The 121,896-nt window shown below is 47.9% G+C and overlaps 3 protein-coding genes and 1 long non-coding RNA gene across 4 annotated transcripts; all 4 read right to left on the bottom strand.

Moving 5' to 3' along the window:
* Positions 1 to 4,497: 4,497 nt before the first annotated feature.
* Positions 4,498 to 21,191, bottom strand: LOC142920221 (gap junction gamma-1 protein-like). The gene is made up of 4 exons (XM_076062708.1): positions 21,083 to 21,191; positions 11,365 to 11,696; positions 9,936 to 10,400; positions 4,498 to 5,155 (listed from the first exon to the last, which is right to left on the bottom strand). Exons 2-4 carry the CDS (start codon positions 11,664 to 11,666, stop codon positions 4,951 to 4,953), a joined length of 972 nt encoding a protein of 323 aa, XP_075918823.1. The 5' UTR covers positions 11,667 to 11,696; positions 21,083 to 21,191; the 3' UTR covers positions 4,498 to 4,950.
* Positions 21,192 to 23,474: 2,283 nt separating this feature from the next.
* On the bottom strand, positions 23,475 to 58,553 carry LOC142920183 (putative ATP-dependent DNA helicase HFM1). Its single transcript, XM_076062650.1, has 31 exons — positions 58,540 to 58,553; positions 57,422 to 57,479; positions 56,449 to 56,581; positions 56,171 to 56,322; positions 55,473 to 55,550; positions 53,950 to 54,126; positions 53,075 to 53,275; positions 51,526 to 51,614; positions 50,678 to 50,721; positions 50,476 to 50,577; positions 49,154 to 49,302; positions 47,755 to 47,845; positions 43,771 to 43,848; positions 43,073 to 43,164; positions 41,816 to 41,919; positions 41,042 to 41,089; positions 39,971 to 40,068; positions 39,727 to 39,864; positions 39,525 to 39,610; positions 38,976 to 39,059; positions 37,505 to 37,662; positions 36,487 to 36,590; positions 34,890 to 35,029; positions 33,893 to 33,973; positions 32,903 to 33,033; positions 29,840 to 29,925; positions 29,311 to 29,354; positions 27,823 to 27,961; positions 26,877 to 27,027; positions 25,915 to 25,982; positions 23,475 to 23,821 (listed from the first exon to the last, which is right to left on the bottom strand). Exons 1-25 carry the CDS (start codon positions 58,551 to 58,553, stop codon positions 33,001 to 33,003), a joined length of 2,532 nt encoding a protein of 843 aa, XP_075918765.1. The 3' UTR covers positions 23,475 to 23,821; positions 25,915 to 25,982; positions 26,877 to 27,027; positions 27,823 to 27,961; positions 29,311 to 29,354; positions 29,840 to 29,925; positions 32,903 to 33,000.
* A 219-nt stretch (positions 58,554 to 58,772) lies between these two features.
* LOC142920222 (uncharacterized) lies at positions 58,773 to 66,145 on the bottom strand. Its single transcript, XR_012938699.1, has 4 exons — positions 66,122 to 66,145; positions 61,202 to 61,251; positions 59,369 to 59,496; positions 58,773 to 58,823 (listed from the first exon to the last, which is right to left on the bottom strand). It is a non-coding gene; the product is annotated as an uncharacterized LOC142920222 (long non-coding RNA).
* Positions 66,146 to 70,505: 4,360 nt separating this feature from the next.
* Positions 70,506 to 115,689, bottom strand: LOC142920184 (adhesion G protein-coupled receptor L2-like). Its single transcript, XM_076062651.1, has 9 exons — positions 115,588 to 115,689; positions 79,629 to 79,808; positions 78,253 to 78,462; positions 77,655 to 77,875; positions 77,256 to 77,322; positions 75,939 to 76,015; positions 73,765 to 73,933; positions 72,911 to 73,027; positions 70,506 to 70,622 (listed from the first exon to the last, which is right to left on the bottom strand). Exons 1-9 carry the CDS (start codon positions 115,687 to 115,689, stop codon positions 70,506 to 70,508), a joined length of 1,260 nt encoding a protein of 419 aa, XP_075918766.1.
* Between the last annotated feature and the right edge of the window lie 6,207 nt (positions 115,690 to 121,896).

Genomic DNA, 121,896 nt, shown 5'->3' on the forward strand with positions numbered 1-121,896 from the left:
TCTCCATGCAGCTTCAAGAAGTGTTCCTTTAGTTTTGCCGGTGCAAGACTAGAGTTGCTCAACTTGGCGTTGCAAATCATGCAGATAGGACGCTCACTCCCATCACGTTCCGTGATACATGAGAATCCATGTTGTACATATTCGTCCGACCACTTTCTTCTTTTGCCCGACATAGTTAGTATGGATAAAATATTAAAGAAATCACACGACGTACGACAACAGTCACACGTTGACTACTGAGTACGCACTAAATTCCCCGCAGCGCTGATTGGCCAAGCAGTGTAGCATGATCATCTGCAGCCAGTGATGGCCAAGCGGGCCGTGTGTGTCATCACAAATTTACACAATAATTCAAGTGTGTCCGGACCTCCGTGGCGGGGGCTCTGCCGAACCCCTGAGATCGACTCACCGAACCCCTGGGGTTCGATCGAACCCAGGTTAAGAACCACTGAGTTAGACAATTAGTATTCACATTTGATATATACTTAGCAAAGAGAACCAGTGGACGTTTTTAATGACACACAACCAACGCTGAATGTAAAGAATAACAATTACTAAATACACAAGCCCCCTTTCAGTTAAAATCGTTCAAATCAAACCACGCTACATCAAAGCACGGACCGGCGCTGCCCCCGGCCGGGGCTCGTCCCAGGGCGGCCGGCCGGCAAGGGCTAGGAAAGAGGGGTAAAGCCTCCGGCCTAATCACCAACTCACCGGACACCTGCGGCCCAGCACGTTGAAGATGATCTCATTCTCGAGCGGGGTGAGCACGGCCGGAGCCGGCACACAGCTGCTGCCGCTTTTGCTGCCTTCCCGGCTGCGTAGGCATCGTCGTCAAGAGCATGGGCCCGCGTCGGCCGTGCGGGCACACGGCCTCTCGGCGGAGTCTGAAGCCGCCTCGGGAACCGCGTCCCAGCGCCGTCACCGCCGGGCAAAACTTCAATGACGTCACACACCCAGGGGGAGGAGGGGGGGAGGGGTCAGACACTTGTGTGACGATTTGAATTCGAAAGGGCAATATTTAACAATTTTAAATTAAACAGCGTGGTGTTTACACCATTGGAAACCTCATTTGCCAGTAACAAAATATGATAGTTGTTTTTTTACCCTTTAATCTGGCAACAAAACACCGATATATCGGTGTGGTGTTTCTCTGTCGTGTTGCATTTCTCTCAATTAGTTCATTTAGAATTGTGACAATGTTGATTTCTGTATACTACACTGCTTTGAGTAGAGCTGTGGCTACGACTCCAGAGGACATGAGCTCGATTCCCAGCGACGGCTTAACGTCAGTGGCGAGTGACATCTGAACCGATACAGGCTCCTCTCTATCAACCCGCAATGTGCCTGTGTGTACCAGTGTAACTTCCAATTAAATGCTCCTATAAAATGACAAATTCCCCAGTACAAACAGAAAATCACAAGAAACAAGTTGTTGACAGTAGAACTCTGAAGCCCATACAAATGAAAAGAAAAAAATAATTGCCAAAAAAAATAAACCGAAAAAGTTATCTATGTTGTGTTAAATAATTGGCAGAGTAAGGAGGCACTACGTTATATTGTCTGTACAAGATCTGCATTCAACCAAATTAATTTTAAATGTCTGTCCTACGGGCAGACTTGTTCACACAATGTGAATGTTGAATTTCCATCACGAGCTCAGGGCTGGTGACAGAGATGGGCACTGATCAACATTTTTTTGAGAAGTGAGGCCAATTGAAATGTATGTTAACAATGCGGCTATAGCTAAGGGCATTTTCTCCAACATCCCTATAAGGCTGTACAGGGGGGGGATCTTTATTTTGACGAGTGTGACTTGGATCCCACTGGGATTTTTGCACACAGCGTTGGTGTACGGTGTTTTTTCAAGGAAAATTTTGATGTTTTTTTTTCCTGGATTTTCTGTTTGCACAGTCACACAAAGTCACTTTAAGATGTTTTTCTCGTTCGTGTTTTTGTTTTTTTAGTTTGTTGCGGTTGCACCCGATTCAAGAGCCGAATGGCTCACAGGGGGCTATACACCAAATTAATGGAACTGAAACTGAACGAGGGAATCCCGACGCAGGGCTACGTGGCTGCCGCCTCGTGGACGGCCTGAGTATCGCGCGTGAATTCCCTCGCACCGGCAGTCCCCGGCGGCAGCTTCCCCAACAGCCACGAGCCGCGTGCTGAGGTCACTCTGAGCAGAGCAGCGCTCAAGCTGCATTCTGGGCGATGTTGTCGGAGCCCTCAACGCAGCCGGGCAATTTACCTGCAGAACAGAACAGTCCGTTGCAATTATATACACAGAATGTAAACCTTTGACTCGAAACTTTTGTGACCGCAGAAACATTCACATTCTTTTGTTTCTTTCGGTAAAGTCACGTAGATAGAAACTATTAAAGTATTTTTTCTTCACTTTATTTTTTTTTCTATCTACGTGACTTTACCGAAAGAACCAAATAATAAGAATGTAGTTGAATTAACGCTTAGGAGGCTTTCACGACCAATATAATCCACAACAGAGGTGTTTTTGGGGGTTAGAACGCGTAAATATACAAATGTGTCGTTAAACCCGCCACCACCCGACACAGCCAACCAGTAAGGGTGGTCACGTAAACAGAACGTGGCCAATTCGTGTATAGTACAGCACTAGTGTGTAGTGTGTAGTAGTGTATAGTGTAGTGTATAGTGTAGTGTATATTGTAGTGTATAGTAGTGTATAGTGTAGTGTATAGTAGTGTATAGTGTAGTGTATAGTGTAGTGTATAGTAGTGTATAGAGTAGTGTATAGTGTAGTGTATAGTGTAGTGTATAGTGTAGTGTATAGTAGTGTATAGTGTAGTGTATAGTGTAGTGTCTAGTGTAGTGTATAGTGTATTGCATAGTAGTGTATAATGTAATGCATAGTAGTATAGTGCATAGTGTAGTGTATAGTAGTGTATAATGTAGTGTATAGTGCAGTGTATAGTGTAGTGTATAGTGTAGTATACTAGTACAGCACACCGGTGTGTTGGAGAGCCAAGCCACAACATTTACAGTCTGAGTACCGTGACGTTTCGCCAGTAATTACAATTAGCTTCATCAGGCGACATCCAGATTTGGTGAAATATGCCAATTTTATTTTTGAGTCCACACACCAAGGCTATTTATTCAGTCAACAGAGGAGCTGCGCAGTGAGCTGCTGCCAAAAGCATTCAGGTTCATCAGACCATTGCCTTGACACCAGTGTTGACTTGGTCGCTGTCAATAAGTATGATGGCAAGTCTTAATATGACTGCTGCTTGCACTGAAAAAAGTTTAACTTCTTAGTTTTCAAAACATAGGCGATGTGTGCGTCTTTTTTTGTCACCGTAAATCTAATATTGCATCTGTTCTCCCACAACAGAATTGTCTGGGCAAACGATTAGCAGCATGTGCCATTACCGGCAAATTGGACAGAGATTGATTCATCTGTCATCGCCTTTCCGAAAATGTCCATCGAGCAACGTGCAACGCAGCTATGGTCAGCACTCCACGCTATTTGTGGTTCCCCACCACTTATGTCATCCACCCGTGGTGCACTGTGTCTACCACGGGGTCAAACCGAGTGCTGGTCAGTCATCATTCGCCTCCTGCGGTCACGATGTTCACACGAATCCTCATCAGAGCACATCGTAAGGTCCAGCAGCTGCTGTAGTTAAAGTAGCTCTGACCATCGTGCTCATCTCTGACCTCTTGTGCAGTTCATTACGAATGTATCAACTAAGGTAATACCGATCGCATTTAGACTCGCATCTGCCGCTGTCACTTCTCGTAAGCTAGCCTATCGCTAATATCAGAGAGGATAAGACTGCTCCGTTTTGAACTTGATAATTTAGACAAATGTCTCTTACAATCACACTTAGCATTAACAGATAAAATGTCCACATCTGATTGGGACCTTGTAGATAACATGACTGTTTTTTTTTTCTGCCGCGACAATGTCAACCAAATGTAAAGTTAACCTGATTGCTAAAGACAATGCACTATCAAAATAATGAGTGCATTGTCTTTGAGCTGTACGCCTTTTGGCATCATCTGGTCGAGCACCAATTGGGTCGAGGCTCAAAAGAAAGCCGTCCCTTGGTGTGGACCAATCAGTTTCAAGGACAATGCATATATTATCATAGTAGGTTTTTTGTTTGCATTTTGACTGCAGGTATTGCGGTTAATGCAGACATGAATCCTCGTAAAAAGGTTTCAGTTTTGTTGCCAGAAAAAAGGGGAAAAACCCTATCATTACATTTTGGTACTGGCAAAGGAGGTCTAATGATGAATAATAGCTTTCAAACACTGCACAAAATTAATGCAGAACTCCAGGTTATCCACTGTTGGCATAGCCAACACCTTAAACGCCTTTTGTTTTGTCAATATAAATCGGAGCAGGCTGTTACGGTATAATAACGACGTGCCCGCTAAACTCGGGCCCTCTTGTCCACTGATGAGTGAGGAAGTTTAACAAAAAATGACAACAGAAACTCACGCAAATTAAGAAGCTAAAGTAACAAAAATATTTGGGTTTCTTTAATCAAAACACACCTCCATATTGATTACAAACCCTCACGCAAACATTCCCCCCAACTCGTGCGTTTATACGTTGGCCGAATGCGAAAGCCACGATGTCACACAAAACGCGTTCTAAGGAGATTTGAACTCTAAATGCTCTGGGTTACAAACCCAGCGCCGTATCACCCGAGCCACGAGGCTGGGTGCTGGCGTGCCCCCCGTGCCGTCGCGAGCGCGTTAGCGGGGTGCCCGCGCTCTGCCGCTCGAATCTTAAAAGCGCAAACGGTCGCCTCCGATTGAATCTTGACGGAAGAATGTCAAGAAAACCTCCAAAGTCGAGACGATCAAAACGGCGGCGGGGCATTGGGGGGCCGAGTAAATGGAACGTGGGATGGCAAAAAGCGATTTGAGCGATAACCTACGCCCGAGAGTAAAACTATCCCGCTAAATCAAGACGTGCAGGTCGTGGGGCGCGTCCACGCCGTGGGAGGCGCCGCCAGCGGCCTGCTCGGGGGGCTCCTGGTGGGCCCTCGGCGTCGCCCCCAGCTCCGTCTGAAGCTCCTTCACCTCGTCACGGAGCTGCCACAATTCCGATGGTGACGTCGCTCTGGGACCCGCCGTGGACTCCGGCTCGACAGCATCTGCCACCCTAGAAACGAGTCGAATTTCAATAAGAGTATTTTCATTAACAAAAAATATATATACACTCTCCATGATAGAGGGTTTTTTGGTTATATCGCATGTATAGTGCAGTGTATAGTGTAGTATAAAGTGCAGTGTATAGTGTAATGTATAGTAGTATAAAGTGCAGTGTATAGTGTAGTGTATAGTAGTGTATAATGTAGTGTATAGTGTAGTGTATAGCGTAGTGTATAGTGCAGTGTATAGTGTATAGTGTAGTGTATAGTGCAGTGTATAGTGTAGTGTATAGTGTAGTGTATAGTGCAGTGCATAATGTAGTGTATAGTGCAGTGTATAGTGTAGTGTATAGCGTAGTGTATAGTAGTGTATAGTGCAGTGTATAGTGTATAGTGTAGTGTATAGTGCAGTGTATAGTGTAGTGTATAGTGCAGTGCATAATGTAGTGTATAGTGCAGTGGATAGTAGTGTATAGTGTAGTGTATAGTGTACTGTAGTGTGTAGTGTAGTGTATAGTGTAGTGTATAGTGTAGTGTATAGTGTAGTGTCTGGTGCAGTGCATAGTGTAGTGTATAGTGCAGTGGATAGTAGTGTATAGTGTAGTTTATAGTGTACTGTAGTGTGTAGTGTAGTGTATAGTGTAGTGTATAGTGTAGTGTATAGCGCAGTGTATAGTGCAGTGTATAGTGTATAGTGTAGTGAATAGTGCAGTGTATAGTGTAGTGTATAGTGCAGTGTATAGTGTAGTGTATAGTGCAGTGCATAGTGCAGTGGATAGTGCAGTGTATAGTGCAGTGTATAGTGCAGTGTATTGTAGTGTATAGTGTAGTGTATAGTGCAGTGTATAGTGCAGTGTATAGTGTAGTGTATAGTGTAGTGTATAGTGCAGTGTATAGTGCACACAACATCTATATACATATTCTTAGCTCTTTCGGTAAAGTCACGTTGAAGGGAAACAATAAAATAATAATATATATATAAAACAATAAAACCGGATTCCCACCACCATCCATCACAGAAGAATTCTCTCATCAAGACTCTGTACCATAGAGCCCAATGCATATCCGACCAGGAACACATAGTCAGTGAACTCAAGCACGTACACCAAGTTCTTAAGGCTAATGGTTACTCCGACTATACAATCCGCAAAGCTATCACTGAAACCATGAAGGACCCTCTTGAGGAGCCTTTCAAAACCATCACTTTACCCTACATTGCGGCGATCACAAAAAAGATCTCTAAAATCTTGAATAAACACAAGATCCAGGTCCGTTTCAACACATTACATAAAATCCGTGATCTGGTTCCGTCTGTAAAAGAAGTGATTCCGGACATACAGTACCCTGGTGTCTACAAACTAAGTTGCCTCTGTGGTAGTAGTTACATTGGAGAAACCAAACGCCACGTCTCGGACCGCATCCGTGAACACAAAGCAGACCTTAAACACCGTAGGACCAACACCTCGGCCGTGGCAGATCATTGTTATAATTCAGTAGGCTCACATGACATTGACTTTTCCAAGACAGAGGTTCTTTGTAAGCCATCTGGCTACCATGAGAGATTCGTTCATGAGGCTATCCACATATACAAGCACAGAGACAATTCCAACCGAGAAGATGGATTCTGGCTTAGCAATCATTGGAAAGATTTGATTAACCATTTCAGGTCTTAATTGATTGTTCACGCTTACAGTGGCTTTCAGACAGCATACATTAATTTTTCGTCTCCCCCCTCCTCTTTTCAGAACATAGATGGACTCGTCCTTCTAAATAAACTGCCAAATCGCTGCGCGTGGCGCTGACGTTTTTCTTAAAATGAATAAAGACACTGTAAAAAAATAAAAAAATTTATGCAAACCGACACACCTGATGACGACCGTTTGTGTTATGGTCGAAACGTCGTGAGAATTTTTATTGTTTTATATATATTTTATTATTTTATTGTTTCCCTTCAACGTGACTTTACCGAAAGAGCTAAGAATATGAATTACTGCAGTCACAAAAGCTTTAAATCAAAATCTATATACATAGCTATCAACACATACACTACACTATACACTACACACACAACATCGATATACATTGCTATCAACACATATACTACACTATAAAATATACACAACATATATATAGCTATCAACACGTACACTACACTATACACTACAAACACAACATCTATATCCATAGCTATCAACACATACACTACATTGTACACTACACTATAAACTACACACAACATCTATATACATAGCTATCAACACATACACTACACTATACAGTATACACTACACACACAACAGCTATATACATAGCTATCAACACATACACTACACTACACACACATCTATATACATAGCTATCAACACATACACTACACTACACACAACATCTATATATATAGCTATCAACACATACACTACATTATACACTACACTATAAACTATACACAACATCTATATACATAGCTATCAACACATACACTACACTATACACTACACACAACATCTATACATAGCTATCAACACATACACTACACTATACACTACACTATAAACTACAAACATCTATATACATAGCTATCAACACATACACTACACTATAAACTACACACATCTATATACATCGCTATCAACACATACACTACACTATACATTACAAACACAACATCTATATCCATAGCTATCAACACATACACTACATTGTACACTACACTATAAACTACACACAACATCTATATACATAGCTATCAACACATACACTACACTATACAGTATACACTACACACACAACAGCTATATACATAGCTATCAACACATACACTACACTACACACACATCTATATACATAGCTATCAACACATACACTACACTACACACAACATCTATATATATAGCTATCAACACATACACTACATTATACACTACACTATAAACTATACACAACATCTATATACATAGCTATCAACACATACACTACACTATACACTACACACAACATCTATACATAGCTATCAACACATACACTACACTATACACTACACTATAAACTACAAACATCTATATACATAGCTATCAACACATACACTACACTATAAACTACACACATCTATATACATCGCTATCAACACATACACTACACTATACATTACAAACACAACATCTATATCCATAGCTATCAACACATACACTACATTGTACACTACACTATAAACTACACACAACATCTATATACATAGCTATCAACACATACACTACACTATACAGTATACACTACACACACAACAGCTATATACATAGCTATCAACACATACACTACACTACACACACATCTATATACATAGCTATCAACACATACACTACACTATACACTACACACAACATCTATATATATAGCTATCAACACATACACTACATTATACACTACACTATAAACTATACACAACATCTATATACATAGCTATCAACACATACACTACACTATACACTACACACAACATCTATACATAGCTATCAACACATACACTACACTATACACTACACTATAAACTACAAACATCTATATACATAGCTATCAACACATACACTACACTATAAACTACACACATCTATATACATCGCTATCAACACATACACTACACTATACATTACAAACACAACATCTATATACATAGCTATCAACACATACACTACACTATACACTACAAACACAACATCTATATACATAGCTATAAACACATACACTACATTGTACAGTATACACTACACACACAACATCTATATACATAGCTATCAACACATACACTATACACTACACACAGCATATATATAGCTATCAACACATACACTACATTATACACTACACTATAAACTATACACACCATCTATATACATAGCTATCAACACATACACTACATTATACACTACACTATAAACTATACACAACATCTATATACATAGCTATCAACACATACACTACATTATACACTACACTATACAATACACACAACATCTATATACATAGCTATCAAAACATACACTACATTATACACTATACACTACACACAACATCTATATACATAGCTATCAACACATACACTACATTATACACTACACTATAAACTATACACAACATCTATATACATAGATATCAACACATACACTACATTATACACTACACTATAAACTATACACAACATCTATATATAGCGGTTGGGAAGCTGACGGAACCGTTATTATTTCCCTTCCACGTGACTTTACCGAAAGAACCAAGAATAAGAGACAGCTTTGTTTAGAGCCTAGTCTCAAACAGTGTTAGATGAGAGGACAATGCCACTACGAAGACATTGACAGCTCGGGGTGAGACACACGAGGCTCTAAAGAAAGCTGTCTCTGGTGTGGAACAATCAGTTTCAAAGACAATGCATCATCATCATCTCGTAGACTACCAGAGCATGTTTTTTTTCTGTTTGCATGTTCATTACAAGTACCGTGTGCGTGGCCAATGCAGTGAGATGATTCCTTGCAAGAGGTTTACGTTTGGTGTTATCATGTTCACACAGCTGTTTTATTACTAGAAAGGGTAAAACCAATTCTTATATTTTGTTACTGGCAAGGGAGGTCCCATGATGTTTTTTTGCTGTTGTCATCATCGGCGAAACGTCACGGAAACTCGAATTTTCGGCGTAGTTGGGGGTCGCTCTCTGACACACAGCCGGCGAGTGTCGAGCCGGTAGCGACCCGGCACGTTTAGTTTACGTGACGCAATGCCAACCGCGCCGGCGAGGCCCCCCACCTGCTCCGTGGCCGGTGCCTCCCGCTCAGCGAGTCGTGGATGGTGCCCAGCCCCAGGTAGGCAATCTCGGACAGTTCGAGCAGGAGGCTGAGACCGGCGACTGCGTACATGACCAGAAGGAAGACGGTCTTCTCTGTGGGGCGCGACACAAAGCAGTCGACGCTATTCGGGCAGGGGTCACGGACGCACTTGAAGCGCGGGGCCACCTCCACGCCGTACATCAGGTACTGCCCCACCAGGAAGCCAACCTCGGCCAGCGTGCGGGCCAGCAGCTGGAGGGTGTAGGCCACCATCAGGCCGTCCGTCTTGATCCTCCACCGCTCGTTGTGCTGCTTCCCCTCGCCGTCTTCTTCACCCTCCACCTCCTCTTCCACCTCCTCCTCTTTCTCCGTGCATTCAACCACGCGGTCGGGGCCGCCGGTTCGCTTGGCTCGCTTGGTTTGTTCGTCTCGCTTGTACTCGATCCTACCACGACAGAGAGCGGCGGCGGCGGCGTCGAAGTTTCACCCCTCGCTACGAGCGAGCCAGCGTCGGGACTCGAGGTAAGTTAAAATATTTACCTTCCTTTAAAATTTGACGCTTTATTTACTACTAAGCGGGAAGCACCCGGCGTTGCCCGGGGGAAAACATATATTGAAACACTTCTCAAAACTTAAAAACATAACATATACAAGTGGAAAAAAAAACTTTGATCATTGCCTCATTCGTAAAAACTAAAATGAAACCCAACGCGCGGCGTAAAAAAACGTACGCTCGCGCGCCAAGATTCGATTCTTTAGATCGCGCAAAGGAATCGAAGGTTGTAGATTTCTTTAGAATCAGCCTATTCCCGTTTAATCGATACCACAAAGCTCACCAGATATCGATTCTCGCCACACTTCATCGTCATTTCCCCACCCCCCCCCCCCAAAAAAAATAAGTGTATTTTTATGTTTGCATGGTGTACAGTATGGAAAGTACCCACATGGCAAATTTCAAGTTTGTTGCATGTCGGGAAGTACGCTAAACATTTTGAACAGACACATACTCACAACTTTGCCTTTTATACATGTGCAATTATAATATCGCATGCAAATGTATTATATTTCTTATTGTTGAAGAGTTTAACAATGCTTCCCTTTTTGCTGTTGAATCGCAGAATATTTTACGACGCTGACCGTGTGCGTGTTTAAACACAGCGCACATTCGCCCTCCCGAACTGAACTAGCCGTTCGGACGTACCGACGGGGGGGCTCGGGAACGGAACTCCGTTCCTAAGTCAAGGGGAAACCTTGCCGGCACTTTCACCGTTCAAACTCGTGACCAAAACGACGGCGCAACCTAATTAAAAAACAAATTAAAACATTTCCAACTGCGGGCAGCCATTCAAATTTCCACCGTAGCCCCCCCCCCCCCCCACTGTGAAAACTCCCTCCGAGAACCTCGGTACCTGGTGATGCGATGCACTGCGAAGCCGAGGTACAGGATGGTGGGCGTGGCGACCGCGATGATCTGGAACACCCAGAAGCGGACGTGGGAGAGCGGGGCGAAGCTGTCGTAGCAGACGTTCTCGCAACCGGGCTGCGCCGTGTTGCACGAGAAGCGGCCCTGCTCGTCGTAGTAGATGGACTCGCCGGCGACCGTCGTGAGAACGACGCGAAAGATGACGAAGGTGGTGATCCACAGCTTGCTCAGGAAGGTGGAGTGCCGATGAACCTCCTCCAGCAGATGCGTGAGGTAGCCCCAGCTCATCGTGGCCGCCGGTCTAATTCAGCGACGCCGCTGCGGGGAAACGTTCACCCGTGTTTGTACAGGCACTACTCTACTTACAAACATTCAACTTCAGGACTTTTAGAGATAATAAAAAAAACCTATCCCGTTTGTCCAGTTGCCCGTTTGGAATGAGAGTCGTAAGTTCAACCTCCATGCACAATAAATGGCAGTGGTGGCATCTACATTGGCAGAATGTGAAGAACCAGTGGCATCTACATCTGCAGAACATGAAGAACCGGTGGCATCTACATCTGCAGAACGTGAAGAACCAGTGGCATCTACATCTGCAGAATGTCAAGAACCAGTGGCATCTACATCTGTAGAACGTGAAGAACCAGTGGCATCTACATCTACAGAACGTGAAGAACCAGTGGCATCTACATCTGCAGAACGTGAAGAACCAGTGGCATCTACATCGACAGAACATGAAGAACCAGTGGCATCTACATCTGCAGAACGTGAAGAACCAGTGGCATCTACATCGACAGAACGTGAAGAACCAATGGCATCTACATCTGCAGAACGTGAAGAACCAGTGGCATCTACATCTACAGAAAGTGAAGAACCAGTGGCATCTACATCGACAGAACGTGAAGAACCAGTGGCATCTACATCTACAGAACGTGAAGAATGAGTGGCATCTACGTCTACAGAACGTGAAGAACCAATGGCATCTACATCTCCAGAACGTGAAGAACCAGTGGCATCTACATCTACAGAAAGTGAAGAACCTGTGGCATCTACATCGACAGAACGTGAAGAACCAGTGGCATCTACATCTACAGAACGTGAAGAACCAGTGGCATCTACGTCTACAGAACGTGAAGAACCAATGGCATCTGCATCTGCAGAACGTGAAGAACCAGTGGCATCTACATCTACAGCGCTGGTAGCGGCCATCGGCAAGTCCAATCAAGTTTCAAGTTTCATTTATTAGGTGTATAGCCCTGTGAGTCATGCGGCTCTTGAGTTCGGGTGCAACCGCAACAAACAAAATATGAACAGAGAAACATCTTAAAGCGACGACGCGTAACGGAAACATCCTGTGATAAAACAGCAAATCTTCCAGAAAAGAAAAAAACTTATTACAACTCTGTGTGCAAAAATCTCACAAACCCCTTCTTGAATAAGAGCCTTGAGACTCGGCGAGGAATTCCCCCCCGGGTGAACTGAATCACATCGTTATTATCACTACTGCCCTCTGTTCGAACAGCGTTCATCTATTTTTGTTGTAAAATGTCAATCGGTCACTTGTTCGGAGGTCATGTCCATGAGGACGCATTTCCTAAGAAGGCCACGGCAGTTGCGTTGGTTCCTCGCGCGCTGCCGAGAGACGAGTTCTCGATGGCACTCGAGAAAAAACAAACGCGCATCCATCCCGTGCCCTCCTGGATAGCATCATCAATTGCGGTGTATAAGGGAGCAAAGATGCCGCCCGAGAAGACGATTCGTAATTTGTTTTTTTTGGGGTCAAGATCTCTTGTGGACGCGCGCGTGTGTGTGCGTTCGGGCCCTCCTCCACCCGACACAGCCAATCAATAAAATGTTGACTCCCTCGCCTGGTATACAGGAGGTCGTGGATTCGATCCCGAACCTGACGCCTGCTGTGTACTCCATCTCTTCTCTAGCTGTTTAGGCATCCGCTTGCACACAACAACAACCGCCATTCGCCACTAAGTGGCGGTGATGTCACCACGACGCTTGTACCAGGCTATGTGCACCCTGAGGCCACGTGAAGTGTCGAACGCCCGCTAGCAGGAGGTCACGGGGCAGACCCAGGTGCCACGGGTCGACTGACTGAGATGACTGGCTGATGCACCACCTGTGCCCCCTACTGTGCCAACCTGCTGTGCTTTAGCCACCCGGCGCTCCGCTCGTTGTTGTGAGCGTCGCTCCGCCGCCCTCCGTTGTTGTTGGAGGGCGACTGCCTCCAACTGCCCAGTAGCGTCCTTCACGAGCCTCCTCCACAGAGGCCGATCTTGACACCGCTGGTACCAGTCATCGGCAAGTCCACTCAGCTCCACGTCCTCCTGTACCACATCACTCCATCTCCTCTCTAGCCCGTGCCGCGCCCGTTTAGCCCCCTCGATCCGGCCGAACAAAAGCTGTTTCGGCATGCGGTGGCTGGGCATGCGGGCTACATGACCCAGCCAACGCAGCCTTGCCTGCCGGAGGAGCTCACCGATGGGACCTTGCCCAGATCTTTCAAGGATTTGTGAGCTCCTCACACAATCCAGCCTGGTTAAACCCAGGATGGATCGTAGGCAGGCCAGTCTAAATGTTTCTAACTGGTGAAGATGTTCCATTAGGGGGGTCCACGTTTCGCAAGCGTAGAGAAGTGAGGGAATGACTGTGGTCGAGAAGACCTGAAGCTTAGTGCGGAGCCACAGACCAGGTAGCTTCCACACAGCGTTACGCAACCGATGAAAAGATATTGCCGCTCGACTGATTCGGAGTGAGACCTCTGCTGTTAAACTGGAGCTGGTCAAAAGCACACTGCCCAGGCATGGGAAACTCTCCACTCGCTCCACAACTGCCCCATCACCGATTGGGAGTTGTGGGGGTGTAGTGTCCGATGGTACAAAATACCCAGGCAGGTGCTTAGTTTTGGTGGGGCTGATGGTAAGGCCCCACCTCTTAGTGGCACGCTCCAGTCTCAGCAGCAGCATCGACAACTCCTCCTCTGAATGAGCAGCTATTACAAAATCATCAGCATACATAACGTGGTTGAGCAATAGGGAGCCATCCCTTGACCGCACCCGGGCATCGATCAGCCTCCCATTATATCTGTACCATATGGAGATTCCCCCGGTACAGCTATTGAAGGCTTCACGAACTACGTGGTCAAAATAGATGTTAAATAATGTGGGAGCCAGAGGACATCCCTGTCGCACCCCAAGGTGTACAGGGAATGGCTCTGACTCCCGACCACATAGTTTTACCTGGGCCCGCTCACCATCATGAAGGGCCTTAATGATCGTGAGCAGAGGGTCAGGTACTCCAAAAGCACGAAGAACAACCCAGAGCCCTGGCCTATTGATGGTATCATATGCCTTGACCAGGTCAATAAAGCAGAGATGTAGGTCTTGTTGGAATTCCCTACACCTCTGCTGTAGCAGACGGACAGAAAATATGGCATCTGTGCAGGACCGCCCTTTCCTGAAACCGCATTGGGGCTCCGCAAGCCTCTCCTCAGCGTGCCTGGCAATCCTTGCCAGGACCTTTCCCGGCACACTGAGGAGTGAGATGCCCCTGTAGTTGTTACAGTCTGTGCGGTCCCCCTTCATAAAAAGGGGGACCACCAGGGCATCCTTCCAATCCTGCGGAACCCGTCCAGTGGTCCAGACTGTTGTTATGATGTCATATAGGGCAGTCTGTGCACAAACGCCACCCTCCCTCAGCATTTCGCTTGGGAGATAATCTCTGCCCGCTGCCTTTCCTGGTCTCAAACTCCGGATCACCTTCAGTACTTCCTCAACAGATGGCACCTCAGCCAGCCACTCACAGGGGGTGACTTCTTCCAATATTTGAGGCACCGCAGCCTCAGCAGGGTCATCCTCACTTTGTGCCACGATGTTTTCCTGGCTGAGGGATTTTCCCTCCCCCAGGACCTCACAGAAATGCTCAGCAAATCTGCAAACCTGTTCCTGGGGGTCGGAGATTGGATCACCGTTTTTTCCCCTAATGATTGTAATAGGTGTGGCGCTGCAGGTTACTTTTTGATGGAGTTAAATAGAGATTTGTGATCACGGGCCACTGAGGCAGCATCTATCTCCTCAGCAACCCGCGACCACCACCCATCCTTGCAGCGCCTCACGGCCCTCCGAACCTCCGAGCGAAGGCTGCGGTAAGCCTCCTCATTCTCTGACGTGGGATTCTGTAGCCGATGACAGTGGGCCTGTCGCTTTTTCTCAACCATCCTGAACACCTCCTCTGTCAGCCAGGGTCTCTGGGGAGGTCTGGACCGCATACCCAAAGCAGCCATTGCAGCTGCATGAGTCACAGTCCTAAACCTCGCCCATTTACCCTCGACATCAGGAGGAGTCGGGGACGATGCCAATCCCAGCCGCAAGCGATGATGAAATTCTCGCTTGCAACTTTCATCAGATAACTGAGACCAGGAAACTTTAGGTTGGAAAGGGGTCCTGGGTGTACACCCACCACCGGAGTGGAAGAATGGCAGGCGCATCTTACAGATGACAAGTCGCTGGTCAGAGGGCAGATCAGCTCCACGGTAGGTCCTGGTGTCAAGGACATGGGCTCGCATCCGCTGGTCCGTCACTATGTAGTCCAGCAGATGTTCTTGCGTGGACCCGGCATGCATCCATGATGTTGTGTGGATGTGCCGATGCCAGAACAGCGTGTTGGTAATTACAAGCCCATGGGCTGCACAAAATCTAGCAGCCTCCTACCGTTGTTATTGAGCTGATCTGGCCCATGCCCTCCAATCACTCCAGACCAGGTGCCAGCATCATGACCAACTCGGGCATTGAAGTCACCCAACATGATGACTCTTTTCCGAGGGGCCAATTTAGCCAGCACCTGTGACAGGAGGTCATAGAAGGCATCTGACTCATCGGCTTTGCCTGCATCCCTCCATGGATGTTCATCTTCGGTGGGGGCATAAGTAACCACGACCACCATTCCTCGCCTCCGGTTGATGGGAAGGCGAGCCCAAAGTAGCCTGGGGCTTACAGCTTCCCACACCTCACCGCCACGCTCCCACGCCCCCTTCATTCTTTTGTTCAAAAGAAGAGCCACACCCTGTTGTTTGGCAGTCTGCTGCCCCGAGTAGAGGACTGTCCACCCCTCATCGTGGCAGGAGCCAGAACCGGTCCACCGGACACACACACAGACACACACACAGACACACACACAGACACACACACACACACAGACACACACACACACACAGACACACACAGAGACAGACACACACACAGACACACACAGACACACACACTGACACAAACACACACACAGACACACACAGACACAAACACACAGACACACACACACACACAGACAATAACAACCGACATTCACCACTAAGTGGCGGTGACGTCACCACGACGCTTGTGCCAGGCTATGTGCACCGTGAGGCCACGTGAAGTGTCGAACGCCCGCTGGCAGGAGGTCACTGGGCAGACCCAGGTGCCACGGGTCGACTGACTGAGATGACTGGCTGATGCACCACCTGTGCCCCCTACTGTGCCAACCTGCTGTGCTTTAGCCACCCGGCGTTCCGCTCGTTGTTGTGAGCGTCGCTCCTCCGCCCTCCGTTGTTGTTGGAGGGCGACTGCCTCCAACTGCCCAGTAGCATCCTTCACGAGCCTCCTCCACAGAGGCCGATCTTGACACCGCTGGTACCAGTCATCGGCAAATCCACTCAGCTCCACGTCCTCCTGTACCACATCACTCCATCTCTTCTCTAGCCCGTGCCGCGCCCACTTAGCCCCCTCAATCCAGCCAAACAAAAGCTGTTTCGGCATGCGGTGGCTGGGCATGCGGGCTACATGACCCAGCCATCGCAGCCTTGCCTGCCGGAGGAGCTCACCGATGGGACCCTGCCCAGATCTTTCAAGGATTTGTGAGCTCCTCACACAATCCAGTCTGGTTAAACCCAGGATGGATCGTAGGCAGGCCAGCCTAAATGTTTCTAACCGGCGAAGATGTTCCACCAGGGGGGTCCACGTTTCGCAAGCGTAGAGAAGGGAGGGAATGACCGTGGCCGAGAAGACATGAAGCTTAGTGCGGAGCGACAGACCAGGTAGCTTCCACACAGCGTTACGCAACCGATGAAAAGATATTGCCGCTCGACTGATTCGGAGTGAGACCTCTGCTGTTAAACTGGAGCCAGTCATAAGCACACTGCCCAGGTATGGGAAACTCTCCACTCTCTCCACAACTGCCCCATCACCGATTGGGAGTTGTGGGGGTGGAGTGTCCGATGGTACAAAATACCCAGGCAGGTGCTTAGTTTTGGTGGGGCTGATGGTAAGGCCCCACCTCTTAGTGGCACGCTCCAGTCTCAGCAGCAGCATCTCCAACTCCTCCTCTGACTGAGCAGCTATTACCAAATCATCAGCATACATAACGTGGTTGAGCAATAGGGAGACATCCCTTGACCGCACCCGGGCATCGATTAGCCTCCCATTATATCTGTACCATATGGAGATTCCCCCGGTACAGCTATTGAAGGCTTCACGAACTACGTGGTCAAAATAGATGTTAAATAATGTGGGAGCCAGAGGACATCCCTGTCGCACCCCAAGGTGTACAGGGAATGGCTCTGACTCCTGGCCACGCAGTTTTACTCTGGCCCGCTCACCATCATGAAGGTCCTTAATGATCGTGAGCAGAGGGTCAGGTACTCCAAAAGCACGAAGAACGACCCATAGCCCAGGCCTACTGATGGTATCATAGGCCTTGACCAGGTCAATAAAGCAGAGATGTAGGTCTTGTTGGAATTCCCTACACCTCTGCTGTAGCAGACGGACAGAAAATATGGCATCTGTGCAGGACCGCCCTTTCCTGAAACCGCATTGGGGCTCCGCAAGCCTCTCCTCAGCGTGCCTGGCAAGGCGATGCTGAATAATCCTTGCCAGGACCTTTCTCGGCACACTGAGGAGTGAGATGCCCCTGTAGTTGTTACAGTCTGTGCGGTCCCCCTTCTTAAAAAGGGGGACCACCAGGGCATCCTTCCAATCCTGCGGAACCCGTCCAGTGGTCCAGACTGTTGTTATGATGTCATATAGGGCAGTCTGTGCACAAACGCCACCCTCCCTCAGCATTTCGCTTGGGAGATCATCTCTGCCCGCTGCCTTTCCTGGTCTCAGACTCCTGATCGCCTTCAATACTTCCTCAGCAGATGGCACCTCAGCCAGCCACTCACAGGGGGTGACTTCTTCCAATATTTGAGGCACCGCAGCCTCAGCAGGGTCATCCTCATTTTGTGCCACGATGTTTTCCTGGCTGAGGGATTTTCCCTCCCCCAGGACCTCACAGAAATGCTCAGCAAATCTGCGAACCTGTTCCTGGGGGTCGGAGATTGGATCACCGTTTTTTCTCCTAATGATTGTAATAGGTGTGGCGCTGCAGGTTACTTTTTGATGGAGTTAAATAGAGATTTGTGATCATGGGCCACTGAGGCAGCATCTATCTCCTCAGCAACCCGCGACCACCACCCATCCTTGCAGCGCCTCACGGCCCTCCGAACCTCCGAGCGAAGGCTGCGGCAAGCCTCCTCATTCTCTGATGTGGGATTCTGTAGCCGATGACAGTGGGCCTGTCGCTTTTTATCAACCATCCTGAACACCTCCTCTGTCAGCCAGGGTCTCTGGGGAGGTCTGGACCGCATACCCAAAGCAGCCATTGCAGCTGCATGAGTCACAGTCCTAAACCTCGCCCATTTACCCTCGACATCAGGAGTCGGGGACGATGCCAATCCCAGCCGCAAGCGATGATGAAATTCTCGCTTGCAACTTTCATCAGATAACTGAGACCAGGAAACTTTAGGTTGGAATGGGGTCCTGGGTGTACACCCACCACCGGACCTCCTGAATGCCGCATAGATCCAGCCGGTACCGGTCCAGCTCCCGACAGAGGAGTGGCAGCCTCTCCTCTGCAGTGAGCGTTCGAACATTCCACGTGGCCACCCATAGTGGCTTTTCGTTGTTTCTGGAGTAGCCCCGAGGGTAGGTATTCAATCTCCTGGCTCCGCCAAATGGGGTTTGGCCAGGAGACGTCATAGACGCCTGGCCCCCCGGGGCCTCCGGCACAAGCTTATTAGTTACATATTTCAGTTTAATTCGTGGTTTCGTGGTAATTAATTGAAGATGGAGGGGTTACCAGCCCCTCGCACCCATCCAGAGCCCCCGTTTAGCCCCTGTGGTGGACACATATGCCATGAGGGGAGGAGCCAATCAAAATTGGATCTCCCCCCACAGCACTGTCCACGACAGAGTTGCCCGTCCGGCCCCGCGAGGAGGTAGGGGGTTGTTTTGACAGACACACACACACAGACACACACACACACAGACACACACACAGACACACAGACACACACACAGACACACACACAGACACACACACAGACACACACACAGACACACATACACACAGACACACACACAGACACACATACACACACAGACACACACACACACACAGACACACACACAGACACACAGACACACACACACAGACACACACACACACAGACACACACACACATACACACAGACACACACACAGACACACACACACAGACACACACAGAGACACACACACACAGACACACACACACACAGACACACACACACATACACACAGACACACACACAGACACACACACACAGACACACACAGAGACAGACACACACACACACAGACACACACACAGACACACACAGACACACACACAGACACACACACACAGACACAGACAGACACAGACACTGACACAAACACACACACAGACACAAACACACAGACACACACACACACAGACACACACAGACACACACACAGACACACACACACTGACACAAACACACACACAGACACACACACAGACACAAACACACAGACACACACACAGACACACACACTGACACAAACACACACAGACACACACACACACAGACACACACAGACAGACACACACAGACACACAGACACACACACACAGACACACACACAGACACACACACTGACACAAACACACACAGACACACACACACAGACACACACAGACAGACACACACAGACACACACACAGACACACAGACACACAAACTGACACAAACACAGACACACACACAGACACACACACACAGACACAGATACACACACAGACACACACACAGACAGACACACACAGACACACACACAGACACACACAGACACACAGACACACAGACACAAACACAGACACACACACAGACACACACACACAGACACACACACACAGATACACACACAGACACACACACACAGACACACACACAGACACATACAGACACACAGACACACACACTGACACAAACACAGACACACACACAGACACACACACAGACACACACACAGATACACACACAGACACACACACACAGACACACACAGACAGACACACACAGACACACACACAGACACACAGACACACACACTGACACAAACACAGACACACACACAGACACACACACAGACACACACACACAGACAGACACAGACACACACACAAACACAGACACACACACACAGACACACACTGACACAGATCTCGGGGCCGTGGCCACAGCAGCAAGGGGAGACAAAGACGGCAGCGGCTGCGTGGGAGACAGCGCAGAGAGAGAGGGAAGGAGGAGGAGGGTGGTGGAGTGGTGGAGTCAGACCTCTGTTGGAGCGCCCGGGAGCCCAGGAGACGTCCCGAGCAGCTGGGAGATGACGCAGAGAGATGAGAGACAGGGACAGCACCTAGCTAGGACGCCACCTTCCAGCCCCTCCCCCTCACTTCCAGCCCTTCCCCCTCACTTCACCCCCTCCACATCCGCCCCTCCCCCACATCCGGCCCCCCTCCACATCCGCCCCTCCCCCACATCCGGCCCCCCTCCACATCCGGCCCCTCTTTCGTCCTCTCTTTGGACCCTCCCCCCGGGCCCTCCCCTCACTTATGCCCCTCCCCCCTCGCTTCCGCCCTTCCCACCCTCCCCCCCTCGCTTCCGGCCCTCCTCTCCCCCGTCACCTCCCTCACCTCCGCCCCCCCCTCGCCCCTCACTTCAGACCCCGCCCCCCCTCACTTCCGGCTCCTCCCTTCTCATTCCCCTCCCTTCCCCCCCTGTTGTGGGCGAGGGGTTCGCACCATGAGCTGGAGAACCAAACAACCCGCAGACTGCCTGCTGCTGGATCTCCTCTCTGTTTCAAAGAACACATTTGAACAAATTTTGACCTCGGGTCTTTGCTCATCTACCGGCTTCACATTCCCTATTGCCCGTACAAAAACCCGGAGGAAGGGCCTTTGCTATTGATGCCCCCAGGGTCTGGAATGCTATTGCCAATAAACTGCAACTTGAATCGCTACCTATGAGATATTCACTCAAAACTGCTCTAGAGGAGTTGTACACCCCTAGCTTGCCACTGCTATTCAGTGGCCTAAAATAAAATAAAATGTTTCGCTCCGGATGACCGCTGCAAAGTATTATCTGTTTTGTGATTTAGCGTGCTGATCTTAAAGGTGCATTGAAAAATTTGATACTCCGACCGATGCTCCTGTTGTTTGTGGAGTAACTCATGCAGCCAGCTGTGGCTCTAGGGTTTGGTGTTACATGGTTGTTTATGTAGTTTATTGTTAAAAATTCGGTCACAGTTCCTATGATCACTGTTACATTGCATTTATGGCTTTATTTTGGTGATTTCTAAAAGTTTTTTGGTTTGACCATGTTTTTGTTTATTGTAGTACGGAGTTAGACTGATGGCCTTAATCTTAGTTTTCTTGTTGTTGTTTGACTTGCATCCCAATGGGATTTTTGCACACAGCGTTGGTGTACGGTGCTATTTCAGGAATATTTTGATGTTTTTTTCCTGGATTTTCTGTTTGCACATGCACAAAGTCACTTTAAGATGTTTTCTTGTTCATGTTTTTTTGTTTGTTTGCGTTGCACCCGATTCAAGAGCCGAATGGCTCACAGGGCTATACCAAATAAATGAAACTATGAAACTATGAGAAGGGATGGACTGATGCGGCACAGGAGTATTTGGAGCTGAGTGGACTTGCCGACCAGCGGTGCCAAGCTTGGGCTCTGTGGAGGAGTTTCCTGAAGAACGCTACTGGGCAGTAGAGGCAGTCGCCCTCCCAACAACAGCAGTGGTTGGAGAAGCGACGCTCACAACAACGAGCGTTGCACTGGGCGGATAAAATACAGCGAGTTGGCACAATGGGGAGCACAGGTGGTGAAACAGCCAGTCATCTCGGTTAGTCTGTCCCGTGACCGGCTCGCAGAGAGCCTTCGATACTTCACGTGGCCTCAAAGTGTGCACTTTAAGTGCACCTAACCTGGCACAAGCGCTGTGGTCACGTCACCGCCACTTTATGGCAGTTCTGCATGGGTGCTAAAGAATCAACTAATGTCACCTGCTGGGTCTGTCCCGTGACCTCCTGCACCTAGTCTGGCACAGTGGTGCATCTGCCAGTCATCTCGGTGAGTCAACTAATGTCACCTGCTGGGTCTATCCCGTGACCTCCTGCACCTAGCCTGGCACAGTGGTGCATCTGCCAGTCATCTCGGTCAGTCAACTAATGCCACCTGCTGGGCCTGTCCCGTGACCTCCTGCACCTAGCCTGGCACAGTGGTGCATCTGCCAGTCATCTCGGTGAGTCAACTAATGTGACTTGCTGGCCCTGTCCCGTGACCTCCTGCACCTAGCCTGGCACAGTGGTGCATCTGCCAGTCATCTCGGTGAGTCAACTAATGTCACCTGCTGGGTCTGTCCCGTGACCTCCTGCACCTAGCCTGGCACAGGTTCCAACGCGTTCTACCCTCCCGTCAATCCCCGCAGCTGCTACCGCTGCTGCTGCTGTACAACAGCGACCTCTCTCAGATCTGCGTCACAGTCTCCCACCATGTGGCCTCGTCTCCTCTTCCCCTAGGTCGCTGGAGAAACTCTCCATCCCATACAGGAGCTGTGTCTACAGTCCCCCCTCCCCGCCGCCTCCGCTATCACAGAAGGATTTTCTTTGTCCTTCCGCTGGCTAAAAACCTTTCAGAGGCGTCGTTCGGCGCTCAAAAGTATTTTGAAACTTTGACTTTATTTTCACAACTGTGGAACATTACATCTCTTGACCATTTACTGAAACTGGTAATACGATCAGAGGATTAGATATGCAACACCAACCGTGAAATGTTTTTATTAGATAAACTACTTTATAAAAAAAAAACATTAACTTATACAAGTTGTGTTGCAGGTAAGGAAATTGCTGTTATGATGAAGACCATCCGTAAAGAATATAAGTGACGCAATTTTGCTAGAACACCTCGGTCAGACGTTTCAAAATCAATTTACCAACTCAGAAAATCCCTCTAAATATTTTCAGAAAGTTCTTCATAGCATCCTCAGCGTCCTCCGTTTGTTGTACGCTAAAATGTCGAACAACAACGACCAGCATTACAATTAGTGCGTCAATTTTAAAAAAACCCTCACGGTAGGCCATATTATTCACCATATAGACTATAGTCACTATACTTATTAACCCAGGAAAACATCGGTCAAAAAATACATCACTCCAATAGGGGGCGCCAATTGCTATGAATACAGTAGAAAGGTTTTTGTTTGGGTTAGATCGCATAAATGTGTCGTTAACCCACCACCACCCAACACAGCCAATTAGTAAGGTTTGTCACGTAAACAAGACGTGCCAATTAGTTCATACTTAAGCCCACCGGTGTGTTGCAGAGTAAATGCACAGATCTGGCCGTCCGCCTGATGATGCTGGTTGTAATCACTGGCGAAACGTCGTGCTCAGATTAAAAATGTTGTGGATTTGCTCTCCGTTACATCAACGTGCTGTACTAGTAAGGTTTTTTTGGAGGGGGGGTTATATCGCGCAAATATAAATGTGTGGTTAAACCCGCCACCACCCGACATAGCTGTGGCTCTAGGGTTTGGTGTTACATGTTATTTATGTAGTTTATTGTTAAAAATTCGGTCACAGTTCCTATGATCACTGTTACATTGCATTTATGGCTTTATTTTGGTGATTTCTAAAAGTTTTTGGGTTTGGTAATGTTTTTGTTTATTGTAGTACGGAGTTAGACTGATGCCCTAATCTAAGTTTTCTTGTTTTTGTTTGACTTGCATCCCACTGGGATTTTTGCACACAGCGTTGGTGTGCAGTGCTATTTCAGGAATATTTTGATGTTTTTTCCTGGATTTTCTGTTTGCACATGCACAAAATCACTTCAAGATGTATTCTTGTTCATGTTTTTTGTTTGTTGCGGTTGCACCCGATTCAAGAGCCGAATGGCTCACAGGGCTATACCAAATAATGAAATTATGAAACTATGAAAACTATGACATCTGAACAGAACATGCCAACTCGTTACCTGCACAGCACACCGGGTGTGTTGTGGAGTAAACCCACAACATTTACAAACTGAGTACAACGTTTCGCCAGTAATTACAACCAGCATCATCAGGCGATAGCCAGATTTGTGGAGACAGGAGGACAGAACAAATCTGGCTGTCGCCTGATGATGCTGGTCGCGAACACTGGCGAAACGTCGTACTCAGATTGTTAATGTTGTGGATTTGCTCTGCAACACACCGGCGTGCTGTACTAGTAACGAATTGGCACGTTCTGTTTACGTGACAAACCTTACTAGTTGGCTGTGTCGGGTGGTGGCGGGTTTAACGACACATTTACATTTTTGCGATCTAACCCAAGAAACTCATACCATTGATAAATGCACAACATTTACAAATTGCGTACTGTGACGCTTCGCTGGTAATTACACCCAGCTTCATGACTGGACTTGTGAGGGTTGCTCATGTTTAATATGGGAGGGTGGGTTGTTCTGATTCATTTTCTCTCACGTGCAATTCCCTCAATATTTTTTTTATAGGGCACCAACGCGGACGGATTCTTTAAACATGCTTCACGACGACAGACAGAAGGACAATAACCCGATCTAGAATACAATAAATCCTAACATTTGGAATGTATAAACTATGCCTTGATTCCCTTCCTCACTATTGACACATTGCACAAGGTCACGAACCGACTGTGGCGGATGGCAATTTCTTGACAACCGAGTACAATCACTGTCTGAAGATTCAATGAACTCCCTGTTACACACTCGTAACAACAGCACCGTCACTAAGCGTTTCACTTCTTACCCCCACGGGAAATTCAACCTTTCAATATACGGCGTACAATAGTGCAGGACTGTCATTTGCAAATTTGACTCCGGCACGCAATGGCCAACTCATCTTAAAACAATGCCACGGGCTCTTCTAGCATCCTCTTCGAAGCAGACGGCGTGTCGTACTTAGCAGTTCATTGCCTGGCAGTAATATCCAGGACAGTCTGCTAGATTCTAACCCCGGGACCTTTACAACAAGCGGGGGAAAAAACCCACTACCGCTGGGGCAGGCACTGTATAAGAACGTTAAATACGATAATACTGCACCGGTGTTTGGGCCCGTTGTTTAAAGCACTGGTTTGTCTCACCTAGTGGAACTTGGAGAAAAAAACATGCGACTTTTGGAATCACCGTAGGATTTCACACCGCATGCCACCTGAGATGTCAAAAAAGAGTAAGCACTTAAACATCGCCCTCCAATCACAATCGTGTCAAAACACAAGATGTCATCGTGGCGACAGCCGTTGATACCACGAGACTTCTACAAGCGAGGGAAGAAGAAAGAAGCAAAGAGGGAGTTGTTGTGGTTAGCGCATGCAGAGCGTGGATGAGATGAAACAGTCCGGTAAACCGAGCGCTCAACATGTGTGTAGAGCATCTACATCCTTAGACCTCCTTTGCCAGTACCAAAATATAATAATAGGGTTTTTCCTCTTTTTTCTGGCAACAAAACTGAAACCTTTTTACGAGGATTCATGTCTGCATTAACCACAATACCTGCAGTCAAAATGCAAACAAAACACATACTATGATAATATATGCATTGTCCTTGAAACTGATTGGTCCACACCAAGGGACGGCTTTCTTTTGAGCCTTTTGATGTCATCTGGTCGAGCACCAATTGGGTCGAGGCTCAAAAGAAAGCCGTCCCCTGGTGTGGACAATCAGTTTCAAGGACAATGCATCATATTATCATAGTATGTGTTTTGTTTGCATTTTGACTGCAAGTATTGTGATTAATGCAGTAGACATGAATCCTTGTAAAAAGGTTTCAGTTTTGTTGCCAGAAAAAAGGGGGAAAACCCTATTATTATTATTATATGTGTAGAGTTCAATGGGTGAGGTTCAAGCGAAGAGTAGTCACAGCAGATACAGAACAGTGATAACGAGGTAACTGTTGTTAAATTCTATGAATAATCATAATTGCATTGCTTTCTTTGGAACTAAACCTTAAACCGCGCGTGCGATCGTGGTTTATCATATTCTTACCAAACGTGCATATTAAATGTAGTATTTACATTTTCACGTTAAGTCTGTGATGCAATTTTACCTGCTCAGGATGTGCTGGCAAGGGTTGGTTGGCTTGTGTGACACACGGGGGAACAGCTGGATCACGCTGCTCCTGGTGACTCCACTGCCCATCCAGTCCTGAGCATCTGTCATAAGGTCTCTTCCTATGGTTGCCATGCCTCTTGTCGACTCTGCACAACCAGAATGTGGCCTATTTAGCAGTATTGGCAATCTACCTTTGTACTATTAACTATCACCAATTAATTTGTTTATATAACACGAATGATGTTATATAAATATCCAAATGGCCCTTGGCAGATAAAAAGGTTCCCCACCCCTGCCGTAGACCATGAAACCAGCTGGCCAGTAATGCCATTGAAATGTACTCCATAGGCATCGCTGTGATCGTCAAGGAGGCTAAAATTCAACATTTCATTTGCGATTCCACCAGGCCGGCCACACCCAATGGGCACTCCCATCTTGCCTGAATGCCACACTGTAATCAGGATGAAGTCAGGCTAATTATGTGAACTGTTTAAATAGGTATTCTAGTCCATACCTGTCATCTGGTATCGACTTGATACTAGTAAACCAGTATCAACCAGAATATTCTGATTGGCTGTTGCTTATTTCGACCCATAACTTCCATTACTCTCTTAAAGATCAAGCTATTTAATTTTCCAGGAAAACCTCACTGACTACTAAGACTGTGCTTCCAGAAGATCTTGGTTTGGGATGTTTGGCCATTTCCATTCATGAGAAAGTTAGCATGTTGTAGAAAACTGGAAAACTCGGAGACAACCCAGATCATAGTCCAAGCTATCAACATCTGGCATGTCCCGATGACCACCCATTGAATGCTTAATCAGACTTAAACCTGATTAGCTTTGGACTGGTAAGACCTGGTGGTGCATTTTGGATGATTTCGCTGAATAACGTTTGCATGTTGAATGTGTGTTGTGTGAAAGGTGATCTGGGAGACAGACCCACTGTCGTCTTGATTTCGAAATGCTGGAGCTGGAACATCAGTGACGCTCACGGGAGATCGGAGTTTGGCCACTCCACTTGGTAACTCTGTTGACCCCGACGTGCGATGATCCACACTCTTGTCACCAGCAAACACAGCTGCACACACCACGTTTCATAGAGAGCGGTATTACAAAGCTTCTTGATGTATATTGTTGCATGTTAAATGTTTGTCCCTATCCAGAGTGCATAAATATACAGTAGCAGCCCAAAAGTAAGGGCACAAAGAGTTATTATACTTATTTTTTACAAACCACATCGGGTTATTTGATTTATTTTAACAAACGTTCAAACTGACTCCCATTGACATTAATGGATGCTTGAATTCTCTTTTGAAATTAATTAAGGACTCTTTTGACTGCAGGTGTAATCTATGAACATTCATCAATTATTTTGTCTCAATTCAATTCGGGTTCTTTGTCGAGGTGACCCCAGGGGCAGAAGAAAATAGGTATTAATAATAATAGATAAAATATTACCTTAAAGAATAAACACATTTTTTTAATGCCAGTGTTACATTAAATGAAATTACTCTAACTTTTGGGATACCCTGTATGTCGAAAACAGCTTTATATGCTTGGCCTTGTACTTTTGACATTTTTTAATCTGGAAAAGAAATCAAGGAATTACATTTTAATTGATTTTATCATCTATTATAATACATTCCCAAGAGAATTATGTTGAGCTCTTTTTAGAGTCTATGGCCGCATTTTAAAGCTATCCGACGTTGTGGCTCAGCACGAGATCGAATGCTTGCAAATTGGAAGATTACAAATTTAAATCCTCATTTGGGATTGACTCTGCCCATCAACCCTGCGTGGTCTGTAAGTACCAGTGTGTGTGAGAACAATTAATCTGTGGTTGTCCTATGCATAGGGTCTGCCCCTGCCGTCGGAAAGGTGAAATCCCACCGCTGGATCAGGGCTATAAACAGCAGTGTGCAACAATGCTCATTTGAGCAAGACAATTATTCTGACTTTTTTGACGACGGTATTTTAAGCCTCCATCTTTTCTTATCTCCTTTAATTTGCTTCCAGGTTTGCACAATTAAAATGTAGGGTTATAAACATATAAATACAACAGTGCCTTATTATTGTTCTGTATCGCAAGGTGAAAAAAGATGCATGATTACAAGAAAATCAGGGTGGCCTTTGATACTCCAAGATTTTACACTTTGGAAGTGGAAGGGACAGAGAGATAGATAAGACATGAAGGGCATGATGAAGCATGTCTCGTGGGACAGACACTCGACCAAAGGGCCCAGAGAGAGATGGGCAAAGAGACACATAGTCTCTCCTGCATCGCTTATTTTAAAATCAAACGTTGCAGTTAATTGTAGTCATTGCATTAGGAGGTTAAGAGCTCAGACGACACAGAGTTATCAAAATGACAAGTGTAGCATTTTAAGTTGAGCATATAGCTATTATCTACAGACATAACCAAATTACCCAACTGGCCTTGTGGGGACAGGAGCTCAGAAGGGCCACTGCATCTGCAATAAGACAAACACGTTTAAAATATCAAGCTTTGCCATGGCTATACAAGTACAACACACCTTAACACGGTATGACTCAGCATAATTAATGTATTAATCACCATATTCTTGGTTCTTTCGGTAAAGTCACCACGTAGAAGGGGAACAATTAAAAAATAAAAATATAAAACAATAACATTCTCACGACGTTTTGACTGCAACACAAGCAATCATCATCAGGTGTGAAAACCACAAATCTGTGGTTTTCACACCTGATGATGATTGCTGTGGTTTTCACACCTGATGATGATTGCTTGTGTTGCAGTCGAAACGTCGTGAAACAATAGGAGAGCAATAAAATAATAAAAATATTAAACAATCAAATGACTTTACCTAAATAACCAAAAATATGAATCCCTGCAGTCACGAAAGCTTTAAATCAAAAGTATTCATCACTGTTGCATTTTTAATTTTCAGCACACTTAATTTACCGTCAAACGTACCTATCATCATGCAGTCCACACTGAGGCTTAGGGACGTGAGCAAACTTGGATAAATTCACTGCGATTCCCCCCTTTACAGAGCAAACCTATGATGAATGTACTCAACACAAGACACGACAGGATGCTCACAACATGCTTAAGGTATATCAAGGGTTGACAATTATCGTGCTGAACGCAAATACAATCTGAAACGTTTTGTTTTGTATAACATGACAATTATTATAACAATGGCCTGTTACTAATGAAATCAAGTCAATAATGCCACGTTTAATCCTGATGCACTTTTAAATCTAAATTGAAAACTAATTATTTTTTTAACTGATTTTCGTGTTTAGTTTGTTGTCCTTCCCCCGCACCTCCGATATGGCACAGTTGGCTACGTACAGTGAGGGGAAAAAGTATTTGATCCCCTGCTGATTTTGTACGTTTGCCCACTAACAAAGAAATGATCAGTCGATAATTTTAATGGTAGGTTTGCTTGAACAGTGAGAGAAAGAATAACAAGAAAATCCAGAAAATGCATGTCAAAAATGTTATAAATTGATTTGCATTTTAATGAGGGAAATAAGTATTTGACCCCCTCTCAGTCAGAAAGATTTCTGGCTCCCAGGTGTCTTTAATACAGGTAACGAGCTGAGATTAGGAGCACACTCTTAAAGGGAGTGCTCCTAATCTCAGCTTGTTACCTGTATAAAAGACACCTGTCCACAGAAGCAATCAATCAATCAGATTCCAAACTCTCCACCATGGCCAAGACCAAAGAGCTCTCCAAGGATGTCAGGGACAAGATTGTAGACCTACACAAGGCTGGAGTGGGCTACAAGACCATTGCCAAGCAGCTTGGTGAGAAGGTGACAACAGTTGGTGCGATTATTCGCAAATGGAAGAAACACAAAAGAACTGTCAATCTCCCTCGGCCTGGGGCTCCATGCAAGATCTCACCTCGTGGAGTTGCAATGATCATGAGAACGGGAGGGGTCAGCCCAGAACTACACGGGAGGATCTTGTCAATGATCTCAAGGCAGCTGGGACCATAGTCACCAAAAAAACACTTGGTAACACACTACGCCGTGAAGGACTGAAATCCTGCAGCGCCCGCAAGGTCCCCCTGCTCAAGAAAGCACATATACATGCCCGTCTGAAGTTTGCCAATGAACATCTGAATGATTCAGAGGACAACTGGGTGAAAGTGTTGTGGTCAGATGAGACCAAAATGGAGCTCTTTGGCATCAACTCAACTCGCCGTGTTTGGAGGTGGAATGCTGCCTATGACCCCAAGAACACCATCCCCACCGTCAAACATGGAGGTGGAAACATTATTCTTTGGGGGTGTTTTTCTGATAAGGGGACCGGACAACTTCACCGCATCAAAGGGACGATGGACGGGGCCATGTACCGTCAAATCTTGGGTGAGAACCTCCTTCCCTCAGCCAGGGTATTGAAAATGGGTCGTTGATGGGTATTCCAGCATGACAATGACCCAAAACACACGGCCAAGGCAACAAAGGAGTGGCTCAAAAAGAAGCACATTAAGGTCCTGGAGTGGCCTAGCCAGTCTCCAGACCTTAATCCCATAGAAAATCTGTGGAGGGAGCTGAAGATTCGAGTTGACAAACGTCAGCCTCGAAACCTTAATGACTTGGAGAAGATCTGCCAAGAGGAGTGGGACAAAATCCCTCCTGAGATGTGGCAAACCTGGTGGCCAACTACAAGAAACGTCTGACCTCTGTGATTGCCAACAAGGGTTTTGCCACCAAGTACTAAGTCGTGTTTTGCAGAGGGGTCAAATACTTATTTCCCTCATTAAAATGCAAATCAAATTATAAAATTTTTGACATGCGTTTTTCTGGATTTTGTTGTTGTTATTCTATCTCTCACTGTTCAAATAAACCTACCATTAAAATTATAGACTGATCATTTCTTTGTCAGTGGGCAAACGTCCAAAATCAGCAGGGGATCAAATACTTTTTTTTCCCTCGCTGTACGGTGTGAAAGAACCTCAACATACATACATACAAATGCATCTCAGAATATTTCACAAAGCATGGGTGCTTATTGATACATGGGTGCTTATATTTTTAAAATGTAGCAAAGGCTACAAAGAAACGCATTCAGACAAGGGCTGTGGTAATCCGTCACCATCCCTAGAGAGAAAACCGCAATGGGCACACTTCAGTTTCAGTTTCATTTATTAGGATTGACCCTGTGAGCCAATCGGCTATTGGTTTGGGTGCAACCGCCGCAACAAACAATAAAATTACAAGCTACACCTAAAATTAATTGTACACATATCTAAACATCACCACGTACATAATCAATAAAATCCTACAGAAAAAGCACCGCCCCGTTCATGCTGCGTACAAAAAGTGCAAAAAAAATCCGTTTCGATGTTTGATCCCAATAACAATCATAATACAATACAGATAAAACAAATTTAAGTATAAATCGATACTAAATAAAAAAAATCGGGCCAAACCAAGGCCCTCTAAAACTTACTGAAACAATGCTACCTAAACAACGTAACAGTTCTCCCAACAAATGTGATTAAAAGGTTACAATAGCGACACACACACACACAACACGCATCACTAAACCTAGCGTCCTTCGCTAGCTGCATAAGTCATAACAGCCGGATTAACAATAGCAGTAGCAGCGCACTATAATCAACATACAAAATAAGTTCATACGTCGGTCATCTAAAGCTAAATTTTTAAATTCAGGCCACAGGGGAGCAGTGGCAGCTTTGGTTGTGCGACTCCCCTAGAGCACTCTCGCTCCCAGAGCCACTTCAACATGAGACAATGCACAACTCTTACAGCATCTCGAGTGCAGTCCACACAGTGGAGCGGTGTGCACCACTGCATTGTGTATTCATTTGTACGTTGACAGGGTGCGGTACTCATTGTACAACACTCTGTCCGTTCTAAATGTTTGCATGCGTGTTTGCTACGCGCGTGCCAATTTACACAAAACAAAACGAGGTACAGTATGAACACAGGTGCGGTGACAGATATGAGGGCTGTCAAAATGTGCGATGTTTAACCGTGACATTTTCACTCATACCTTGAGCCTTTTGTGACTCGGAAAGCCTGTTACACTTACGGTCTTGCTTTTTAGTTCACTCAGGAAGCTACGCACGTCAGCGCTCGGGGTGCTGGGTGTTAGCGGCGTTGACCTGGCCATATTCCCTTTGCCTACAAGTTAAAACAACAACGCAGGCGCTTAGACCTGAGTGACAACACTGCATTCATCAGGTGCTTTCGCCTTGCGGGTTCAGATCCTAGTGGGGGGGTTGGCTCAGCCTACATTCTCCAGGGTCAGTAAAATTTGTATCATATTGTGGGGAAGACAACAGAATCAAACTCCTGTGATTCACTCACCCCACCACAGGAATGCAGAATTAGCACCACTGGACTATGGCTGTCATCAGGAAATGAGCATCGCCAAATGCTCATTTGAGCAGCAAAACAAAGACTATACGAGTTATTTATTTAGCAGGCCTATGATGCGTGCAACCAATTGTGCATGAGAATGATCGATGACTGATGAAAATTATATGCAAATGTATCATTTTGGCTAACGTTCAAAATGAGACCGCACAAGACAGAATCTACGAGGCAGACCATACGAATGAGACAGAAGAAGCTTGATAACAAAAAATAATGCAGTCTTGAATGGAATCGTGTCAAATCACATTATTTTACACATTCCATTACCAGCCTGCAAACAAAATAAATACGCGCACAGCACGCATTCCATGTCTGTCCCTCCACATGAACATTAAAGCAATTGTATACATCCCATCTGTCAAACCTCCATTCTGGGAGTGCATAATTGCAGCAAAATGTGTTTAATACAATAAAACGCTGCACCAGTTTTGGAATTCAGTGTCTCATCAGCAATGTCAGATTTGCTTGGATCAACGCTGGTGAATGGCCAGAAGTGTATCGGTCTTCGTTTGATGAAATACGATATGATACCCAACCCAAAATAATCACAATTGCTCGTAGTAATAACTTTGTAAATACGTTGAATCACGATGAAGGTACTCACAGCACTCGTGTCCACACATTTGTTTATTTTTACAGTTGTGAAGACAGCTTCTCTTGGAATCTTCCAAGCCAGCAGAGTAACCTTCAGAAACAAACGAGAGCTCTGTGGAGAAGTATTTTTCACTGTAAACGTGTTTTATAATGACACATTACACATCACGTGACAAATACAATCAAACGCTGAATGTTTATGAACATTACTTTCAGCATATTGTAGGTCGAGCGAAGAGTCGAGATGTGTAAGCCACTCTAGTGTGCAGAAGCATGTCTTAAAACGTTCCAAGGAGGGTGGGGGAGACAGTCCTGAAGATTTAATTAGATCCCTAAAGTCGTGATTTAAAGATTTCGTGACTGCAGTGATTCGTATTCTTGGTTCTTTCGGTAAAGTCACGTTGAAGGGAAACAATAAAATAATAAAAAATATATAAAACAATACAATTCTTACGACGTTTCGACTGCAACACAAGCAGCCATCATCAGGTGTGATGACTGCTTTGTGTTGCAGTCGAAACGTCGTGAGAATTTTATTGTTTTATATATTTATTTTATTTTATTGTTTCCCTTCAACGTGACTTTACCGAAAGAACCAAGAATATATATCCCTAAAGTCGTATAAAATATATACAGTTCATGTATTTTCTCTGAGAATAAAATATTAATTTTCGGGGTCTCAAGGAAGAGGGGAGGGGGGGGGGTCCATTACCGCTGTGTCAGTTTGGAACTCTTGAGCACAAGAGAGATGATCTTTGCAGTAAAGTTGTATATGTACAGGTCAACTTCACAACAAAATATAATGCACCACACCTAACGTCCCCTATGTATATTGCCACATACTTGTCACAGCATGAGTTGGTGGGAACAATTGCACAATTTAAGGATTATATGAGTGTTGTAGATATGAAGATGCTGCATTCTAAATTGCTTCCATGGGATCAAATGCATAGAGTCTAAATAAACCAATTGATATAAAATGCATGTAGAAATGAGGCGACACAAACCATTGCCGGCTGCTTGTGCCGCTTCTCACAGGTAGTAGCATGCAGGGATTGGGCCTGCTGATGTCTCCCATTCCCGTAGAGCCCAGAGGTGCGAGGGCTAGAGTAGAATGGTGTGAAGTTCTCATGGATGTCCATACCAACTGGGAAATGCATTAGAACCACATTTTTACCACGATAGCTTTAATCATCTTCACCACATTTTTTGTTCTGCCACATACACAGAGAGTGTGAGAAACCTTTCAGTTGTAATTGATCCTGAGCACGAGTTATCTCTCTACTGTCAACTCTGGAGAACCTCATACCTCCACCTGCACATTTTCCACGTCCACCATTTCCTTACCCCAGCTGCCATCCACACTTTCACATCTCCTCACATCCTCAAACTCCAGATGATGCAAGATGCCCCTGACAGGCTTCTCGTCCACATCCGTAAACAAAACATCACCATAATACTGAGATCCCTCCACTGGCTCTCAATGTAATCCCAGATCAATTTAAAAATAGCACTCACCGTCCTAAAGATACTCCATTGACTCGCCCATGCCTAAATCTCTCCTCTCATCTCACTCTACTCCCCTCCACATATTCTTCACTCCAGCAACCAAGGTTTTCTGTCAAATTCCCCCTGTAAACCTCGGTTCACTGGGAAGTTGCTAACTCTCGTTTGCTGCCCCCATAATCTGGACCTCCCTCCTCCCAGTCATAAGTTCTGTCGACGCCTTTCTCCTTGTATAAATGCAGCATCAAGAGCTTCCTTTTTCCTCTGCCTATGGCCGACTGCCTCTCTAAAAATAATTTTTTGAAAATATGCCTTCTGATTTAAAGCTTTCGTGACTGCAGGGATTCATATTCTTGGTTCTATTCGGTAAAGTCACGTAGAAGGGAAACAATAAATTAATAAAAATATAAAACAATAAAATTCTCACGACGTTTCGACTGCAACACAAGCAATCATCATCTTGCTGTGGTTTTCACACCTGATGATGATTGCTTGTGTTGCAGTCGAAACGTCGTGATAATTTTATAGTTTTATATTTTTATTATTTTATTGTTTCCCTTCTACGTGACTTTACCGAAAGAAACCAAGAATATAATATGCCTTCTGTTTGTGTACGGTGTCTTGAGATGCTGTCGCATTTAGATGTCATACGAATCCACATTGTATTGCAACCTTTGATAAATAACAAGTAAAATTGGACGAGAGGCTACATGGATGAAATAAAGTTTGTGTGTAACGTGTGCAAGATTGGCACTTGTTCGGGAATTGACATCTGTGCTCGGGTACCAGTAATTTATTTTTTACCTAGACCTGGTACCAGTATTGAGTTGAAATTTATTCCAGGACACTGCACAGTTTCGTTAGACCTTGCCCAGGGGTTGGCAACCAAAATAACAATAAGAGCCTTTTTTTCGAATTCGGTACAAAACTTGATATTTCAACAGCTGCCATACTTGTGAATACTGTACGTACATACATTACGTCATGAAGCAGTCTGTATGAAGCTGAACGCGGCTCCGAAGCTGACTCCTGACCAAGGCTGACTGAGAAATATGTCCTGATGTAGTCTGTGGACAAGGTGGCAACCCTGAGACTTACCATATGTAGAGCTGAGGAGGTAAACGTTGAGCTCGTCACTCTTTTCCGGCCGAACAACTTCAATCTTCTTCATGAAACTCCCTGTTTTCAGCAGCATGTAATCTCTGTGAAGGTCATATCGGTTGTATATGTAGTTTCCGCAACTTACTATTACTGCAGGTGTCTTAATAATTAAATATGTGCGCTATGTTGCACTGACGTTAAAGATTTTTGACATTCAAAACGAGTAGACCAGTTCGACTCGTTGACAAATACGAATACAGAAATACGTAAAAAAATACTAAATTGGAATTACACACAGCAACCATCGCCCCCTACTGGCAACCTTATGCCCAATTGCAGGCCAGGTGCTAAATCTCCTTGTGTCCACAGGGACAGTTGTCACTGGGGGTGCCCATTTAAATGTTTCTGAGACGTGGTGTAAGTCGCTTATTGCGCGTCAAGCGCTCATAGACACCCCAGAGTAAAAGGCCCTATCAAAAACAGGTGATTATTATAAAAAAAAATTCCAGTAACAAGTGCATTTAAAATGTTGTTACATTTGTTTTTAGGAACAATGTTGTTTACATATAGGAAGGAGGCGTAATGTCTGCCTATTTATTTTGTTACATTTACTTCTATATGATGCTAATTATCATGCTCTATTCCTTTATATTGCTGTATGTTCAGGGGCTGAATGCCAATGTCGAGATCTGATAAACCACGAGAGCTTCAGGAGCGAGTTTGTGTCGTTTTTATACTGCTCGGTTGAAGGAGAGCAGAGACCACAGTGGTTTACTGTCTGGTCCATAGTTTGGGTTGCATGGCCACTGATCGCACTGCAGGAGACGTGCGCGTTGGCCTGTTTGATGTTGTGATGTGGTCGATGGTTCACCGGTGTCTTTGAGGTATGTCAAAGCAAGGAGGTGCGATGTCTGGGTCTCTAATTATCAGGCAAAACGATTATTTTGTTCGATTCAACATAGAAAAAAAACACGTGGCCTTGTCACAATTGCTGCGATGTGTAATTTAAGCGCACGTGATGATTTGCCGATGGACGAGGTTGTTGTCGGCGTTGCCCAGTAGTAGCGTGCAGCAGTGGTTGTTTGGAGCTGTGCGGTGAGACTGTAGGTCCGCACAGTTCTTTAGTATCACTGTAATTATCACCTCAGCCACACCTTTGTAGTACCGGTTACCCTGGAAAAAAAGCAACCAGTGTCATTCTGAATTGATGATATGCAAAGCTTACCAAGCCATTAATTTAAATTGAATATTACTAAGGTGAAGATAAACGTTAAATAGTCGATTCCTTCATTTAAAACCTAGTGAAAAAACATTTAACAAATGACAGCAACGGCCACTTGCCCCACTGTTGTCACCACGTCTATACCAAGATACTGGGTGGCATTACAAGTACTCTTTCTTTCTCAAATGAGCATTGAGGTGGTGACCGTCTCTCATTTTCAACCCCTGAGACAGTGGTGGAAACAATGCGTCTCTATATAACCCATCAAACAATCGCTGTTGACTTCCCCACAAATCGGTGCCTATTTTATCTACCACGGAGGGATGATGGAGTGAGTCAACTCCCAGCTACGACTTGAACTCGCAAACATTCCGATGGCGGGTCGCTCACTCCACTGCTGAGCCACATGGATAGTTTCACAGGTGCAGTATTATCAAAACACTAATTAATGTTTGTCTTCAGACTCATGCTGTTTCGAGTTCCGTATTTTCCTGCATATAACCCGCGGGTTATACCACTTTTTACAAAACAAAACAAGACCCCGTGGGGTATATGCAGATGCGGGCTATCCCTAAAATATTTTACACGTGTGACATGTCATAACTCGTTTAATTTTTTCACTGCGCAACACTTCCAGTACCTTTGACTAAAGCACTGCTGAATAAACCACTCGCACTAAAATTGCACGCGTTAACATGTTTGAAATGATTCGAATTGCTTGCACAATGAAACGACAATGTTTCAAGTGGGCGCACTTTGTTTAACCGGGGTACATGCGTCTGCGGGTTATATGCGTATGCGGGCTATATGCGGGGGAATTGAGCCACATAGATGGATGGTTTCACAGGTATTTGGCAAAGTCCTAATTGACGTTTGCCTTTGAAAGCCTGCTGCTTTGAATACGTTGAAAGTAGCAACGCACTTAAAGGGAAATTGATTTTCACCCGAGCCATGTGACTGTGCATTAGTTTCTAGATTTGAAGCTTTCGTGACTGCAAGGATCCATACTTTTTGGTTCTATTCGGTGAAGTCACGTAGGTAAAAAAATAAAACAGCAAAAATCACAACGTTTCAACCACAACACAAGCGGCCTTCATCAGGTGAAGAAAAAAAAGGCCGCTTGTATTGTTGCCGAAACGTCGTGATTTTTGTTGTTTTATTTTTTACCTACGTGACTTTACCGAATAGAACCAAAGAGTATGTGCATTAGTTGTTTTTAGCAATGTGAAATCTTTGATTGGAGTCGGGGTTCCGTCTCATGCACCTGCTCCACTCTGACTTGGTACTTGGGCAGATGCTGCACGGCTTCTTTGATCTGGTTCCCAAACGGAGGGTGTCTGTTCACTATCTGCACAACGGAGGAATGCACCGCCAGCAAAACGTCATTCGGTTTTGTTGCAATGTTGTTTACAAACAAGAAATACGCTCATCATTGGCGGGTGTTCCTATTATTAAGGAAGGGTGACGATTGTAATGTGTTTCCCAATTGAGCAATTTGCAAGTTACTTTTTACATTTTGCTAATTTGGACAATCACGCCGGTACACAACGGTCTTCTTGGCATGACATCATGGGGGTCTGTGACGTCCATTTTGAAGAAGATGGCGTCGAGCATTTTACGGTGAATAAATCCGCAGTATAATTAACCAGAGCGGTCTGCCAGATTCGAACTGCGAGCTTCTGGAACAAGCGCTGCCACTGGGCCAATGTCATTTACGGTGTAGCTACCGTATAATTGTACTGGGAAGTGTGCTAAACACCGGCACAAACATAGGTACATGTTGTGGAGATTAACACTACACCCATTATCTCACCAACTCAATTTCCCGTCCATGAGTGTTTGCAATTTTCTCAAAAGATGTCAATCCAGCGTTGACCAGTGCGCTGGACATTGAGAAGCCTACAGCAGAAACACTGAGGTTAAGTAATGTTTAATTGAAGGGTCTTCTGAAAAGAATGCGTGGTTGTAAATAATTTGTATGTGTTGCTCTTATACCTGAAAGAGATTATAATTACCGATTTTTTCAAGTTGTTTCAAAACGGAAGGTGAATTTTCCCAAAGCTTTGCATGAAAACATTTAGCGAGGTGGACAGCATTCAGCACGGCCTGGAAATTATTCTGCTTATCCTTTTGCTGCAAAAATTCGGCAAGACCTACAACCACAAAACGGAGATATAACGGATGTAAATACTGTCATGCATTTAAACGTTAACTTCAGAAACAATGTACATTCGTTTAAATAGTGCAGTTTAAACTTACATTTTGTAAGACGGATTCCAGTCCTGAAGATTTTGGCAGTGTCCTGCATCAATGCAAAATCTTGCACCAGTACACATCCCAGCTGAGCTTGAATGAGACTACAAACAACGCGTCATTTCAATTATATTCTTAGCTCTTTTGGTAAAGTCATGTTGAAGGGAAACAATAAAATAATAATAATATATATAAAACAATGTTTTATATTCTTAGCTCTTTCGGTAAAGTCACGTTGAAGGGGAACAATAAAATAATAATAATAATATATATAAAACAATGTTTTATATTCTTAGCTCTTTCGGTAAAGTCACGTTGAAGGGGAACAATAAAATAATAATATATATATAAAACAATGTTTTATAATCTTAGCTCTTTCGGTAAAGTCACGTTGAAGGGGAACAATTAAATAATAATAATAATAATATATAAAGCATTGTTTTATATTCTTAGCTCTTTCGGTAAAGTCACGTTGAAGGGAAACAATAAAATAATATATATAAAACAATGTTTTATATTCTTAGCTCTTTCGGTAAAGTCACGTTGAAGGGGAACAATAAAACAATAAAATACATATAAAACAATAAACATTCTCACGACGTTTCGACCATAACACAAACGGTCGTCATTAGGTGTGTCGGTTTGTAAATGAGTGTCAATACAAACCTACACACCTGATGACGACCGTTTGTGTTATGGTCGAAACGTCGTGAGAATTTGTATTGTTTATATATATTTTATATTTTATTGTTTCCCTTCAACGTGACTTTACCGAAAGAGCTAAAAATATGAATTACTGCAGTCACGAAAGCTTTAAATCAAAATCATTTCAATTGTGTAGCAAAAGCTTAATTATCCACTTGAACAAACTGTTTTTGCAATATAGATGCAGTTTCGAGTGTTAAAATGAGTGTCATCTGTATGGTGATATCAAATGGATAATAATCTGCAAATGTGTAGAATATTAAAACCCTAAACACGAAGTTGCGTTGCTAACTATAAAGAAAGTTCATAACCAACTCCAAATGTACGTATGTGTCATCTTAACAGGAGCATTGAAATCATAGCTGTACTTACCAGTTTATTTTCATTTCACTGGTTTTTATTTTACCGGATATTGGAAATCTGAAATGACAGAAGCATTCAGATTCACTCATAATGGTTTGTCCAAATAACTAATACACACTGAATATACAATATACACTTAAAATGTGCTAATACAGACTTAAACCCCATTCGTTTATCCATACAATATTTTTAAATACGTAATACATTCACAACTACTATTGTCTCAAATATGTAAATGTTTTCACACTTGATGTTTCACTATCCGAGAAACCTTTTAAGTTAAATAATTAGAATAAAAATTTTAGACCGATAAAAAATTTGATATGAAACTTTCAAGATTATTCCAGTGTAGGTTCTGGATTTTTATTCCAAAAAATGTAATGACATTAACACAGGATCTTAAAAAAAATACCTAACATTCTTCAAACTGGCCAAATATACCATGTAAAATTGCAATTAATTGTAATGTAACTTTACCAATACACAGTATGCATAATTGTATATTTACATATGGCAATTCACCTACATTGGTTTAAACAAAAGTGACTGCTGATGAGACACGGAATGTCAAAACCAGTCCAGAGTTTGGTTGTGTGATACCAAGTCTGCTGAAATGATGCACTCCCATAATTCCACGTGGTTGATAGGATGTGTAAAATATATAGATTATTTTATGTGGATGGACAGATATGTGAAGGAGGCATATTGTACGCTTATTATTTTTTTCTTCCATTCTTTACGACGATGCTAATGGTTATTTGGTGACGTGTCACTGATTGTTACCGTATCGTGTGCTTTTTGGCCAAGTTCAATGTGTTCAGGGTTTTCTTCTCATTAACGCGGAGCGTGATGTCTTTATACTCTCGACAGCTTGAGATAAGAGTCACCTGTAAAGAAGGTCAAAGATCAAGATGTCATCATCATGGCCAAAATCATTGATGCTACTACTACACAGAATTAAAAAGAATTCCACCCTCCGTCAGAATCCCGCAGCTGCTGCACAATAGACACACGGTGAGCTCCCAAATCTGCCCTGACACTAAACCCACATCCATTACGGGAACAAATCGGTATTTAACGGCAATTACAAACCTCCAAAACGTTTACAATACAAGGTGTCCTAAACCGAAAATGTGTTCAAAGAGATCAGGAGCAAAATGTATCAATTCAGCTAATTGCTAATCGCAAAAATACTCTCTTGTAAAATACACGCGGGAGTTATAACCTGGTGGCTCAACTAGTGTAAGTGAGTGGCTCACAGACGGCAGGCTCCAAGTTCAAATACTGCTGGTGAGTTGACTCAACCCACCTTCCCTCCGAGTTTGATAACATGAGCAGCACTCTGTTAGTAAGTCAACGGTGGTTGCGCTGCAGAGAGACCCCTGTCATAGGATTGTGGATTCTCCACGATAGTCTCAGGGCTGTCAACGATAGATGGATAACCTCAGTGCTCATTTGGGCAGGAAATCACTTTGACTTGGTTCTGAATGCCGCTGTACAATGCATTGATTATGTCTTAAAACGTAGGTGTTAGTTGAACCTTGTGCCAGATGCACACCGATTGATAGAATTGTCAGCAACGATGTATGCAGTAATAAACTAAAAGTCTGTCTTTGTAAGTAAAACTAAAATGAGACGGTATCCTTACATCAATAAGGTGCACTGTATAGATACAAACGATGATGATCGCCAAACATGGCTAAAAACTGCTCAATTATCTGCACAATTGTAAGTCCGCTTATTAATTTGTTTCTTACAAAATAATTCACGGCCTATTGTCAAACATCCAAAATGATAATTTACAGCCGCTTGTCAAATCCGCTGCTGTGAGTCGTTGTGGTTGTTTGCTATGTGTCACATAAACACACATATCCTTGTCTGTTAACATCATTACAGTCACCACCTGTAATGCGTTGTCACGAACCCTTTCAGGGGTCTCGACCGTCTGCTAAGTAAGGGGACATTGCCGCAGCAAGCCTTGTTAACGTAAGTTGATGGTGATGTGGAACAATGAGAAACCAACCCTGTGACCTCACTTACCAGGTCTTGCACGGCTTCCGAGCCCTGTATTGTGCCAAACAGCTTGATGGTATCAAATGCCACGTAGTAGTAAGCCATCAATCTACCAACATCTGGACAATATCAAACCATTTTTTGTTAAAATAGCAAAACACATGAAAGCAAAGGCAAAGGAGGTCCCATGATATGTTAAAATAAACTGTAATTAAATGCCAGGGTGCTGGTGGCGGCTATACATCGTGCCTGTAATGCAGGGTTGTTGGATCAAACACAAATTGGTAAAACTCCCTTCCCAAGGTTGCCAAGATCGCCATATTCTCGGCTTGCCAGGGGTATGGCGGGAGAGCAAATTCATTATATCCGTACGCACGGATATTGAGTTACCACCCCTTGCACAGGTGGGGGTTTTTCCATGCACAGACACTCATCAATTAATGGAGTTGGCGACACATCCCAAAATAAGCAGCTCCAAGGCTCGGGCAATAGTTGGCGAAGGTTCTCACTGCCTCCATTCTTGTCTGGGGGTCCCCCCCCCACCGTGCCTCCGTTAGGAACCTGCGCACGTGACAAATTCTACAGCACGTTCTGAAATGCCGATTTGCATTGACGACTGGACGCTATACACAACATGAAAATGCGAAATTACATTATGTTTTTTCGTCACAAATAAAGCGAACAAACACGTCATGATATGCTGTTTCAGCAGAAGGATTATTTACCTGTTGGCTTAATATCCCCATTCTGCATACAAATTAGCTTGTAAGCTGCCAGCGAGTTCAAACTCTCTAAGCATAGTTCTGAAATAAATAATGCAAAAGAAACATGAACGTCGTTGTGGACAAGACAACCAATTAACTAAGCAGGTATTATGCCTTCCCATATTTGTCTCTCCACTAAAATCTAAAATCTGCTTGAAACATTCATAGCTAACAGAGTAGATCATTGCCTATTCATGTCTGGCAGGTCACGAGTATTGCTTCAAACAAGCCTGACTGCTTATACATTGAATGTCGAAACCGGTCCAGATTGTTTGTTGCTGCTGAAAATATTCACTCCCAGAAGGCCGTGTGGCTGATTGGATATGTTAAAAAACAATGATTCTACTTTTTATGCGGAGAGACAGCTATGGGAAGAAGGCATATTGTCAGCGTAATTATTTTGACATAACGATCGTTAAATCAATACAATTAAAGAAAAATCAATGCGTCTCATACTCATTGGTTCTTTCGGTGAAGTCACGTAGGCAAAAAAATTTAATTAAACTGACAAATAATAAATCACGAAGTTTCGATCGCAACACAACAAGCGGTCGCCCTCAGGTGGAAAAAAATCCTCCATCAGTGAAACAGCTGAACCAGCGAGAGAGCTCGAGAGAGCTCATCTGATTGGTTCTTTCGGCAAAGTCACCACGTAGAATGGAAATACAATAACAAAAATAAAACACAATACAATAAAATTCTTGCGACGTTTCGGCCACAACACAAGTAGCCTTCCTGAGTCACGAAAGCTCTCTCGCTGGTTCAGCTGTTCACACTGCTGAATTATTATTTTTTACGCCCGAGGACGACCGCTTGTTGTGTTGCGATCGAAACGTCGTGATATTTATGATGTTTTGTTTTATTTAATTTTGTCTACTGAGTCTGGATTCCTGCAGTCACGAAAGCTTCAAATCAACGTTCAATTTGTCTCAATTTTAAATCATTGAAAATCATGCTGCTTGTAGTGGAAACACAAGGAACAACTTGAATTGACCAACTGGCTCTTTCAGAGGCTGCGTATATGGGTTTTATTCTCAGTGTTTCATCTTCTAACAAGTAGACAGGTTTCTTGAATTGAGCAAGGTTGTAAGAGCTTGAGAAGTGAGACCGTGGGAGGGAATTCACAAGGACTGGAAAGCATCAGTACCAGGGGGAAGAATCAAAGACAGAAGTGTCTTGACCTGTCGCGTGGTGGCTGAAGACAGTAACGTACGAAAAACACAAGCAAACAGTTGTATTTCTCTCAGTTTCAAATTGTCTACTATTATTCCAGTAAAATTACAGTTTGATGTTAGATTATGTTAATATCACTATACCTTGCAGAAGTTGTTTCTCAATGTCCTCTTTGTTCAGACCAGCGGCAAATTCTGTATCAGTGATTCGTACAGAGTACATTTATTTTTCAGTATGCTGCCTTTTTATGCATCGCTTGAGATGTACTTAAAATGGCTTTAACAGTTGAATATCTTGTCATAGTCAAAGTCAAAACTACGTAAACACTTGATGTCAATGAACAAACTCTAAATTGTCAGAATGTTTAATATTCACTCCTTACAAATATACCGTAATTGTGTCCTTTGTACTTAAGAACATTCAAACGTGTTATTTCCTCCAGTCAGCTCATAATATTTTTGAAAGCCCCAAACGTGAAATGTAATTACAGCTAAAATTACTGTTTTATATTACAATAGCTGATCTATGCAAAGGCACAATGGCTCAAAATACCCAAAGATGGTTTCACACAATGTTTTAGTGCATTGGTTCAACACAAGCAAAACTGTGGACCGGTTTTGCAATTCAGTGTCAAGTCAGGATTGTGTGAGCCAATGCAGGTGAACTGCCAGATCCATAATATAGTTTTTTTGGGTGAGATCGCGTAAATATAGAAATGTTGTGTCGTTAAAACCCGCCACCACCCGACACAGTCAACTAGTAAGGGTTGCCACGTAAACAGAACGTGCCAATTCATCACTAGTACAGCACTAGTGTGTAGTGTATAGTGTAGTGTATAGTAGTGTATAGTGTAGTGTATAGTGTAGTGTATAGTAGTATATAGTGTAGTGTATAGTGTAGTGTATAGTGTAGTGTGTAGTGTAGTGTGTAGTGTAGTGTATAGTGTAGTGTATAGTGTAGTGTATAGTAGTATATACTGTAGTGTATAGTGTAGTGTATAGTAGTGTAGTGTATAGTAGTGTATAGTAGTGCAGTGTATAGTGTAGTGTATAGTGTAGTGTATAATGTAGTATATAGTGTAGTGTATAGTGTAGTGTATAGTGTAGTGTATAGTAGTGTAGGACATCATTCTGAACGTATCTTGAAATAAATTGAGAAAGTTTTCATTACAGCGTGAAATTGTGAAGATCATGAACAAGATAGTATAATACAAAATAAATGTTTATTTTGATGTGGTACTTCTCCTCAAAAGAACCAACGTGCTGTTACATGTGACAATGTCAACATTTAATACTTTGCACTAAGTAATTGGTCTAGTGTTCCAAAGAAATAGTATGGGCGTCAGTTTTCAATCGTGACTTAATAACATCGACAATGCCCAAAATCACGAATATGGCTGGGGAGGGAATTCCACAGACGGGGAACCACACAGCAGAAGGCCCAATCGCCCTTGGAGTGCTGTCTCATCTTTGGGATGCAGAGAGGACTGGAATCCATGAAATGTAGATTGTGAGATAGAATACTGGGATTCAAAAAGTCCCAAAGGTAGGTGGGTGCTTTATAGGCCAGTAACACGATCTCAGAGTCGACTCTGAGATTCACCAAGAGCCAAAGTAGAGATTCCAGAACATGTGTGATATATTCGGATGGAGCGGTTATAGGCAGAAGTCAGGCAAGCTGCGTTGTGAAAACATTTCAGCCTATTATACTCTTTGGTTCTATTCGGTAAAGTCATGTAGGTAAAAAATCAAACAACAAAAAATCACGACGTTTCGGCCACAACACAAGCATCCTTCATCAGGTGAAGGGATCAGGCTGTCTCGAGGACAGCGCTGAAGTGAAACACAGCCACGCTCAGACCGCGACCTTTAAGCGTGGCTGTGTTCCACTTCAGCGCTGTCCTCGAGACAGCCTGATCCCTTCACCTGATGAAGGCTGCTTGTGTTGTGGCCGAAACGTCGTGATTTTTGTTGTTTTATTTTTTACCTACGTGACTTTACTGAATAGAACCGAAGAGTATGGATCCTTGCAGTCACGAAAGCTTCAAATCTAGAATTTCAGCCTATTGAGAACTCTTGCAGGAGGCATGCCGAACAAGATGGCATGGCAATAATCGACAAGAGAGAAGAGACGCATTATCCAAATTATCTGCATAATAGTTTGACAAGCATGATGTCGTGCTGACAATACTTTGAAGGTGAAAAAAATCACTTCTGAATTTCACATTTCACTTTTCATTTTTCAAATAGGCCTCAGACTTCGGAGCAGGGTCACAGAAGCCACCAACGTTGTGTCTGTTACTGTGGGTGATGAGCTGAAGTTGAGTGCACGGAGCCGAGAAGCATAACCTCTGTGTTGTCACAGCATTTTTATGCATCAAAGACTTAAGGCGGAGGAGTCACTGGGGCCAAGATATCGGGGTAATGAGAGGGGAGGGAAGAGAGGGAGAAAGCATGAACAAGAAGAAGCAGCGTCTGTTTTTGATGACGTTAGAGGCATCAAAGCTATGAAGAAAAATAAGTAAGCTTGGGCAGGACATGTCACGAGTAGGAATGATGACCAGTGCTCAAAACTAACGATGGAGTGGTAGCCAAGGTAATGGAATACGTGGATTGTTGTATCACTGGACTGTGAAGGATGTTTACGGCTAAGAAGGCCTTCAGCGGGCAGTGTATGCCGATGCTGACTTTATACATAACGTTCACAAATATGTACATGTTCATGCCCAATATATACATATAATAACAAAACTGCCGTTAGTGTCCTACCTGCTTTCTAGTTTCTGGGTCCCACTTAGCATTTGTTCATATTTTTCTTTCAATTCATTTCTTGTCAATATCACCGCAGTGGCTGAAACATCAAACTGTAAACGATATCACGTATGTTACTTCACATAAAAATAGATAAATAGCCATACTAATAATGAGCTAAATGCAGGAAAATCTTTAATGAGTCTCAGGAAATGCAGATGGATCCTTCATTGAAATATTTGCCTGATTTATTTGGATATGTTTTGTGTTTGGGAGGAAACGAAACTTCCTGGGGGAAACACAGGTTCACACATATGGGTTCATAACCAACTTTCTGTACTGCCATCTCTAGTGGGTATGACACACAAATATGCACAATCCACAAACCTTTCGGTAAAGTCAAACAAACAATATATATTGTTTCCCTTCAACGTGACTTTACCAAAAGAGCTAAGAATATGAATTACTGCAGTCACGAAAGCTTTAAATAAAAAAAATCCACAAACCCTTGCTACCACAGGTATATACTACTACAAAATACAAAGATCCCCCGTAGAGCCTTAACTGGCTGTTGGGGCGAGTGCCGTTAGCGAACACCTATGAAGGCAAGCACGGCACACGAGGGGGTGGGTGGCCAGCACCAGGTCCGGTTAAGATAATCGTCACTCGGGCTTTATAACGCAGCGCGCTCACCGCTACACTACCACTCCCCACTTCCAGCATGGCGACACGCGTCTATGATCTATTACTTGTGCTTGTTAGCCTATTGGAATTGACGCTTTGCTATTTTGCTAAATAAAAGCACATGTATATGTTTTAACAAATGGTGAACATGCTATGACACATTCATAATTGAGCAAGAATAGTGCAACAGTTCACTTCATCCTGCAGCAGCAGCAGCCAGGTGGCTCAGAGGTAGAGCGGCCATCTTGCAATGGGAAGGTTGTGAGTGGCCATCTTGCAATCGGAAGGCCGCTCTACCTCTGCAGCAACAGCAGCAGCCAGGTGGCTCAGAGGTAGAGCGGCCATCTTGCAATGGGAAGGTTGTGAGTTCAACTCACGGTTAGAGGTCGACTCAGCCCATCATCCCTCTTTTGGTCGATAAAATAAATATCACTTTGTGAAAAAGTCAACATTGGTTGTCCTTTGGAAAGACTCTCCCATTCCATTGGAATTAAGGAGGTCCACCCCTGGCTTAGGGCTGTATATAGTAGATGGGCACCAACATCAATGCACAAATAAGCAAGAAATCTTTACCTCTTCAAAATAGATGCTATATTGTCCACATGATGGGTTTCAAGAGATGGGATCCAATAAACTAGAATACATTTGTGCACAATGCATTTAAGTTTTGAAAACGGATATTTAGTTCCGAAAAGTAAGGATGTATGAACCAATATAGTCAGAATATGTGCATCTACCTGTGGTCTTCCTGCCCTGCCAATCATCTGTAGAATATCTGTTTCCCCATATTCCTGCACCATGCCTCCCCCAGTGTAGTGCATGGTAGATTTGACGATGACCAGGTGTGCAGGAAGGTTTACACCCATAGCCAGTGTACTTGTAGAGACTGCAGACAAATCAAATAAAAACATTCGGTATTTGCACCATTCTTTTATCACAAGGCAATCACGAAAAAAAGCGCTGTGTGTGCACATATTCTGCAGAAGTTTCGCAGTAGGGGCAATGTTGCTATATGCTCCATAATATACGTTTTTGGGTTAGATATATATAAATGTGTCGTTAAAACCCGCCACCACCCACCACAGCCAACTCGTAAGGGTTGTCACGTAAACAGAACGTGACCAATTCGTCACTAGTACAGCACTAGTGTAACGTGTAGTGTAGTGTGTAGTGTAGTGTATAGTAGTGTATAATGTAGTGTAGTGTATAGTAGTGTAGTGTATAATGTAGTGTATAGTGTAGTGTATAGTAGTGTAGTGTATAATGTAGTGTATAGTGTAGTGTACTAGTACAGCACACCGGTTGTGTGTTGGAGAGCCAAGCCACAGAATTTACAAACTGAGTACGACGTTTCACCAGTAATTACAACTAGCTTCATCAGGCGACAGCCATATTGCTATATGCTTCCTGATTGGATATTTTGTGGGAACATTTTCAAATCTGGACCTCGACACCAGCACACAACAGCCTACTCTCTTCAAATCATGCCACGGGATAATTAATGTCCACTCTTAAGCAGACGGCACAAAGTATGCTATGATTCATACGCTTGCAGTATTAACCATAACGGATTGCCACATTCCAAATGCGAACCTGTGTAACCTCTGTAACGATCGTCAAGCGCGCTGCCGCCCCAATGCGCAAAACATAGCGTAAGTAACTCGGTGAAGTTAATAAGTCATCATAAAAATATTGAACTCTACAAATTACTGTCATCATGTATCTGGCAGCAAATGTATCACATGCGGTTGGTCACAAGGCAGCTGTTAGTAACCACAATTTCAGCGGCATTGGTGCAACACACAAGCAGAACTCTGGATCAGTTTCAACGTTCAGTGTCTCAGCACCAGTCAGGTTTGCTTGAACCATTGATGGTGAACTGCCAGATGCTTACAGGCAAGGATACTCTGTTAGATATCAGTATGGGTTTGTAATCTTGAAATATGCACACATAACAGCCCTACTAATTTCACAAAGCCACATGCAAACCTGATGCATGGACACATATATCAATTTACAATCTCTCCATGAACAAATAATATGCTCATATTTTACGTACACAGTACTGGCAGTTCTCCTTGCAAGAAAGCATCTTCAATGTTTCTTCTATCAGACGTTTCCATCCCTGCATGATGGTATGCAATTCCTTTCATCAGCAAATCTACAACAATAATAAAACAAATTACGCGAATGTGAATTTGATATTTTGATGCAATTATTTTAAATCATCGTTAAAAACAGTGAGGGCTTTACAAGCTTACCTCTCAACTTGATATCCTTTAGGCAAGAAGCATGCTTCTGCAGTCTGAAATTACAATAAATGACCAGTATATATGGTATAGTGGTGAGCACGCTAGACTTGTAATCAATTCCACCTTCGAGCGCGATCTTTTAAACCCCCCCCACACTGCCCCTGTCCACCGAGCAGTGTATAAATACATAAATTGGTAGGTCGCACGTAGTGGGGTAAAGTGTGGGTACGCCTGCCTCTTCCAACACGTCTGGTCAATGTGAAAGAGTAGACCAATATCCCTCTAGAGTAGTGCTTCTCAGCATTTTTATTCCACGGCACAAACTTTTGAGCTTACTCCATCTTCACAGCACACTGAACAAAAAATATCAGTTGGCTTTTCATCCAGCAGTGGATTGATCATGGCTGATGATGATGTGTCTGCACGCTCATCTCTCTCTCAAGTGATATATTACTACGGACGGACTTGGTGCCATAGTGTAAGTATGGAATTTTCACAATCACATGTGTCAATCTCCCCTTGATCACCTTGTTCCCTGGGCCTTAGAGGCATTATGATCAGGCCCAGATTAAACTTATGAGGGGCCTAAGGCAAATAAGAGCGAAGGGCCTCGGTACGTATTTCATATTGCAAAATAAATTATGAAGTCAGTTTAACACGTAGGCTTTCGCGACCAACATCATCGTGGATATTGGAGTCATTCAACATATTTTTTCTCTCAAGCGGAGGTTAACACCAGCAGTGGCTCGAACAAGGAACTTGAGGACGGCACCTTGACCGTTACTTTTACACCAATATCTTAATCACAGAACATTTGCGAAACACGAATATGTCTAGAGCCCAATTCCCACGCCTACCTCTGCCTGTGCTGGAAATCAATCATGAATTTAGCATCTTTAGCCAGTGTGGCTGCAGCCAGCTGAACACTTCTTCTCGTCGCACAGAACTGTAAAAGAATAACCACAAGGTGCCTTCAATGCACGCTATTAAAAAGTATGCCTGCTTCCAAAGGAATACACGTGAAATAGCTAAGGCCTAAACCATTTTAATATTTATATATGTGCGCTTGACTAGGTGTGATATTCATTGTATAAATGCATACTTTTATAACGTTTTGTGTGCGCAAACGTATATGTGTATGGCCTCTACAGGTGCTCGCTAAAGGTTTCTTGCCCAGACAGCGCGAGGCCGTCACCGCCACGGACGTGGTCTACGCCCTCAAGCGCCAGGGCCGCACTCTCTACGGCTTCATCTCTCGCGCACTCAACCAACCCAAAGGCTCTCTTCAGAGCCACCCACCTCTTCTAAATGGCTTGCGCGCCAGCGTTACCAAACCGTCCACGAAAGAAACACTTTCTAAATGGAGCACACAATTCTGGCTTAGCAATCATTGGAAGGATTTGATAAACCATTTCAGGTCTTAATTGATTGTTCACACTTACAGTGGCTTTCAGACAGCATACATTAATTTTTCGTCTCCCCCCTCCTCTTTTCAGAACATAGATGGACTCGTCCTTCTAAATAAACTGCCAAATCGCTGCACGCGGCGCTGACGTTTTTTTTATAAATAAAAACACTGTTCAAAAATAAATTAATTAATGCGAACCGACACTTCTTTCAAATGTTTCTTGCCGTTGCTTTTCACACCTGATGACGACCGTTTGTGTTATGGTCGTGAGAATTTTTATTGTTATATATATTTTATTATTTTATTGTTTCCCTTCAACGTGACTTTACCGAAAGAGCTAAGAATAATCATGTTTTTCTTGTTCATGTTTTTGTTTGTTGCAGTTGCACCCGATTCAAGAGCCGGATGGCTCACAGGGCTCTACACCAAATAAATGAAACTGAGAAAACTGAAAGTGAGTCTTGTAAAGACTAAACAGGGGATATTGCCGTTGTGTGATTGTATATGCATGGTTATAGATATTCAAGTGGGGAGTGGTGGTTAGTGAACCGTGCTACAAACCCTGTTACCCGAGTTCGATTCCCGCTCATGATCAAAAGCGACGGTGAATATTTCAACCAATTCTGGGGCTTCCTTAGGTCTACTCAGCCTCAAATGAGTACCTGCTGTGATACTGAAACATCAGCATTGGGGAAACAAAGGCGGTCCGGCGTGGTGCTGCCCACCTACCCCCTCGTGTGCTCATGATGGTCTTCATAAGTGCTCGCTTACCAGCACTTCCACCAGCACTTCCCCCAAAAGTCTGTTAAGGCTACACATGAGATTTTTGTCCACATGGCATTTCCTGTTTGCTATGTATGTGTCAATGGAGGCCATATACACCTTAACATATTCCATATTTAAGGGCTATGCATGCAAAATATTTAAATTTAAAAAAATATGCAATTAAACTAATCATGCCATTTTGACTTGGAACAACAAATAAGACATGTACTCACAATGAGCGTTGGCTTTTGCTCAGAATATGTTTGTATAATTTTTGCGAGCTTGTAGTTGAGTATCAAGTCAAATTTAAAGGCAGTCTGTAGACGATAGAAAGGAAATCCCAACACGATTTTGCGGAGTTTCACAGGCCGATGCTTTTCATCCAATTTTACAAAGATTGCCGTTCCATCCCTATCAGACAACCACTCGGCAACCTAGAAAGAGAAAGGTGGATGCCTCAGCAATATTTGTAGAGGATATACAAATATTAATTTAAATGCATTGAGAGGTATTCATACCTCTCCATATTTTATATATATAAGTCAAAAAGAATGTCTGGGCATTTGCCCACGTGCAACTTGATTAAGATGACACAAATTCCTTTTAACAGTGGATGTTACAAATTAAATGCAACTAGTTTATAGTAGACGTGAAGGTTATTTTTTTACTCAAATGAGCATTGAGGCGGTGCTCATATCCTATTTACAGCCCTGAGCCAGCGGTGGACATTCTACATTCTTATAACGGGGGAGAGTCTATCCGTAGAACCAATATTGACTCCCCCACAAAGTGATACTGATTTTAATGACCCCTGAAGGACCATGGAACGAGTTAGCACCCCCAACGAGGACTTTAACTCGCAGCCTTCTGATTGCGAGCCGCTCGCTCTACCACTGAGCCACCTGGCTATTAATCAATGTTATAGCAATATATACTCTTTGGTTCTTTCGCTCAAGTCACATAGGTATAAAATAAATACAAATTATATATACGTGACTTCACCGAAATAACCCAAGTGTATGGATTTCTGCAGTCACGAAAGCTTCAAATCAAGATTGTAGCGATACAGTATATGTTTAAACAATGTATAATAAGTATGCCAACTCACATCTTCTATATTGGGAATGGTGGCTGACAGGGCGATGATCCGTACTCCCGCACAGGTATGCAGCGGTTGAAGCGCATCCTTTGTGGAGGTTGGAGGGACAAGGTTATAAAGCGTCTTCATTCTGCTGACCACAGCCTCCAAGGTGGCACCACGTGACTCATCCCCTACTGTGTGTACCTGCACCATGACCCACAGCATAACACGACGCAACTTCCATGATTTTTTTTTATCGAAGTATCCCACGATCTTGTCTCAGGTTCTTTTCCTTGAGTTGTCCAAACTCGTGGAGACCATTACAATGCCTGTATCGGCAATTGGCCCTTCCCCATCCTGCAAGCATGAACCACCCTGAAGTACTGAGCTGTCGTGTACTCTTCCAGACTTCTGCATTGCTTACAGTATTCTGTCTTGCCACGAAATTCCCAACATCTCAGACACCTGGGCACAAATGCCAGCAACTTCTTTATAAGTTGTTTGAATGGGTCCAACTTTATGATCGAAAAATTAACACATGGTACTCCCACTTCAATTCGATGACCATATATTCAAATTAGGTACTGTAACCGTATGCATGCAATCCTCGGTTTACCTGCTTTTGTGGTACGTCATTTTGGAATAACGCGCGCGTTGTATTTAGACTTTATATTGACATACGCTAGGCAATTTTCGGAATATCGTCATCCGCAACACGAGATGCGCCACCCTAGCCTGGCACCGCGACCCAACGGCGTTGCCAGCAACCAGTGCGGTACGATAACTCGTGCGCTATACTTGTACGGCATTCACTAACTCTAAGTCTGTCTCCCTCCTCGCCTCCATCCATCCCCTCCGCAACGCAACTCCGGCGTCTTAACAAGCAATACCGGATTTCTTTATTTTATAGGAAGTAAATTAGAGTTTACGTGATTTTCTTTTTAATGTAAAGTATTATATTGTGGGTACATGTATTGTATTGATATAGGCTAGCATAATAAAAGCGATTACGTCAGCGAGTGCGAGTGAAATCCCCGAACCACCTCCTGTACCATTATTTCTTCTGGGAAAATTGCTATTGAACATACGCGATTTTGAGATACGCGTACCTTTCCAGGCACACGTCTATCTCATAAGTCAAGGAGTCCCTGTATAACTATGTCACTTTATTGGATTGCAAATCCAGCGCGCTAACCATCACACCACTGTGGCCGCTTCCTATAAATTCAATACTGTGCACAGGAATAACCCGGTTTACGTCGGGGATGCGTTCCTGAAAGGTGCGATAGCGAATATCCAAACGACGTCAATCGAAGCAATTTACAGGGCAGGTGGAGGCGAAGGCTGAAGTGACGGACCCGAGAAAGGACGGATGCTGTCATCGACGTATGTGTGGGTGGAGGCGACGCAAAACAGGTCGCGGTATCCATGAAGTGACGACGTATTTGCGATATGTGAGGTGGCGGGGGGGGGGGGAGTAAATGGGGGTATCGCTGTATTTACAAAAGTATGCCGAGGAAAACCAAGAACAATACAGTCATGTACTCTACCTCATCAATCAGAAACAGCCTCACGACCTGCACGAGAGACCTGTCGTGCCACTGTCTTGTTGTGCTATCCCATTTTTCCTGCAAGCAAATGAAGTCAGTGAGCCCAGTAGAGATATAACATTACAATGTACAAACAAAAGCCCTGTGACCCCAGGTTCACACTCTGGGAGCGTGCCACACCCGAGTATAGAATTATCGGTGGATATGAGAGATCCCGGTGGAGTGTACGGCTGAATCAACTTTGCGAAGTGTACGGTTGAATCGTTTCCGGGATGTGAGGTGCAGCAAGCCCATTGAAGGCTTTGAACACGAGTAGGAGAACGTTAAACTCAATGCGGGTGTGAACTGGGAGCCAATGAGAAACCTGAGCACAGGTGAGACATTACGTTGTGTTCCGTATTATGTAGGTCAGCATCAAACTAGGACCCATATCTAACAGAGTGGGTCCTCACCTATACACATCGAGCAATTCAGAAAAATAGGCTTAAGAAAGCCTGACTCTGCTAATGAGACAGTGATAAGCAAAACCGGTCCAGAGTATTGCTTGTGTTGAACCAATACTGCTGAAATTATTATGATCCCAGAAGGTCGTGTGGTGGCTGATGGGATGTCTAAAAAATATACCCTTAATTTTAATGTGGAAGGACAGCTACGTGAAGGAGGCGTATTGTCAGCTTATTTATTTTTTCAACACTTACCGGTGTTGTCAATATTATTTGGGCATCTTGTGTCTCAAAATAGTCATCGACGTCCGTGTCTCCGGTAAGCTCTTTGCACTGAATGCCGAGTGCTCCAAACTTGTTCTGCCAGTCTTCGAATTTCTCCCGACACAGTGCCTTGATGGGGGCCACTAGGGGGTGCGCGTCACATTCATGCTCACACAGGTCTACATCAAGCGTGCTTGCTGTTGTACGAATACAATACCGTGTGGGCAATTGCAACAATGTATAATGTAACAATTAAGAGACGTACTTACTATAAATAACTTTTGCATTGTAGGAGGGCCCTTGGCATTCCATTAAGAGTCGAATTATGGCCAGCTCAAAAATAACAGTCTTCCCAGAACCAGTTGGAGCACAAACCACTACAGGTCTGTTTGTGTACAGAATCTTAATTTTAAAAAATGTAAGACAAAGTTTGTTAAACATCGTATAAAGTCATATCCAGCATTCATATGAGGTACTGTCATTGCCTCTTGGAAGTTGTGCAAGTGTTATCAATTCGGCAGAGTTAGTCACAATTAAGCATTGAGGCGGTGTTAAGTTGGGGATGAGTCTGTCTCTCCATTGGGTAATCACTGCAGACTCATCCACAAAGTGGTACCAATTATATCAACCCTGGTAGGATGATGGGGTGAGTTAACCCCCAACCTAGATTTGAAATCACAAATTTCAGATTGTGAGCCGCTCACTCTGCTGTTCAGTCACCTCATTATAGCATGCATATGCTTGCATGATATGCATGTATTCATAATAAAGGTTTTTGGGTTAGATCGCGTTATTTATAAATGTGTCGTAACCCTCCACCACCCGACACGGCCAATCAGCAAAAAAGTGTCACGTTGACAAAAGACAAATAGTTCACTACTATAGCCCACCAGTGTATTGAAGAGTGAATCCACAACATTTACAGTTTGAGTACGACGTTTCGCTGGTAATTACATCCAGCATCATCGGGCAATTCGCCAGAATGGTGAATAATATTGATCGCGAAAGCCTACGTGTTAAATATGCCTGTATGATTACCTCTAGAAATCTTAAACGTTGTAACCTTATGATTGTTTCACTTAGTAATGACCATTAATATCAACCCTCTTGGTACATTCCACAGACATAGTTACCATCAGTAATGAAGATGTATAGTACCGAGCAAAACAAAACTGGTATCACTGCATAGAAATCAAACCGTAAGTTACACGTTTGTTTAAGTGTAAAATGCCATATACTTACGTCATCCATGACGCGAGACTGAACCGAGTTAAAAAAAGGAAACTCCTTGAAAATATGTCTGTAAGACAACGCTGAAGGTAAGTTTAGGATAACATATGTTTAGGATTATGAATTCCCATGGAGAATAACTAAAAAAGGAGACTTTTGTTACTTTATTCAAAGACAAACATGTGCTAACATTTATTGAGGAAATTGTACATTCGCATTGTTTGGGGTTATTGTCGTTGTTACGCTTATTTATCAATGAGAGTCTCACTGAGTCTCAACAACTTTTTCAGAAAGCATAACTACATTTTTGCTCATAAAACACACAATGTCACACAATCCAGCAAGTATTTTAATTATTTTGGTTTCATTGACGTTATTGTTTGTTATTTATATTCTGAAGGGTGCTCCAGATGTTTTGTGACCTCCAATTAATTGACTCGTAACATTTTCCCCCTTTGTGTATTCATTTCTGTTTTGAAGAAACTTTATTTTAAAAATATGAAGGTTTTGTGAATTAAATGGGGGGGTCACAAAACATCTGGACCACTCTGAATATATAGATAACACAATGATAGAGCACCAGACTAAGACAGAAGAAGGTTACTTGTGTTGTGGCCGAAACGTCGTGAGAATTTTATATTATTGTTTTATTTTATTATTTTATTATTTCCCTTTTACGTGGGTGACTTTACTGAAAGAACCCAGAAGACAGACTAAGACACTTCTAAGGTAAACAAGGTAAACAAAAAAGTCGGTGATTTCCTGCTCAAATGAGCACTGAGGCGGTGCTAAACTCCTGTTTACAGCCCTGAACCAGTGGTGGAAATTCCACATTCTTATAGGACAACCAGTTGACTTCCCCAACAAAGTGGTAATAATTTTATATTAACCCCAGAGGGAAAATTGGCTGAGTCAACCTCCAATCAGGATTTGAATTTCACAACCTTGAGATTGTGAGCTGATCCCTCTACCGCTGAAGCCTACCTGGTTGGTTCTTACTCGTTTCAAGAGCAACACAGCTGAAGGAAGTCCACTCATTAATTTCATATATATTTTGTTGAATGTTCACAAATGAACATAGTAAAAATAGCACAAAAATATCAAGCATGCAATACTCCTCTGTCACATACCTGTCCCTGCACATAATATAAAAAAATAAGGCGATGTATTACACATCCGAGCGGCCACACGTCTTTCTCGGAGTGAATAATTTCAGCAGCGTTGATGCAACAACAAAAAAGCAAAGTCTAGTCCGGTTGAAGCTCAATTCTGGTGAGTGAAATACCAATCTTACAGGCAAGGGCCCTCACTTGATATGATCGATTATTTTTTTGTTTTAAAGAGGCAATCTCAAAAAGGATATGAATTTCAGAAACTGATCGCATTTCACTGATACTAAAGTCTTCTGAGTTTTCTGGGGAAAAAAAGAGATATGTTTTCAGTTTCAAGGACAATGCATATATTATCATAGTATGTTTTTTGTTTGCATTTTGACTGCAATTATTGTGGTTAATGCAGTAACGTGAATCCTTGTTAAAAAGGTTTCAGTTTTGTTGCCAGAAAAAAGGGGAAAATCCCTATTATTACATAATTATACAATTAAAGAGAAATCTGAAAAGTCCCTTCGGAATATTAGGAAGAAGGTTGCAATGTACAGTTAACACAAACGTATAATGAGCACGATTGTGGAGAATACTATAGGTAACTACATAAATAAGCAGCTATGACCCCTTCCCATATATGCGCCTCCACGTAAAAAAATATAAAAGTATTATTTGCACATCCCATCAGCAGCATTGGTACAACACAGGCAAGCTCTGTATTGGTTTCGACATTGAGTATCTTCAAGCTTGCTTGCACCAATGCTGGTGAAGCGACTGATGCTTTACGCAACGAAAAAACGAAACCATTTGAGACTACCCATCACATGTACTCATACACCAAGTCTCATTATCTCACCTCCAACGTTCTCTTTGGCTTCTCTACTTTCTGAGGAATCGCCGCATTTGAGATTTCCTTGAAAGTCATTGGTATACGTACCAGAATACTGGCCAAAGCCATCCATCGACTCCACGCCTTTGTGAACACTGTAATGACAACAACAAACATCACATTATTCTCGCATTATTCTTGCAAAACAAGAATTCCGTTTCTGTGTTAGGGAACTCATACATATAGCAACGCGCATGTTGTAAACTCTTCTTATCCACACCGATATGCGGGGTATTGTTGGTGGATCCAAATATCAATGCTTATCTCCATCCACTTATCCTCGTGTAGAAGTGTGGACACACACGTACGCGTGTTCCGCGCCGTACGTAGCCAACCGTGCTAATCGGAGGTGCGGGTATTACGGTGTGTTTGATACTGGCAACATTGTATATCGAATGTGGAGATGTGGCTCCACGTGCATATGATGTTTAACTTCAAATAGAGCATCGTGTAAAAGGGTCTCTGGGCCACCTCACCATGCAACACACCAGCGATTCGTTTTCTGCGTATAGATGAGGGCACTACAGTGGATTGTCATCAGCCATGGTCGATCCACTGCTGGATAAAGGCCTCCGCAATAAGCCGCCGCTTTCTCTCACGGCCCTGCAAGCTAGCAGACCATCATTGCTACCACAATACGTATGTTGCAACAAATGTTTGTTGTCATGGCAATGGGAAATATGATAAAAAATGTACTCTAGTCAACCTTCATGAAGTACATTATTGTAGTAGCCATCATTACTACTGCTATGTATTTTGTAAATATTCATATTACGCAACTGTGTTTTTCATTAATAATTAAATGTAAAACGTAGATTAATAATATAGAGTAAACATGCCCACCGCGTTGTTTGAGATGAGGTGCTATAAATAAGCCACATTAATCCAAATGCATTGCATAGAGCACCCAACTCCACAACTATGGGACAATGACGTTCAAGGGCTACAATCCATCTTCAAATCGGGTGCTAAAATGTAAAAAACATGTTTTGACCTATCAAAGGGCAAATGTTGTCCTCGAAATGTAGTACACTTAAGGCGTGCCATGCAAATATAAAAATGCTAACACTGTACGCAGTCATTTGCACATAGCGACGCGTGATTTCACTTAGTTTTTTTGTCGTATTTAGATGTTTTTAGACAGTGAAATACATGATACAAACATTAGTTGAAGGCATATGTCGATAGTTGTGAAAGATTATAAATGTATTCATATTGCACACACACTGTAACAAATGATCTGAGCGTCAGCTTCATTTTAGCCTAAGGGACCCCCTCATGACAGCTTGTCCTTGTGCAGCACAAGGTAAACACAACCCTGAGCCAATGGAAATTCCACGTGCCTATGACAGAGGCGAGTTCATCCATAGAACAACCTAAACAGGTATCTGCCGGCAGGGGGCGATGTTGCCTTTGGTTATAGGACCCATATCTGATAGGGTCCTTGCCTGTGTTCTATGGTTCTTTCAGTAAAATCTAGATTTGAAGCTTTCGTGATTGCAGGAATCCATACTCTATATAAAATGTATACCTACGTGACTTTACTGAAAGAACCAAAGAGTATCTTTTAATTAAGCCACGTAAATCGAAAAAAAGTTATTAAAAACATCACGACGTTTCGATACGCAAACACAAAGCGGTCCGTCATACGCTTGTGTTGCAACCGAAAGGTCGTGATATTTTTAATCGCTTTATTTGGATTATTATTTTTTTCTATGTACGTTAACTTTGTTTTACCGAAAGAACCGTTAGAATACGGACCGCTGCAGTCACGGAAGTTTAAATAAAAATGTCCTTCACCTGTAATGATCCATCTTGCAGTTCACCAGCATTGGTTGAAGCGAGCCAGACTGGTGAATATTGAACGTGTGCGGAATGTTGCTTTGTGTTAAACCATTGCTGTTTATTTACTTTGAAATAACTGTTAGTAAGTTATCCCTGACTAGGTGAATCTCTAACGAGGTTAATCTCTAACGAGGTTAATCTCTAAGTTAATCTCTTACTAAGTTAATATCTTAATAAGTTAATATCTAAGTCAATATCTTACTAAGTTAATATCTAAGTTAATATCTTACTAAGTTAATCTCTTACTAAGTTAATCTCTTACTGAGTTAACATCTAAGTTAATCTCTTACTAAGTTAAAATATAACTAAGTTAATCTCTAACTAAGTTAATAGCTTACAAAGTTAATATCTTACTAAGTTAATCTCTAACTAAGTTAATATCTTACTAAGTTAATCTCTAAGTTAATATCTTACTAAGTTAATCTCTTACTAAGTTAATATCTTACTAAGTTAATATCTTACTAAGTTAATATCTAACTAAGTTAATATCTATCTAAGTTAATATCTTACTAAGTTAATCTCTAACTAAGTTAATCTCTAAGTTAATCTCTTACTAAGTTAATATATTACTAAGTTAATATCTAACTAAGTTAATCTCTTACTAAGTTAATCTCTTACTAAGATAATCTCTAAGTTAATATCTTACTAAGTTAATATCTTACTAAGTTAATTTCTTACTAAGTTATTCTCTTACTAAGTTAATCTCTTACTAAGTTAATGTCTTACTAAGTTAATATCTTACTAAGTTAATATCTTACTAAGTTAATATCTTACTAAGTTAATCTCTAACTAAGTTAATATCTTACTAAGTTAATATCTTACTAAGTTAATATCTAACTAAGTTAATCTCTAACTAAGTTAATGTCTTACTAAGTTAATATCTTACTAAGTTAATATCTTACTAAGTTTATCTCTTACTAAGTTAATCTCTTACTAAGTTTATCTCTTACTAAGTTAATATCTTACTAAGTTAATCTCTTACTAAGTTAATATCTAACTAAGTTAATATCTATCTAAGTTAATATCTTACTAAGTTAATCTCTAACTAAGTTAATCTCTAACTAAGTTAATCTCTAAGTTAATCTCTTACTAAGTTAATATATTACTAAGTTAATATCTAACTAAGTTAATCTCTTACTAAGTTAATCTCTTACTAAGTTAATCTCTAAGTTAATATCTTACTAAGTTAATATCTTACTAAGTTAATTTCTTACTAAGTTAATCTTTAACTAAGTTAATATCTTACTAAGTTAATATCTTACTAAGTTAATCTCTTACTAAGTTAATATCTTACTAAGTTAATATCTAACTAAGTTAATCTCTTACTAAGTTAAACTCTTACTAAGTTAATATATAAGTTAATATCTTACTAAGTTAATATCTTACTAAGTTAATATCTTACTAAGTTAATCTCTAACTAAGTTAATCTCTTACTAAGTTAATATCTTACTAAGTTAATATCTTACTAAGTTAATCTCTAACTAAGTTAATATCTTACTAAGTTAATATCTTACTAAGTTAATCTCTTACTAAGTTAACATCTAAGTTAATCTCTTACTAAGTTAACATCTTACTAAGTTGATATCTTACTAAGTTAATAGCTTACTAAGTTAATACCTTACTAAGTTAATATCTACCTAAGTTAATCTCTTACTAAGTTAATATCTTACTAAGTAAATCTCTAACTAAGTTAATATCTTACTAAGTTAATCTCTTACTAAGCTAATATCTTACTAAGTTAATCTCTAAGTTAATCTATTACTAAGTTAATATCTTACTAAGATAATCTCTTACTAAGTTAATCTCTTACTAAGTTAATCTCTTACTAAGTTAATATCTCACTAAGTTAATCTCTAACTAAGTTAATCTGTAAGTTAATATCTTACTAAGTTAATATCTTACTAAGTTAATATCTTACTAAGTTTATCTCTTACTAAGTTAATCTCTTACTAAGTTAATCTCTAACTAAGTTAATATCTTACTAAGTTAATATCTAACTAAGTTAATCTCTAACTAAGTTAATATCTTACTAAGTTAATATCTTACTAAGTTAATCTCTTACTAAGTTAATATCTAACTAAGTTAATCTCTAACTAAGTTAATGTCTTACTAAGTTAATATCTTACTAAGTTAATATCTTACTAAGTTAATATCTTACTAAGTTAATATCTTACTAAGTTAATATCTAACTAAGTTAATCTCTAACTAAGTTAATGTCTTACTAAGTTACTATCTTACTAAGTTAATATCTTACTAAGTTAATATCTTACTAAGTTTATCTCTTACTAAGTTAATCTCTTACTAAGTTTATCTCTTACTAAGTTAATATCTTACTAAGTTAATCTCTTACTAAGTTAATCTCTAACTAAGTTAATATCTTACTAAGTTAATATCTAACTAAGTTAATATCTTACTAAGTTAATCTCTTACTAAGTTAATATCTTACTAAGTTAATCTCTTACTAAGTTAATCTCTTACTAAGTTAATATCTTACTAAGTTAATCTCTAACTAAGTTAATCTCTAAGTTAATCTCTTACTAAGTTAATATATTACTAAGTTAATATCTAACTAAGTTAATCTCTTACTAAGTTAATCTCTTACTAAGTTAATCTCTAAGTTAATATCTTACTAAGTTAATATCTTACTAAGTTAATTTCTTACTAAGTTATTCTCTTACTAAGTTAATCTCTTACTAAGTTAATGTCTTACTAAGTTAATATCTTACTAAGTTAATATCTTACTAAGTTAATATCTTACTAAGTTAATCTCTAACTAAGTTAATATCTTACTAAGTTAATATCTTACTAAGTTAATATCTAACTAAGTTAATCTCTAACTAAGTTAATGTCTTACTAAGTTAATATCTTACTAAGTTTATCTCTTACTAAGTTAATCTCTTACTAAGTTTATCTCTTACTAAGTTAATATCTTACTAAGTTAATCTCTTACTAAGTTAATATCTAACTAAGTTAATATCTATCTAAGTTAATATCTTACTAAGTTAATCTCTAACTAAGTTAATCTCTAAGTTAATCTCTAAGTTAATCTCTTACTAAGTTAATATATTACTAAGTTAATATCTAACTAAGTTAATCTCTTACTAAGTTAATCTCTTACTAAGTTAATCTCTAAGTTAATATCTTACTAAGTTAATATCTTACTAAGTTAATTTCTTACTAAGTTAATCTTTAACTAAGTTAATATCTTACTAAGTTAATATCTTACTAAGTTAATCTCTTACTAAGTTAATATCTTACTAAGTTAATATCTAACTAAGTTAATCTCTTACTAAGTTAAACTCTTACTAAGTTAATATATAAGTTAATATCTTACTAAGTTAATATCTTACTAAGTTAATATCTTACTAAGTTAATCTCTAACTAAGTTAATCTCTTACTAAGTTGATATCTTACTAAGTTAATATCTTACTAAGTTAATCTCTAACTAAGTTAATATCTTACTAAGTTAATATCTTACTAAGTTAATCTCTTACTAAGTTAACATCTAAGTTAATCTCTTACTAAGTTAACATCTTACTAAGTTAATATCTTACTAAGTTAATAGCTTACTAAGTTAATACCTTACTAAGTTAATATCTACCTAAGTTAATCTCTTACTAAGTTAATATCTTACTAAGTAAATCTCTAACTAAGTTAATATCTTACTAAGTTAATCTCTTACTAAGCTAATATCTTACTAAGTTAATCTCTAAGTTAATCTATTACTAAGTTAATATCTTACTAAGATAATCTCTTACTAAGTTAATCTCTTACTAAGTTAATCTCTTACTAAGTTAATATCTCACTAAGTTAATCTCTAACTAAGTTAATCTGTAAGTTAATATCTTACTAAGTTAATATCTTACTAAGTTAATATCTTACTAAGTTTATCTCTTACTAAGTTAATCTCTTACTAAGTTAATCTCTAACTAAGTTAATATTTTACTAAGTTAATATCTAACTAAGTTAATCTCTAACTAAGTTAATATCTTACTAAGTTAATATCTTACTAAGTTAATCTCTTACTAAGTTAATATCTAACTAAGTTAATCTCTAACTAAGTTAATGTCTTACTAAGTTAATATCTTACTAAGTTAATATCTTACTAAGTTAATATCTTACTAAGTTAATATCTTACTAAGTTAATATCTAACTAAGTTAATCTCTAACTAAGTTAATGTCTTACTAAGTTACTATCTTACTAAGTTAATATCTTACTAAGTTAATATCTTACTAAGTTTATCTCTTACTAAGTTAATCTCTTACTAAGTTTATCTCTTACTAAGTTAATATCTTACTAAGTTAATCTCTTACTAAGTTAATCTCTAACTAAGTTAATATCTTACTAAGTTAATATCTAACTAAGTTAATATCTTACTAAGTTAATCTCTTACTAAGTTAATATCTTACTAAGTTAATCTCTTACTAAGTTAATCTCTTACTAAGTTAATATCTTACTAAGTTAATATCTTACTAAGTTAATCTCTAAGTTAATCTATTACTAAGTTAATATCTAACTAAGTTAATCTCTTACTAAGTTAATATCTTACTAAGTTAATCTGTTACTAAGTTAATCTCTAGCTAAGTTAATCTATTATTAAGTTAATCTCTAACTAAGTTAATATCTTACTAAGTTAATCTCTTACTAAGTTATTCTCTTACTAAGTTAATCTCTTACTAAGTTAATATCTTACTAAGTTATTCTCTTACTAAGTTAATCTCTTACTAAGTTAATCTCTTACTAAGTTAATATCTTACTAAGTTATTCTCTTACTAAGTTAATCTCTTACTAAGTTAATATCTTACTAAGTTAATAACTAAGTTAATCTCTAACTAAGTTAATCTCTTACTAAGTTAATCTCTAACGAGTCTCACTGAGGCGCCGATGACTCCATGACGACTATCGACTGGGGACGTTGCCCTGGCAACGGCGTGTCCCGCCAACTGCCACCGACCGTCACGTGGCGCCCCCTTCCCCCCCACTCCGCTCGCGCTGCAGTTTCCCGCCAAAAGCGCACGAGGCGCTCGTTATGTTAATGAGGAGACGTCCTGACCTGCGGCGCCAATCAGTGCCCACAGCGCCCGTAGGACACCACGTGCCTGGACTGTGAGCGGTGACCCACTGATGATTTGTGCAGGGCAAGGCCGTAATAATTATAATATATTGCTATAAACAATATTTAAAAATATATATAATTGCTATGCCATGTAAATAAAAACTACAACTTGCTAAACCTTGGCCACAATATCTGGACTTGTCTTCATGTAACAATGCATAGATTTCAGTTCACGTGATTGTGGTTATGGTTGTACTTTTTTAATCCCTAATCTCTGCCATTACATACGATGATACAATCAAAGGTCATAAATAAAAAAAACAGAGCAATGTAATAAAACAACACCACTATTAGACATTATTGTAATAAACAAATAACAAGTCCGTCCCATGTGTTCGTGAAATTTTTTTCATATTTAAGGCAGGAAATTAGCTTTAAAATTTAGATTTATTTTTTCTGGTGGGTGGGAGACCTCTTAAGATTTGGTGCCCCCCCCAAATCTTGACTCCGTGGCCACGGCCATGGCGCTGGGTCAGCTAGTTCCTACCTCGCGGCACTTGTAAAGCATCTTCTTTGGTTCTTTCGGTAAAGTCACCACGTTGAATGAGAATAAAACAATAAATTAATAAAATAAAATAACACAATAAAATTCTCACGACGTTTCGGCCACAACACAAGTGGCCTTCTTCAGGTGAAAGGAACAAACCTGTCGGGACGACAGAGCTTCAATGAACGCTGTTAAGATTCGTAGCGTCTTTTTAAGCTGGTTTAGAGAAGTGAGGCACCTTGACAAAGGGGTTTACATATCAAACAGGAGAATTTAGCATTGAAATAGCTGAGTGATTAGCTTGTGACTGGTCATAGGAATAGCTATGTTAAAGTCAAAGCCTACACATCCACAGAGGTACCTAGTACAAATCAAACAGGAGAATTTAGCATTGAAATAACTGAGTGATTAGCTTGTGACTGGTCATAGAAATAGCTATGTTAAAGTCACCGTGGTTACTTGTTATCGTGAACTTCACTCCTTGATTCTTTCACCCGAAAGTATTTGATCCCCTGCTGATTTTGTACGTGTGCCCACTGACAAAGAAATGATCAGTCTATAATTTTAATGGTAGGTTTATTTGAACGGTGAGAGACAGAATAACAACAAAACAATCCAGTAAAAACGCACGTCAAAAATTTTATACGTTGATTTGCATTTTAATGAGGTAATGTATCACAGCCAAATACAGTACCCTAAACGCACGTTGATTTCCAATGTGGAGGGAAAAAACGGAAGACCTGGAGAAAAATCCACTGCGACTACGGGGAGACATGTACACTCCAAATATACAGCAGCAGCAGCAGGCGTCAGGGTCTAACCCACAACCTCCTGTATACCAGGCGAGGTAATTCACATCTCATAGCCACCATGATGATGATGATGAGAGAGAGACGCAGACTCCAAATATACAGCAGCAGCAGCAGCAGGCGTCAGGGTCTAACCCACGACCTCCTGTATACCAGGTGAGGTAGTCAACATCTCCTAGCCACCGTGATGATGATGATGATGAAAGAGAGACATGTACACTCTAAATATACAGCAGCAGCAGCAGGCGTCAGGGTCTAACCCACAACCTCCTGTATACCAGGGGAGGTAATTCACATCTCATAGGCACCGTGATGACGAGAGAGAGACATGTACACTCCAAATATACAGTAGCAGGCGTCAGGGTCTAACTCACGACCTCCTGTATACCAGGTGAGGTAGTCAACATCTCCTAGCCACCGTGATGATGAGAGAGAGACACGCAGACTCTAAATATACAGCAGCAGCAGGCGTCAGCGTCTAACCCACAACCTCCTGTATACCAGGCGAGGTAATTCACATCTCATAGCCACCATGATGATGATGATGAGAGAGAGACGCAGACTCCAAATAAACAGCAGCAGCAGCAGCAGGCATCAGGGTCTAACCCACGACCTCCTGTATACCAGGTGAGGTAGTCAACATCTCCTAGCCACCGTGATGATGATGATGATGAGAGAGACATGTACACTCCAAATATACAGCATCAGCAGGCTTCAGGGTCTAACCCACGACCTCCTGTATACCAGGTGAGGTAGTCAACATCTCCTAGCCACCGTAATTATGATGATGAGAGAGAGACATGTACACTCCAAATATACAGCAGCAGCAGGCGTCAGGGTCTAACTCACGACCTCCTGTATACCAGGTGAGGTAGTCAACATCTCCTAGCCACCGTGGCACCGGCGGTATTCGGTTTCTGAACCTGATTGGGACCTCTCCTAGGTCGACTCAGTGTTAAATGAGTCGCCGAGGCAGTGCGTCAGTATGAAGAATGGCATCCTCTGTGCCACCAACTTGAGTGCTTTGCTGGCCTCTTTGCCCAACAAACGTTGCTTTTGTGACCAGGACTTGACGTGAAGGAATGACACAAATGCACACCACGTTTTCCCATTGAAAGTAGATACATTTCAAAATATCAATGTCCTGTTCACAAAAGCAAAGTTTGTGTGGAATAATAGCAATTTTCTGTACTTTTGAGGTATAATCAACTAGGAAATAACACTTATTACCCAGGAACAAGAACATAATAAATTTGTTAAACAGTGTTATTAATGGGAGTGGATTATTAACTTTGTTTTTGTGTCCTGGTCACAAAAGCAAAGTTTGTGGGGAATAATAATAATAGCAATTTTATATACTTTTGAGGCGTAAGCAATTGTAAAATAACACATCACCCAGGAACCAAAAAAAAAATCTTTTTTCGTTACACAGTGAATTATTGTTTCACGTTTTTAGCAAAACATTTTGTAAAAATATAAAATTTACCCTCATGCACCATCCAACCATTCTGGTTGATATGGTTAAACATTTATTGTGCTGTTGCGGGGGAACTCTGGGTCATAAATCGTGACAAAACATCGTCTGATTGTTTTGTGCTGACAGGGCCTCATCATTTTATTTGAGGGAGCGCATCACGACAATGCGAACCACAAAGCCAGCAGCACGTGTTGAGCGAGCGTGACGCTTCTGATCAGCCCCAGAAGGGCCGAGACCTTAAAAACAAACACACTGCTGGTTGATGAAAGTTTCGGAATGGCCGATAGCCTGCCCAGACTAAAATTACACTGTATTCATATTTCCCCATGAGTGACATTGCAGGTCGGTGAAGGTGGGAGCCCAGGGCCAGTTCAGATATCCCTCGTCACCAATGTTAGCCGTGGCCTGGACTCGAACTCAGGCCGCGAGGTTCGTAGCGAAGTGCCGCAAACGGACCGTTCCTCGGTCGTGATTTATTGCGAGGCGTAGTAGTTGTGCATCATCTGATCAGCGTGCAATATGTTGGACAATGCAATCAGTGTAATCTTATTTCTGATATTGATGAGGCCATATGCAATGAGTGTCTATTCAAGAATTTGAAAGTCAATCAATATCAATCAAATATTTGCAAACTGTCATTTGGTACTTTATTGAATTTGTAAACGTGAATTTTTAAACGTAATTACGCATTATTTGCAATAGTTACCACCCCTTGCTTGGTTAATGCAAAATGTGCATTTGTACGCAATTACCAATATTAACTGCGCAATGCAGGACACACGACATAATGCAGTGAGGTAGTGCACATTATATACATAAACGATTATATATAAATAGAAGACATTATTCCCAACGTTCTGAATATTCTTCACGTACAATCACGTACAACGTGTCCCGTAACGACGCACACACGTCTGCATTAGTAAATGCGTCGTTTGCGTAACGTCACCGGTGAATCATCAGCGCGAGACATTTACGCGTCCCCTGCCGCCGCCCTCCGCCTAGCGTAGAGCTCGGCCGCCTGGCGCGGTACGAGCAGGGGGAAGTAGGAGGAGGGCGGACGTCCTCCCTGGCGACGATCGCCGAGGGCGGAGGCGGGGGCGGAGGGGAAGCCCGCGCCAGCGAGTGCGTCCGTCCATCACGGCGGTGGTGGCGGAGCGCCCGAGCCGGGGCAGAGGGATCCGGATCGGGCTGCCAACACGGCCGCCGCCACGGCCGCCGATGTCGACGTCGACCCTCGTCGGCTCGCTTGCTTTCACCCCCTCGGCTTCAGCATCCCTTCCTCCTCCTCCTCCGACGCCTCCTCCTCGTCATCCTCCTCCTTCTCGGCTTGGCGTCGCCGCCTGAACGGCCGCGAAGTCGCAGCCGCTCAGGCGGAAGTGGCCGCCGCCGCTGCCGCGGGCGACGGCTCGCCGCCGGCGCTTGTCGCCGTCGTGCGGCGCGATCGCCAGGGCGCCGGCGTCTCTCGGGCCCGTCGCCAGACGATCTGCGGGGGAGATAAAAATAAATAAAAGTAACGGGGTATTTGGCTGCCGCTATAAACGTCCACGTGATAGGCGATAAGCAGCTTAGTTGAACCATCGTTTGTGATGGACAGGCTTCTTCTGCGAAAGAGCTGAAACGGCTCAGTGGGCCTTACCTGGTAAAATAAAATAAATTACGTTCTTGGTTCTTTCAGTAAAATCACGTTGAAGGGAAACAACAAAATAATAAAATATATATAAAACAATAAAATTCTCACGACGTTTCGACTGTAACACAAACAGTCATCATCAGTCACCTGATGATGACTGTTTGTATTTTATTATTTTGTTGTTTCCTTTCAACGTGACTTTACCGAAAGAACCAAGAATATGAATCACTGCAGTCACGAAAGCTTTAAATCAAAATTTAAAATAATTTAGTTTCTAACATTAACCCTAAACCTAACTCCAGTTGGATACTAACTCTAACCCCAACACGAACCGTTACTTTAACCATAACCAACTACAACTCGAACCCTAACCCTAAACGCCAACCATAACACCACAACCCTAAACTCTAGCCCTGACTTGAACTCTGACCCTGTCTCTGACCCTTTTGTTAGACTTAGCAATACACCCGGACATCCGCAACAACCAACAAAATCGCTGCCACGTCACTGTATAATACGCTCGCATATGCTGTTGGGAATGTAATCCACATTTATAATGTGTGTGCCTCACTCTCCGTTGTACACGCGTTATCCACAATTACGGAGTTAATATCAAAGGAAAGCTCTTGATCTTTCTCTGTCGCTCCCTTGACCGCACGTGGGAATTCACGACGACAGCGCGCTTAATTTTATTAATTGTTTATAGGAAATACAGGTTTAAACAAGAATCACAATTTCACGTAATATCAACAACGGCGGGAGGGGGAAAGTGTGCGAGCGCCATCTTGAGTAGGCGCACGGGATCGGTGTGGGATGCGTCAAGCCGGAACCACTCAGTCCACGGTATATCATCATAGTAATGCTCACAATAATAACAACAACAATCACACCTCCGTTGATAACAAGTTTCGACAAAAAACAGTGGGCAGAATATCATCGCAAAGCCGCCGTGATTGATTTTTCAAGGGGGTCGGATCGCCGCACGTGTAACGCGTTGCGCCACGCACTCTCCCTCCACTCGGAACGACAGGCAATTTAACAAAACCTCTCTCTCGTGGTGAACAAACGCCACCAATTTATCGCTGCCTCGGCAGCACCGCCGGTGATCTCGTCGCCGTTGGCGAGCGATCCACGCAAGACGCCGAATAAAAACGGGCAGCGGACGTGCCGCGGGTAGCTGCGCGCAACCAGCGCTGTCGGGCAGTTGCCAGCAGTGAATCGGCTTCACAACAACAACGACGGTGGGTTGCCACGAGTTGTGAACTATTTATCATGTTAGCGAGCACCTATGAAGGCCGGCATGGGGGTGGGGTGGCCCGCATCACGCCCGGTGCCTTCGTCTCCCCAGTGGCGATGTTTAGACGACACCGCGACAAATACTCGCCTGAGGCCGAGTCGAGCTAAAAGGAGGCCCAGATGTCACTCGCTACTGATGTTGGCCGAGACCAGGAATCAAACTCAGGTCACTGGGTTCGTAGGCCGGTGTGCATAGAAGGATCGAGGAATTGAGGGTTAGGGAGATCGATACATGAACCGACATCCAACTGACACACAAACGGACACGTTGTGTTAGTTTGTTGTCCTTCCCCCGCACCTCCGATTAGTACGGTTGGATACATACGGTGCGAAAAAACTTCAACGCACTGTACATACAACACATGAACCAAAACAAACAGAGGCAAAACAACAACAACCGCTATTCGCAGTTAGAGGCAGTCGCCCTCCAACAACAACGAAGGGGGGAGGAGCGACGCTCACAACAACGAGCGGAGCGCCGGGCGGCTAAAGCACAGCAAGATGGCACAGTAGGGGGGTACAGCTGGTGGTGCATCAGCCACTCATCTCAGTCAGTCGACCTGTGGCACCTGGGTCTACCCCGTGACCTCCTGCCGGCGGGCGTTTGACACTTCACGTGGCCTCAAGGTGCACAAAGCCTGGCACAAAGCGCCGTGGTGACGTCACCGCCACCTAGTGGCGAACGGCGGTTGTTGTTGTTGCTGCAGTGTGCGTAGTGTGTGTATGGTGTGTAGTGCGTGTAGCGTGCATGCGTACCTGCGCGTTGGGAGAGCAACGGTTGTTGTTGTTGTTGCAGTGTGCGTAGTGTGTGTATGGTGTGTAGTGCATGCAGCGTGCGTGCGTACCTGCGCGTTGGAAGAGCAGCGTTTGCTGCTGGAGAGCCACGAGTCGTAAGAGAAGTGGTTGCCCCAGGTTCGGCAGCACTCGGCGTGCCCCAAGCACTTTCTGTACTCCTTGCACACCTTGCACGGGTAAGAGGCGAGGGGTTGGGGGTCAGAGTTCAAGTCAGGCCTAGAGTTAGGGTTATACGGTGTTGAAGCTTGCGTTTTAGAGTCGGGGGTTACGGTCAGGGTTCGATCCAGACCTTGCCAACGCTTCTGCTGCTGCTGTATATTTGGAGTCTGCGTCTCTCTCTCATCATCATCACGGTGGCTATGAGATGTTAACTACCTCGCCTGGTCCGCAGGAGGTCGTGGGTTCGATCCAGACCCTGACGACGCTTGCTGCTGTATATTTGGAGTTTTTTGTGTCTCTCTCATCATCATCACGGTGGCTATGAGATGTTAACTACCTCGCCTGGTCTACAGGAGGTCGTGAGTTCTACCCAGACCTTGACGACGCTTGCTGCTGTATATTTGGAGTTTTTTGTGTCTCTCTCATCATCATCACAATGGCTATGAGATGTTAACTACCTCGCCTGGTCTGCAGGAGGTCGTGAGTTCGATCTCGACCTTGACGACGCCTGCTGCTGCTGCTGCATATTTGGAGTTTGCGTTGTCACGCTCTGACCCCGTGCCATGACTGGACATCTGCGAGAAAGAGCTTCGTGGCTCTTTGGATTCCGCCTCCAGTTTAAAATTGTTTAAGATTCTGAAAAAGAGCCACAGAGCTCAGTGGGCCTCACGAGTTGTTAAGATTTCTGGGCGCACTTCCACGTCGAAGCAAAAAAACGGCGCGACGGGAAGAGGGGGTTCGGCACCTTCATCTGCAGAGCGCAGTGGAAGATGAAGATGAACGTGCCCTGGAAGGAGTTGAAGATGATGAAGAGGTAGGCCATGACCAGCGTGGCCTTGTCGATGAAGAGGAACCCGAACACCCAGGTGAGGCCGAGGAGGCACAGCAGCGCCACGCCCCCCAGCGCACAGGACCTGTGGGCAAGGAAGAACAAAAACGAACGATAACAACGGCCGGCAAAAAAGCGAGCGCCGTGGTAAATATTTGCCATCGCGTAGCGTTGTCGTCATCGTCATTATTATCGTCGTCGTGAACTTACCACCACGCGACACGTTACGTGCGTATCGACGTACAGTAAAACCTTGGGACTGCGTGTTTGTAATCCAAAGCACTCGTACGTCAGTTGTGATCGCGTGACGCTCGGCAGTACGAAGCGTCTACACGTGCTGCCGCTCGTATTGCTAAGACCCTCGCTCGTTCATCAAGTGAATATTTATATTTAAACAATGTGTTGCTCGTCTTGCAAAACACTCACAGACCAAGTTACTCGCAATCCAAGGTTTCGCTCTGAACGTTGAACTTCTTTCGCGCCGTACGTAGCCAACAGTGCTCATCGGAGGTGCGGGGGAAGGACTAACTAACTAACTAAAAACACAAAAATGCAGTTCTGAAGAAGTGAGATTAGAATCAAAATTTAAAAGCCCATGAGTAAGACAAGCCAATTGGTAAAGTTTGTCACGTGAGCAAAACGTGGACATTTATAGCGGCCAAACACTCTAAGCACACGCTTCTTAATGTAAAGGGAAAAGACACGGAGGACCCCGAGAAAAAATTCACGCAACCACGGGAAGAACATTCAAGCTCCAAATATACAGCAGCAGCAGCAGGCAATGTCAGGGTCGGGTTCGAACCCATGACCTCCTGTATACCAGCCGAGGGAGTTAACATCTCCTAGCCACCGTGATGATGATGATGATGAGACAGAGGGAGAACATTCAAGCACCAAATATACAGCAGCAGCAGCAGGCAGTGTCAGGGTCGGGTTCGAACCCATGACCTCCTGTATACCAGCCGAGGGAGTTAACATCTCCTAGCCACCGTGATGATGATGATGATGAAAGAGGGAGAACATTCAAGCTCCAAATATACAGCAGCAGCAGGCAGTGTCAGGGTCTGGTTCGAACCCATGACCTCCTGTATACCAGCCGAGGGAGTTAACATCTCCTAGCCACCACGATGGATGGACAGACAGATTAACATTTCAGGAGGTGGATCAGACTGACAGTTAAATGGACGGATCGCCGGATGAACGAGCAGACAAACGGACAGATGCATGGCTGGAGAGACGAACGCATACGGAGCGATTAAACCGTCTGCCCCACAGACACGGGAGTCACACCGCCAGCGGGAATGCCAGCGCTGTCAGTCGGTGTCACCGAACGCGAGCACTTTTGAGAGGGCATCATCTGTGGGCACCAAAGGCCCACTCCGACATCGCCACTGCGTGGAGTTCTGTCGCTGTGCAGGAAAGCTCATTTGCTACATGGGACGGGTTGGATGACGAGTCAGACGGATTGGATGGACAAAGGGATGGATGGCCTTGTGGGAGCAACGGTCTCGATAAAGTTGTTTTATTTTAGTTTTTCTTCCGGTTTCGTTTTGACGACACACACGTAGGTCATGGGAACGGAGTCGGAAGAAAAACCGGATGACGTTACACCTACGTACGTCACCGGAACGGAAAAGGTTTAAACTAATGCAAGCAGGCGCGTGATTTATAAATCCCTTGCAAAGGGCGATCGTTACACGGTGGGTCAAAGCGAACCGATGGTCCCCCGAGAGCTGGACGGAGCTCGTTAAAAGCGAAACCCCAATTTTAAACGACGGTTACATTTTTGCGCAGGGGTCATTGGCGACCGCGGCTGAGAACCACCAACATTCGCTCGCGACACCGGAACACTCCAGGTGCAATCACGGGTGGCTGGGGCCCAGTTGGTCAAACGAAAAGGCAAGGGAGGGCCCTAATGTGAAGAGTGGGCTGGCGCGGGAACAGCCAGCTTCACCCACCGTGTGTCCCGGCTGAACCTCACGGAAAATGCGGTCGCTATAAGTGATGAACCCCCCCTCGACCCCCCCCCTCGCCCCTCTCCCCCCCTAACCACAAACCCCCCCCCCCCCACACCCGGCCACCTCACTCACTTAATGCTCTCGGGCTTGAGTGGCGCCGAATGCTGCACCATCTTGTACAGAGTCATCAGCAGGAACACGAAGTTCACCTGTGACACCACACACGCACCGCGCATACGAGTCAACGAGTCCATAAGACGTTGTTTTTTGTTGGGTTAGATTACGTGTCGCTAAGCCTGTCACCACCCCCACCCGACCACGGACAATCAGTAAGCTTTGTCGTGTAAACAGAACCTGACAATTCGTCGCTAGTTCAGCGCACCGGTGTGTTCGAGAGTAAACACACAGCAACATTTACAATTCGAGCAGCGTGACGTTTCGCCAGTGATTACAACAACAACAACAGCCACCATCGTCAGGCGATAGCCAGAATTGCGGAGGATTCCTCCTGTTGTTTTGGTCTTAAACGGAGGCGTAGAGGTGATGTCGTCACTGAGCCTATCAGGTGCGAATATCAGAGGGGGGTGAATTTAGTGATGTAAATAGCAGTGGATGCCTCTACCTACAATAATCATGTCTGCCCGTAACGCTCGTGACGTCACTCCACGTCGACCAGCCCCCCTCATTAATAATCATGAACAGTCACGTAGAAGAGTAACAATAAAATAGTAAAAATATAAAACAATAAAATTCTCACGACGCTTCGACCGCAACAGAAGCAATCATCGTCGGGTGTGGAAACCACGGCAAGAAAATTTGCTGTAGTTTTCACGTTTTGCAGATGTAGAGTGCAAGTGGATTGAAGCCACCTGTGTGGCGTTGAGTTTTGTTGTTGCAGCATCATCCCCTCGTCGTAAACAAGGTGGGTTTTTCTCCGGGTTCTCTGGTTCCCTACCCGCACGGAGCGACGTTGCATCCTCGAAACACCCCCAAAGGCACGAAAGCTGCTGGCACGTCTGCAACTCGTCCCCCAACGACACGCTCACGTCACAATTTTAGAACCGGCAGGGAGGGATCAACATGGGGACAAATGGGACGGGAAACAAACACGCGCACGAAGCAGAGCGCGCGCACACGTGCGCCGGACTGTTGCAGGCGAGCTAGCGCCTCCGACTAGCACGGTTGGCTACGTACGGTGGGAAAGAAGTTCAACGCTACGTACGTACGTACTGGCGTTAGCGCGGCAATCGGAGGTGCCCGCCTGCAATTTGGGCACGAGACGGGATTTTGGTACGGGACGATTTCGGGAATTCGCGCTCAAGACGAACATGGGAATCGCATCAGATTCATCGCAGGACCCATCACGCTATGCGCACGTCGAGCAGCAGACACGGCGACCCGCCCGCCCACCTCCCGCCCCCCGGCACGACGCGCACGCACGGTACTCACGAGGATGATGGTGGCCACGGGCGCAAGGAAACTCCAGATGAAATGATTGTCGGTCCGGAGCCAACAGCTGCAGGCGGAACAGAGGACAAACGATCGCCTGGTTAGCCTGACAGGCCGGGATAGCGCGTCCATGTATCCGGTTTCATTTGCCAGTATCTGGTAACATTTGCCACCGTTCAGTTGCACTTGAGCACCCATCTGGTAACATTGGGGGACATTTGTGTCATTTGTTGTATGCGAGGACATCTGGTGAGACCGGGCGCCAGCCGGCAAGGCCGGGCACCGGTTAGTAAGCCCGGGCGCCAGGTGGCAACACCAGGCGTGAACCGGCGACACCGCGCTCCGGTCAGTAAGCCTGGTGCGCCGGCCGGCGGCGAAGAGGGACGACGGGGGGCTCACGCTCGCTCGGTGCCGTAGCCCGTGCGGTCGACGGCGAGGCAGACCCCGACGACGGCGAGCGGCAGGCCGTAGCCCAGGAGGTAGAAGTACTTGCGGCGAGAGCGGCGCCCCTCAAACACCTCCACCAGCATGAGGTAGAGCTGCACGCCCTCCAGGAACATCCACGCAAACGCCGCCAGGAAGAGCAGGTGCAGCAGCGCCGCCAGCACGGGGCACGCCACCTGCGGAGCCGGCGCGGTGGCGGGGGGCGGGCGGGCGGGCGGGCGGCGGTGGCGTTACACGGAATCTGAATCTTTATTTGGACGTGGAGGGAGGAATCCGATGAGCCAAGAAGCTCTTTTCTGACAGACGTCCACCGGTTAGGGGGGGGTCACAGGTGTCAGCGAGTTTACTTAAAGCAAAACAACGCGGTAGGAGTGCAAAGTAGAGGAAAGGTAAACAAATCATGAACAAAAATCAACTATTTTTTTATTTTCCCAGGCAAAGCCCCCCCCCCCCCCCAAGCTGTTAAACAATTTGTTTCAGGAGCGAGTGCAAAATAGAGAAAGTGGTAAGCAAGTGACTAAACGTGAGCGGGCGGGCGGGCGGGCGGGCGCACCGTGTACTGAGTCTTGTCGATGCCCACAAGGAACAGCAGCTGGGCGAGCAGCAGGTTGAGGCATAAGTTTTTGTGAACGGTGTTGCGGTCACTCTGGAGGCCGCGGAAGAAGCAGAAGGTGAACGTGGCCACGGCGAGGCACACGAGGGACACCAGCACGCCCACCCACGTGATCACCAGCAGCAGCAGCTCGTGGGCGCGGTGCACGTACTGGCACGCACGGGCAAGACGCGGGCACGGGACACACGGAGGGGCGTGAGGGTGCCGTGGGCAGCCGTACGCATGCATCGGGAACTTCTTTGGCCAAGTACCGTAGCCGGCCGTGCTCGTGGGGGGTGCGGGGGAAGTAAACTAAATGGAAAAAAGTGCTTAAAGAAATTAGTTGTCAATTGAGATTTCAAATATAGCCCTTAACAGACTGCAGGGGCAAGTGCTGTTAGCGAGTAGCAGCTATGAAGGCCGGAACGGCACACGAGAGGGTGGGTGGCCAGCACCACGCCCGGCCGCCTTTGTCTACCAAGTGGCGATGTTTACTACACACCGCAATAGTTACTGATTTGAGGCCGAGTCGATTGAGATAATAAGTTGGTGGTCGTGAGTGGGAATTGAACTCGGGTCGCTGGGTTCGTAGCGCAGCGCTATAACCGCCAGGCCACCGCTCCCCCACAACATAAACATTACCACTATCAAGTCAACTACCACCACCTCCTCATTCAAACTTGACCACCACCAACATCACCACCATCACCTGCAATCACCACCCTCACAACCCTCACCACCACATCTAAACTTGACCACCATCACCATCATCACCTCTAATCACCACCGTCATCACCCTCACCACCACCATCACGACCATCACCTCCAATCACCACCCTCACCACACTCATCACCACTTCTTTACCACCAACATCACCACCATCACCTCCAATCACCACCCTCAACACCCTCATCACCACCTCTTTACCACCAACATCACCACCACTATCACCTCCAATCACCACCCTCACCACCCTCATCACCACCTCTTTACTGCCACTTTACCACCACCATCATCACCTCCAATCACCACCCTCATCACCACCTCTTTACCACCACCATCACCCTCATCACCTCCAATCACCACCCTCACCACCCTCATCACCACCTCTTTACCACCACCATCACCTCCAATCACCACCCTCATCACCACCTCTTTACCACCACCATCACCACCATCACCTCCAATCACCACCCTCATCACCACCTCTTTACCACCACCATCACCACCATCACCTCCAATCACCACCCTCACCACCACCATCACCACCGCCACCACCAGCGGGCCGAGGGGCACCACCATCACCCCCCCCCCCCCCTCCCGAATCTCTGGGCACCTCGACGTGGCGCCTCGCCACGAGCACCGCCAAGTTGTTGAGGTGGCCGCAGGAGCAGGCGGCGTGCGCGCTGCTGCTGTTGCTGGGCAGCGGCTCGCAGCCGTGGCTCGACCAGTTGCCCCTCGTGGTGTGGGACGAGTAGCTCCAGAAGGAGCAGCTGGGGCTCAAGTGGTCCAACGTCTGGGGGGGGGGGGCGGGGGGGGGGGGGTGGTGTACGGGGAGGAGGAGGACGGCACCCAACTCGTCATTCAACAACGACCCCCAAGCTCACAACCCCCCTCCCCCCGTGCCCCCCCACCGCCCCCCACCCACCCCGTCATCACAGAGCAGGGGAACGTCGTCATCACAGAGCAGGGGAACGTCGTCAGCACAGAGCAGGGGAACGTCGTCATCATCACAGAGCAGGGGAACGTCGTCATCATCACAGAGCAGGGGAACGTCGTCATCATCACAGAGCAGGGGAACGTCGTCATCACAGAGCAGGGGAATGTCGTCATCACAGAGCAGGGGAACGTCGTCATCACAGAGCAGGGGAACGTCGTCATCACGGAGCAGGGGAACGTCATCATCACAGAGCAGGGGAACGTCGTCATCATCACAGAGCAGGGGAACGTCGTCATCACAGAGCAGGGGAACGTCGTCATCACAGAGCAGGGGAACGTCGTCATCACAGAGCAGGGGAACATCGTCATCGTCACAGAGCAGGGGAACGTCGTCATCACAGAGCAGGGGAACGTCGTCATCAAAGAGCAGGGGAACGTCGTCGTCACAGAGCAGGGGAACGTCGTCATCACAGAGCAGGGGAACGTCGTCATCACAGAGCAGGGGAACGTCGTCATCACAGAGCAGGGGAACGTCGTCATCACAGAGCAGGGGAACTTCGTCGTCACAGAGCAGGGGAACGTCGTCGTCACAGAGCAGGGGAACGTCGTCATTACAGAGCAGGGGAACGTCGTCATCATCACAGAGCAGGGGAACGTCGTCATCACAGAGCAGGGGAACTTCGTCATCATCACAGAGCAGGGGAACGTCGTCATCATCACAGAGCAGGGGAACGTCGTCATCACAGAGCAGGGGAACATCGTCATCACAGAGCAGGGGAACTTCGTCATCATCACAGAGCAGGGGAACGTCGTCATCACAGAGCAGGGGAACGTCATCATCACAGAGCAGGGGAACGTCGTCATCATCACAAAGCAGGGGAACGTCGTCATCACAGAGCAGGGGAACGTCGTCATCACAGAGCAGGGGAACGTCGTCATCACAGAGCAGGGGAACGTCGTCATCACAGAGCAGGGGAACGTCGTCATCACAGAGCAGGGGAACGTCGTCATCACGGAGCAGGGGAACGTCATCATCACAGAGCTGGGGAATGTCGTCATCATCACAGAGCAGGGGAACGTCGTCGTCACAGAGCAGGGGAACGTCGTCATCACAGAGCAGGGGAACGTCGTCATCACGGAGCAGGGGAACGTCGTCATCACAGAGCAGGGAAACGTCGTCATCACAGAGCAGGGGAACGTCGTCATCACGGAGCAGGGGAACATCGTCGTCATCACAGAGCAGGGGAACGTCGTCATCACAGAGCATGGGAACGTCGTCATCACAGAGCAGGGGAACATCGTCATCATCACAGAGCAGGGGAACGTCGTCATCACAGAGCAGGGGAACGTCGTCATCACAGAGCAGGGGAACGTCGTCATCATCACAGAGCAGGGGAAAGTCATCATCACAGAGCAGGGGAACGTCGTCATCACAGAGCAGGGGAACGTCATCATCACAGAGCAGGGGAACGTCGTCATCACAGAGCAGGGGAACGTCGTCATCACAGAGCAGGGGAACGTCGTCATCACAGAGCAGGGGAACGTCGTCATCACAGAGCAGGGGAACGTCGTCATCACAGAGCAGGGGAAAGTCGTCATCACAGAGCAGGGGAACGTCGTCATCATCACAGAGCAGGGGAACGTCATCATCACAGAGCAGGAGAACGTCGTCATCACAGAGCAGGGGAACGTCGTCATCACAGAGCAGGAGAACGTCGTCATCACAGAGCAGGGGAACGTCATCATCACAGAGCAGGGGAACGTCGTCATCACAGAGCAGGGGAAAGTCGTCATCACAGAGCAGGGGAACGTCGTCATCATCACAGAGCAGGGGAACGTCGTCATCACAGAGCAGGGGAACGTCGTCATCACAGAGCAAGGGAACGTCGTCATCACGGAGCAGGGGAACGTCGTCATCACAGAGCTGGGGAATGTTGTCATCATCACAGAGCAGGGGAACGTCGTCGTCACAGAGCAGGGGAACGTCGTCATCACAGAGCAGGGGAACGTCGTCATCACGGAGCAGGGGAACGTCGTCATCACAGAGCAGGGGAACGTCGTCATCACAGAGCAGGGGAACGTCGTCATCACGGAGCAGGGGAACATCGTCGTCATCACAGAGCAGGGGAACGTCGTCATCACAGAGCAGGGGAACGTCGTCATCACAGAGCAGGGGAACGTCGTCATCATCACAGAGCAGGGGAACGTCGTCATCACAGAGCAGGGGAACGTCGTCATCACAGAGCAGGGGAACGTCGTCATCATCACAGAGCAGGGGAACGTCATCATCACAGAGCAGGGGAACGTCGTCATCACAGAGCAGGGGAACGTCATCATCACAGAGCAGGGGAACGTCGTCATCACAGAGCAGGGGAACATCGTCATCACAGAGCAGGGGAACGTCGTCATCACAGAGCAGGGGAACGTCATCATCACAGAGCAGGGGAACGTCGTCATCACAGAGCAGGAGAAAGTCGTCATCACAGAGCAGGGGAACGTCGTCATCATCACAGAGCAGGGGAACGTCGTCATCACAGAGCAGGGGAACGTCGTCATCACGGAGCAGGGGAACGTCGTCATCACAGAGCAGGGGAACGTCGTCATCACAGAGCAGGGGAACGTCATCATAACGGAGCAGGGGAACATCGTCATCACAGAGCAGGGGAACGTCGTCATCACGGAGCAGGGGAACGTCGTCATCACAGAGCAGGGGAACACCGTCATCACAGAGCAGGGGAACGTCGTCATCATCACAGAGCAGGGGAACGTCATCATCACGGAGCAGGGGAACATCGTCATCATCACAGAGCAGGGGAACGTCGTCATCACAGAGCAGGGGAACGTCGTCATCACAGAGCAGGGGAACGTCGTCATCACAGAGCAGGGGAACGTCGTCATCACAGAGCAGGGGAACGTCGTCATCATCACCGAGCAGGGGAACGTCGTCATCACAGAGCAGGGAAACGTCGTCATCACAGAGCAGGGGAACGTCGTCATCACGGAGCAGGGGAACGTCGTCATCACAGAGCAGGGGAACGTCGTCATCACAGAGCAGGGGAACGTCATCATCACAGAGCAGGGGAACGTCGTCATCACAGAGCAGGGGAACGTCGTCATCACAGAGCAGGGGAACGTCGTCATCATCACAGAGCAGGGGAACGTCATCATCACAGAGCAGGGGAATGTCGTCATCACAGAGCAGGGGAACGTCGTCATCACAGAGCAGGGGAACGTCGTCATCACGGAGCAGGGGAACGTCGTCATCACAGAGCAGGGGAACGTCGTCATCACAGAGCAGGGGAACGTCGTCATAACGGAGCAGGGGAACATCGTCATCACAGAGCAGGGGAATGTCGTCATCACGGAGCAGGGGAACGTCGTCATCACAGAGCAGGGGAACGTCGTCATCACAGAGCAGGGGAACGTCGTCATCATCACAGAGCAGGGGAACGTCGTCATCACAGAGCAGGGGAACGTCGTCATCACAGAGCAGGGGAACGTCGTCATCACAGAGCAGGGGAACGTCGTCATCACGGAGCAGGGGAACGTCGTCATCACAGAGCAGGGGAACGTCGTCATCACAGAGCAGGGGAACGTCATCATAACGGAGCAGGGGAACATCGTCATCACAGAGCAGGGGAACGTCGTCATCACGGAGCAGGGGAACGTCGTCATCACAGAACAGGGGAACGTCGTCATCACAGAGCAGGGGAACGTCGTCATCATCACAGAGCAGGGGAACGTCGTCATCACAGAGCAGGGGAACGTCGTCATCACAGAGCAGGGGAACTTCGTCATCATCACAGAGCAGGGGAACGTCGTCATCACAGAGCAGGGGAACGTGGTCATCACAGAGCAGGGGAACGTCGTCATCACCGAGCAGGGGAACGTCATCATCACAGAGCAGGGGAACGTCGTCATCGCAGAGCAGGGGAACGTCGTCATCACAGAGCAGGGGAACGTCGTCATCACAAAGCAGGGGAACGTCGTCATCACAGAGCAGGGGAACGTCGTCATCACAGAGCAGGGGAATGTCGTCATCACAGAGCAGGGGAACGTCGTCATCACAGAGCAGGGGAACTTCGTCATCTCGGAGCAGGGGAACATCGTCGTCATCACAGAGCAGGGGAACGTCGTCATCACAGAGCAGGGGAACGTCGTCATCACAGAGCAGGGGAACGTCGTCATCATCACAGAGCAGGGGAACGTCGTCGTCACAGAGCAGGGGAATGTCGTCATCATCACAGAGCAGGGGAACGTCGTCGTCAAAGAGCAGGGGAACGTCGTCATCACAGAGCAGGGGAACGTCGTCATCATCACAGAGCAGGGGAACGTCATCATCACAGAGCAGGGGAACGTCGTCATCACAGAGCAGGGGAACGTCATCATCACAGAGCAGGGGAACGTCGTCATCACAGAGCAGGGGAACGTCATCATCACAGAGTAGGGGAACGTCGTCATCACAGAGCAGGGGAACGTCGTCATCACGGAGCAGGGGAACGTCGTCATCACAGAGCAGGGGAACGTCATCACAGAGCAAGGGAACGTCGTCATCACAGAGCAGTGCAACGTCGTCATCACAGAGCAGGGGAACGTCATCATCACAGAGCAGGGGAACGTCGTCATCACAGAGCAGGGGAACGTCGTCATCACAGAGCAGGGGAACGTCGTCATCACAGAGCAGGGGAACGTCGTCATCACAGAGCAGGGGAACGTCGTCATCACAGAGCAGGGGAACGTCGTCATCACAGAGCAGGGGAACGTCGTCATCATCACAGAGCAGGGGAACGTCGTCATCACAGAGCAGGGGAACGTCGTCATCACGGAGCAGGGGAACGTCGTCATCACAGAGCAGGGGAACGTCGTCATCACAGAGCAGGGGAACGTCGTCATAACGGAGCAGGGGAACATCGTCATCACAGAGCAGGGGAACGTCGTCATCACGGAGCAGGGGAACGTCGTCATCACAGAGCAGGGGAACGTCGTCATCACAGAGCAGGGGAACGTCGTCATCACAGAGCAGGGGAACGTCGTCATCACAGAGCAGGGGAACGTCGTCATCATCACCGAGCAGGGGAACGTCGTCATCACAGAGCAGGGGAACGTCGTCATCACAGAGCAGGGGAACGTCGTCATCACGGAGCAGGGGAACGTCGTCATCACAGAGCAGGGGAACGTCGTCATCACAGAGCAGGGGAACGTCATCATCACAGAGCAGGGGAACGTCGTCATCACAGAGCAGGGGAACGTCGTCATCACAGAGCAGGGGAACGTCGTCATCACAGAGCAGGGGAACGTCATCATCACAGAGCAGGGGAACGTCGTCATCACAGAGCAGGGGAACGTCGTCATCACAGAGCAGGGGAACGTCGTCATCATCACAGAGCAGGGGAACGTCGTCATCACAGAGCAGGGGAACGTCATCATCATCACAGAGCAGGGGAACGTCGTCATCACAGAGCAGGGGAACGTCGTCATCACGGAGCAGGGGAACGTCGTCATCACAGAGCAGGGGAACGTCGTCATCACAGAGCAGGGGAACGTCGTCATAACGGAGCAGGGGAACATCGTCATCACAGAGCAGGGGAACGTCGTCATCACGGAGCAGGGGAACGTCGTCATAACAGAGCAGGGGAACGTCGTCATCACAGAGCAGGGGAACGTCGTCATCATCACAGAGCAAGGGAACGTCGTCATCACGGAGCAGGGGAACATCGTCATCATCACAGAGCAGGGGAACGTCGTCATCACAGAGCAGGGGAACATCGTCATCACAGAGCAGGGGAACGTCGTCATCACAGAGCAGGGGAACGTCGTCATCACAGAGCAGGGGAACGTCGTCATAATCACCGAGCAGGGGAACGTCGTCATCACAGAGCAGGGGAACGTCGTCATCACAGAGCAGGGGAACGTCGTCATCATGGAGCAGGGGAACGTCGTCATCACAGAGCAGGGGAACGTCGTCATCACAGAGCAGGGGAACGTCGTCATCACAGAGCAGGGGAACGTCGTCATCACAGAGCAGGGGAACGTCATCATCACAGAGCAGGGGAACGTCGTCATCACAGAGCAGGGGAACGTCATCATCACAGAGCAGGGGAACGTCGTCATCATCACAGAGCAGGGGAACGTCGTCATCACAGAGCAGGGGAACGTCATCATCATCACAGAGCAGGGGAACGTCGTCATCACAGAGCAGGGGAACGTCGTCATCACGGAGCAGGGGAACGTCGTCATCACAGAGCAGGGGAACGTCGTCATCACAGAGCAGGGGAACGTCGTCATAACGGAGCAGGGGAACATCATCATCACAGAGCAGGGGAACGTCGTCATCACGGAGCAGGGGAACGTCGTCATAACAGAGCAGGGGAACGTCGTCATCACAGAGCAGGGGAACGTCGTCATCATCACAGAGCAGGGGAACGTCGTCATCACGGAGCAGCGGAACATCGTCATCATCACAGAGCAGGGGAACGTCGTCATCACAGAGCAGGGGAACGTCGTCATCACAGAGCAGGGGAACGTCGTCATCACAGAGCAGGGGAACGTCGTCATAATCACCGAGCAGGGGAACGTCGTCATCACAGAGCAGGGGAACGTCGTCATCACAGAGCAGGGGAACGTCGTCATCATGGAGCAGGGGAACGTCGTCATCACAGAGCAGGGGAACGTCGTCATCACAGAGCAGGGGAACGTCGTCATCACAGAGCAGGGGAACGTCGTCATCACGGAGCAGGGGAACGTCATCATCACAGAGCAGGGGAACGTCGTCATCATCACAGAGCAGGGGAACGTCGTCATCACGGAGCAGGGGAACGTCGTCATCACAGAGCAGGGGAACGTCGTCATCACGGAGCAGGGGAACATCGTCGTCATCACAGAGCAGGGGAACATCGTCATCACAGAGCAGGGGAACATCGTCATCACAGAGCAAGGGAACGTCGTCATCATCACAGAGCAGGGGAACGTCGTCATCATCACAGAGCAGGGGAACGTCGTCATCACAGAGCAGGGGAACGTCGTCATCACGGAGCAGGGGAACATCGTCATCACAGAGCAGGGGAACGTCATCACAGAGCAAGGGAACGTCGTCATCACAGAGCAGGGGAACGTCGTCATCACAGAGCAGGGGAACGTCATCATCACAGAGCAGGGGAACGTCGTCATCACAGAGCAGGGGAATGTCGTCATCACAAAGCAGGGGAACGTCGTCATCACAGAGCAGGGGAACGTCGTCATCACAGAGCAGGGGAACGTCGTCATCACAGAGCAGGGGAACGTCGTCATCATCACAGAGCAGGGGAACGTCGTCATCACAGAGCAGGGGAACGTCGTCATCATCACAGAGCAGGGGAACGTCGTCATCACAGAGCATGGGAACGTCGTCATCATCACAGAGCAGGGGAACGTCGTCTTCACGGAGCAGGGGAACGTCGTCATCACAGAGCAGGGGAACGTCGTCATCACAGAGCAGGGGAACGTCGTCATCACAGAGCAGGGGAACGTCGTCATCACGGAGCAGGGAAACATCGTCATCATCACAGAGCAGGGGAACGTCGTCATCACAGAGCAGGGGAACGTCGTCATCACGGAGCAGGGGAACGTCGTCATCATCACAGAGCAGGGGAACGTCGTCATCACAGAGCAGGGGAACGTCGTCATCATCACAGAGCAGGGGAACGTCGTCATCACAGAGCAGGGGAACGTCGTCATCACAGAGCAGGGGAACGTCGTCATCACGGAGCAGGGGAACGTCATCATCATCACCGAGCAGGGGAACGTCGTCATCACAGAGCAGGGGAACGTCGTCATCACAGAGCAGGGGAACGTCGTCATCACAGAGCAGGGGAACGTCGTCGTCACAGAGCAGGGGAACGTCGTCATCACAGAGCAGGGGAACGTCGTCATCACAGAGCAGGGGAACGTCGTCATCACAGAGCAGGGGAACGTCGTCATCACAGAGCAGGGGAACGTCGTCATCATCACAAAGCAGGGGAACGTCGTCATCACAGAGCAGGGGAACGTCGTCATCATCACAGAGCAGGGGAACGTCGTCATCACAGAGCAGGGGAACGTCGTCATCACGGAGCAGGGGAACGTCGTCATCACAGAGCAGGGGAACGTCGTCATCACGGAGCAGGGAAACGTCGTCATCACAGAGCAGGGGAGCGTCGTCATCACAGAGCAGGGGAACGTCGTCATCACAGAGCAGGGGAACGTCGTCATCAGAGAGCAGGGGAACGTCGTCATCATCACAGAGCAGGGGAACGTCATCATCACAGAGCAGGGGAACGTCTTCATCATCACAGAGCAGGGGAACGTCATCATCACAGAGCAGGGGAACGTCGTCATCACAGAGCAGGGGAACGTCGTCGTCATCACAGAGCAGGGGAATGTCGTCATCACAGAGCAGGGGAGCGTCGTCATCACAGAGCAGGGGAACGTCGTCATCATCACAGAGCAGGGGAACGTCGTCATCACAGAGCAGGGGAACGTCGTCATCACAGAGCAGGGGAACGTCGTCATCACAGAGCAGGGGAACGTCGTCAACACAGAGCAGGGGAAGGTCGTCATCATCACAGAGCAGGGGAGCGTCGTCATCACAGAGCAGGGGAACGTCGTCATCATCACAGAGCAGGGGAACGTCGACATCACAGAGCAGGGGAACGTCGTCATCACAGAGCAGGGGAACGTCGTCATCACAGAGTAGGGGAACGTCGTCATCATGACGGAGCAGGGGAACGTCGTCATCACAGAGCAGGGCAACGTCGTCATCATGACGGAGCAGGGGAACGTCGTCATCACAGAGCAGGGGAACGTCGTCATCATCACGGAGCAGGGGAACGTCATCATCATAGAGCAGGGGAACGTCGTCATCATCACAGAGCAGGGGAACGTCGTCATCACAGAGCAGGGGAACGTCGTCAACGCAGAGCAGGGGAACGTCGTCATCACAGAGCAGGGGAACGTCGTCGTCATCACAGAGCAGGGGAACGTCGTCATCACAGAGCAGGGGAACGTCGTCAACACAGAGCAGGGGAACGTCGTCATCACAGAGCAGGGGAACGTCATCATCACAGAGCAGGGGAACGTCGTCATCACAGAGCAGGGGAACGTCATCAGAGAGCAGGGGAACGTCGTCATCACGGAGCAGGGGAACGTCGTCATCACAGAGCAGGGGAACGTCGTCGTCATCACAGAGCAGGGGAACGTCATCATCACAGAGCAGGGGAACGTCGTCGTCATCACAGAGCAGGGGAACGTCGTCATCACAGAGCAGGGGAGCGTCGTCATCACAGAGCAGGGGCACGTCGTCATCACAGAGCAGGGGAACGTCGTCATCATCACGGAGCAGGGGAACGTCATCATCACAGAGCAGGGGAACGTCGTCGTCATCACAGAGCAGGGGAACGTCGTCATCACAGAGCAGGGGAACGTCGTCAACACAGAGCAGGGGAACGTCGTCATAATTACAGAGCAGGGGAACGTCGTCATCATCACAGAGCAGGGGAACGTCGTCATCACAGAGCAGGGGAACGTCGTCGTCATCACAGAGCAGGGGAACGTCGTCATCACAGAGCAGGGTAACGTCGTCATCACAGAGCAGGGGAACGTCATCATCACAGAGCAGGGGAACGTCGTCATCACAGAGCAGGGAAACGTCGTCATCATCACAGAGCAGGGGAACGTCATCATCACAGAGCAGGGGAACGTCGTCGTCATCACAGAGCAGGGGAACGTCGTCATCACAGAGCAGGGGAGCGTCGTCATCATCACAGAGCAGGGGAACGTCGTCATCACAGAGCAGGGGAACGTCGTCATCATCACAGAGCAGGGGAACGTCGCCATCACAGAGCAGGGGAACGTTGTCATCACAGAGCAGGGGAGCGTCGTCATCACAGAGCAGGGGAACGTCGTCATCATTACAGAGCAGGGGAACGTCGTCATCACAGAGCAGGGGAACGTCGTCATCATCACGGAGCAGGGGAACGTCGTCATCACAGAGCAGGGGAACGTCGTCATCATCACAGAGCAGGGGAACGTCGTCATCACAGAGCAGGGGGACGTCGTCGTCATCACAGAGCAGGGGAACGTTGTCATCACAGAGCAGGGGAACGTCGTCAACACAGAGCAAGGGAACGTTGTCATCACAGAGCAGGGGAACGTCATCATCACAGAGCAGGGGAACATCGTCATCAGAGAGCAGGGGAACGTCGTCATCACGGAGCAGGGGAACGTCGTCGTCATCACAGAGCAGGGGAACGTCGTCGTCACAGAGCAGGGGAGCGTCGTCGTCACAGAGCAGGGGAACGTCATCGTCATCACAGAGCAGGGGAACGTCGTCATCACAGAGCAGGGGAACGTCGTCATCACAGAGCAGGGGAACGTCATCATCACAGAGCAGGGGAACGTCATCATCACAGAGCAGGGGAGCGTCGTCATCACAGAGCAGGGGAACGTCGTCATCATCACAGAGCAGGGGAACGTCGTCATCACAGAGCAGGGGAATGTCGTCATCATCACGGAGCAGGGGAACGTCGTCATCACAGAGCAGGGGAACGTCGTAGTCACAGAGCAGGGGAACGTCGTCGTCATCACAGAGCAGGGGAACGTCGTCATCACAGAGCAGGGGAGCGTCGTCATCACAGAGCAAGGGAACGTCGTCATCATTACAGAGCAGGGGAACGTCGTCATCACAGAGCAGGGGAACGTCGTCATCATCACGGAGCAGGGGAACGTCGTCATCACAGAGCAGGGGAACGTCGTCGTCATCACAGAGCAGGGGAACGTCGTCATCACAGAGCAGGGGAACGTCGTCGTCATCACAGAGCAGGGGAACGTCGTCATCACAGAGCAGGGGAACGTCGTCAACACAAAGCAGGGGAACGTCGTCATCACAGAGCAGGGGAATGTCATCATCACAGAGCAGGGGAACGTCGTCATCAGAGAGCAGGGGAACGTCGTCATCACGGAGCAGGGGAACGTCGTCATCACAGAGCAGGGGAACGTCGTCATCACAGAGCAGGGGAACGTCGTCGTCATCACAGAGCAGGGGAACGTCGTCGTCATCACAGAGCAGGGGAACGTCATCATCACAGAGCAGGGGAACGTCGTCATCACAGAGCAGGGGAACGTCATCATCACAGAGCAGGGGAACGTCGTCATCACAGAGCAGGGAAACGTCGTCATCATCACAGAGCAGGGGAACGTCATCATCATCACGGAGCAGGGGAACATCGTCGTCATCACAGAACAGGGGAACGTCATCATCACAGAGCATGGGAACGTCGTCATCATCACGGAGCAGGTGAACGTCGTCATCACAGAGCAGGGGAACGTCATCATCACAGAGCAGGGGAACGTCGTCATCACAGAGCAGGGGAACGTCATCATCACAGAGCAGGGCAACATCGTCATCACAGAGCAGGGGAACGTCGTCATCAGAGAGCAGGGGAACGTCGTCATCACGGAGCAGGGGAACGTCGTCGTCATCACAGAGCAGGGGAACGTCGTCGTCACAGAGCAGGGGAGCGTCGTCGTCACAGAGCAGGGGAACGTCATCGTCATCACAGAGCAGGGGAACGTCGTCATCACAGAGCAGGGGAACGTCGTCATCACAGAGCAGGGGAACGTCATCATCACAGAGCAGGGGAACGTCATCATCACAGAGCAGGGGAGCGTCGTCATCACAGAGCAGGGGAACGTCGTCATCATCACAGAGCAGGGGAACGTCGTCATCACAGAGCAGGGGAATGTCGTCATCATCACGGAGCAGGGGAACGTCGTCATCACAGAGCAGGGGAACGTCGTCGTCACAGAGCAAGGGAACGTCGTCGTCATCACAGAGCAGGGGAACGTCGTCATCACAGAGCAGGGGAGCGTCGTCATCACAGAGCAAGGGAACGTCGTCATCATTACAGAGCAGGGGAACGTCGTCATCACAGAGCAGGGGAACGTCGTCATCATCACGGAGCAGGGGAACGTCGTCATCACAGAGCAGGGGAACGTCGTCGTCATCACAGAGCAGGGGAACGTCGTCATCACAGAGCAGGGGAACGTCGTCGTCATCACAGAGCAGGGGAACGTCGTCATCACAGAGCAGGGGAACGTCGTCAACACAAAGCAGGGGAACGTCGTCATCACAGAGCAGGGGAATGTCATCATCACAGAGCAGGGGAACGTCGTCATCAGAGAGCAGGGGAACGTCGTCATCACGGAGCAGGGGAACGTCGTCATCACAGAGCAGGGGAACGTCGTCATCACAGAGCAGGGGAACGTCGTCGTCATCACAGAGCAGGGGAACGTCGTCGTCATCACAGAGCAGGGGAACGTCATCATCACAGAGCAGGGGAACGTCGTCATCACAGAGCAGGGGAACGTCATCATCACAGAGCAGGGGAACGTCGTCATCACAGAGCAGGGAAACGTCGTCATCATCACAGAGCAGGGGAACGTCATCATCATCACGGAGCAGGGGAACATCGTCGTCATCACAGAACAGGGGAACGTCATCATCACAGAGCAGGGGAACGTCGTCATCATCACGGAGCAGGTGAACGTCGTCATCACAGAGCAGGGGAACGTCATCATCACAGAGCAGGGGAACGTCGTCATCACAGAGCAGGGGAACGTCATCATCACAGAGCAGGGCAACATCGTCATCACAGAGCAGGGGAACGTCGTCATCACGGAGCAGGGGAACGTCATCATCACAGAGCAGGGGAACGTCGTCATCATCACAGAGCAGGGGAACGTAATCGTCATCACAGAGCAGGGGAACGTCGTCATCACAGAACAGGGGAACATCGTCATCACAGAGCAGGGGAACGTCGTCATCATCACAGAGCAGGGGAACGTCGTCATCATCACAGAGCAGGGGAACGTCATCATCACAGAGCAGGGGAACGTCATCATCACAGAGCAGGGGAACGTCGTCATCACAGAGCAGGGAAACGTTGTCATCATCACAGAGCAGGGGAACGTCGTCATCATCACGGAGCAGGGGAACATCGTCGTCATCACAGAGCAGGGGAACGTCGTCATCACAGAGCAGGGGAACGTCGTCATCATCACGGAGCAGGTGAACGTCGTCATCACAGAGCAGGGGAACGTCGTCATCACAGAGCAGGGGAACGTCGTCATCACGGAGCAGGGGAACGTCGTCATCATGACGGAGCAGGGGAACGTCGTCATCACAGAGCAGGGGAACGTCGTCATCATCACGGAGCAGGGGAACGTCATCATCATAGAGCAGGGGAACGTCGTCATCATCACAGAGCAGGGGAACGTCGTCATCACAGAGCAGGGGAACGTCGTCAACGCAGAGCAGGGGAACGTCGTCATCACAGAGCAGGGGAACGTCGTCGTCATCACAGAGCAGGGGAACGTCGTCATCACAGAGCAGGGGAACGTCGTCAACACAGAGCAGGGGAACGTCGTCATCACAGAGCAGGGGAACGTCATCATCACAGAGCAGGGGAACGTCGTCATCACAGAGCAGGGGAACGTCATCAGAGAGCAGGGGAACGTCGTCATCACGGAGCAGGGGAACGTCGTCATCACAGAGCAGGGGAACGTCGTCGTCATCACAGAGCAGGGGAACGTCATCATCACAGAGCAGGGGAACGTCGTCGTCATCACAGAGCAGGGGAACGTCGTCATCACAGAGCAGGGGAGCGTCGTCATCACAGAGCAGGGGCACGTCGTCATCACAGAGCAGGGGAACGTCGTCATCATCACGGAGCAGGGGAACGTCGTCATCACAGAGCAGGGGAACGTCGTCGTCATCACAGAGCAGGGGAACGTCGTCATCACAGAGCAGGGGAACGTCGTCAACACAGAGCAGGGGAACGTCGTCATAATTACAGAGCAGGGGAACGTCGTCATCATCACAGAGCAGGGGAACGTCGTCATCACAGAGCAGGGGAACGTCGTCGTCATCACAGAGCAGGGGAACGTCGTCATCACAGAGCAGGGTAACGTCGTCATCACAGAGCAGGGGAACGTCATCATCACAGAGCAGGGGAACGTCGTCATCACAGAGCAGGGAAACGTCGTCATCATCACAGAGCAGGGGAACGTCATTATCACAGAGCAGGGGAACGTCGTCGTCATCACAGAGCAGGGGAACGTCGTCATCACAGAGCAGGGGAGCGTCGTCATCATTACAGAGCAGGGGAACGTCGTCATCACAGAGCAGGGGAACGTCGTCATCATCACGGAGCAGGGGAACGTCGTCATCACAGAGCAGGGGAACGTCGTCATCATCACAGAGCAGGGGAACGTCGTCATCACAGAGCAGGGGAACGTCGTCGTCATCACAGAGCAGGGGAACGTTGTCATCACAGAGCAGGGGAACGTCATCATCACAGAGCAGGGGAACATCGTCATCAGAGAGCAGGGGAACGTCGTCATCACGGAGCAGGGGAACGTCGTCGTCATCACAGAGCAGGGGAACGTCGTCGTCACAGAGCAGGGGAGCGTCGTCGTCACAGAGCAGGGGAACATCATCGTCATCACAGAGCAGGGGAACGTCGTCATCACAGAGCAGGGGAACGTCGTCATCACAGAGCAGGGGAACGTCATCATCACAGAGCAGGGGAACGTCATCATCACAGAGCAGGGGAGCGTCGTCATCACAGAGCAGGGGAACGTCGTCATCATCACAGAGCAGGGGAACGTCGTCATCACAGAGCAGGGGAATGTCGTCATCATCACGGAGCAGGGGAACGTCGTCATCACAGAGCAGGGGAACGTCGTCGTCACAGAGCAGGGGAACGTCGTCGTCATCACAGAACAGGGGAACGTCGTCAACACAGAGCAGGGGAGCGTCATCATCACAGAGCAAGGGAACGTCGTCATCATTACAGAGCAGGGGAACGTCGTCATCACAGAGCAGGGGAACGTCGTCATCATCACGGAGCAGGGGAACGTCGTCATCACAGAGCAGGGGAACGTCGTCGTCATCACAGAGCAGGGGAACGTCGTCATCACAGAGCAGGGGAACGTCGTCGTCATCACAGAGCAGGGGAACGTCGTCATCACAGAGCAGGGGAACGTCGTCAACACAAAGCAGGGGAACGTCGTCATCACAGAGCAGGGGAATGTCATCATCACAGAGCAGGGGAACGTCGTCATCAGAGAGCAGGGGAACGTCGTCATCACGGAGCAGGGGAACGTCGTCATCACAGAGCAGGGGAACGTCGTCATCACAGAGCAGGGGAACGTCGTCGTCATCACAGAGCAGGGGAACGTCGTCGTCATCACAGAGCAGGGGAACGTCATCATCACAGAGCAGGGGAACGTCGTCATCACAGAGCAGGGGAACGTCATCATCACAGAGCAGGGGAACGTCGTCATCACAGAGCAGGGAAACGTCGTCATCACAGAGCAGGGGAACGTCATCATCACAGAGCAGGGGAACGTCGTCATCACAGAGCAGGGGAACATCGTCATCAGAGAGCAGGGGAACGTCGTCATCACGGAGCAGGGGAACGTCGTCGTCATCACAGAGCAGGGGAACGTCGTCGTCACAGAGCAGGGGAGCGTCGTCGTCACAGAGCAGGGGAACGTCATCGTCATCACAGAGCAGGGGAACGTCGTCATCACAGAGCAGGGGAACGTCGTCATCACAGAGCAGGGGAACGTCATCATCACAGAGCAGGGGAACGTCATCATCACAGAGCAGGGGAGCGTCGTCATCACAGAGCAGGGGAACGTCGTCATCATCACAGAGCAGGGGAACGTCGTCATCACAGAGCAGGGGAATGTCGTCATCATCACGGAGCAGGGGAACGTCGTCATCACAGAGCAGGGGAACGTCGTCGTCACAGAGCAGGGGAACGTCGTCGTCATCACAGAGCAGGGGAACGTCGTCATCACAGAGCAGGGGAGCGTCGTCATCACAGAGCAAGGGAACGTCGTCATCATTACAGAGCAGGGGAACGTCGTCATCACAGAGCAGGGGAACGTCGTCATCATCACGGAGCAGGGGAACGTCGTCATCACAGAGCAGGGGAACGTCGTCGTCATCACAGAGCAGGGGAACGTCGTCATCACAGAGCAGGGGAACGTCGTCGTCATCACAGAGCAGGGGAACGTCGTCATCACAGAGCAGGGGAACGTCGTCAACACAAAGCAGGGGAACGTCGTCATCACAGAGCAGGGGAATGTCATCATCACAGAGCAGGGGAACGTCGTCATCAGAGAGCAGGGGAACGTCGTCATCACGGAGCAGGGGAACGTCGTCATCACAGAGCAGGGGAACGTCGTCATCACAGAGCAGGGGAACGTCGTCGTCATCACAGAGCAGGGGAACGTCGTCGTCATCACAGAGCAGGGGAACGTCATCATCACAGAGCAGGGGAACGTCGTCATCACAGAGCAGGGGAACGTCATCATCACAGAGCAGGGGAACGTCGTCATCACAGAGCAGGGAAACGTCGTCATCATCACAGAGCAGGGGAACGTCATCATCATCACGGAGCAGGGGAACATCGTCGTCATCACAGAACAGGGGAACGTCATCATCACAGAGCAGGGGAACGTCGTCATCATCACGGAGCAGGTGAACGTCGTCATCACAGAGCAGGGGAACGTCATCATCACAGAGCAGGGGAACGTCGTCATCACAGAGCAGGGGAACGTCATCATCACAGAGCAGGGCAACATCGTCATCACAGAGCAGGGGAACGTCGTCATCACGGAGCAGGGGAACGTCATCATCACAGAGCAGGGGAACGTCGTCATCATCACAGAGCAGGGGAACGTAATCGTCATCACAGAGCAGGGGAACGTCGTCATCACAGAACAGGGGAACATCGTCATCACAGAGCAGGGGAACGTCGTCATCATCACAGAGCAGGGGAACGTCGTCATCATCACAGAGCAGGGGAACGTCGTCATCACAGAGCAGGGGAACGTCATCATCACAGAGCAGGGGAACGTCGTCATCACAGAGCAGGGAAACGTTGTCATCATCACAGAGCAGGGGAACGTCGTCATCATCACGGAGCAGGGGAACATCGTCGTCATCACAGAGCAGGGGAACGTCGTCATCACAGAGCAGGGGGACGTCGTCATCATCACGGAGCAGGTGAACGTCGTCATCACAGAGCAGGGGAACGTCGTCATCACAGAGCAGGGGAACGTCGTCATCACGGAGCAGGGGAACGTCGTCATCATCACAGAGCAGGGGAACGTCGTCATCACAGAACAGGGGAACGTCGTGTTCACAGAGCAGGGGAACGTCGTCATCATCACAGAGCAGGGGAACGTCGTCATCATCACAGAGCAGGGGAACGTCGTCATCACAGAGCAGGGGAACGTCGTCATCATCACAGAGCAGGGGAACGTCGTCATCACAGAGCAGGGGAACGTCATCATCACAGAGCAGGGGAACGTCGTCATCACAGAGCAGAGGAACGTCATCATCACAGAGCAGGGGAACGTCGTCATCATCACAGAGCAGGGGAACGTCGTCATCACAGAGCAGGGGAACGTCGTCATCACAGAGCAGGGGAACGTCATCATCATCACAGAGCAGGGAAACGTCGTCATCATCACAGAGCAGGGGAACGTCGTCATCACAGAGCAGGGGAACGTCGTCATCATCACAGAGCAGGGGAACGTCGTCGTCACAGAGCAGGGGAACGTCGTCATCACAGAGCAGGGGAACGTCGTCGTCATCACAGAGCAGGGGAACGTCGTCATCACGGAGCAGGGGAACGTCATCGTCATCACAGAGCAGGGGAACGTCGTCATCATCACAGAGCAAGGGAACGTCGTTATCATCACAGAGCAGGGGAACGTCGTCATCACAGAGCAGGGGAACGTCGTCATCATCACAGAGAAGGGGAACGTCGTCATCACAGAGCAGGGGAACGTCGTCATCACGGAGCAGGGGAACGTCATCATCACGGAGCAGGGGAACGTCGTCATCACAGAGCAGGGGAACGTCGTCATCACAGAGCAGGGGAACGTCGTCATCACAGAGCAGGGGAACGTCGTCATCATCACAGAGCAGGGGAACGTCGTCATCACAGAGCAGGGGAACGTCGTCATCATCACAGAGCAGGGGAACGTCATCATCACAGAGCAGGGGAACATCGTCATCATCACAGAGCAGGGGAACGTCGTCATCACAGAGCAGGGGAACGTCGTCATCACGGAGCAGGGGAACGTCGTCATCACAGAGCAGGGGAACGTCGTCATCACAGAGCAGGGGAACGTCGTCATCACGGAGCAGGGGAACGTCATCGTCATCACAGAGCAGGGGAACGTCGTCATCACAGAACAGGGGAACGTCGTCATCACAGAGCAGGGGAACGTCGTCATCACAGAGCAGGGGAACGTCGTCATCATCACAGAGCAGGGGAACGTCGTCATCATCACAGAGCAGGGGAATGTCGTCATCACAGAGCAGGGGAACATCGTCATCATCACAGAGCAGGGGAACGTCGTCATCACAGAGCAGGGGAACGTCATCATCACAGAGCAGGGGAACGTCATCATCACAGAGCAGGGGAACGTCATCATCACAGAGCAGGGGAACGTCGTCATCATCACAGAGCAGGGGAACGTCATCATCACAGAGCAGGGGAACGTCGTCATCACAGAGCAGGGGAACGTCATCAGAGAGCAGGGGAACGTCGTCATCACGGAGCAGGGGAACGTCGTCATCACAGAGCAGGGGAACGTCGTCGTCATCACAGAGCAGGGGAACGTCATCATCACAGAGCAGGGGAACGTCGTCGTCATCACAGAGCAGGGGAACGTCGTCATCACAGAGCAGGGGAGCGTCGTCATCACAGAGCAGGGGCACGTCGTCATCACAGAGCAGGGGAACGTCGTCATCATCACGGAGCAGGGGAACGTCGTCATCACAGAGCAGGGGAACGTCGTCGTCATCACAGAGCAGGGGAACGTCGTCATCACAGAGCAGGGGAACGTCGTCAACACAGAGCAGGGGAACGTCGTCATCAGAGAGCAGGGGAACGTCGTCATCACGGAGCAGGGGAACGTCGTCATCACAGAGCAGGGGAACGTCGTCATCATTACAGAGCAGGGGAACGTCGTCATCATCACAGAGCAGGGGAACGTCGTCATCACAGAGCAGGGGAACGTCGTCGTCATCACAGAGCAGGGGAACGTCGTCATCACAGAGCAGGGTAACGTCGTCATCACAGAGCAGGGGAACGTCATCATCACAGAGCAGGGGAACGTCGTCATCACAGAGCAGGGAAACGTCGTCATCATCACAGAGCAGGGGAACGTCATCATCACAGAGCAGGGGAACGTCGTCGTCATCACAGAGCAGGGGAACGTCGTCATCACAGAGCAGGGGAGCGTCGTCATCATCACAGAGCAGGGGAACGTCGTCATCACAGAGCAGGGGAACGTCGTCATCATCACAGAGCAGGGGAACGTCGCCATCACAGATCAGGGGAACGTTGTCATCACAGAGCAGGGGAGCGTCGTCATCACAGAGCAGGGGAACGTCGTCATCATTACAGAGCAGGGGAACGTCGTCATCACAGAGCAGGGGAACGTCGTCATCATCACGGAGCAGGGGAATGTCGTCATCACAGAGCAGGGGAACGTCGTCATCATCACAGAGCAGGGGAACGTCGTCATCACAGAGCAGGGGAACGTCGTCGTCATCACAGAGCAGGGGAACGTTGTCATCACAGAGCAGGGGAACGTCGTCATCACAGAGCAGGGGAGCGTCGTCATCATCACAGAGCAGGGGAACGTCGTCATCACAGAGCAGGGGAACGTCGTCATCATCACAGAGCAGGGGAACGTCGCCATCACAGATCAGGGGAACGTTGTCATCACAGAGCAGGGGAGCGTCGTCATCACAGAGCAGGGGAACGTCGTCATCATTACAGAGCAGGGGAACGTCGTCATCACAGAGCAGGGGAACGTCGTCATCATCACGGAGCAGGGGAACGTCGTCATCACAGAGCAGGGGAACGTCGTCATCATCACAGAGCAGGGGAACGTCGTCATCACAGAGCAGGGGAACGTCGTCGTCATCACAGAGCAGGGGAACGTTGTCATCACAGAGCAGGGGAACGTCGTCAACACAGAGCAGGGGAACGTTGTCATCACAGAGCAGGGGAACGTCATCATCACAGAGCAGGGGAACGTCGTCATCAGAGAGCAGGGGAACGTCGTCATCACGGAGCAGGGGAACGTCGTCGTCATCACAGAGCAGGGGAACGTCGTCGTCACAGAGCAGGGGAGCGTCGTCGTCACAGAGCAGGGGAACGTCATCGTCATCACAGAGCAGGGGAACGTCGTCATCACAGAGCAGGGGAACGTCGTCATCACAGAGCAGGGGAACGTCATCATCACAGAGCAGGGGAACGTCGTCATCACAGAGCAGGGGAGCGTCGTCATCACAGAGCAGGGGAACGTCGTCATCATCACAGAGCAGGGGAACGTCGTCATCACAGAGCAGGGGAATGTCGTCATCATCACGGAGCAGGGGAACGTCGTCATCACAGAGCAGGGGAACGTCGTCGTCACAGAGCAGGGTAACGTCGTCGTCATCACAGAGCAGGGGAACGTCGTCATCACAGAGCAGGGGAGCGTCGTCATCACAGAGCAAGGGAACGTCGTCATCATTACAGAGCAGGGGAACGTCGTCATCACAGAGCAGGGGAACGTCGTCATCATCACGGAGCAGGGGAACGTCGTCATCACAGAGCAGGGGAACGTCGTCGTCATCACAGAGCAGGGGAACGTCGTCATCAGAGAGCAGGGGAACGTCGTCGTCATCACAGAGCAGGGGAACGTCGTCATCACAGAGCAGGGGAACGTCGTCATCACAGAGCAGGGGAGCGTCATCATCACAGAGCAAGGGAACGTCGTCATCATTACAGAGCAGGGGAACGTCGTCATCACAGAGCAGGGGAACGTCGTCATCATCACGGAGCAGGGGAACGTCGTCATCACAGAGCAGGGGAACGTCGTCGTCATCACAGAGCAGGGGAACGTCGTCATCACAGAGCAGGGGAACGTCGTCGTCATCACAGAGCAGGGGAACGTCGTCATCACAGAGCAGGGGAACGTCGTCAACACAAAGCAGGGGAACGTCGTCATCACAGAACAGGGGAATGTCATCATCACAGAGCAGGGGAACGTCGTCATCAGAGAGCAGGGGAACGTCGTCATCACGGAGCAGGGGAACGTCGTCATCACAGAGCAGGGGAACGTCGTCATCACAGAGCAGGGGAACGTCGTCGTCATCACAGAGCAGGGGAACGTCGTCGTCATCACAGAGCAGGGGAACGTCATCATCACAGAGCAGGGGAACGTCGTCATCACAGAGCAGGGGAACGTCATCATCACAGAGCAGGGGAACGTCGTCATCACAGAGCAGGGAAACGTCGTCATCACAGAGCAGGGGAACGTCATCATCACAGAGCAGGGGAACGTCGTCATCACAGAGCAGGGGAACATCGTCATCAGAGAGCAGGGGAACGTCGTCATCACGGAGCAGGGGAACGTCGTCGTCATCACAGAGCAGGGGAACGTCGTCGTCACAGAGCAGGGGAGCGTCGTCGTCACAGAGCAGGGGAACGTCATCGTCATCACAGAGCAGGGGAACGTCGTCATCACAGAGCAGGGGAACGTCGTCATCACAGAGCAGGGGAACGTCATCATCACAGAGCAGGGGAACGTCATCATCACAGAGCAGGGGAGCGTCGTCATCACAGAGCAGGGGAACGTCGTCATCATCACAGAGCAGGGGAACGTCGTCATCACAGAGCAGGGGAATGTCGTCATCATCACGGAGCAGGGGAACGTCGTCATCACAGAGCAGGGGAACGTCGTCGTCACAGAGCAGGGGAACGTCGTCGTCATCACAGAGCAGGGGAACGTCGTCATCACAGAGCAGGGGAGCGTCGTCATCACAGAGCAAGGGAACGTCGTCATCATTACAGAGCAGGGGAACGTCGTCATCACAGAGCAGGGGAACGTCGTCATCATCACGGAGCAGGGGAACGTCGTCATCACAGAGCAGGGGAACGTCGTCGTCATCACAGAGCAGGGGAACGTCGTCATCACAGAGCAGGGGAACGTCGTCGTCATCACAGAGCAGGGGAACGTCGTCATCACAGAGCAGGGGAACGTCATCAACACAAAGCAGGGGAACGTCGTCATCACAGAGCAGGGGAATGTCATCATCACAGAGCAGGGGAACGTCGTCATCAGAGAGCAGGGGAACGTCGTCATCACGGAGCAGGGGAACGTCGTCATCACAGAGCAGGGGAACGTCGTCATCACAGAGCAGGGGAACGTCATCGTCATCACAGAGCAGGGGAACGTCGTCGTCATCACAGAGCAGGGGAACGTCATCATCACAGAGCAGGGGAACGTCGTCATCACAGAGCAGGGGAACGTCATCATCACAGAGCAGGGGAACGTCGTCATCACAGAGCAGGGAAACGTCGTCATCATCACAGAGCAGGGGAACGTCATCATCATCACGGAGCAGGGGAACATCGTCGTCATCACAGAACAGGGGAACGTCATCATCACAGAGCAGGGGAACGTCGTCATCATCACGGAGCAGGTGAACGTCGTCATCACAGAGCAGGGGAACGTCATCATCACAGAGCAGGGGAACGTCGTCATCACAGAGCAGGGGAACGTCATCATCACAGAGCAGGGGAACGTCGTCATCACAGAGCAGGGAAACGTCGTCATCACAGAGCAGGGGAACGTCATCATCACAGAGCAGGGGAACGTCGTCATCACAGAGCAGGGGAACGTCATCATCACAGAGCAGGGGAACGTCGTCATCACAGAGCAGGGAAACGTCGTCATCACAGAGCAGGGGAACGTCATCATCACAGAGCAGGGGAACGTCGTCATCACAGAGCAGGGGAACATCGTCATCAGAGAGCAGGGGAACGTCGTCATCACGGAGCAGGGGAACGTCGTCGTCATCACAGAGCAGGGGAACGTCGTCGTCACAGAGCAGGGGAGCGTCGTCGTCACAGAGCAGGGGAACGTCATCGTCATCACAGAGCAGGGGAACGTCGTCATCACAGAGCAGGGGAACGTCGTCATCACAGAGCAGGGGAACGTCATCATCACAGAGCAGGGGAACGTCATCATCACAGAGCAGGGGAGCGTCGTCATCACAGAGCAGGGGAACGTCGTCATCATCACAGAGCAGGGGAACGTCGTCATCACAGAGCAGGGGAATGTCGTCATCATCACGGAGCAGGGGAACGTCGTCATCACAGAGCAGGGGAACGTCGTCGTCACAGAGCAGGGGAACGTCGTCGTCATCACAGAGCAGGGGAACGTCGTCATCACAGAGCAGGGGAGCGTCGTCATCACAGAGCAAGGGAACGTCGTCATCATTACAGAGCAGGGGAACGTCGTCATCACAGAGCAGGGGAACGTCGTCATCATCACGGAGCAGGGGAACGTCGTCATCACAGAGCAGGGGAACGTCGTCGTCATCACAGAGCAGGGGAACGTCGTCATCACAGAGCAGGGGAACGTCGTCGTCATCACAGAGCAGGGGAACGTCGTCATCACAGAGCAGGGGAACGTCGTCAACACAAAGCAGGGGAACGTCGTCATCACAGAGCAGGGGAATGTCATCATCACAGAGCAGGGGAACGTCGTCATCAGAGAGCAGGGGAACGTCGTCATCACGGAGCAGGGGAACGTCGTCATCACAGAGCAGGGGAACGTCGTCATCACAGAGCAGGGGAACGTCGTCGTCATCACAGAGCAGGGGAACGTCGTCGTCATCACAGAGCAGGGGAACGTCATCATCACAGAGCAGGGGAACGTCGTCATCACAGAGCAGGGGAACGTCATCATCACAGAGCAGGGGAACGTCGTCATCACAGAGCAGGGAAACGTCGTCATCATCACAGAGCAGGGGAACGTCATCATCATCACGGAGCAGGGGAACATCGTCGTCATCACAGAACAGGGGAACGTCATCATCACAGAGCAGGGGAACGTCGTCATCATCACGGAGCAGGTGAACGTCGTCATCACAGAGCAGGGGAACGTCATCATCACAGAGCAGGGGAACGTCGTCATCACAGAGCAGGGGAACGTCATCATCACAGAGCAGGGCAACATCGTCATCACAGAGCAGGGGAACGTCGTCATCACGGAGCAGGGGAACGTCATCATCACAGAGCAGGGGAACGTCGTCATCATCACAGAGCAGGGGAACGTAATCGTCATCACAGAGCAGGGGAACGTCGTCATCACAGAACAGGGGAACATCGTCATCACAGAGCAGGGGAACGTCGTCATCATCACAGAGCAGGGGAACGTCGTCATCATCACAGAGCAGGGGAACGTCGTCATCACAGAGCAGGGGAACGTCATCATCACAGAGCAGGGGAACGTCGTCATCACAGAGCAGGGAAACGTTGTCATCATCACATAGCAGGGGAACGTCGTCATCATCACGGAGCAGGGGAACATCGTCGTCATCACAGAGCAGGGGAACGTCGTCATCACAGAGCAGGGGGACGTCGTCATCATCACGGAGCAGGTGAACGTCGTCATCACAGAGCAGGGGAACGTCGTCATCACAGAGCAGGGGAACGTCGTCATCACGGAGCAGGGGAACGTCGTCATCATCACAGAGCATGGGAACGTCGTCATCACAGAACAGGGGAACGTCGTGTTCACAGAGCAGGGGAACGTCGTCATCATCACAGAGCAGGGGAACGTCGTCATCATCACAGAGCAGGGGAACGTCGTCATCACAGAGCAGGGGAACGTCGTCATCATCACAGAGCAGGGGAACGTCGTCATCACAGAGCAGGGGAACGTCATCATCACAGAGCAGGGGAACGTCGTCATCACAGAGCAGAGGAACGTCATCATCACAGAGCAGGGGAACGTCGTCATCATCACAGAGCAGGGGAACGTCGTCATCACAGAGCAGGGGAACGTCGTCATCACAGAGCAGGGGAACGTCATCATCATCACAGAGCAGGGAAACGTCGTCATCATCACAGAGCAGGGGAACGTCGTCATCACAGAGCAGGGGAACGTCGTCATCATCACAGAGCAGGGGAACGTCGTCGTCACAGAGCAGGGGAACGTCGTCATCACAGAGCAGGGGAACGTCGTCGTCATCACAGAGCAGGGGAACGTCGTCATCACGGAGCAGGGGAACGTCATCGTCATCACAGAGCAGGGGAACGTCGTCATCATCACAGAGCAAGGGAACGTCGTTATCATCACAGAGCAGGGGAACGTCGTCATCACAGAGCAGGGGAACGTCGTCATCATCACAGAGAAGGGGAACGTCGTCATCACAGAGCAGGGGAACGTCGTCATCACGGAGCAGGGGAACGTCATCATCACGGAGCAGGGGAACGTCGTCATCACAGAGCAGGGGAACGTCGTCATCACAGAGCAGGGGAACGTCGTCATCACAGAGCAGGGGAACGTCGTCATCATCACAGAGCAGGGGAACGTCGTCATCACAGAGCAGGGGAACGTCGTCATCATCACAGAGCAGGGGAACGTCATCATCACAGAGCAGGGGAACATCGTCATCATCACAGAGCAGGGGAACGTCGTCATCACAGAGCAGGGGAACGTCGTCATCACGGAGCAGGGGAACGTCGTCATCACAGAGCAGGGGAACGTCGTCATCACAGAGCAGGGGAACGTCGTCATCACGGAGCAGGGGAACGTCATCGTCATCACAGAGCAGGGGAACGTCGTCATCACAGAACAGGGGAACGTCGTCATCACAGAGCAGGGGAACGTCGTCATCACAGAGCAGGGGAACGTCGTCATCATCACAGAGCAGGGGAACGTCGTCATCATCACAGAGCAGGGGAACGTCGTCATCACAGAGCAGGGGAACATCGTCATCATCACAGAGCAGGGGAACGTCGTCATCACAGAGCAGGGGAACGTCATCATCACAGAGCAGGGGAACGTCATCATCACAGAGCAGGGGAACGTCGTCATCACAGAGCAGGGGAACGTCGTCATCATCACAGAGCAGGGGAACGTCATCATCACAGAGCAGGGGAACGTCGTCATCACAGAGCAGGGGAACGTCATCAGAGAGCAGGGGAACGTCGTCATCACGGAGCAGGGGAACGTCGTCATCACAGAGCAGGGGAACGTCGTCGTCATCACAGAGCAGGGGAACGTCATCATCACAGAGCAGGGGAACGTCGTCGTCATCACAGAGCAGGGGAAAGTCGTCATCACAGAGCAGGGGAGCGTCGTCATCACAGAGCAGGGGCACGTCGTCATCACAGAGCAGGGGAACGTCGTCATCATCACGGAGCAGGGGAACGTCGTCATCACAGAGCAGGGGAACGTCGTCGTCATCACAGAGCAGGGGAACGTCGTCATCACAGAGCAGGGGAACGTCGTCAACACAGAGCAGGGGAACGTCGTCATCAGAGAGCAGGGGAACGTCGTCATCACGGAGCAGGGGAACGTCGTCATCACAGAGCAGGGGAACGTCGTCATCACAGAGCAGGGGAACGTCGTCGTCATCACAGAGCAGGGGAACGTCGTCATCACAGAGCAGGGTAACGTCGTCATCACAGAGCAGGGGAACGTCATCATCACAGAGCAGGGGAACGTCGTCATCACAGAGCAGGGAAACGTCGTCATCATCACAGAGCAGGGGAACGTCATCATCACAGAGCAAGGGAACGTCGTCGTCATCACAGAGCAGGGGAACGTCGTCATCACAGAGCAGGGGAGCGTCGTCATCATCACAGAGCAGGGGAACGTCGTCATCACAGAGCAGGGGAACGTCGTCATCATCACAGAGCAGGGGAACGTCGCCATCACAGAGCAGGGGAACGTTGTCATCACAGAGCAGGGGAGCGTCGTCATCACAGAGCAGGGGAACGTCGTCATCATTACAGAGCAGGGGAACGTCGTCATCACAGAGCAGGGGAACGTCGTCATCATCACGGAGCAGGGGAACGTCGTCATCACAGAGCAGGGGAACGTCGTCATCATCACAGAGCAGGGGAACGTCGTCATCACAGAGCAGGGGAACGTCGTCGTCATCACAGAGCAGGGGAACGTTGTCATCACAGAGCAGGGGAACATCGTCAACACAGAGCAGGGGAACGTTGTCATCACAGAGCAGGGGAACGTCATCATCACAGAGCAGGGGAACGTCGTCATCAGAGAGCAGGGGAACGTCGTCATCACGGAGCAGGGGAACGTCGTCGTCATCACAGAGCAGGGGAACGTCGTCGTCACAGAGCAGGGGAGCGTCGTCGTCACAGAGCAGGGGAACGTCATCGTCATCACAGAGCAGGGGAACGTCGTCATCACAGAGCAGGGGAACGTCGTCATCACAGAGCAGGGGAACGTCATCATCACAGAGCAGGGGAACGTCGTCATCACAGAGCAGGGGAGCGTCGTCATCACAGAGCAGGGGAACGTCGTCATCATCACAGAGCAGGGGAACGTCGTCATCACAGAGCAGGGGAATGTCGTCATCATCACGGAGCAGGGGAACGTCGTCATCACAGAGCAGGGGAACGTCGTCGTCACAGAGCAGGGTAACGTCGTCGTCATCACAGAGCAGGGGAACGTCGTCATCACAGAGCAGGGGAGCGTCGTCATCACAGAGCAAGGGAACGTCGTCATCATTACAGAGCAGGGGAACGTCGTCATCACAGAGCAGGGGAACGTCGTCATCATCACGGAGCAGGGGAACGTCGTCATCACAGAGCAGGGGAACGTCGTCGTCATCACAGAGCAGGGGAACGTCGTCATCAGAGAGCAGGGGAACGTCGTCGTCATCACAGAGCAGGGGAACGTCGTCATCACAGAGCAGGGGAACGTCGTCAACACAGAGCAGGGGAACGTCGTCATCACAGAGCAGGGGAATGTCATCATCACAGAGCAGGGGAACGTCGTCATCAGAGAGCAGGGGAACGTCGTCATCACGGAGCAGGGGAACGTCGTCATCACAGAGCAGGGGAACGTCGTCATCACAGAGCAGGGGAACGTCGTCGTCATCACAGAGAAGGGGAACGTCGTCGTCATCACAGAGCAGGGGAACGTCATCATCACAGAGCAGGGGAACGTCGTCATCATCACAGAGCAGGGGAACGTCATCATCATCACGGAGCAGGGGAACATCGTCGTCATCACAGAACAGGGGAACGTCATCATCACAGAGCAGGGGAACGTCGTCATCATCACGGAGCAGGTGAACGTCGTCATCACAGAGCAGGGGAACGTCATCATCACAGAGCAGGGGAACGTCGTCATCACAGAGCAGGGGAACGTCATCATCACAGAGCAGGGCAACATCGTCATCACAGAGCAGGGGAACGTCGTCATCACGGAGCAGGGGAACGTCGTCATCACAGAGCAGGGGAACGTCGTCATCATCACAGAGCAGGGGAACGTAATCGTCATCACAGAGCAGGGGAACGTCGTCATCACAGAACAGGGGAACGTCGTCATCACAGAGCAGGGGAACGTCGTCATCATCACAGAGCAGGGGAACGTCGTCATCATCACAGAGCAGGGGAACGTCGTCATCACAGAGCAGGGGAACGTCGTCATCATCACAGAGCAGGGGAACGTCGTCATCACAGAGCAGGGGAACGTCGTCATCACAGAGCAGGGGAACGTCGTCATCACGGAGCAGGGGAACGTCATCATCACAGAGCAGGGGAACGTCGTCATCACAGAGCAGGGGAACGTCGTCATCACAGAGCAGGGGAACGTCATCATCACAGAGCAGGGGAACGTCGTCATCACAGAGCAGGGAAACGTTGTCATCATCACAGAGCAGGGGAACGTCGTCATCATCACGGAGCAGGGGAACATCGTCGTCATCACAGAGCAGGGGAACGTCATCATCACAGAGCAGGGGAACGTCGTCATCATCACGGAGCAGGTGAACGTCGTCATCACAGAGCAGGGGAACGTCGTCATCACAGAGCAGGGGAACGTCGTCATCACGGAGCAGGGGAACGTCGTCATCATCACAGAGCAGGGGAACGTCGTCATCTGAGAACAGGGGAACGTCGTGTTCACAGAGCAGGGGAACGTCGTCATCATCACAGAGCAGGGGAACGTCGTCATCATCACAGAGCAGGGGAACGTCGTCATCACAGAGCAGGGGAACGTCGTCATCATCACAGAGCAGGGGAACGTCGTCATCACAGAGCAGGGGAACGTCGTCGTCATCACAGAGCAGGGGAACGTCGTCATCACAGAGCAGGGGAACGTCGTCGTCATCACAGAGCAGGGGAACGTCGTCATCATCACAGAGCAGGGGAACGTCGTCATCACAGAGCAGGGGAACGTCGTCATCACAGAGCAGGGGAACGTCATCATCATCACAGAGCAGGGGAACGTCGTCATCATCACAGAGCAGGGGAACGTCGTCATCACAGAGCAGGGGAACGTCGTCATCATCACAGAGTAGGGGAACGTCGTCGTCACAGAGCAGGGGAACGTCGTCATCACAGAGCAGGGGAACGTCGTCGTCATCACAGAGCAGGGGAACGTCGTCATCACGAAGCAGGGGAACGTCATCGTCATCACAGAGCAGGGGAACGTCGTCATCATCACAGAGCAAGGGAACGTCGTCATCATCACAGAGCAGGGGAACGTCGTCATCACAGAGCAGGGGAACGTCACCATCATCACAGAGCAGGGGAACGTCGTCATCACGGAGCAGGGGAACGTCATCATCACGGAGCAGGGGAACGTCGTCATCACAGAGCAGGGGATCGTCGTCATCACAGAGCAGGGGAACGTCATCATCACAGAGCAGGGGAACGTCGTCATCATCACAGAGCAGGGCAACGTCGTCATCACAGAGCAGGGGAACGTCGTCATCATCACAGAGCAGGGGAACGTCATCATCACAGAGCAGGGGAACATCGTCATCATCACAGAGCAGGGGAACGTCGTCATCACAGAGCAGGGGAACGTCGTCATCACGGAGCAGGGGAACGTCGTCATCACAGAGCAGGGGAACGTCGTCATCACAGAGCAGGGGAACGTCGTCATCACGGAGCAGGGGAACGTCATCGTCATCACAGAGCAGGGGAACGTCGTCATCACAGAACAGGGGAACGTCATCATCACAGAGCAGGGGAACGTCGTCATCACAGAGCAGGGGAACGTCGTCATCATCACAGAGCAGGGGAACGTCGTCATCATCACAGAGCAGGGGAACGTCGTCATCACAGAGCAGGGGAACATCGTCATCATCACAGAGCAGGGGAACGTCGTCATCACAGAGCAGGGGAACGTCATCATCACAGAGCAGGGGAACGTCATCATCACAGAGCAGGGGAACGTCGTCATCACAGAGCAGGGGAACGTCGTCATCATCACAGAGCAGGGGAACGTCGTCATCACAGAGCAGGGGAACGTCGTCATCATCACAGAGCAGGGGAACGTCGTCATCACAGAGCAGGGGAACGTCGTCATCATCACAGAGCAGGGGAACGTCGTCATCATCACAGAGCAGGGGAACGTCGTCATCATCACAGAGCAGGGGAACGTCGTCATCATCACAGAGCAGGGGAACGTCGTCATCACAGAGCAGGGGAACGTCGTCATCACAGAGCAGGGGAACGTCATCATCATCACAGAGCAGTGGAACGTCGTCATCATCACAGAGCAGGGGAACGTCGTCATCACAGAGCAGGGGAACGTCGTCATCATCACAGAGCTGGGGAACGTCGTCATCATCACAGAGCAGGGGAACGTCGTCATCACAGAGCAGGGGAACGTCGTCATCACAGAGCAGGGGAACGTCATCATCATCACAGAGCAGGGGAACGTCGTCATCATCACAGAGCAGGGGAACGTCGTCATCACAGAGCAGGGGAACGTCGTCATCATCACAGAGCAGGGGAACGTCGTCGTCACAGAGCAGGGGAACGTCGTCGTCACAGAGCAGGGGAACGTCATCATCACAGAGCAGGGGAACGTCGTCGTCACAGAGCAGGGGAACGTCGTCATCACAGAGCAGGGGAACGTCGTCGTCATCACAGAGCAGGGGAACGTCGTCATCACGGAGCAGGGGAACGTCGTCGTCATCACAGAGCAGTGGAACGTCGTCATCATCACAGAGCAAGGGAACGTCGTCATCATCACAGAGCAGGGGAACGTCGTCATCACAGAGCAGGGGAACGTCGTCATCATCACAGAGAAGGGGAACGTCGTCATCACAGAGCAGGGGAACGTCGTCATCACGGAGCAGGGGAACGTCATCATCACGGAGCAGTTGAACGTCGTCATCACAGAGCAGGGGAACGTCGTCATCACAGAGCAGGGGAACGTCATCATCACAGAGCAGGGGAACGTCGTCATCATCACAGAGCAGGGGAACGTCGTCATCACAGAGCAGGGGAACGTCGTCATCATCACAGAGCAGGGGAACGTCATCATCACAGAGCAGGGGAACATCGTCATCATCACAGAGCAGGGGAACGTCGTCATCACAGAGCAGGGGAACGTCGTCATCACGGAGCAGGGGAACGTCGTCATCACAGAGCAGGGGAACGTCGTCATCACAGAGCAGGGGAACGTCGTCATCACGGAGCAGGGGAACGTCATCGTCATCACAGAGCAGGGGAACGTCGTCATCACAGAACAGGGGAACGTCGTCATCACAGAGCAGGGGAACGTCGTCATCATCACAGAGCAGGGGAACGTCGTCATCATCACAGAGCAGGGGAACGTCGTCATCACAGAGCAGGGGAACATCGTCATCATCACAGAGCAGGGGAACGTCGTCATCACAGAGCAGGGGAACGTCATCATCACAGAGCAGGGGAACGTCATCATCACAGAGCAGGGGAACGTCGTCATCATCACAGAGCAGGGGAACGTCGTCATCACAGAGCAGGGGAACGTCGTCATCACAGAGCAGGGGAACGTCATCATCACAGAGCAGGGGAACGTCGTCATCATCACAGAGCAGGGGAACGTCGTCATCATCACAGAGCAGGGGAACGTCGTCATCATCACAGAGCAGGGGAACGTCATCATCATCACAGAGCAGGGGAACGTCGTCATCACAGAGCAGGGGAACGTCGTCATCACAGAGCAGGGGAACGTCATCATCATCACAGAGCAGGGAACGTCGTCATCATCACAGAGCAGGGGAACGTCGTCATCACAGAGCAGGGGAACGTCGTCATCATCACAGAGCAGGGGAACGTCGTCGTCACAGAGCAGGGGAACGTCGTCATCACAGAGCAGGGGAACGTCGTCGTCATCACAGAGCAGGGGAACGTCGTCATCACGGAGCAGGGGAACGTCATCATCACGGAGCAGGGGAACGTCGTCATCACAGAGCAGGGGAACGTCGTCATCACAGAGCAGGGGAACGTCGTCATCACAGAGCAGGGGAACGTCGTCATCATCACAGAGCAGGGGAACGTCGTCATCACAGAGCAGGGGAACGTCGTCATCATCACAGAGCAGGGGAACGTCATCATCACAGAGCAGGGGAACATCGTCATCATCACAGAGCAGGGGAACGTCGTCATCACAGAGCAGGGGAACGTCGTCATCACGGAGCAGCGGAACGTCGTCATCACAGAGCAGGGGAACGTCGTCATCACAGAGCAGGGGAACGTCGTCATCACGGAGCAGGGGAACGTCATCGTCATCACAGAGCAGGGGAACGTCGTCATCACAGAACAGGGGAACGTCGTCATCACAGAGCAGGGGAACGTCATCATCATCACAGAGCAGGGGAACGTCGTCATCATCACAGAGCAGGGGAACGTCGTCATCACAGAGCAGGGGAACGTCGTCATCATCACAGAGCAGGGGAACGTCGTCATCACAGAGCAGGGGAACGTCATCATCACAGAGCAGGGGAACGTCGTCATCACAGAGCAGGGGAACGTCGTCATCACAGAGCAGGGGAACGTCGTCATCATCACAGAGCAGGGGAACGTCGTCATCACAGAGCAGGGGAACGTCGTCATCACAGAGCAGGGGAACGTCGTCATCACAGAGCAGGGGAACGTCGTCATCATCACAGAGCAGGGGAACGTCGTCATCATCACAGAGCAGGGGAACGTCGTCATCATCACAGAGCAGGGGAACGTCGTCATCATCACAGAGCAGGGGAACGTCGTCATCACAGAGCAGGGGAACGTCGTCATCACAGAGCAGGGGAACGTCATCATCATCACAGAGCAGGGGAACGTCGTCATCATCACAGAGCAGGGGAACGTCGTCATCACAGAGCAGGGGAACGTCGTCATCATCACAGAGCAGGGGAACGTCGTCGTCACAGAGCAGGGGAACGTCGTCATCACAGAGCAGGGGAACGTCGTCGTCATCACAGAGCAGGGGAACGTCGTCATCACGGAGCAGGGGAACGTCGTCGTCATCACAGAGCAGGGGAACATCGTCATCATCACAGAGCAAGGGAACGTCGTCATCATCACAGAGCAGGGGAACGTCGTCATCACAGAGCAGGGGAACGTCGTCATCATCACAGAGCAGGGGAACGTCGTCATCACAGAGCAGGGGAACGTCGTCATCACGGAGCAGGGGAACGTCATCATCACGGAGCAGGGGAACATCGTCATCATAGAGCAGGGGAACGTCGTCATCACAGAGCAGGAGAACGCCGTCATCACAGAGCAGGGGAACGTCGTCATCATCACAGAGCAGGGGAACGTCGTCATCAGAGAGCAGGGGAACGTCGTCATCATCACAGAGCAGGGGAACGTCATCATCACAGAGCAGGGGAACATCGTCATCATCACAGAGCAGGGGAACGTCGTCATCACAGAGCAGGGGAACGTCGTCATCACGGAGCAGGGGAACGTCGTCATCACAGAGCAGGGGAACGTCGTCATCACAGAGCAGGGGAACGTCGTCATCACAGAGCACGGGAACGCCGTCATCACAGAGCAGGGGAACGTCGTCATCATCACAGAGCAGGGGAACGTCGTCATCACAGAGCAGGGGAACGTCATCATCATCACAGAGCAGGGGAACGTCATCATCACAGAGCAGGGGAACATCGTCATCATCACAGAGCAGGGGAACGTCGTCATCACAGAGCAGGGGAACGTCGTCATCACGGAGCAGGGGAACGTCGTCATCACAGAGCAGGGGAACGTCGTCATCACAGAGCAGGGGAACGTCGTCATCACGGAGCAGGGGAACATCATCATCATCACAGAGCAGGGGAACGTCATCATCACAGAGCAGGGGAACGTCATCGTCATCACAGAGCAGGGGAACGTCGTCATCACAGAGCAGGGGAACGTCGTCATCACGGAGCAGGGGAACGTCGTCATCACAGAGCAGGGGAACGTCATCATCACAGAGGAGGGGAACGTCATCATCACAGAGCAGGGGAACGTCATCATCACAGAGCAGGGGAAAGTCATCATCACAGAGCAGTGGAACGTCATCGTCATCACAGAGCAGCTGAGAGTGAAGAGATTGGGGGGGGAGGGGGGCATAAAGGAGGGGGAGGGGGTAAGGGGAGAAGGTGGCATTATATAAAGACACCGCGCGATTTCCAGACTCGCACACAACAACAAGAACAAGAACAACAACAACAACAGCTGCTGCTGCCGACGAGCAATCGGGCTTTGTTTGCCAGCTGCCCGGTTTCCGTTTGACCCGTCCCGGTTGTCAACCATCGCGCCCTCCGGAGTCTCTGACCGCACGTAACGAGTCTCTGATGCGCGTGCAAGGTGCGCTGCATGACGCAGCACGGAGTGTGATTGACGGAACATGGAGCGGAGCCCTGTGTTGTGCAGTGCATTGCTGCACGACACGGCACGGAGCGTGATTGACGAAACATGGAGCGGAGCCCTGTGTTGTGCAGTGCATTGCTGCACAACACGGCACGGAGCGTGATTGACGGAACATGGAGCGGAGCCCTGTGTTGTGCAGTGCATTGCTGCACAACACGGCACGGAGCGTGCTTGACGGAACATGGAGCGGATCCCTCTGTTGTGCATTGCTCAACAACACGGCACGGAGCGTGATTGACGGAACATGGAGCGGAGCCCTGTGGTGTGCAGTGCATTGCTGCACAACACGGCACGGAGCGTGATTGACGGAACATGGAGCGTGATTGACGGAACACCGTGACGTGCACCCGGGTGCACGTCACGGTGTTCTCAGCCTTGTCTAGACCACCAGCTCAGAGTGAAGCTGAACGCGGTGGCTGTATCAGGTTTACTATCCCCTATAGTTTAGCCGGCTCAGACAGTTTTTCTTCTCTTTTGATTCACTTTCTCATCATTCACGGAAGGCGTTCGATTTCGATTTGGAGTGGACGAACGGGCTCGCTGACGGACGCCATCCCCGTGACGGAACGACGCCCGGCGGATGAGCGACAGCCGGGCGTGACGGAACGCCGGCAGCCGAAGGCGACGGACGAGGCGGGGGGCGAAGACCGCCGAGCAGACGGAGCGGAGGAGACGAGATGGTGGGTGGGGTGGGGCGTTGCGGGCATTGCGACGGCCGTGACGATGACGACGACGACTCGATTGGTGTCTCACACGGGGGAAAGGGAGAAACAGGGAGGGAGGGAGGTGAGGCAAGGAGGGAGGGAGGCCAGTGAAGAAGGCAGCAGGGAGATGACGGCTCACCCATTGCGCGATTCGGTTCACCCAGGCAGAAGTGCAGTTGCTCAAATCGGGCCCTCGGGCAGACCAGGCTCCAGCGACGGCATCGCAGGTGTAGAGCGCCATGCCTGAAGCGTGCCCGCGCACAGAGACAAAGTTCCCCCGTGCGGCCCTTGACAGACGCCGCTGGGCCGAGTGCCGTTAGCGAACGCCTCTGAGAGACGGCACGGCACACGATGGGGTGGGCGGCCGGTCGCCTTTGCATCTCCGGTGCTGCTGTTTACAAAGCGCGCCGCGTTACCACCAACAACGTCTGCAGCAGTCCGCCGGGCAAGGCCCACTGAGCTGCACAGCCCCTTTGTTTCAGGAGTCACCTGGCGAACGAATTTGACGGCTCTGGCGAAAGTGGATCACCGCGCGGGAATTTGTAGCGGCGGCCAAACGCCCCCAAAACGACGCGTGGCCATTCTCAAATGTGGAGGGGAAAACCGGAGGACCCGGGGAAAAATCCACGCGACCACGGGGAGCGAAACTTGCAAAACTTCAATCCGCAATGCGTCAGCGTTGGGAACCGAACCCACGACCACCGGGCGAAGTGGTTAACGTCTAGACCACGGAGGAGAGCCCAGGGTAGGTTCGTATTTTCGGAACCAATGTTGGCCACGAGCGGGAATCAAACTCAGTTCAATGGGTTCATAGCCCACCAACACATACGAATATACGATCATGCATACACACACTCTCACACATAATCAATATGCGATCACACATACACACACTCTCACACGTAATCAATATACAATCACACATACACACACTCTCACACATAATCAATATACAATCACACATACACACACTCTCACACATAATCAACATACGATCACACATACACACATTCTCACACATAATCAATATGCAATCACACATACACACACTCTCACACGTAATCAATATGCGATCACACATACACACACTCTCACACATAATCAATATATGATCACACATACACACACTCTCACACATAATCAACATACAATCACACATACACACACTCTCACACGTAATCAACATACGATCACACATACACACACTCTCACACATAATCAATATGCGATCACACATACACACACTCTCACACATAATCAATATACGATCACACATACACACACTCTCACACATAATCAACATACGATCACACATACACACACTCTCACACATAATCAATATGCAATCACACATACACACACTCTCACACATAATCAATATACGATCACACATACACACACTCTCACACATAATCAATATACGATCACACATACACACACTCTCACACATAATCAACATACGATCACACATACACACACTCTCACACATAATCAATATGCAATCACACATACACACACTCTCACACATAATCAATATACGATCACACATACACACACTCTCACACATAATCAATGTGATCACACATACACACACTCTCACACATAATCAATATACAATCACACATATACACACACTCTCACACGTAATCAATAAACAATCACACATACACACACTCTCACACGTAATCAATATGCGATCACACATACACACACTCTCACACATAATCAACATACAATCACACATACACACACTCTCACACATAATCAACATGCAATCACACATACACACACTCTCACACGTAATCAATATGCAATCACACATACACACACTCTCACACGTAATCAATATACAATCACACATACACACACTCTCACACGCAATCAATATGCGATCACACATACACACACTCTCACACATAATAAATATGCAATCACACATACACACACTCTCACACGTAATCAAAATGCAATCACACATACACACACTCTCACACATAATCAATATGCAATCACACATACACACACTCTCACACATAATCAATATGCAATCACGCACATTTACATATACAAGAAGGCACACACATTTACACGCACAATACGCAATCGTACACATTTGCACATATAGGAAATTCATCGATTTAGTCTGAGTTCACCTAAGGAATGCCCAAGACTCTGGTCAGATATCAATCGCCACCGATGCTGCGGCTGGAAAATCCAATTCAGATCGCCGGGTTCGAAGCGCAGTGCGCCAACAGTGGAGTCGCCGCTCCCCACCTCACGTGATTGATCCACGCACACACACGGCGTGTGCACAAACACCCACACACGCACGCGTTCACACACACACACACAAAGATCCCTCTGTAGCCTACATAGACCATTGTCTCCCCAGTACACACACACACAGATCCCTCTGTAGCCTACATAGACCATTGTCTCCCCAGTACACACACACACAAAGATCCCTCTGTAGCCTACATAGACCATTGTCTCCCTAGCACACACACACAAAGATCCCCCTGTAGCCTACATAGACCATTGTCTCCCTAGTACACACACACACACAGATCCCTCTGTAGCCTACATAGACCATTGTCTCCCTAAGTACACACACACAGATCCCTCTGTAGCCTACATAGACCATTGCCTCCCTAGTACACACACACAGATCCCTCTGTAACCTACATAGACCATTGTCTCCTTAGTACACACACACACAGATCCCTCTGTAGCCTACATAGACCATTGTCTCCCTAGTACACACACACACACAGATCCCTCTGTAGCCTACATAGACCATTGTCTCCCCAGTACACGCACACACAAAGATACCTCTGTAGCCTACATAGACCATTTTATCCCTAGTACACACACACAGATCCCTCTGTAGCCTGCAGAGACCATTGTCTCCCTAGTACACACACACACAGATCCCTCTTTAGCCTACATAGACCATTGTCTCGCTAGTACACAAACACACACAGATCCCTCTGTAGCCTACATAGACCATTGTCTCCCCAGTACACACACACAGATCCCTCTGTAGCCTACATATACCATTGTCTCCCTAAGTACACACACACAGATCCCTCTGTAGCCTACATAGACCATTGTCTCCCTAGTACACACACACACACACAGATCCCTCTGTAGCCTACATAGACCATTGTCTCCCTAAGTACACACAGACAGATCCCTCTGTAACCTACATAGACCATTGTCTCCCTAGTACACACACACACACAGATCCATCTGTAGCCTACATAGACCATTGTCTCCCTAGTACACACACACACAGATCCCTCTGTAGCCTACATAGACCATTGTCTCCCTAGTACACACACACACACAGATCCCTCTGTAGCCTAAATAGACCATTGTCTCCCTAGTACACACACACACACAGATCCCTCTGTAGCCTACATAGACCATTGTCTCCCCAGTACACACACACACAAAGATCCCTTTGTAGCCTACATAGACCATTGTCTCCCTAGTACACACACACACAGATCCCTCTGTAGCCTACATAGACCATTGTTTCCCTAGTACACACACACACAGATCCCTCTGTAGCCTACATAGACCATTGTCTCTCTAGTACACACACACACAGATCCCTCTATAGCCTACATAGACCATTGTCTCCCTAGTACACACACACACAGATCCCTCTGTAGCCTACATAGCCCATTGTTTCCCTAGTACACACACACACACAGATCCCTCTGTAGCCTACATAGACCATTATGTCCCTAGTACACACACACACACACAGATCCCTCTGTAGCCTACATAGACCATTGACTCCCTAGCACACACACACAAATCCCTCTGTAGCCTACATAGACCATTGTCTCCCTAGTACACACACACACACAGATCCCTCTGTAGCCTACACAGACCATTGTCTCTCTAGTACACACACACACACAGATCCCTCTGTAGCCTACATAGACCATTGTTTCCCTAGTACACACACACACACATATCCCTCTGTAGCCTACATAGACCATTGTCTCCCCAGTACACACACACACAGATCCCTCTGTAGCCTACATAGACCATTGTCTCCCCAGTACACACACATACAAAGATCCCTCTGTAGCCTACATAGACCATTGTCTCCCTAGTACACACACACACACAGATCCCTCTGTAGCCTACATAGACCATTGTCTCCCTAGTACACACACACACACAGATCCCTCTGTAGCCTACATAGACCATTGTCTCCCTAAGTACACACAGACAGATCCCTCTGTAACCTACATAGACCATTGTCTCCCTAGTACACACACACACACACAGATCCCTCTGTAGCCTACATAGACCATTGTCTCCCTAGTACACACACACACAGATCCCTCTGTAGCCTACATAGACCATTGTCTCCCTAGTACACACACACACACACACAGATCCCTCTGTAGCCTAAATAGACTATTGTCTCCCTAGTACACACACACACACACACAGATCCCTCTGTAGCCTACATAGACCATTGTCTCACCCAGTACACACACACACAAAGATCCCTCTGTAGCCTACATAGACCATTGTCTCCCTAGTACACACACACACACATATCCCTCTGTAGCCTACATAGACCATTGTTTCCCTAGTACACACGCACACAGATCCCTCTGTAGCCTACATAGACCATTGTCTCTCTAGTACACACACACACACAGATCCCTCTGTAGCCTACATAGACCATTGTCTCCCTAGTACACACACACACAGATCCCTCTGTAGCCTACATAGCCCATTGTTTCCCTAGTACACACACACACACAGACCCCTCTGTAGCCTACATAGACCATTATCTCCCTAGTACACACACAGACACAGATCCCTCTGTAGCCTACATAGACCATTGTCTCCCTAACACTCACACACAAATCCCTCTGTAGCCTACATAGACCATTGTCTCCCTAGTACACACACACACACAGATCCCTCTGTAGCCTACATAGACCATTGTCTCCCTAGTACACACACACACACAGATCCCTCTGTAGCCTACATAGACCATTGTTTCCCTAGTACACACACACACACAGATCCCTCTGTAGCCTACATAGACCATTGTCTCCCTAGTACACACACACACAGATCCCTCTGTAGCCTACATAGACCATTGTCTCCCCAGTACACACACACACAGATCCCTCTGTAGCCTACATAGACCATTGTCTCCCCAGTACACACACATACAAAGATCCCTCTGTAGCCTACATACACCATTGTCTCCCTAGTACACACACACACACAGATCCCTCTGTAGCCTACATAGACCATTGTCTCCCTAGTACACACACACAGATCCCTCTGTAGCCGACATAGACCATTGTCTCCCTAGTACACACACACACAGATCCCTCTGTAGCCTACATAGACCATTGTCTCCCTAGTACACACACACACAGATCCCTCTGTAGCCTACATAGACCATTGTCTCCCTAAGTACACACACACAGATCCCTCTGTAGCCTACATAGACCATTGTCTCCCTAGTACACACACACACAGATTCCTCTGTAGCCTACATAGACCATTGTCTCCCTAGTACACACACACACAGATCCCTCTGTAGCCTAAATAGACCATTGTCTCCCTAGTACACACACACACAGATCTCTCTGTAGCCTACATAGACCATTGTTTCCCTAGTACACACACACACAGATCCCTCTGTAGCCTACATAGACCATTGTCTCTCTAGTACACACACACACACAGATCCCTCTGTAGCCTACATAGACCATTGTCTCCCTAGTACACACACACACAGATCCCTCTGTAGCCTACATAGCCCATTGTTTCCCTAGTACACACACACACAGATCCCTCTGTAGCCTACATAGACCATTATCTCCCTAGTACACACACACACACAGATCCCTCTGTAGCCTACATAGACCATTGACTCCCTAGCACACACACACAAATCCCTCTGTAGCCTACATAGACCATTGTCTCCCTAGTACACACACACACACAGATCCCTCTGTAGCCTACATAGACCATTGTCTCCCTAGTACACACACACACACAGATCCCTCTGTAGCCTACATAGACCATTGTTTCCCTAGTACACACACACACACAGATCCCTCTGTAGCCTACATAGACCATTGTCTCCCTAGTACACACACACACACAGACCCCTCTGTAGCCTACATAGACCATTATCTCCCTAGTACACACACAGACACAGATCCCTCTGTAGCCTACATAGACCATTGTCTCCCTAGTACACACACACACACAGATCCCTCTGTAGCCTACATAGACCATTGTCTCCCTAGTACACACACACACACACACAGATCCCTCTGTAGCCTACATAGACCATTGTTTCCCTAGTACACACACACACACAGATCCCTCTGTAGCCTACATAGACCATTGTCTCCCTAGTACACACACACAGATCCCTCTG

The sequence above is a fragment of the Petromyzon marinus genome, unplaced genomic scaffold (assembly GCF_048934315.1).
Source record: "Petromyzon marinus isolate PM22_M1 ecotype Great Lakes invasive population unplaced genomic scaffold, UKy_Petmar_22M1.pri1.0 PM_G_Scaffold_7, whole genome shotgun sequence".
Classification (NCBI taxonomy): Eukaryota; Metazoa; Chordata; class Hyperoartia; order Petromyzontiformes; family Petromyzontidae; genus Petromyzon; species Petromyzon marinus.

Coding starts and splice junctions, on each gene's coding strand:
- LOC142920221 (XM_076062708.1), bottom strand. CDS start 11,666: ATGAGCTGGGGCTACCTCACGCATCTGCTGGAGGAGGTTCATCGGCAC. Junction 10,401..11,364: donor GCAGTGCATCGCATCACCAG/GTACCGAGGTTC, acceptor CTGTCGTGGTAG/GATCGAGTACAAGCGAGACG. Junction 5,156..9,935: donor AGGCACCGGCCACGGAGCAG/GTGGGGGGCCTC, acceptor ACTCGTTTCTAG/GGTGGCAGATGCTGTCGAGC.
- LOC142920183 (XM_076062650.1), bottom strand. Junction 55,551..56,170: donor AAATAATATTGACAACACCG/GTAAGTGTTGAA, acceptor ATTTGCTTGCAG/GAAAAATGGGATAGCACAAC. Junction 39,060..39,524: donor ATGGACGGGAAATTGAGTTG/GTGAGATAATGG, acceptor TCCGTTGTGCAG/ATAGTGAACAGACACCCTCC.
- LOC142920184 (XM_076062651.1), bottom strand. CDS start 115,689: ATGGCGCTCTACACCTGCGATGCCGTCGCTGGAGCCTGGTCTGCCCGA. Junction 78,463..79,628: donor TGGCGAGGCGCCACGTCGAG/GTGCCCAGAGAT, acceptor CGTGCGTGCCAG/TACGTGCACCGCGCCCACGA. Junction 76,016..77,255: donor CCGTGGCCACCATCATCCTC/GTGAGTACCGTG, acceptor GTGGTGTCACAG/GTGAACTTCGTGTTCCTGCT.